This window comes from Trachinotus anak, unplaced genomic scaffold (assembly GCF_046630095.1).
Source record: "Trachinotus anak isolate AG129_WGS33_773 ecotype Australia unplaced genomic scaffold, CSIRO_AGI_Tana_v1 ptg000008l, whole genome shotgun sequence".
In the NCBI taxonomy this organism is placed as follows: Eukaryota; Metazoa; Chordata; class Actinopteri; order Carangiformes; family Carangidae; genus Trachinotus; species Trachinotus anak.
In genome coordinates, this window is record NW_027273859.1 from 27,994,111 (window position 1) to 28,116,006 (window position 121,896).

A 121,896-nucleotide genomic window follows, 5' to 3' on the forward strand; every position below is an offset into this window, starting at 1 on the left:
GCAGATGTTTGGAATGGCAGATGAACACAACTTAGGCCCCACATATGCTGCACAATCAAGAGTTGGGAGTGTTTTATTCATAACAGTGAATAATGTAAACACACTTTTTTAGTGAGCGGCTTTCTGGCTTCGAGTGTGTGCGTCTCAGTTCAGCTCACGACAAACTGATGTTCATGTCACAGGAAATATCAATCTCGTTTCTCTGTGGGGTTAATGATGGGTGACTGTACAGATGCAGACAGCTGTGCCGCCTTTTTAGCTATCAAAGTTACGTGTTATGTTTTTACAGTGGGCTCTCTAACCACGGACACAGGGCTGTATGTAGTCAAGACCATTATATCAAGTCCAAGCCAAGTCCATGTCCAATATTGTCAAGACAGACCAAGAAAACCACAGTTCTCCTAAATATTCTTTCCACCATTGTCAACCCAGTAACTCAGTGTTGTCCTTTAGATTTTAGAAAAGTGTGAAAAGTGACAGGAACAGGAAACAATGTCGATTTCCTGAAGTAAAAAAAAAGGGCTTTACACTGGACTTGTGACAAAGACCAGATTCTAATTGATTGATTACATTAGAACTACACAGATAGATATATAGATAGATTATTGGTACGGAGCTGCTTTGAAATTGTTTTTAGAAATTCAGAATTTTCTCTTTTTTCTGCCACTAGTTTGAGGTTCTGGAGATGGTTCAGTTTTTAGCTGATAAGAGTCCAAAATGTCCACAAACCCAATCTTAATAGTAACTTTGTAACCTTGTATATTATTGAGTCTGTTTGTCATGTAATTAATGCTAAATATCATCGTCCCTGCATGTTTTTTCAGGTTCTTCTTTCCTGATTTTCTGATTGGCTTCAGCTGGTTGGAGCCTATTTAAGCCTCTCTCTCTCTCTCTCTCTCTCTCTCTCTCTCTCTCTCTCTCTCTCTCTCTCTCAGCTCTCTCTCAGCTCTCTCTCTCTCTCTCTCTCTCAGCTCTCCTGGTAGGCTGCTGCCTTTCAGGCACCTGACTTGGTTTTGTTTGCTTTTGAATTGTTTAGTTGCAGGCCTCAGTTCTTGTGCAGGTAGTTGAAGTTAGTTCTTCCATGTTTCCTTGCATCCAACACCTGCACTACACGACTGACCACTGACCTCATATGTTCAAGTTTGATTTATAAATTTTGAGTTGTCATTAATAAATGTGTTTCTTTAAGTTAAGAAATGTAAAAATCTGTCATTTATATACTAATTTAAAAATAAAAATAAAAAGTTATAAACCAACAATTTAACATGGAATGTAAAAAAAGTAAATAAAAAAACCCCAAAACATTAACTTCTTGAGATAATTTAAATTTACATATCTTATGTAGTTCACTTTGTATGTATGGTTACGGCTGATGTATCTCATATACAACCACAGTTTGGTGCTGTGGCTTCATCAACATCTGTGTTCAGGTCCTGATTCCAGTCTGGTTATGAGTGCTGGTTATTTAGAAAATGCTCTAAACCCAAACCCCCAAAAACCTTCTTGCCAACAGAGACCAGTCTTCTCTACTGTCCAGCAGATGACACTGGTGTCTTTTCAACTATTCAAAAAAAAATCATATCGCGAGATATATAAAAAGACTAATTTCATGGTGTTATGTCTCTTATGTTATGTGTTATGCACCAAACATCTTCTTCATTGGCCGCTCTGCAGATTTAACTGAAATCAGAGTTGTTTCTGAGATCTTCAATTAACTAACAGGCAGATCTCCCTAAAACATTGTCATTTTAAATGTTTAAGTTTATGAGAGCAAGGCTAACCATGCTGTATAAGAATTACCTGCATGCTTGTACAATTATTTTATATTCCTGTACACAGGATACACGTATCAATAGGATAGAAATCCTGGATGGAGGCAATAGGCACTGAATGTGTTAATTATCTGCCCTCCCTCATCTATAGAGGAAGATTGTGATGGTGAATGGTGAATTAGATATCTAAAATGACCAGTGTGATTGTAATGACAGCTCTCTGTAAGAATCATTTCATCTGCCTACATTACTTTGGAAGACGTGATTAATGAAGCACAGCGTCCTTCACATTTCTCCCCCGCGCTCCCTTTCATTCCCAGATATACTGATCTGCTGACATTTACTTAAGTTTGGGCTAATGTATTAATTCCAAAGATAATTATTCAATATACTTTTGTCACTGTTGATATAGCTCAGCGTCACCCTGCACGCTCCGCTCTGAGAGGCTCTGTGTGACTTCGCCAGATCGGAAACTGGCTCCAGTGGAGATCTGGTTCTCTGAGGAAAGCCATATGTGAGAAATAGCATGAGGGAGATAACCAGACATGAGACAAATGGTTTCCGTGAATATAGTCAGACAGTGCACAGGTCTCACTGATACATCTTTGACATAATGTGGAGTTGATGGAGAACATCTTATTATATGTGCAGAAACAACAATATACATTAACAGCATGCAGATGAAATATTTGTTTTAAAACCTTCCATGAAGCTTTGCAGGTCAGACATCATAGTTACCCTGGAGGGAGTCACTGCAAGGCTTAACCTGTGTGTACGTATTGCCAAAATAATGTACCATGGTCCCTGAACAGTCTCCATTCTTGTAGGTGTCCATTATTTTCTTGTTATAGTGAATATAACGACAGATCTTTTGTGTTTATTTCCCATCTAAACAAGTGTGGCAGTAATAAACTGGAGGTAATAACAGCAACAATGAAGCTTCAGTAGTTTAGCTGTACACATTTATTTTGAGTAACCATGCAGGCAGTGGGAGTTCATGTCATGATTTTAATACCAAAATGTAAGAATCTAAAATGAATGTACGTTTAAAAGTAGCTATACAAGTAAATGTAAAGTTAATGCTGCATCCTTGATATAATGATGACATATGGCAGTTTGTTGGCATGTAGCCACGGTGTGAGTGGGATTACACCATCCAAGATATATGTTCTACAATCTGCTTCGTGCCGTGTGGTTCTTCTCCCCTGTGTCAGTCAGGAAACGTAGCTCATCGTGTATAGATAGAAAGATAGAAAGATAGATAGATAGAGAAGGCAATATGTAAATCTTTGACAAAAAAAAAAAACTCAACCATGAAAATGTTGCTGTGTTATTGCTGCAAACCTACAACCTCCAACGGCTGCCAGAGAGACAGTAGTCTCCTTTAAAAGTCTTTGAAATGTGTCACTGTTCATTCAGCTGTTTGTACCCAGTGCAGAAAATGTTTTTATTGTACAGTCCCAGGAGAAAAGTAAAATCTGGCCCATACTTGGACCACATGCTTGTTTTCCTCACTGCCCGAGTCATATACAGCTTCACTGTCAGATTGTCACATCAGGACCTGTTCTGGCACATGCACAGAAAATGCTCCGGCTGCCAGACGGTACCGGAGGATAACAGCCCAGAATCTGCCCAGATACACGGGTACATGGGCCAGAATCGGGCCGCGGAACCGAGCATTATGTCGGGCAAGAAGTTTTGTTTTACTCCCTGAACTTTTCAGCACTCAGCTGTTGTGAGCTGAATCTGGTAATTGTATTGGTGAGACATAAGAATTTTAAAAAAGCACTGTTTAAACAATGTTATTCTAAATATCAAAGATTCTTTGATGTAAATGCATGAGCAGCAGCTTGTGTGACCAGTGTGAACCAGTTTTCTCAGAAGAGAGAGGAACTTTTATGCATGCAAAAGCAACTTAGGGTCAATTTTTCAGATTCATTGAAGTGGTCGGCTTGTGTGGACCTCAGGGATCATCTGTCAAAAAACACACTCCACCTTTCAGCATGTTGAATCCCTGAAACATCTGGTTGAGCTCAACTCAGCCGTAGCTGCTCAAATAGGATCCATATGCCATTAACATTGTTTTTTTTTTTTGTCTCGTAATTGTTGGCAATATGGCACATCCCCCCCAAGGGACAGGAACACAACAGGTGTGAGGGTGAGTGGGATGTCTATGAGAAATAACTTGGCAGAGGGTTTCTGTTTCCCTTCAAAATGTGATCAAATGGTATTGTGAATGCTGAAAGACTCCAGGAACCTAAAACTCCCACTGAGACTTTAACAGCTGATGAGGTGAAAGGAAAAGCTCAAGTGTTCCCTGTGAAATATAATCTTTATTATATCTGTGATAGGACATGACTCATTACCTGACAGTAACCAGATGTTTTGGTGATATATATATGTTTTTTCTTTTGTTCTTTTTACTCTGAGGTCATAATTACATCAGATAAGCAGCCCATTGAGAAATGTAATATCTGACATACAGGCCTATGTCCCCATATCATGAGTGATATATGTTAACTATAAGGGGATATATTATTATCACATATGTACATCTTCTGTATATATGAAGCTATGAGCTTATGAAATATATGAAATATATTTAGTAAAATGTGTACATGTACATATATAAAAATATCTATACAATGATTTTTTAAAATATGATATAATATGATCATATATGTTAAATATATATATTTAATTTATATATGTGAGTTTATTAAAACAACATAGATTTAAAAATTCTATATCCTTATGTATGTTTTTTTATATCTCAATTTTTATATATATATATATCTATATATATATATAGAAACATAATTACTAGGAGACAGGGCTGACTTTCGATGGACGCCATTTGTGTCACACCGTGACCACCGTGTGGTCAAGATTAGCTTCCAGGATTTGGAAGGGTTGCATTGAGACTCAAGGTGTAAACACTAATAAACTGCAGTGACGTCTCCAGGAGGTCAGGAAGACCAACGGAGGCACGAGCAAACAAGGGCAAGAGTCAGAGCGACAGTCAAAGGCCTGGACGCATCCCTGAACCAGACAAAGATGCAGCATCAGAAAAGCATCAAACAAAGACTCTGAACATCATTTCCTGTTTGCATGTCAGTCCACAGAAAAAGAAAACAGCAGGAGTGGGATAAACCCCGGAGAGGAGCTCCTTCGCAGCAGCACATTCGTCAACCACCCAGTGAAGACGACATCACAGCAGTGCACACATCAGTGGGGTTGTGTGTCCGAGGCCATCTTGCAGATGTCTTTGTTGTGTCCTCTCTCTCCAGGCTGAGCTGGCCACTGTGTGTCTGTGTCTGTGTCTGTGTCTGTGTGTGTGTGTGTGTGTGTGTGTGTGTGTGATAGATACTAGGAGACATGGAGGGGGTCACTTGTGATATTTCAGCAGCTGTTTCCTTTATGCAGCTGCACCGCCGCAGACAGGACACTTCAAATCATGCTCATTGCTGCCACCACTGTGTGTGTGTGGCAGTCCAAAGGGATCTCGTGCCCGATGTTGCAGGGAGACACAACAGAGAGTCGAGGGGCACCCTACATCTATCACTATGGATACGATCAGCGCAGAGGAAACACAGGTTTACTGCAGAGTGCAGGTCATGTGTGGCTCTGTGAGCAGAGCGTGGCACTAGCTGTGTTTACATCAAGGCTTTTCTTCCATTTCTCTCCAGAATAAAAGCCAACTCACACTCAGAAATATTAGCAACTCATTTGGATCAAACCGGTCCATAGTGGAAGTGATGTCATTGTGTTTGATAGAGGTGATTGCTTTTCATGTGCATTTCCCTTCAAGTTTTCTTTGATACTATTTACACACAAACATGCACATGTGAACCAAGTTACAGGGACTGTGAATCATGATACAAGCTCTGGGAGCTTCTCCAGATTCCACAGAGTCCACTTTTATGTTTATTCTTTTGTAATATTTTGATCAATCAACAGTACAATTGTGAGCCAATGAGGATTTGTTGTCACCAGAAAAATGAAAGCACTGTTCATTTATTCAAACATGTAATATAACCTATGTTTAGTACTTGTATCTCTTGTGTCTTGTAGCTGTGGAAACCATGACAGCGCTGCAAGAGGAGATCAGTATCAGGGATGGGTCAACAAATTTTTATCTTTAAAACTAAACCAACACTCGCAAACCTTAAAGTTCCTCTCCAGACACGTTTTAAACTATGTAAAAATACTATCTATATGTAATTATAGTTTGTTTAACATGATTTTCTTACAATGAGGAATTCAAGATCAGGCCTTTGCCCCGCCCACCACTGCAGGTTGCTCCAGGTTGACAGGTGACACAGCAGAGAGTGTGAAGATGGTTAGAGGAGGAAGCATCAGAGAGACTCAGCCTCATGTTTGAGCCTCAGTCAGACCCAGACCCTGTTGAGACCAGAATCAGAGACTAGCAGGCGGATCAGAACAGTTAGCATAGTTAGCATCTTTTATTTGTTTATGTTGTTTGTTAGCTTGTAACTGGCAGTGGCTGACACAGTGTTAGTGGCTGTGCTAATGCTAACTCTTGCTCTATGTACTGACAAATTTTCAGGTTTATTTAGCCCCGCCCCCTGTCCCCACAAGTTGATGGGATTGGTTCCTTAGGTTCTATGACATATGAATCCCTGGCTGTATCTGTTTTTATGAGACTGTCATTGGGTCACTGCAGTTCAAGGTAGAAACACTCAGTCATGGTGTTGACTGTTTATTTCACTCATATGTCTTGTATTATATAAAAAAAACATCATATGGATGTTGACAAGGTTAAACACTTGATTTTCATCAGAGGGGTCTTTAACCATAGAGGTGACAGATCAGACATTGGTTTTATGTATTGATTTTGATCTATGCTGCATATACATGAAATACATGAAAAAAAGTTTCCTCCCTAGTGGAGTGCAGGACTGAATATATTCCACATCCAGAATGTGATGATGTTATTCTGAATCTCATTGATGATCACTGCCTAAAATATAAAAAAGTGTTTTTTCCCTGCTGATAAGGGCAACAGGTGAGCAAGGTACCTTTGTTATTTAGAAATCCATTTGCTACCTGTTTTCCTGCTCAGGCCTGAGGACTTTTTGGAGGAACTGTGCAGCATTTCATGCTGTAAATACTCTAAAGGTCATTATCAGTGGAGATGACCACCCTTGGGATTGTCTGTATAAAAATGCACTTAATTTGCATGTTCTTTGGAAACTCTGACAAAATAGAAAAATGTATTCTGCAATTATGTTTGTGTTCGACAGACACTGGGCTGATATTTGGTAATTATTAGATATTGGATAGGTCATCCATCTCTGCCTCTTTCTAGCTGACCACAGCTATGTAAGATTGGTAAACTCTGAAATTAATTCAGTTAATTTAATTTCTTATGACGATCTAAATGCTTTAAATGCATGGCGCAAAATACTAAATCTTTGCCTCAGAACAATAAAACTGAGTGGGTTTCTCTGTCTAGCTTACCACAGAAACATTAGCACACAAGGCAGCCTTCAAAACCACATACCAGTTGAATCCCTATGTCAACACAGAGTTCTCCCGGCTACAGCCAGACAACCATCTTTTATTTCCTCATTTATTTTTCATTTAAAGCTGAGACCACATTGGCATGCCCATGAAAAATACACATTTCACCCTTGTCCAGTTGGGGGAAAAAGATCCGATGAGGCAGAAAGACACATCAACAGGGAGGAGAGGGCAAGAGAGGAGAGAGGGGGGAAAACACACAGTGTGTCCTTTGAGCCAGTGTCACCCTGCTGGGCGGAGTTTGACATTCAGACCATGCGACAAGGCTCGACCCAGGGTGGACGGCCCCCCTGCAATATTAACTCTCATTTGGAGAGCAGCTGTGGCTATGAGCATGAAACATTGAAGGAAACAGCTGCCATGGATCCAGTGCCATCGCACCACCGCTCGCACTGTCGCATTAAAGCGCCCTCCCCACTGTTCCCTTAAGCCTGCATGGAAAAGCACACAAACTGGCTCTCATTCCTCATGTAATTTCCCTTCTGACTACTGTCTGTGGCCGACTTACTCCGCCTGTGTGAGGCTTGAATGGCCTGGGAGATGTCACCAACATCTGGACGAGAAAAAGTGCTTTCAAGGCCTCTCTGTCTCGGAGATTCAGTAGCTTGTGTGTTAAATTGTGAAATTACAGGAAATGTGTTATTTAAGGAGAAGATAAAGACCAAAAGGGTGCAAACAATGATGGGTTTTGTTTTAAGAGTGAAATGGTAGGACAGGGTGAAGCATTATAAACTGTTAGCTGTTTACATTTTCTCTCAAGATGACAGACAGACAGTTAAAGGACAAGACTGATCCACAAATTCAATGAAAAAAACAAAATCTGTGATGAATTAATCACAGTAAGAGTTCTTGTTTGCTAGCCAAATACTATATATATTCATATTTAGTATACATTAAAAAAAACTGATATGGGGCTAGCAAATTTCCCCAGGGATCAAAAAAGTCTTTTGTCTCCAGGTATATATAAAAAAAACAGCCACATAGATGTTAAGGAATAAACTACCTTGGCCATGTTGAATGTAATAATGAAATATGTCACTACAAGAGTACAAGTCTATGAAGTGTTTTTTGAAACCAAAACCATGCTACAGCACTACACATTTGTGGGTTGAATGTGTTTCAACAACTGATTTTAGTTCTAGTTTTATACTGTTATACTATTGTTCTTTTAAAGGTCCCATATTTTACTCTTCTTTTGTGTTTTATTTGAAGTGTTGATCTCCATCAGAAGATATATTTGTGGTTTTAAGAGCCAAAAACTATCTCAGTAGAGTTTTTACATCTCCTCTCTCAGGCTTCTCTCTGGAGCTGTAGTAACAACAGGTCAGTCAGCCAATCAGAAGAGAGAATCTGATCCTTCTTCTGTGTTGTGACATCACAAAGTTCCAGAAGTCCTGACGGCTGGTTTTAAGGCTCAGTTTCTGAATACAGGCTGTGTGCATTTCTCTGTGGACTGAGGCTTTGATACTTTCACAGTATTAATATAGAACCTAGACCTGCTTTATAATCACAAACACATGGACATCTACCTTTATACAATATGCGACCTTTAACCTTTCAGTGAGCCCTCATGTATGGAGGCATCTGCAACTGTAGTATTTGTGCATCAGTTTGTGCAGGGTTCTCCTCACCACTCAGTGTGGTGACATCAGTGTGCGATGCTGTAAACACCGCCTCTCGCTGTTTTAGCATTTAGCTATCTGCCCACTCTGAACTGCTCTCGACCCTCCGCCCTGCAGTGTTGTAGCTACCACTACCCGCCTGCCTGTCCTACCTGAATCAGTGTGAACGCTACAGTGACTCTACTTCCATTTTAAAATCACACCTTCATAAGACACGCTGTATTTTAAAAGACCTTTGCTTTGTAAAGGACCTCCTCAGAGACACATGCTAATTTACTTTAGCTTCGGGATGGGCGAGGGGGGGGGGGGGGGGGCAGTAAAGGTCGTTGGTGATTCCTAGTGACAGGCTGAAAGTAAGTGTGCAGGCGTCTGAACCTGAAACTCCGCTGGGGCCCAGACCCCCTGGTGTTCTCCTAGTTGCTGTACAAGCTCCTGTCGTCCGTGGAGTGTGGCAGTGACTGATTCAAAGGCAAATGGCTCTGAATAATTGATGGATCAGGTCACCACGGCGATGGATTATAACCGTGTCCACACTCTCCTGCTTCCATTTGTGTGTTTAGCTGTAAATGAAAAACAACGTCTCGGAAAGAGACAAAGAAACGTCATGTACAACAAGAGTATGAATAAAGAATCCTGCTGCAGAGTCGATGTGAAATGAGGCCCTGACTCTTCACCAGCACTGTGGACGATTACCCTGTTATTAATTATTCAAGAGTGGAAATAATTGATCAGTGAGGTTGAAGTGGCGGCGGATTGTAATAGCATGGGCAGTGCCACTTTCACAGGGGACAATTAGCAACAGGGGTAATTACACTCATAGCCAATTTGTAATACCAGCATCCCTTAATGCCACATGTGTAGGCTGGTGTAGGCATCATGTGTCAAGCCAATAGATTTTCGTCCCAGATTAAAGAGAGTGTAGGCGATTTCACTGCTTTTAAAAACACAGATACTGAACTGCTTTGTTGTGACATCACAAAGTTCCAGACGTCCTAACGGCTGGTTTTGAGGCTCAGTTTCTGAATACAGGCTGTGTACATTTCTCTGTGGACTGAGGCTTTGATACTTTCACTGCATTAATATAGAACCTAGACCTGCTTTATAATCACAAACACATGGACATCTACCTTTATACAATATGGGACCTTTAAAGGCATGATGGGACCATTTCCAGAAAATTACCATCTAGGTTTCAAATGAGATATTAGGAGTGTTAATGCAGTATGGCTACAGATCAAAAGCATCACTAATTAAAGAAACTATTGTACAGTATGTGCTGATTTAATGTCAATGTATTCAAACATAAAACTAAGTCTTTTGCAATGGCACAATCACACAAAGAGGATAAAAAAATGCAGAAAGTGCCAAAAAAAACCCAAACTCTGCAGAGCTGTTTAAAGAGCGAAACCACAATCATTCTCATTATGTTTTTCCTTGTTCCCTTTATTGTCACTGTCTAACACACACTCTGTCTCTCTCCAACCCTCTCTCATTTCTCTCATGATTCATTTCCAATGTGCCCTTTGCAATTAAACCTGGGGTTCCTCACTTAAGACAGACAGGCCAGGGGAGGCGGGTGTCAGCCGAGACCATCAGTCATGCATGGATGCTGCTGTGTGTGGCTCTGTGGATGTGATAAAAAAAAAAAACCAAAGCACTGCCCTGCAAACAACTGCTTGCTGCCACACACATACACACACACAGACACACAAACAATCAATTATCAATGCAATGGCACAACACTCTGTTTCCTCTGTACCGTTTCCCTTCCAGTTCCTCCTCTTCTCGTGGCACTCTGTCTCTCTTGTCACTGTCTTTTCCAGTTCCCCTCCCTGCTCTCTCTCTCCCTGCTATCTCTCATTGCCGTTTTAGCACATTAATTGACTCATTATTCCAATTCGTAGTCGGGGAGGGGGAAGGGGCTGTTGATTAACGGAGGCAGATGCCCAGTCTCTGTAGAGGAGCTCTGGATCACTGTTGTTTGTCCCATACGTTTACATGAGATATTAGCACAGCTCGATCCTGCTGACTGCAACATAAAACTACCTCCACAGTCAAACAACTGAAATGATTATTGACAAATTGGTTTGTTGAACAGTTCTGGTTGTAGCTTATTTGTTATGTATCACTGACAAATATTTTCCACTTCCAGCCTTGAAAATACGAGGATTTGCTCCTTTTGTCTGTTTTATGTCCATGTATATTGAATATTTTTGTTTTTTTGGACTGTTGGGTGGATGAAAAGGTCAATTAAAAAACATCACTCTGAGATCTGGAAACTTGTGGCATCATTTCTTTTCTGATTTTATAGACTTAACAATTAATCTACACTAATAATGATAGCAATCTAACCATTGCACTACAGTTGTTTATTCTTCTTGCTTTTACCCTTCAGCCATTTCATATTAGTATGTGATGTATAAATAACCTTTCACTTTTCATATTCAAAGTAAAGACAATAGCTATAAATATCTTTCTGATTTATAAATGTCCACATGTTCGTCTTAACAACAGATGAAAGTCTGAAAATCCAGATACAACAGTTTCCTGGTATGTGTATCCTGACCCAAATGATCTTCGTATACAAGAGTATAATTTTATTAAATGAACTAAAATGATGCTTTATAGATAAGAAAGTCGCCCCATCACTTCTGTTGTAATCTTGCAGCTAATAAAGTCAACCTGTTATTAGAGCAGGTGTTTAAGGATGATTTTCCTGTATATGCTGCAGCAATGTAATGTGTCAAATACTCATCTGACAACTGTGCACGTAATGCAATGTCATGTTTCACAGAGTAAACAGTCTGATTCTAATGAGTCACAACATGATATCTGTAGTGAATTCACTTATTATAAGTCAGTTTGGACAAATGGATGGAGTGGATTCTTTCATTTTTTCAGTGTTTTTGGGTGTTTTGCTAAATCAAAATGCTAGTTAGGTAGCTAACTAAGCCACAGAACAAAAAAAATCATGTTTTTGTATTCATGATATTATATTTAGCCACTTCAGCCATTTTCCGAAGAAGCACAACTATCCACCAGCCTGATTTCAGACATGAAATGCAGCCATTGTGTTTTCTAAAAAAATACCAATTAGCATGAGTGAGACATAAATGATGTTGTACTGTAAGTAAATTTAAAGAAATAAAAGCTCTTTAATTTCCATATTTCTTTGATTGACATGACAAAGTTAACTTATCAAATCAAAATGACATCAGTGGGATGGACCCTGCAGATAAATTACTGCTCCTCCCAAACGTAATCTGAACACAGTGTCAGCCTGACTGATGAGGAGAAAACAAGTCTGATCATCAGATGAACTCTGCAATGGATCTTAAGGATTTTTAACTTTTAAAAAGTAGTTTCCCAAACCAAAAAGTTAACTGTGCATCTCAACTTATAAAAGCAAACACTCAAATACAGGAAATCTCCTCATAACCCCCCCCCCCCCCCCCCCAATCCCCCACTCTCTGGTCATGTCTCTCTGTATGTGATGCTAGCATAAGATTTTTAGGCCATATCTTTAACCCCATTGTTCTGTGGCGACAGCTCAACATTTAGCCACCCTGACACGTCCAGTTAGCTACAAGCCCAAAGTTTACCTGACACAGGGTGGCCTACTTATTGTCTCTCACCCCTCTTCTTCCTCTTCTTCTTCTCCCACACCCCCACCCATCGAATCTGCCATCATCACCATTCAGTCTCCTCTGCCCCCCTCTCCTCCCTCTCCACCCTCCTCACCCTCATACATCCTATTTGAGAGAATTAGGAGGGAATCAATCATTTGTCGGGGGCCTACATGTTGTTACAGCCGGCCTTACTTCGCAGCCAGGGCATCTATCTACTAATCTACCATCTCCAGGCGGACAGGACGGGGTGGGATTGGGGGGGGGGGGGGGGGGGGGGGGGGGGGGGGGGGTTGGTTTGGGAGGGGGGATATCATGCAGCGAGACCAGGAATTCAAAGTGACGCAGGTTGGAGCTCTGGTGGCCGTTGAGTTTCTCTGACAAACTGACTGCAACGCCCCCAGGCCCTTTTTCCGTCTCCCCTCCTCTCTATCTGTCCATCTCACTTCTCTGATGTCCCCTCCGCCGCCGCCACACTGTTCTGTCATTCAGTGAGACAGGAAGCCGCCATCATCCTTGTCTCGGCAGCCAATGGGAGCCTCTGGAGCTCACTGTCTCCTCGATCTGTTCTTTAATTGTCTGAGGGTCCAGTGGAGTTTGTTGCTGCTTGGGGAAACACCACCTGCTCTGTGTACACGGCTGCTACAGCAGTTAGTCTTAGTCTGGATCAGAGCCGTTTACTTTAAAGGAGAAAACAACAAGAAGAAAAGTTTAGGTGGGAGAAAGAGAAGGCGCATGAGCTCAGGTCACAAGTAGCAGCAGCAAAACAGTTTTAAAAACCTACAGCACACAACCTGCAGAGGAGTTCAAGTCAATGGAGAGGCAAATAGAGCATGACCACAGCTCAAAACGAATGCTAATGTTTGTCTGTATGTGCTGGATGTGTTTGGATGCTAATAAGCTATATTGCATCACCTTAAAAAGTGATAACATGTCAGTGCTGTCTGTTGTTTCCACTGCCCCCAAGTGGCCAGAAACCAGGTCAAAATCATCGAAATCATCGACTGTAAATAAAGATGGACGCAGCCTCTGTGACGTCACCCACAGGTTTCCGAGGAGCGGTTTTAAAGCTCAGAGTGAGCTGCTCTGCTGTCGCCATCTTGGCAGTGCCTGACTCCGCCCCTAACTCCCAGCTAATCCAGAAATGGTCAAAGAGGTGGGGCATGAGTGGAGACTTCAGTGCATGCTGCCACTCAAAACAGCCACACCCTCAATTAAACATAACTTTAATCCTTAATAAAATGAGTTATATAAAAATTCATCCCCTTACTGTTGTCATGAAGGAGGAAATGTTTTTTGTATCAGGCTGTAAAGTTTTAACATGGAAGTGCCATTTGGTCAAAACAGAGAAAAGAAACACAATTTCTACTTTTAAAATAAATAGAAGCCAAATTGACCAACAGAAAGATTTCACCTACTGTGATGGATTCATGAATAATTCTGCACAGACTGTCTCATTCATAGAAAATTAATGAACAATTGTGATATTTAAATGTTGAGATACCCTGTTTGTGTACAGACAGACCAGCGCTGTGTTACAACCTGAGTGTTTCCCTCTGTAATTCTTTTCTTCTGCTTGCTGTTTAATGTTTCTATTAGTAATTCTGAAATCTGTTTATTATTCTCTTGATGAATGCATGAATTATGTCAGGAAAATATTCCTAAACTGGATGAATCCTGAGAATTAAAAAGAAAATGTGTCCAGTGGCACCTGGGGGGGTTGAAAGTGCCTGTAAATCTGAGTTGGTAATGACGTCATTAACTCTCAGCTGTTGAAATAGTTGATTAAGGCCCGTGCAGCTTGCACACCGACCCCTGACTCCCACAACATCTGTTTTGTTTGTGTGGGCTGAAAAGCAGTTGCTCTCACACTGCGCAATATGTGCCTTCATAGCAAGGTGACATTAGCTCTGAGAACAACACACCCGCTCCGATTAGCTGCACACTGGAGCGACTGCAGAGGGCTGACTCTTTAATGCAGCGCTGCCCAACTGCTGCTGCACTGACAACCTTCCCCCAGAGACACTGTTTGGGAGAGAATGTACATATTTGAGTTTTGTTGATGCATTTTGTGTCTCCTGCAAAATATTGAGGAATGAACCTCATAACTCTCATATTCTGAAACATGAATCCCAAGAAAGAACTGTTTACTTTTGGTTTTGTCAAATAGTTTCATTTTTTCAGGTACAAAACAAGAATAACCATTTTCTGAGAAAGTTCCTCTTACATGTTGTAATACAGTTTTCTCTTTTGTTTCCCCTTTGTAGCTTAGACACAGATTTTACTCATAGGCAAATGTAAGATATGTACATATATTTAAATTACATACATATTGACATATGTACATATGAATTAAAAGTACATATGTTAAAATTTTGTCCAACTCATGGAAATATCTATGTTCATGTATGTATGCTTATATTGTAGACATATGTTATATAAATTTATATCCTTCCCAAAGCGCATGGTGATCAGTTTATTATGAAAATTACTCTGTTGATGTTTCAGTGATGTCATCTTTAAACTTAAAGAAATTAAAGTTGAAAGCTGAAAGCTGGGGTTTGAAAGATGTGGGTGCAGGGAGGCTGTACCAAATGGATTTCAGTTCAAATCTGAGGAAGATAAAACGGCTCCATGAAACTTTTCAAACCTCCAGGAAGACAAATATGCAGAGTGGATGCATGAAGAGGCCCTCAGACTCTGGTTGCTGCTGTCTCTGAAAAGTCATTGTAGGGCATATGTCAGATTTCAGCTAGTCTGCTAACAAGCTAGCATTAGCATGTGCTAATATGTTTGTTTTTGAGCATAATCTTCCACAGAGTCACCATCCCTCTGCCCCCCTTTGCTTTATCTAGACTTGCAGATGGTGACCCGCTCTAATAATAGTCACTTAAATAGGACATGACTTTCCGACACACACATATGTTTGGTTCCTGCTGTCTCTGTCTCTCTGTCTGTCTCTCTCTCTCTCTCTCTTTGTGTTTGGCCCACTTATTTTGTATCTGACTTTATGCATTTGCAGTGCTGGCTGCTGGAGGATCCTCCTTGCCTGTCCTATGCTCTGACGGACGGCCCGCTCATGCAGAGCGACCATGGTGCTGATGCCGGGCATGAAATGAAACGTTCTCTTTATCAGCTACTTGGCATGTCAACAGAGAGCAAAGGGAGGGGGGCATTCTTTGAAAACAGGAGTAGAGTGGGGGATCTAGAGAGAGAGAGAGAGAGAGAGAGAGAGAGAGAGAGAGAGAGAGACACACATGGCTATATGCACACATATGTGCACATATGCATCCATGTGCATGTAAACATTGCAGCACACACACTGGCCCTGTTGCTTCAGCCTGTCGTGCTGACTGACACTGAAGCTTCTCTCTGTCCATATGGTGGGAGAGAAACCAACATGTAAACATGATGTTATTCATGGCGTCATAAAAGAAGATGATCACAGCCTGTGTCTCTCAACCTCACTAAAGTCATTGGAAATGCTTTTTAAATAAATATTGTTCAACTCCTCAAACCTGCTTGAACCCTTTGTTTGGATTCTTTAACTGTTATTCAGATAAAGTAAGTAACCTGAGGACTTATACCCCGAGCTCTGGGGACATGTGAGGGGCATTTGTCCTTATTTTCACTGCAAAGACTGAACAATTAACTGACTAATCAAAAAAAAAACAAACAAACAAAAAAAACAAAAACCCAAAGATCAGCCCAGCCAACAAGCTTGTTTATGCTGTTTGACTCTTGCCTTAGTCCAAGCCTTTTGGATACAGTCATAAACTTGTTCCCCTCTGATCATGTTGAGTTAATCAAGATTAAAAAGATTTATTTTAATTGTTCCATGTTAAGTCAGGGTTATGAGTTGCAATCTGCACAACTTTTACAGTTTCCTTGAAGCCTCTTTACTTTCTAGATTACAACACAGAACACGCCAGAGACACAGCTGCACATGGACAATAGTTTCCAGTCTCTGCTTCTTGGCCTCAATCTAATAATTGCTCCATTTTCATTTGTCAGTGGTGCTTCCCGCTAAAAGCAGCTTATAGGAGGAGAAGCCTCGAATTCATCCTCTTTAAGTTTTTTTAGCTCATGAAAAAAAAAAAAAGCATGACACAGATCTTACATATGTCAGAGATTATAATGTATGCTGGACCAAGAGCACGCATGGATGTGCCAGAGCTGTGCGGAATGATCCCTGGGCTGTGACAGAGCCCCTTTTTATGTCACTGATGAGACTGTGACTGTCTGGAGCTATAAAGACGGTGTTATACCGACTCTGACCAAAAGAGGGCTCCCTCAACCTCCGGAGGCCTTAGGGGGGTTGCAACTGCAGAGAGGGGGGCATGTGAGCAAGTGAGAGGGTGATTTCTGAGAGGGTTTATTGGTTGGAAAATTAGAGTGGATGGATCAAATACACTCAAAGTAGACATGCTGAAGAAATGTTGAGGGAGAGAAAATGATGCAGAGCGGGGGAGAACATGAATGTCTGCACAAGCCCTGCTTAGCATATTGGTTACCGGTGAGGCTCCCTGTGAGCACAGCACATTACGGCTCTGATGGAGCTCCACTATAAAAGTCTGTGTAGTACTGAGCAGCTCCCAGGTGTGATGTGTTTAACCGTGCTGGAAAAAAGAGCATTTTCTGTTCTCTGGATAAGAAAAAGCTGCCATACTGTAAGAATTTCCACCTCGGCGACCACAAAAGTCACCTGTAGTAAAACCTGGCGCCAAACGTGCAAAAGTCGTGGAAATCAAACTCCCACACCGGCCGTTTGTGATAAATTGGCCATTCAATGGAGACCATCATAGAGGTCAACGGCTGCCACCGTCAGAGCAGTCTGGGTGTTTTAACGGCTCCACTGTGGGCGACACCGATCTGACACACCTCACAACCCTGTCTACTGGAATAACGTGGGGGTGGTGTGACAGAACATGTTTCCCCCGCTGATATCTTGTTCCCCCGTCGGGGCCGTCCGACAGTCAGAGCTGCCGCTCTGGGGAGAGCACGGCTTTATAATTGTAACCACATCCAATTAAATTTCCAATTCAGACCCCTATTAATCAGGCCAGTGATCAGAGAGGCAGAAGATACAGAGCATTTCCTGCAGAGACCAGTGAAGGGAGCCGTATCAGACTCACAACAAGAGGAGCACTTCTGAGGGGAGGGTTTTTCTCAGTGTTTGGAGTTTAACCACAGGGGGTTGTTAGCTCTGTTAGCTGACCTACTCCCACTCTCTCTCTCTCCCTGTTTATTCTTATTTTTTACCCAAATTAGATTTTGCAGGAGTTAATCCATCAGAATACAGTCACCAGTCAATAGAGAAAATGTGAAATGTCTATTTTTTCCGCTCTCCATCTCATTACCTCCTGACCAGTTGTGACCTTTGTTTAATTGCTTTATTGTCACTGTGTGTGTATCTCCTGAATTGGACCATTTGCACAACTCCTGACAAGTGAAAACAGATAAATAATTAAAGGGGGAACTTCAGCAATTTAGTATTGTACTTCCACAAAGTTGTGTGACGTGAGAAACAAAAAAAACTCACAATTAAAGCAGCAGAGGCCAAGAAATCCTGACTTCTAGTCTCTAGGTTAGAAAACACTCAATCCTACATTTCACATAATGCAATTCTATAACATCTGTCATAAGTCTGCCCACTGTCAATACCCATGACTCATGAACTCAATGCCCCAGATTGTATTCTCTAAACCCAAGCCAAGATAACCCAGATGACATCATTAGGATTTATCAGAAATCTCCCTCCAGAGCCACAGAAGTCATTGTCCAACTTCTTTCACAGGCTGAGTGTAATACACATGATGGGTAAATTGAAATGCATGAGTAAAATTGGTTCCCTTTTTGGAGGATGATGAAGAAATGCACCAGTAATGCAGAATGCAGTGAAACTGTCCTGCACACTACTGTATGTCAGTGGGATTCTGCTGTCGGCCCATATGCAACCCAAAGCACTGGGGTGTGACATCTGAAATGATATTGGGATGTGGTAATAATCATAATCCATCTAATGGATCAGGCAGATCTAATCCACCCACGCATAGTTACAGTTGAGCTGGGGGCTGCTAAGTCTGCATGCAGCTGCCTGTCAAACAATAACAGAAATGAAAATCATTGTATTGCAGCTACCTTTTTTTGTAATCCCCATGATGAGTTAAAGTGAAGGAGAAAGAGCTTTTTGTTGTTGGACAAAGCGTAATCTGTCTGATAGTGGGGTTGGGTGGGGTTGGGTGGGGTGGGGTGGGGTCGAGGAGCCACGAGTCAGTGTCAGTCGCCCTGTCATCTGTGAGGGAATTTGAACCAGCTTTAATGTAAAGCACCTTATAGCGCTATGTATCTATCACCTTGATCAAGGAGGTTTTACTTTCACCCAAACAATATTTCATCACATTAAATGGTGATCAACTTCACTGTAGCTGCTTTTTAAAAAAGAATATCAGTTTTCAGTTCCAACTATAAAATTAACTCTGTCTTTGGTTGGGAAAAATCACACATGAGGTAAAGTTAGACAACATGGTCCTAAGTGGAAAATAAGGGTAACAAATAAAAGGAATTCTGAATTCATCAAACAAAGGATTTGATAGAAATTAAAACCTCATCAGTTAGGTTCAGACCCAAGTTGTCCCTGCTTTAATTCCCCCAAAGCTCAACCTCGATGGGAGTGTGGTGTGAGCATCAACAGAGGGTGTGAGTGCATTAACACATGCATTAGATTTAACTGCCATTGAAAAGAACCTGGTGACTGTGTGGTCAGAAGCTGCAGAGGCCAACCGGGCTGACTCATAAGTCCATTGTCGCTCAGCATGTGAAACATGGATAAGCCCTCAGCCTGAACAATAGATCGGGCCCCCTGTATAGGCATCTGACATGCTTTAGCTCAGATTAGAGGGTAAAATATAGGTTATCCTCTGATTTAGGTGACAAATGCACTTCCCAGAAACACTAACGGTGATGGCGATTTGACTAAGTGCCATTGTTTTAAAGCCTTCTCCATTATAATGTTGTCTAATGCTGTTTATTTGTTTGTTTGTTGAACACTATGCAAATAGCTGTGGTTTACCTGCGAGGAAGGGAGAGTGCTAATATCATAAACATAAAAAATAAATAAATACATGTTTAGACCCCGAACTCACAATCTAAATGTACTGCAAAACTGAAAACATTAATTCAATTCAATTCAATTCAATTTTATTTGTATAGCGCCAAATCATAATATACATTATCTCAAGGCACTTTACAGGGTAAGGTCAAGACCTTACTTTGTACAGAGAAAAACCCAACAGTTCCCACAACGAGCAAGCGCTTGGCGACAGGGGGGAGGAAAAACTCCCTTTTAACAGGAAGAAACCTCCAACAGAACCGGGCTCAGGGTGGGCGGCCGTCTGCCTCGACCGGTTGGGTTTAGGAGAAGATAGAAAGAGGGGGAGGGGGAGGAGAGGGGAGAGAAGAGAGAGAGAGAGAGAGAGAGACCAGGAACAGCTGTGTAGGTAATGGTGTTATCAATAATAATGATGACAGGTAACAGTGGTTAATAGTAAAGATGAGTAGTGGTGGATCTGGATCCTGCTGCTCCCGAGGCAGAGATACCTGCAGAATGAGGACAGAGAGAGGGAGAGAGAGGAGAAGCACAAACTACGGGAGAGAAAAGGAAACAAAGTTAATGGCATGAGGTCATCGAGAGAGAGAGGGGGAGAGAGACAGAAATAGGGAGAGAGCGCCCAGTGAATCATGGGAATCCCCCAGCAGTCTAGCTCTATAGCAGCATAACTAAGGGATGGGTCAGGACATACCCGAGCCAGCCCTAACTATAAGCTTTACTAAACAAGACAGTTTTAAGCCTGATCTTAAAGGTAGAGAGGGGGTCTGCCTCCCGAACCCACACTGGGAGCTGGTTCCACAGGAGAGGAGCCTGATAGCTGAAGGCTCTGCCCCCCATTCTACTCTTACAAACTCTGGGAACCACAAGTTGACCTGCATTTAGAGAGCGAAGTGTCCTATTGGGAAAATAGGGAACTATAAGCTCTCCAAGGTACGATGGTGCCTGACCATTAATGGCTTTGTAGGTGAGGAGGAGGATTTTAAATTCGATTCTGGATTTTACAGGGAGCCAATGCAGAGAGGCTAACACAGGAGAGATGTGATCTCGTTTCCTAGTTCCTGTCAGTACTCGTGCTGCCGCATTCTGGATCAATTGGAGGCTTTTTACTGAATTTTTGGGACATCCTGACAATAAAGAGTTACAGTAGTCCAGTCTTGAGGTAACAAATGCATGAACTAGTTTTTCAGCATCCTTTAGACATAGAATGGGTCTGATTTTTGCAATATTGCGCAGGTGGAAGAAGGCTGTCCTAGAGACTTGCTTTATATGTGAAGTAAAGGACAAGTCCTGGTCAAAAATGACACCAAGGTTTCTGACTGTAGCACTGGAGGCCAAGGTGATGTCATCCAGAGTCAGTATATTATCACATAGTGTATCTCTGAGGTGTTTTGGGCCAATTACAATAACTTCAGTTTTGTCTGAATTTAAGAGTAAGAAATTACTGGTCATCCAGATTTTTATGTCCTTAAGACACACCTGAAGCTTGGCTACCTGGTTAGTCTCACCTGGCTTCATGGATAAGTACAGCTGGGTGTCATCTGCGTAACAATGAAAATTCATCTGGTGCCTCCTAATAATGTTTCCCAGAGGAAGCATATATAGACTGAAGAGCATTGGTCCTAGCACAGAACCTTGTGGAACTCCATGACTGACTTTAGTTATGATAGAGGAGTCATTATTAACATGAACAAACTGGAGTCTATCTGACAGATATGACTTAAACCAGCTTAGTGCGGTTCCTTTGATGCCGACCATATGTTCTAGTCTCTGTAATAAAATCTTATGATCGATGGTGTCAAATGCAGCACTAAGATCTAGTAGGACAAGTATAGAGACAAGTCCATTGTCTGAAGCTATGAGGAGATCATTGGTAACCTTAACCAGAGCAGTTTCTGTGCTATGATGGACTCTAAAACCTGACTGAAAATCTTCAAACAAACCATTCCTGTGCAAATAATCACATAACTGGTTTGCAACGACCTTCTCAAGGATTTTGGAAATAAAGGGGAGGTTGGATATAGGTCTATAATTGGCTAAAACATGAGGATCAAGAGTAGGCTTTTTAAGTAGAGGTTTAATTACTGCAACTTTAAAAGCCTGCGGTACATAACCAGTTGATAAAGATAAGTTAATCAGACTTAATATAGAGGTGTCAAGTAAAGGAAAAACCTCTTTGAACAACCTTGTTGGAACGGGGTCAAGAAGACAAGTTGATGGTTTAGATAAAGAAACTGTTGAAGTGAGCTCGGGGAGATGTACAGGAGAGAAACAGTCAAAATATAAGCCAGTTACAGTGGACTCTGAGGCTGCTGAACTGGACAGTACATCTGAGCCAGCTGTGGGGAGGAGATGGTGAATTTTTTCTCTAACAGAGACAATTTTATCTGTAAAGAAGCTCATGAAGTCATTACAACTGAGGGCTAAAGGTATAGATGGGTCAACAGAGCTGTGGCTGTCTGTCAGCCTGGCTACAGTGCTGAACAGAAACCTGGGATTGTTCTTGTTTTCTTCTATCAATGATGAATAATAGGATGTTCTGGCTTTACGGAGGCTTTTTTTATACGCCAATAGGCTGTCTTTCCAAGCCTTTAGAGATTCTTCCAGGTTAGTAGAACGCCACTTCCTTTCTAGCTTCCTTGAATTTTGCTTTAAAGCTCGTGTGTCTGAGTTGTACCATGGAGCTAGCCTTCTCTGACTCACTACCTTCTTCCTCAGAGGGGCCACAGTGTCTAGAGTTGCACGCAGTGAGGCTACAGTACTATCAACAAAATCATCAACCTGTGTGGATGTGAAGTTAAGAGAGCTGTTCCCTACTGCATTGATACATGGCAGTGGGCTAAGTACTGATGGGATCCTTTCTTTAAATTTGCTAATGGTATTGTCAGACAGACGCCTGCTGTAATAGATTTTTTCCCCAGATGCTGTGTAGTCCATGACTGAAAACTCAAATGTTAACAGAGAATGGTCAGATAAAAGAGGGTTTCTGGGAGAAACTGTTAAATATTCGATGTCAATCCCATAAGTCAGAACCAGATCAAGGGTATGGTTAAAAGAGTGAGTGGGTTCATTAACATGCTGAGAGAAGCCAATTGAGTCTAATAATGAATTAAATGCATGACTCAGGCTGTCACTTTCAACATCTACGTGAATGTTAAAATCACCCACCATGATAACTTTATCTGTGCTGAGAGCTAACTCAGATAAAAACTCTGAGAACTCAGATAAGAACTCAGAGTCAGGGGCAGGTGGACGATATACAGTAACTAGAAGGACTGGTTTTTGTGTCTTCCGGTTTGGGTGTGACAGACTAAGAATAAGGCTTTCAAATGAATTATGATTAACCTTATGCTTGGGATTCATTAATAAATTGGAGTGATAAATGGCTGCCACCCCTCCTCCTCGGCCTGTGCCTCGAGGGATATGAACATTAACATGAGTGGGGGGTGTTGATTCATTCAGACTAACATATTCATCCTGCTGCAGCCAGGTTTCAGTCAGACAGAGCAGATCAATGTTATGATCAGTTATCAGATCATTGACTAGTAGAGATTTAGATGAGAGTGATCTGATATTCAATAAGCCACATTTCATTTTCCTGTTATTTGGTTCTGGACTAACAGTTGTGCTAATTTTTATTAGGTTTTCATGTCTAACTCCTCCTCTGTTCGCTTTTGATTTATTATATTTAAATGTAGGTGGTCGGGGGACAGACACAGTTTTTAGGGGGTGAATGGCAGGCGACTGCTCTAAGAGAGGCGCAGAGAAGAGTGTAAGATGTGTTATGTTATGTGCTATGTTAATCTTCAGGAGGTCAAAGGTCGGAGCAACAGCAAATGCTTTAATTATCATCTCAGACAGAACTCCTAGAAAAAGAATAACATTTTAGAATAATTAGAATGAAGGGTAGTGGTTAAAACTCAGCGGGAGCAGAATAGACGACAGAACAATCTGTAGATACAACAATACAAAGAAACTGGATGAAAATTCATTTAAACCATTAATTGCTCTATAACTCAGGGACTGTACATATAATATTAGGCCAGACAGTAGCTCTATTGTTTTACTACCCGTTGCTTTTAATTCACACATTTGCATTTGTGATAGGGGGGTAATTAGGATCTATTTATTATTCACACAATCCCTCATAAAAGGCTAATGAGCATTTGTTTTGACGACAGTAAAAATGCAAGAGAAAGCGATTTATGTTTGTTAGCACACACAGGTCATTATGCTGTGGCCATTTGTCAGGGGCGTAGCATCCCCTGCTTGATCCGAGTCAGAGAGGGAGCTCACTCATTCCCTCCTCTTCTCAGGATGGACTTATCTGTGGACAATGTGTCCTCCCACCAGGGGTCCATCTGTAATTCTACGTTTTAAATCAGACCACGGTCTTTCCCCAGTATTAACCGAGCACTGTGAGACTGAACATAAAAAAGTTTATATTGATTAAGTCACTGCAAGTATTTAATAGGTTGTCTGTGAATATTTTGCTGGTATTGTACTGTATGTTCAGTATAAATTTTTTGTGACTTGTCAAATATGTAAATTAATAACAAAATTTCATGATATACATTGTAATGACAAAATTCTGATTACTGAAACAGAAATGATGGTGCGCTGTGATAGGCATATGTGCTACCTTTTAATACCAGCGTTTATACACAAACATACCTGAAAGTCTGTTGCACAGCTTCACACCACTTCAGGGAAACATGTTGTTCAACATGGAAACAGCAGCAAAACGGTGCACACCATTTTGAGATTGAACATACCCCCTCATCACTGTTATGTAACTGAATTTCTAGGAAACAAGGTTGTTTCATAGGCATAATCATTTTAATGTAATGATCATGTTTGGTTTGTTCAGCCTTCTGCCTGAAAATCATCATTTGAGGGAAGATGGTGGAGCCAAGGCACACTATTGGCTGAGAGCCCTGTCAGTCAAATCCACTCCCAAACACATCTTAATTTTCAGCTCTGACACATTTAAAATAAACTGTATTTTAAGTTGGTGCCATGTTGGCAGTTGATGGAGCAAGAAAAAGTTTTATTTGGATAAAGAGGTGCCGACTGGTGCTGCTGAGGTGGGTGCGGTGCGCAAGCAGCAACCACACCTGGCTTTCATTGGCTGAGACACCTGCACATCAAACAAGCACACTTCTGAAACACACCTTTTTAACCAAATTGTTAAAAATACCCCAAAAAAACAACAAAAAAAACAAACAAACAAAAAAAAAAACATTATAATGGCAAAAATTAGCAATTAAGATAAATTCAAATGGTCAGAAGGCAAAATTACCCAGGATATTGACTTAGTGTCTCCAGGAAGTGGGAGTTTTCCCAGCCAGTTAAATGAGAAGCCCCGCCCCCTCCTTTAGCTAGTGTTGTGGTAGCTGACAATCTTTTAAAAGCTCCAGCCAAACTATAACCTCATGTAAAGCCTGGACTAAACCCTGAAGCCAGAGGTTGAGAGGTAAGACAGGAACGAAATCATATTGTGACGCTAACATTATTGGTACTAAAGGAAAAACTCTATGTAGCCGCACCCAGTGTTTAGCTAGTTAGCCTCGGTTAGTTAGCCTAGCTAGCTCAGCTTCAAACTAGCCAGACTAGCTTGGTAAAGCAGCTTGTTAGCTACACAACAGAGCTTTCACCATCTCATAATGAAAACAGAGGCTGCAGTGTGAATGGAAAAAGGCATCTATCCTTTTAAAATGCATTTGTTGTTTCATTGTTGTCAGTCAAGGTTAAATTTAATAGCTAACTTGCACTTTGTGAAACTAGCTTGTTTCTTTGCCCAGAAAAACTCAATTCAAGCAGTGAGATTACTGAGTTCAGAATATATCTGAGTGTTGAAATGTTTTTAAAAACAGCAGTATGAAAATCAATATTTTTTTTAATTCAGTTGAGTTATTAAATAATGTGAAGAAAATGTGTCTCAGTGAGTTTTTCATATTTGGGTAAAAAGAGGCGCAATGTAATGTGAAATTACTGCAGAATGATTTACCTATCAATAGTATTGATTAAAAGATGTGGAAGAAATCAACATTAAAACAATAAATAAATATATCTCCTCCATATTTCACAGGAAAGGAAACGCTGTATGTGTCCGAGCAGTTTCAAATAGCAGAACAGTGTGGTTGTAGTTAATCATGCAGTTTATGATGATAAAGCCTGATGAGTCTGTGGACGTTTCTATAGGAACTGAGTGTAAACTGAGCACAACCGATGGACATCGGTGGTAATTTGATGTCCTATTTGGGGGACTAGGACTTTCCACTCATGCATTTCATTAGATGACTTGTGTGACTGCTCTGAGGAGGAGCCTGTTCAGCATCCAGATTGGTGGGGATGGTGAATGGCGTGTGAAGTGATGATTGAGGGGAGATATCAAAAAGCTCTCCCCCCTGATGCAGAACCGAGACATTAACGGCTCAAAGGTGAGAGGGTTGGTGAACTAGCATGTCTTCACTCTCCCAGAGGCCTGCTGGCCTTCACCTGTTCCCTGTCCTCCTCTCCTCCACCGAGTTTCCCTCCTCCTGCCCCGCAACAGACGTCTTATCAAACGTGACTGATTGCTGTAATCTGGACTCTAGGCAGCCATTAAGCAAATTACCTGAATCATTGCGAGGATTAGTCTCATTAACACATGATTAGCATCAAATTAAAATAATGAGTGTTTAACTTGTGATGTCTTCCAGTTGTTGGAACAGCTTGATCAGCCACGCCAGGGTGAAAGATGGGGCAGCCCTCTGTGTCAGGGATCCTGAGGCCAACCCTGGTGCAGGGATGGACTATCTACAACTTCGCCTGGACTACCAAAAGTTGACTGGCCCAAGGTGAGGCTCACCCACACAGTTTTCTAATAGAAAATAATGAGGTTAGTGTAAAATGTGAAGGTGATGTGTTTGGCTGGCTGAAACACGAGAGCCCACAAGAGTTTGGCCCCAGTTTTCAGGGTCAACTTAAAGATGTTGAAAGGGAAGCAAAGTTAGACTGCAACTAGGTACCTGTTATCGAAGCGACTGTGTCACTGAGGAAGCCTAATGACTTATGTTGCAAATCATTCAGATATAAACAGGTTCAAGTTTTATTGCAACAACAAAATTGCAGTTGCAGCTCAGATCAGGTGCTGAGTCAACAAGCAATACGAAGATAATAACAATAAAATACCAAATGTAGAATATCAAATTACATTTTTTAATAAGATGGGCCTTAAATAAAAAGAAGGAAGCACCATTACTTTACCAAGATGAGTATAAATCTAAAAATATCAAAATACTGTAACAGATAAGTTGAATTTATAGCTTCCATCATTGACCTTGTTGCAGGGGGAACAGTGTTTTTATCCTGCGAATACTTTTCTCTTGTTACACCCTCCTCTTCACCTGCTCACTCATCAGCATCACTAGATTCATTTTAATTTATGACAGCACTGCATGGGGACTTAAGTAAGAAAAATTCTTGCTGCACAGAGATAAAACACAAGTTCTAGAAAGTATACTGCTGTCAAAGTATTGTTTTTAATGGCCACTGAAAACATCGTTCTCTGAAAATTTAAAATAGGACAAGGTTATGGCAGTCGAGCAGTGACTGTTACTGTGGGGTAAAATCTGTTGCTTACTAAGTGACAAAATAATTAGTTGACATACAGAAACAAACAAGTGTGAAATGTGACTGTAGTCAGTCACCTACGTGGTCTGACCTGCTTTGAATGCCATGGATCCTTTTTAAGTTTGGTGGCGTGACCACTCAGGGACAAACTATCAAAGCTCTGTGTACACCTTGAAACTGGCCTGCAGTGCAGCACCTTGATCTTTCTCACAGATGTCAATCAAGACGTTTTGTGTCCTCAGTAGAAAGCCTTTAGTGAGCGTCTTCAGGAGGAAGGGAAGGACATGGTTTTTGGGCTGTTTTTATAGAGCAAATTTGTCTTAGTCATTGGTTTTGTTGTGGCTTTTTAAAATGTCCTTAGAGAACCTTTTAGTTAGGAAGAATGGTAAGAACTGAGGCTCATTTTTGTCCTTCATGATCTTTAATATCAGGATGAAAACTTTGGATGTTGACGTGGAAAGAAAGTTGATTGTCAGAGCACTCAAACAACACACAGCCTGCACTGCCATTGTAGTTATTCAAATATTTAAACTGACTGCTTTGTTGTGACATCACAAAGTTCCAGAAGTCCTGACGGCTCATTTTAAGGCTTAGTTTCTGAATACAGGCTGTGTGCATTCCTGTGTGGACTGAGGCTTTGATACTTTCACAGTATTAATATAGAACCTAGACCTGCTTTATAATAAAAAAACGTGGACATCTACCTTTAGACTGGATGGAGCTTTAATAATCATAGTGGCTGATAATATTAAATCTAGTCCCATGTTATTTATTGAAGCATACCGAAATTTCCACATTTACTGATGGAAAACACAGTTTTTGATGTCCATGTGTAACCCAGCTTGTTCGCTGTGGATAACAGGATTGGACGAGGCTTTCTACTGTTTTCTCAAATCCCAGACTCCAGCAGACATTCAGTAACATCTGTCAAACCATAATTAATCAACATTCGCAGATGTTGCTTTCCTGCAACCTGTTGACATTTCCCCAAAAAGCCCTTGCAACAGAGAACATCTGAATGCTTGAATAAATAGTAAAATGCATTATTATCATTGTCACAATCCAACGCCACCACCTCTTTACCCCCCCCCCCCCCCCCCCCCCCCAACCCCCAACCCCCCTTCACCTCTCTGAAGTGAAGATGAGCAAATGGCTTGTAGCAGCCAGGGAGTGTAGTGCACCTTCTGCTTTTATCTCAACAGAAGATTTATTTTAATACCACAAATGCATATTTAGTAACCGCTAAGTGTAGTTAAAAACTATAATGCTTACCTGCTGCTTGGAGATTATGGACCCTGAATGACATTATGTTTTATCAGAGGGGGTGGGGGTGGGGTGGAGGGGTGGGGGGGTATGGATGTCAAGTACTCACCCAGAAGCACAATTTAATATCATACGCAGCGAGTACAATTCCTTTTTGCACTAATGAAAACAATAGCAGCACTAAACACTCCAGCCTACATTTAATTTAATCTTTGAGGGATTATCTTCCTCGGCTAATGTCAGAGTGTAAGACGGCCTGTGAATATTAAATACATTTCCTCTGCAGATGCTCCAACAACAGCGGTGGGATAATGTCAACAGATTTTTTTCTGAGTTTCTTCATATGGGTGGAATTACTTCATGAAACATTTATGGGGAAGCGTTTGCCTTTGCTGAGCTCTCCATTAAGCTTGAATGTCATGACACAAAAGGGGGTGTGGTTTGAGGACAAAATTTGTGTTAATGGCCTTGTGTTCCTTTGGCTTTGGCTAAATTAAAGGGCTTAGCAAATCCATCTTAACCGTGACTGTGCTGCAAGGGAGGTGAAGGCAGGAGAAACTCGCTGCAGCATTGTGCAGAATAATATACTGGAATAATGGTCCCTCAGAAGTGTTTGTATTAGTTTAGTTTGAAAAACTTTATTATTTTACATTAGTGTATATTGATTGCTTAGAAATACCTCACCGCCTTCTGAAATTTACCCTTTCCTCTCAAATCTATTTCAGTAGCTTTGATACTGATAAAACAGTGAGTAATTAAGTAAGTAAAGTTTATCTATATAGCACTTTACACAGACACAGACACAGAGTGTTTTACAGAGCCATAAGCATCAGGTTTGCATACATAAAACAGAAAAAACACAACGTGACCTGGTACGCACCGATTACCTGAAAGCCTGTAAAAGATAAGACGGAGACAGATAAGTGTGTAGCTGCTTTTTAAACAATTCCACAGAATCAGCAAACCTCAGAGGTGCAGGTGGAGGAAATAACACGTCCTGAGTGTTTTTACTCACAACTGAGGGGAAGCAGTAATCCATAAAAGGTCCTGTACTTCCTGTCACATGATCTGTTGCTTTTTAAGAAAATTCTTTTTTCAGTTGCCTTTTTTTCAAAATCACCATAAAGTAACATGAACTGAATAACAGTTCAGCATCATTGTAGGCAAGAGCTTTTATATGCATGGGGTGATTAGATTTCAATGCAAAGTGAAAGTGCAAGTTGGTTCCAATTAGGTTTAGATTCAGTATTGACACCATGAAATCAGCAGCTTCACCAACAGTGCGGTCGCTTGTCCATCCAAAATGGCTGTAAGGTGTATAGGCCCAGTGGTCCTGTGTCTCAGTATCATTATCTCATTATGTTTCTAAGCTGTTGTGTGTCGCTAAACTGCACTGTGGGATGTGAAGCTGTTACATCCACAGACGACAGCGACGCTGAAACTCTAAAACTCAGCAGCCAGCTGGAGTTTTACAGCGTAAGTCAACCTCAGAATGGCGTCTGTTGTTCACTGAAGTCGGTGATAAAGTAGACAAACTCACCAGCCACAGCCAAAACGCGCCAGCATTTGGTTATTGGCTGATGATAATTCCCCACATTGTCGCTACTTTATGTTTGTCTGAGTGCATCTGTGATCTCTGCAGCAGCGAATAGTGCTCCTCACTGCTGAGTGCACTGTTGTGTTGGCGCCGCTTTCCCCCTGCAAGTGAAGTAAAGTCATCCTAAGGACATAGCGGCACTGCACTAATTGCAGTTGATTAATAAAATACTAGCACAGGCAGCAGTTGGCAACTCCATTATTATGTTTCTCAAACAGATTAATTGCGCCGAACAATATGAGCCTGCCACCGGTGATAGCGAGACTTTGGATACAAAGGCAGTCATCAAGACTGAGCCCGACTCACATTAGTCATTCTAAATAGCTCACTCAGTGATTACTCTCATCTACAATTTCAGTCTGAGGTGCAGGGATGTGACATTATGAGCTAGCAGATGCTCAAAGCACAAAGAAATACAACTGATTGTGTTTTACCAATCCAAAAAAAACCAAAAAAACATTCACACCAGTAAATCCAAACCTCTGTCAGTCCTGACAGTGTGAAAAGAATCAGATTTGCTGTTTGCTGATCAGAAGGTAAGACCCAGATACAAACATACTTATGCACAGTACAGCCCCTGAAGTTTGTTCTGGAGGTTCACACTGTGTTAATGAACTTAAGCTGAGTGGGGAATAAAGGGGGTCCCTTCCTTGCGACAGCAAATAGCCAAGGGCAATAGCCGATAACTAATGTGTGGAATATTGCAATTAGCATGGCAAAGTACTTACAGGGATCAAATTAAAAAATTCATTAACGTCCGCACTTAATTAAGAAACACTTTTCGGTTTACATGATAAATTATGACACCTATTAAATCTTCCCCTACAAGCTATAATGGCCTTCTTTGCTCCTGGGTATAGACAGTGTTTCCTTTCAGGTTCAAGGAACTCTCCAAGGACCTGAAGTATTTATTAAAGAGTTTTATTAGGAATAATGTTTCCCTGCGAGGGATACGGCGGCAGCCAGTTTAGGGGACACGTGTTGGTGGTGTGGGTTTTTTTTTTTTTTTTTTTTTTTTTTTTTTCCCATTTTGCTGCTGTTGCACCTCAGTGTTTTGTCTGCCTTGAACAAGTCGGCTTTAATTGAAACTAGACTGGAAAGAGCCTTGAGATGAATGTATTGTTAAATTAAAACAATAAAGTGAGGAGAGCTGCATGTCTAAAAAACTTTAAGGAAGAGAGGGTTTAATTCTAAGTTAATTCATTAATCATTTATTCTATAAAATATCAAAAAAATTAGAAAGGGGTATATCATCCCCCCTGTCTCTGCATTTCCTGTCTTTCAAATACAGGCATTAGAAAATGCCCAAAAAATAGCTTTAAAAAATTGTGCTTTCAGAGAGCCCAAAGTGATTTTGACCAACCACCAGTCCACAATCCATACAGTGCAAAGAAAAGCAGGAAATCCTCACATTTGAGAAACTAGTTTACTGAGTTTACTGTTTACTTATTCTTATTCAATTATTAAAATAGTTGTAAACAGTTTTTTTTTCAATCAACAAATTGAATAATGGACAAATCATTGCAGCTCTACCTAAAAGTTGCCTAAAATGAAGCTATGACACAAGGTCCATGGAAGTATTGACAGCGTTGATTATCCCTTTAAAGTTGCAGCCTTTCTGCTGTTACACAATCCTGTTCACTTTTATTACTCCAACAGTTTTGAAAACCTTTATTTCTCCATGCAACATCAAATGAACATTCATATTCTTTTCAGTGACCCATTTTAAAGCTGAAAATAAAACACAACCAATTATAAAATCCTGCTGCTGGTGCAGAGAACTGCCACCTTTTTACCCTGAGTCAAACACTAATGAGGATGAATGTACCTCAGCTTTAAATAAGAGAAATGAACTGAACCTCTGCTAGTTTTGATGTTAGACCGATACAACACATCCAGTGGAGTAGCAGATATGATTTGTTTACCTCATATTTACACTATGGATGTATTAACTACACTGCAGAGACATATACATGAAACCTGAGGCGTGGCTTCTGTCCCTACAGTCCACACTGAGCTTGTGATCTGCAGAGGTGTGTTAATCAGAGGTCTGACTGCAGGCTGCAGTGTTCTCGGGCTGAAATGACTGCGTCTTTATGCAGACTCACAGAGAAAAACCTTTGGAAAGATGCCAGCTGAAGTTTAGTTTCATAGTGGAAGCACCGCTGCGTTCGGAGGCGACTGCTCTACTCCCTGAGCGGGGGAAGCCCTGCAGCCTTTAATCATCTCATTTATATACCAAGGATGATTCTACACACCAGTGAACATTAAACTGATCATCTCAAACAAGCAAGTAAATTTATCTGATTTGCAGCACGGCTTTCCACAGATGAACCTGTTGGTGCACAACAGAAAAGGATGAAATTATATCAGTGCGGCCCCCTGCAGTGGCCTTAATGCGCTGGTGCTTCCTCATGACAGTTGAGAAGCTCTTGACAGGAGGCTTCTTGAACTTTGATTGGTTCAAGTGGCCATCCTAGACAGCCTCTTCATTTTGGTAATTTGTGTCTCCAGTATATCCAAGATGGCGGCGGAGCCTGGGTGCATACAGATGTAACATTTGTCATGGCTTAAATTTATTCTGAACATACACTAACAGACGAGTCAGTTGAAGGCTGCACAGTTGAATTATTGGTAATACATGAAAATCTGCCGTCTCTCCTAGGATGGATGGATCATTGTACAGGCCTATAGAGCGCTGGTCCAGAGGGGATCAGGGGTCACCAAAGCTAGAACCCCTGTTTGAAGAATCTTTTCCTACCATTTCTTGGAGGGGAGTAATAGTCCGATTGAGTATCTGCTCGTCTGTCTAACATCTGTCTGATTTGATCTAAAATTGTGTTTCCATTAACTTGCTTAATGGGCAATTTGAAGTGCAAACTAAAAACATATATGCTCACATGAGGCGGTTTTTCAGACAAATTCAACAGAGCAATACTTCAAGTGAAATGGAAACACTTTCTGCATTTAAATCACATGACATCCAGAAAACAATGCAAACTGTTATCTCCCAAATATCCCAGATATGTGGCTGCTGCCAGGTATAAGAGGTTTGCCTTTCTGTCATCATGTGCACCAGATGCCCTCATCACCTTTGATTAAATACTTCAGTGGCTATTCAGATCAGACCATTTGCAATTGTGTTTTGTTGACTTTAAAAAAAACAATTTTGTGCAAAACTGCAATGGATGTGTGGCTACGGAAGACTAGGGTACAGAGAGTTCAGGTGCCATTTTCGGTCAACAACAAAACTGTAGAGTAACCTGAGAGCAAGGGCCACCCACAGAAAAGAACAGAAAATGATGCACAACAACTGCGAGCAATGAGGGTGGTGAGCGGCTGCTCTGGTGTGAAGGAGGGGGACTTTTACTGGGTCACTGTCTCGTAGTCTGTCTATGCTTCCTAGATGTGTTTCCAGGAAATTCCCTGTAACTTTTGACATGTAAAAAATATTTTTTCCAAACATCCCGGGATATCAGTCACAATTACAGGACAAATCTATCAAATATTAAAGCTTGTGCGTCTACACTGGCTTCACTTGCTGTCTTTAAAGAAGATGACATCATGGAGACGCTCACTCACTGTGAGAACTGTTGCATTTCTCTCTATACTATTGTATTTTACCCTGTAAAGTGCCTTGGGATAATGTATGTCATGATTTGGTGCTATACAAATAAAAGTGAATTGAATTTCATCGAATACAATGTTACAGCTAAAAGTTAGTCGGTTGAATAAATATCAGGTCATGGACTGTGAGCCAGGAGACCATGAAGAGCTTGGGTGTTGAATCAGTGTTGGATGGACAGAGAGGTTCAGGGTTCAGCACTTCCCTTCCACTGCTGCTTTTGGCTGATCTCAAATCAAATCTGCTTATTTTAGCCTTACATGTCTTTGCTTCCGCTTCCTTCATCGACCCTTTGAGTAAATAATTGGCAGTGCATGTGACAAAATGGCCGGTGGACAAGTCATGAGCGTGCAAGTGTGCGCTTCATTTGAAGCCTCGAAGCAGGGCCCTGGCTCACTTCTGTTAGATTATTTAAAACAAGTGTCCGGAGCCATGTGCCATGACTAAATTACTAACTGTGTATTTCATAATGTTACTGACAATATGTTAACGTGTTTTTTCGCCTCCCCCCGCCGTGAACAGATGGGTCCTTTTACTTTATTTTCCACATCAAGTATGATTATTTCTTTGTGCCAAAAGCCACCTGCCGTTCCTTGGTCTCTGTTCTAATTATTTATGTTGGTAACACACAGCAGGACTTGTTATCAGTTGGATGGTATCTTAATAAAGGAAGGCACATCAACATATTGACATCATGTTCAAGGGGAAAATTTATCATCGCGCAAAAAATGGGCAGAGGGGGCTACTGGAGCGGATCAGGCCATGTGCCAACACCTCCAAATCTGACCTCCTTTTGTTCCCTGACTCCTGAGTTCCCTCTCCAGCACACATCTGAGGAACCATGTGATGATAATTAGGTGAAAGCCCATTAAAAAGTCAAATAAGAGAGAATACATTATCATTGAGGCACCAGGACCTGATGATTTTCAGTTGTGTGTGTGTGTGTGTGTGTGTGACAGAGAAGGACGAAAGGCTCCAACTGCTGCTCGGAAAAGACAAAAAGTCACTGTTTGTTTGTGGCACATAAAGTTTGTGATCACACCTTTTGTCCAATTAACAGAGGAAACATTAACTGTGGTGCAGCTCAGACAACCAGGGCTTGTTAAGTAAATTTGTGTGAACTCACAAGTCGCTAGTTTATCAGACATAATTGTTCTGGTTAATTATCCAAACAACATTTTACAGACAGCTAACAGACAGAACAAATCTAAGTCTCTGTAATTTGGGCCAATAAATACCTTTTTAATCTGGATGACAAAATATATAGTCAGTGCACTGCAGTGTTTTCTTATCTGCTGCCTCAGAGTGAAGGTTAGATCACTGACACTGAGAGAAGAGGGTTGCTCTCAACACAAGGCAGAGTGTAAGCCTAATTGTTTTTGAAGAGGACAGTGTTGATTCTGCATTTTGGCATCATCTTCTTAAAGGGGCTATTTGTAAGTTTTCTCTGCCGTCGAACGTGGTTTCCTGCCTGAAGCAGGTGGTGGTGATTGTCGATTGAGCTTCTGCCATCGTTGGGTTTACATGAGGTTATAATATGCCCTCTGAGCAGCGTCACGTCTGCAGAGCACATTGGAGGCTACAGTCACAGGCCAGGGGGTGGCTGGTTAGCATGCTAACTTCAGTAGAAGAAAAGATGTCATAGACAAGAGAAGTTTGATGCTGAACTTGCATTGTTTCTTCTAGATTGGTAAGTAAACAGCTGTTAATGCTAATGTCAGCTATGTAGCAATAGCAAAACTTTCAAATAGCTCCTTTAAGTCGGAAGCATCTACCAAACAGCCTCGCAGTTCTCTCAGAAAAGCCATGTGTCACATTTTGCCACCCAGGTTTTCATGATGTAAAGAAGAAAACTTTGTTTAGATATCACTTCATATCTAGACAACTTTAAGAACACAAGGAAGCAAAATATAAAATTACAAGATCAAGAAAAAGATGAAAACAAGTGAGTTTTATGATGCTTTTTATAAATGGTCTTAAAAACAGGAAATCAAATCGAATCAAAACAGAAAAAAAAAAAGCAGAGAGAAAAACCCTCTTCCACCAATGCTTATTAGGGCACAAGGGAAACACCACATCAGAAGTTCCCCACAGAGCCAGAGAATAGAGATATATCAAAATACTGCAAATAAAAGTAGCAATTAAGTTAAGTATTCATGGCATTTCAAAGCATCCTGTCGTGGGGATACGTCACTCTTAATCAGCACTCCACTGTTCTCAAATGTAGAACACTTACAATTAAACATACTCAATACTTTAATCCCCTGGAGCTAAAAATGAAAATACCATAATTACAATTTCACATGTACAGCTCCTCTTGTTTCTAATGTGACTGGAAATGGGTTCAAAAATATGTCATTGATGATGGCCGATGCATTATAATTACAGATTCCTCTATCCTTTCTAAGCTTTTCTATCCATCCCAGGCCAAATACAAAAAGCCGACGTATTACCCCACGAGGGCAGTAAGCCATTGTAGCACTCCCATTATGAAACCAGATTTAAAAGGGTTACAAAACCTTTATCTACCCATTTAAGAACATATATGGGCTCACGGTATCCACAAAAGTGCAGTGAGGAAAAGCCATTGCGGAGCTCAGACAATGCACTGACCATAAATCTATAATAGCCTTTAGGATTAAAGAATATGCTCTCTGAGTTTAATTACATATTGCTTCTGAGAGGTTTACCCTGCTGGGATGGAGAGGCACATTGCCGCTCCCGGTGACTGCAGATGAGGGACAGACGGCCAGAAAATTAACAGAAGGATTTATTTAAAACTCAACTAGTGAAAGTTTTGGTGTGTTAATGCATCCACGGTCACCGCCATGTGGATACGGCGAGAGTAAGAACATAAGAACAGTCTTACTGACAGACATATGTCAGACTGTCCTACTCACACTACAGTATACACTCTCTCATTTCCTGTCCCTCTTATCAAAGTAGGGACCGGTATTTTCATTCAAATAATTGTCTCTTTGCAGCAGCATAGTAATGATTTAAACCTACATCTAGGGTCAGGGTAAATGCAACACCACTGCTGGAGCTTAGTTAATGGGAACAAAAGAAACAAGAAGCTGAGTGCAGCACATTTTTATATTTTACATTAGCAGCCGTCGTCACAGTTTGATTGGAATCCATTGGTGCCCACCTGGTGTCATTTCACATAATAAAACACAATAGTAAAGTGCATTAACGTCTGGGACACTGTCAGAATACTACACTGTTGAGCTGAGTGAGATCGAGACTCAACAATGTGTAACTGACATTGTGGAAATAGGACAGTAAGATAGTAAACGGTTAACTCAGGGATGAGCAATATGATCGACTGCCATAATTGTCCCATTTATCTTTTTTTTTCCAGTATACCAGTACATGACATTTACTTATACTGGTTTATAAGTTTGTATAACCAGTAAAAGATTCAGGACTTCTCTGGGCTGATCAGTTGGTTTACAGTCTGGTCAGATGTTAGTCTGATGTAACTACTCCTGTTTATTTCTCTGGGATTCAGACTGTTGATTTGTTGAATGTGGATGTCTGGCTTGTTTCGAGTTATTGTTACAATCTCATTAATGAAGTGTTTACTGTAGTATGTTAACATCATGTAGAACAAGATGGAAAACCATTGTGTACAATATGAACAAACAAAATATTGCATGACATTAATTTCTTAATTTCTCTGTCTCTCTCTGACAAAAGGTAACACTAAGCCCTATGTGCATTTTCACACTAATATCTTTTGTTATTTCTTCATTTGCAAACTTCGGTCAGGTGAGACTCTGTATATTGCAGGTGAATATTCCTTGTCTGTCAGCAGGTTATTATGACCTATAGTTAGGTTTTGTTGCTAGGCGACATCTAGTGGTCGTAGTGATGATGACAGGAGCAAAGGGAAAAGTGCGGTGACGTAGTTTATAGAGCGACAAAGTCCACGTCAGGAGGAGGTTGGGGTGGATGGATGAATATGACCCAGGAGAGCGGTGTTGGATTCCCATGTGACAGTAGCAGTTTATATTGTTCCTATTATCCATGACTTTTTGACAAACCTCAACCATGTTAATCGTTGTAAACATGACATCAAAGACTGTCTAATGTTGAGGACGTACTTGTTTTTACCCAAACCACCATCTTTTCCTAAACCTAGCCAAGCTATGACCATTATTATGGTAAGAAAGTTATTATGGTAACCATAATAGGGCTTCAACACTGCTCTCTGTACAGTCCTCATGCTTTTATTATAACTATGAAAACCAAGGTCGGGTACACCTGCTGCTGTAGGGGCAGGATTTCAGGAGCCGCTCCTGTGGGTCGCACCAGAGGTTGGATTAATGACCTGTATGGTTGTTGAGGTTGGAGGACTGGTTGGTGGAGGAAATATTCGATGTAGGTACACTCGTTTCCTCTGATCTAAAGAGACAATACAAAGCCTAATGTTGGTTATCACCTGCTTGATAAACTTTCTCTAAACTGACACTCTGCAGCAGAGCAGACACCTGAGTTTGTAGATGATTTATTTTGAGCCTAAATCACAAAATCTTTTTTCCTTTCAGTGATGAGTGTGCTCGCCGAATACTGTCGAGTCCTCAGGTTAGACAGTGCTACCTGCAATGTCACGGGGAGGAATTCATTAAAACCCTGCGAGTAGTTATTTGATTTATAGCAGGTCTTGGATCCCTTCCCTTTGAATTATAAAGTCTTGCAATTAACAGATTGAAAGGACATTTAACCCTGTGTTGATGCTGTGCAGGGAATTACAATGACTGACGCTGAAGTTTAGAGGCAAGAAAGTTTAAGACAACGAGAAAAGCTTACCCAGTCGAAGCAGGGAAGTTCCCCACAGTGCTGTAGGACAGTAGGACAATAATTCAGTAAGTTATGGAAATGAATTCTATTGAGTACATTCCTTTGAAGAATACTGGGAAGATTATTAGTCTGCTTTAATTAGTATGCAAATGTATTTCTTTATGATCACTTTCTCTCTTTCTTCATTATATTTCATCTCTCTATTTATCCTTCAAGAAAGAGAAAGATTCACTTCACTTTGTCTTGTGTTAGAGTGTTAATTTATTGCTCTGTAATTAATTTCAAATGCATTACCCATTAATCAGACACATCTGCACAATTATGTGCACAGAATTTCTCTCCCATTGGCTGAACTTACCTGTCCGTGCTTCAGTCTCACCCATTTACCGTCAAAGACCTTTAATTTGATGACTCGCCGGAGGTCAAAGAAGTATTTGAAGGGATATTCTCTTTTAGCGGTTTTCACTTTTTTAGTGCTTTTCATCAGTCACTCGTTTTTTTTAAATCTGGGAATTGAGAAAGCAGACACAGCTTTATTCTGAAAATGGGATTCAAGAGCCCTGTGAGGTTGCACAGGATCATTTATCCCATTGAGTCATATCATGAGTAATAATATATAACAAGCAAACAAGTACAGTACTTTACAAATACTTTATACTGTAGTATCTGGTTTTATTACGTCATGTATAAGTGCTTTTCTCTTGTGAAATGATCACCACAGTTTATTATACTGCACTTTAATGGAAAAGGGTAATTTTAAAGGATAATGATTCAAAACCATTGAATCAAAACCAAGTTTCTCTTTTCTGATGCTGAAATCTGTGTGTGTGTGTGTGTGTGTGTGTGTGTGTGTGTGTGCGCTAAAAGTAAGAATGTAAAAAAAACAAAAAACTGACAAAACCAAATCAAAGTGTGGTGAGTTTAGCTCTGGAAAAAAAACAACTTTTTGAAACATAAAAAATTCTCAATACTCAATAAAATGGGGAGTTGAGGCCTTAATTATTTATTCAGTACAGCCAAGCAGCACTGACTCATGGTACACTTGTTTACCAGACAATTGGACAAACTTTATTTTGCCTTCAACTTGCTGTTAAATTCCTAGACTCTCCCAAACCTCGAATTCCGATTATTTTGTCAAAGTTAAAGTGGTTTTGACTTTGAGAAAAAGTGCAGAGGCCTTGCAGCTCATCAGTAAATCCATATCAGAAATCTGCCGTCACCAAATTTAAATATTGGGCAAGAGCATGTTCAGAAACTCTGTTTTAGCTGAGTGTCGGCTGTTTTGGGGAACGGTGGTAAGTATCTGTGTCCCATAACCTCAGAGAGCAAAATGAACCTTTTTATTCACATTTACACCCATAAGATAGACTCATGACTCAATGTCTGTTTGGTTTTGAGTTTTGAGGCATTAAAAGGTCAAGAGCTGCTGGTCTCCTGTTAACTACTGTGGGTGACACCTGCAGGAAGCCAGCAGAGAAAGCTGTTCACCAGTGGGTCTCAGCACTCTGCAGTTATAAGGTTTAACAGAGATCAGTCAGACCTTAATCTCTCCATAGCCGTCCAGGCATGCCTTCCTCTGCACCTCTGTTCTTATTCAGATAATGTTTAATTCCCATAATCCACAGCCTTGACTATGGTCTGAATTAATGTAAGCCCATAGACTTCACAGCTAAATGAAACAAGACCCTATTGTTGTCACAACAACGTATATATATTACAGCAAGGAGGAGGGGGTTGATTAAATCGCCTCTTTCCTGTGCACTGCCGTTAAAGCTTTGTTTTTGTTTTTTTAATCATTGCTGACTAATAAGAACCTGCAGAGCTCACAGGCCGGCAATGAACAAGATCACATTGTGGCAGATCACCTGCGCTAACCGTCTGTCTGGTTACAAGCCCTGTGATGTACTGTGACTGCTTCAATCAAAGCAGCAGATTTGAATATCCACAAGACTTTCCAGCAACAGCCTCCGTGTGAGATTTATGCCCTCATTGAGAAAATTACATTCACTCCCTGTCCTCACTGTTTGGCATCCATTACAGTTCATTATTATCCTCTGAAGCCGTATACAGCTCTGTAATAAAAAGGGGAGAAAAAAAAAAGAAAAGCAGAAGTTTGTGCCGAGATTGAAGCATAAATTGTTCCGTCCCTGCTGTTGCAAAACACTGGGCCGTATCTAATTATTTTCTTTCTCCTCCTCAGTCTGTCTGTCTGTAAGTCCAGGCATGCTTTCTGACCAAAGCTGTGCAGCCTGCCTGCATGTTGGACTATTTTTCAGCCACGCTAGCAGGGTGGTTCTAGATATGGCAGCGTTGGTCGATCCATTGGACTGTCTGTCCAAAACTGTGGTCCAGTGTGAAGCATCTCGACAATATTGGATGGGCTCCCATGACATTTGGTGCAGACGCCCATGGTCCCCACTTTCTGACTTTCAGTTGTATTTGCTTGTGCTGCAGACAATCTCTCAATCTGAGGGAATTAGAAAGGTTACTTCAGCTGTGTCCCAATTCAGGGGCCGCGTCCTTCAGAGGCTGCATTTGAAGACCAATAACATCAGATGGGTGGATCCTTCATGGCCCAACTTCTTCCAGCATTCATTGTGTGCAGTAATGAAAAGGCAGCAAACAACACCAACAGAGAGTCTGAGGATCATACCTTCAAATGTCAGTATTGTACTTCAGCTCAGTTCAACAGCTAATGGTACAACTGTTAAAACCAAGGGCCCGGAAACCTCAAGTTTTTGTGAAAATAAAAGTTCCATGTTGTCAAGGTTGCTAGGCAACAGGAATTTGCTTTTCAACGCAACGGCAAGAAACGAAAATACACCAGACCGTCTCGTTTCAGTTCGGCCTTTTGGTGTATGACAGTTATGAATGGTTCAAATGTAAACATATGATTGTTATTTATTTAATGTAACTCCATAATAATGATTATATACATTACAGAACTGAGAAAATGTAATTAAATTGATATTTTTTGCAACAGTTGCAGCTGGACGACGGAGACCTGACCTGCAGTTTAGCTGCAATATTTTCAAACTGTGGCATAATTTCAGAAGTTTAGCTTATTTTTTATTTTTTTACCGCACTGAACAGGAGCACTGAGTCAGACAAACACTGTCTTGAGTTGATGCTTGTATTTATCTGTTTTTTCTCAGCCCCTTTAAAGAAGTCAGGCACTTGTAGGAAAGTCCATTTTCCTAAAGCTATGACTATAATCATACCGAAACTAATAGTTTCCTTTTATTTCATGTGAAGTAAAATAACCAGCAAACAAAACATATCACAGTTAACTTCCCAGCTGTAGCTCAGACCAGAGAAAACAAACTGTAGGTGGATCACACATGTACCTGTACGCTGCTCCCAGGCCTCCTCAACTCCTAAAAACAAATGTGTCTCCTCCCACCTCTGTGTGAGGCAGATGTCAACATCTGTCCTATTTCCAACATCTCTGTTGCTTATTTCCCTTCTCCAAGTATAAGCAGGTGTTCAGGTTTGCCCTCTGGAACAATCAGAGGAGTATGTTTTACTGTACATTTGTAGTTTTTTTCCTCTACGTCGTGCTGAGATTGCAGTAAGAACGCAGGTGCAGTGTGTGAGTCTCTCTCTCTGTTAGTCAGTGCAGTTGTTACCTTGGGCGAGGAGGGATATTAAAACAAATGTTTGGAGATGACAGTGGTAGCAGCTAGGCTAACAGCTGGGACAGTCATGGGAGCAGGTGATGTTGGGGCATGAATGAGGCCTGATGCCCCCCCGCCACACACACACACAGCTTCACCCCCCACCCACCCCAACCTCCAACGTGCTCGGTGAGGAGTCTTCATAAATAATCTTCCAGCAATCTGCCTCTCCCTCCACTCTCTTATTAATTACTTTTACGGCCAAAATCAAACATCTGTCATGCTAGAATATACAAATTAATTATGCAGCTTCTTCCCATCAAGATCCATATACCATTGTCCCTCAGAGCCTCACTGACTCCGGAGGTAGAGGTAGCAGAAGTAAGACTCTTTATATCGACTGTGTTCTCTCTTCATTTTTTTTTTTTTTTTAAAGATCTGAGACTTGTCTCGAGAGCATTAAAAGAGAATTTATAGTTGTTTCACTTAGGCTTTTCAAATTCACCGTGCAGACAGATTTAAAGAGATTACCTGGAATCAGAGCTCAATATGATTATTACTTTTTTTTAACCTGTATTTATTCAGGGAACGTCAGCTGAGCATTCCTGCTCTTGTACAGAAACTGTTCTGATTAGATAACATTTTCAGCCGCAGTGTGGGTACTGAGACTGTTGTGTTCCGGCCGGTGTGTCTGTGGTTTTAGACCAAGTCTGCTGCTTAATGACTGTGTGTGTAGAGAAAGATGATCTTCGAGGTCCACGCGCCCACTGACAGAAGACAGCTGTCTGCCCATCCTCCAGCCCGGCTCTGAGATGTCCTGGGACTCTGCCTGCTTCGTGGGTCAGGACCCCAGAGGGGAGGCACCATTTGGTACCAGTTACAGAGCGGCAGGGGGGCGCCGGTGCCTCCCTCCCTCCTTTCAGTCAAGGTAATGCTGGCCAGGCGGATCCGGGCAGTTCCTGGCTGGCTGGCTGGTTGGCACAGGCAGGAGCTACCCATCATGCCACAGTGGTGAAGGGCCCGATGACCTTGAGACGGGCCGGGCTCCTCCTCCTTGCTGAGCTGCAGACTGCTTATGGGAGGATGGATGGAGGCACATTTTCTACACCCTGTAACTGAACGATACATGTGCTGCATGAATGGAACTCGCAGTGTTGCATTTTTAACCTGCTTTTACTGTGGGACGGTCGACTGAGCACACAGTAAAAGTGTTAGTGTGCAGGCAGTTTATCAGCAACACCCTCATTTAACAGTTCACTCAGTCGGGAGGCATGTACACCAGGCAGGTTCAAAGAGCTGTGTTTGGACTCGGGAGCGTTCCCTCCTTATCCTCAGCCGTACAGGCTTGTGAGGATAATACCTTTTTTAAACATAGGTGACACTGAATAGTAAGCACCACCATGACTGTCAGGCCAAGCGCTGTGTGCTAGAGAACAGGTGCAAGGGTTTCTGGGTATATGGAGACATTTTAATATTACAGTAGCATTTCATATACCTTTTTATATAATATTTCATTTAATTTTTAATTTTTTTTTAATCATTATTATCCAATAATGTAACCCCCATCCCCACCCCACTCCCCACCCCTACATCAGTAGTACTTACTAAGTGGTTTCCTAATATCCTAATGTATTCTGAACTGGACGAACTAGAGAGGTGACTTCCAACTAGAATGGAGTGTGGATCAGAGACCAACACAAACCCTCAGTTACTGTATGACTGGAACCGGATGCACTTCTGCACAACTAAAGCAAAGTCTGCAGTTGTCTGTGGATGAAGAAAGTGTCTGTCCCTTTAAGTGTACATGCAAGTGGTAAAATGTTAAATTCTCAACTTGAAGTTCTTATAAAGCACCACAATAGAATCCCAGGTTTCCAGAGCCACCAATTAAATAAACAAGGCAGTGCATCTTCAAAAAGACCTTGACAAAACAGGATTTTCAGCCTTGTCAGCACCTTTACACACCTACTATAAATGGTGTGTGATCCTAAGATACTTCTGAGCTGCTTCACCCTGAAAAAGCCCATCAGCCTCAAAGCCACCTACATATACACATGTACTATGTGGAAGTACTGTTTGTACCTGCAGGTCACATGGAAATCTCTCCACATGAGCCTTTTGTCATCAAACAAAAAACAAAACTTACCAATCCAAACAATTTATGACTGTTAAGCATGGCAGCATATATTATGACAAACAACACATGCTCCATTATGCCAGCTGGTGTAATGATGTGGTAATGCCGGACTCATTAACTTCTGCTCACAGTTTATGGTGGCCTTTTATGACAGAATTAATTGATTCACACATGCATTAAAGCAAAAATAACTGGAATGAAAATGCAGTTGGATGCTGGCCTCTAATCTGTCATAAACACTTCTGCTGCTAAAGCGCGGTGACATTATTCATGTAAATGACTGGTCATATACGCAATAAACAACCCCAAACAAGTTTCACAGCTAGCTCAACGTCCCTCAGTGAGCAGATACCACAGTGAAAAATCAGGACCTTTACCAACTATTAATTACTGCAGATGTGCTTTAAAAATATCTATTTATTCACAACTTTCTTGAATACTACAAATATATTTCTCTTCTCTGTGAATATTAACATCAGTGGTGACATTTTTACTTCCAGTTGAGCTCTCTGTTTGTTGTTAAACCATGTATGCTGATTAAATCTTTATTCATTATTGGTTCAAACGAGCCGTTAAATGGAGAGATTAATTTGTAAATTGTAATCACACAGCGTCAAGACGGCAGGATTAGACACCGCAGATTGTGTTCAGTGCCACAGACCCTGCAGTTGTAATAACTTTTCACCAGTTTCTCTACAAATACTCTGTTACGTTTACACTGTGTTTATCTGCTGCCCAAACACAAGTCAATTAAAAGATGTTTGAAATCCACATTTGTAGATAGAAAGAGGAGAATCTGCTGGGATTCAGTGTCTCCAGAAGTTTTCTTCTACAAGTTTTCCATCCAACTTCCAGTCATTGGACATTTAATGGGATAGTTTGGGTCATGATGTGGGATTGTGTGAGGTACTTACTATAGTCAGTGTATCACCTGCAGTTGATTTGGATCTGCGTGCTCTCAGTCTGGAGAAGCAGCTGGAGCACCGGTACTGAATTTGTGGGAGGGAACAGTAAAAATGGTATTTTTGCTACTTTAAAACATGCTCATGGAAAAGTGTGCACTTTGTGTTGAATATTTTCACTACTTTATCTCACCATCGAAATAGACTTTCCTCTGGAACAACTGCTGAACTACTGTATCTCACAAGTGCACCTACACTCGGCTCTGTCTGACTCAAACAGCTGATCGGTGCTGTAGTTGCGCTTGTGGGTAGGAATATGGTAGTTCAATGGATCGCAAACTGTAGTTCCAAAGTGAAGGGCTGTTTGACGGTAAGATGAAGTGGTGAAAACGTTCAATTTAAAGTGCACACTTCAGCTGATATTAGCTTTTTTCCATGAGCATGTTTTTAAGGCTAAAACCTGCCGTCACCATCCACAGCAGCACATCATCAGCTTCTGTGCCGGCGCTTCAGCTGCTTCTCTAAACTGGGAGCTGATCTGAATCTACTGCAGGTTAAACACTTGACTATAGATAAGAACCTCACACAGCCCGACGTCAAATAACCACAACTATTATACAACCACTACAATACAACAACAACTCAAAACAAAATCAAACCAAACCGATCCCATCTTGCCACCTATATCACTGGAGCATAACAAACAAACTAACAAACCAAACAGCTTCCACCTCCCCAGTGCTGCATGCTTCAGTTCATCCCACCCTCCCATCAACCCCCCAAGTACTGGTTTTCTGCCTGGGAAGGAGGAAGGGGGGAACCTTCTCCACACCCTATTTATTTATTTTCTTTCCATTTTCTTTCTCTCTCTCTCTCCATAAATCAAATTATATATAACTCAAATATCTATCACTTTAAAGTCCCAGTGAAACCTTTGCGTTTACATCATGATGTCTGAATTTCATTAGTGTAAAAATGATTTTTGGTTTATTTCTTTGAATGTTCTACAGCACATTTTGGAACTAAATTGAAGTAGAAGCTTTTCTCTGGATTGGTTTGTTGAATGCAACCTCCGAATGATTCATTACAACAATGGCAGCGTCATGTCTGATGTCTGATGTCTGATGTCTTCGTCGTGGTCAGGGTGCAGCTCAGATCCCTTTTTCCTGGAACCTCTAAGGAACCTCTGAGGAAAAAGGAGGATTTTCTTCCAGCATATGTGACAGTGGGAGTCTGACATTTAATCAAAGATAGAGCTTGTATCAGAAAAATGAAGAAAGGGCTCAGGCTCTTGCCCCAGATGACTCGCTATCCAGCCATTACTAACAATTTAAGCCATATGTTTAAGAATTCCCCCTGAATCTCTAAGATGAAATGAAGAGAGGATTTAGCTGGGAGATAATTTTCTGTGCCTCCGCTGTGATGAGGGTCACATCAAAGCAGTCCCGGAGCTCCATATTGAGGAAATGATTTTTATCTCTTTGGCTGGACTTAAAGGTAATTGTATACAAGCTGTGCTCTGCTTCAAACCCGTAATGAATTCCTTAATCCGAATCTCATTGTTATGAACCATGCAATTACTTACCCGGGATAAATAATCCATCTTTTGAAGCTGGACAGATATTGGTTTTAGTAAAGGACACTCAATCAGTGGATTATGTGTAAATTGCTTTCACTGTAATGTTTCAATCTCACTGGTCGAGAGTGTGTTCTTATCAGAGGTTGATGCGCACTGTTCAGGAAAAACCTTCATGCTTTGTCTAACGCAAGAAAATTAACCCTGAATATCGATTGTATGTAGATGTGTTGGCACAGATTTTCCTGGTGACAACCTTAGCTGAAAAGTTGTGGCTTTCTCCAGACCTTTCAACTCCTACTCATGGTCTTCATCAACAGATAGAGATTGGTAATTTGTCAAAGAGGTGGCTCATTTGTCATCATGGGACCTATATGGGTACTATCCCACATAGCAAAATGAAACTTCTGGGCCAACTCATGCCAGGGTCCTCGGCCCAAGTCTGGCCCACATACTGCACTTCTACATCTGGGCAGATTCCAGCTGTTATCTGTGTTGTCTGACAGTCTCAAGATTGCCAGCATTGGTCCAGATGTGGAAGTGGCATCTGACAGTCATGCTGTATACAGGCCAGATTCGGGCCGTGGAGCCGAGCTTAAACTGAGCCAGAAGAAAACAAGCATGGGCCACATTTATTTTGCTGCCTGGGACATGTTTTACAGTATACTTAGAAAATGTGACTACAACTGAGCGATCTACATTAACAACTTACCAAACTCCATGTGCTGATGAAGACCATCAGATGTAGTTAATAGCTTCATAAAAAGACAGTAAATGAAACTTGACCAATTAGTAGTTATTGGGGGGTATTAGTTTTTTTTCCCTGATACCTAGTGATTCTAACATAAAGTTACAAAGCAATATTTTCTTTTATTTTGATAAAGCCAGAGATTCTTTTTGGAAAATCTGAATTTCCATCATTCCATAGTGAAAAATTACATTTTAATGCTTTTGTGTCACTAATCCTTAATTTTGTTCAATCAGGAAATGGTAACTTTTTATGCTAGATTTTAGCCAATTTGATTATCCTGCGCTGATCCTACAAAGGTACTGTAATTAATCTGTGTTAGAAGAGATGCATGTGACTACAACTATATGTTCTTTTCACTGACATGAGCCTTCAAAAGGTGACTTCAGGACAAGTCTGTTGCACGTCTGCGAGTGGAGGTTTGTTCTCATGTCTTCGTGGAGGTAAAACATCAGAAGGAGACACTATGTCTCTGTCTATTGTACTACGAGTACAAGGAGCCTCGGCCACCGTGGCTCAAAAGCCGCTCAAGATTTCATGTCTGGGACAATCCTTGTCACAGCTTGTATCACCTCACCGACAGATGTCAGCGAAATCAGCGACAGCCGATCATGCTGATCCCCCCTGTAATCATGTGCGATGATCCTGCCATGACACGGAGCTGTGGGAAATATGTCCGTCAATACCGACGCCGCAGGCAGATGCACCAGCATACCCCTGGCCTTGCCTACCACCTGCCCCCCTCTGTCCCTCCTTCCTCCCCCCTCCTCCTTCCTTCCTCCCTCCTTCCTCGAGCTGCTGCCTTTTCTCTTGATCTCTCCATTAAGCCTCTCCCCTCCTGGTTACTGTATGTTTAACTGCTTAAATGCATTTCTCTTTGACCCTTTTGACCCACATCTTTCTCCTGCAGTGTCATTTCTAGTGAACAACATGACATGTTTAATGACACACAGGCCTGATTTGCACATACAGTAAGATGAGGTAAAACCAGTGAAGAGTTCAGCATTGTTGGTATGTTTTTGCTGAGCGTGTGTTTTTGGTCAGGTCATGCATGTCATGATGCTCACAGAGGGCTGCACAGCTGCTGTCCCTGACCAGCCCTTGCTCCCCATCGCCAGAGTTGCAGCTCTGTGGAAAAACAGAGGGGCCACCACACAAACACAACCTCCCTGAAACAGAATGTGGCATATGCTCAACTAAGGAAGCAGCATCAAACATTGTTGCAGAGCTCAGCTCTATGTGGCGTCTCTCCATGACGGCCCTGCGAGGCAAAAGGTTTCCAAACAATTTCACGTTTTCATGTTGAAACCTTGCAAAAAAACAAGAGGGGGTAAAAAAACTAGGAGAGCTTTGCATATTCACACATGCCGCGGGCTAGCACAGTTGCTACTAGCATCTGTATTTCCAGCAAAAACCTTGACAAAGGTCACAAACAATTTGCCGGATATTGTTATTAAGAGAGCTTAAATAAAAAAAAACAAAACAAAAAAAAAAAAAAACAGCACTGATGATCACTTTGCCCAGCAGCTAGCTTCATCATCTGTAGCCATTCCAACATATGCTTGCAAGATAATAAAAAATGTGGCATTAAAACATGGCAGCATATTGAATTTTGTTCCAGGCTACATATAGCGAGTCAATCCTTCCCTCTGGAAACCTATTTAATACAAGGCAGTTAATGCCACCAGTCATAAGAATGTTTCTTGCATAATATAATTTATAGTAGGTAGAGGTCCATAAATCGGAGGCATTGTAAAATATTTCCATTATGCGGGGAATGTCAGTGGGTTATAAAGGCTTTATTCTACTTTTTATGGCTCTCAATCTGTTGTTGTTTCCAGCAATTTTTAAATCTGTTAAAATTCACTGAATACCTTAATGTGCACGTTAAACAGCAGGAAATATCAGTGAGTCTTTGACAAAGTGACTCTCGGGGTGCGAGTTTTTGACTGGACATAAAAGAGACTGCAAGTCCAGTAAAGTGAAAGTGCATCAGCTCAGACTCATCATCCTTTTTTTTTTTTAATTTTTTTTTTTACTACCTCAGCTTCTTCTTTTTATGCAGAAATTATACATCTTTCTTTAACAGTGCTGTAAAGGTTACACAGTCATTTAAGCAGCAGTTCAGACAGATTGATGTTTATGTCATTAAAGCAGCGAATGAAATGTGCCTCTGTCCTCTCTTACTCCAACATAAAGTAGAAATGAGCTTCATCCATTGATGACATTGGGGATACTTTAGAGTCAAAGTTGCAGAGACAAAGGCGGAGCTTTTACCTGATGGTCTGCTGGAGGTTTCCTGCTGCTGTTATAATATGATGAAGAAGTACCTCCTTCAGTCATTTTGTCTGCCGGTGTTGGAACGTCAAATTTTTTCCATCACAGTCAAATTTTTTTTTACCAGTATCTGCTGCCTGGGTGATTTCTTGTAGATAATTAAATTCCACGTTAGAAAGCACTCATCCGACACATACCTCCACAATGAAGGCACAATCCTCTAACTTTGTCATTTTAATAATATAAAATACAGAGAAAAAAATAACACATAATGTTCAAACATATGCTGTAATATAAATGTAATCTGCATCAAGACAACATACATGCTGATAAAAAATCCACTTTCACATATGTCACGACAGTAGATCTTGTAAAAACAGGAGTGAAATTGTTTTAAACTTCTGTCTCTGGTGTTAAAGCTGTGGTGCTCCAAGAACACCGGAGCAATATGCTGAGAAACAAGGGTTTCAGAGTATATTACTTTGACATAAACAATGTTGAGAATGGCATGTTTAATGTAAAATGTATATAATATATAATATTGAAGGTATAATGTTTTCGCAGTGGAAAACAAGGCAGTAAATGAGGGCCTAGGCACTTTTTCATTGTGTGAAATGTAGATTAGCTTGTTCTGGTTTATGGGGATGTGCCTGACAATGAATACCTGTAAAGTCCACTCATGTACACATCAGTAATGATACATTTCACATCATATTTATGCTTGTATTTATTGAAATCAAGTATCTCTAAAGGGGTTTACATTGCAGTTTGCACAAAACAGAACTGATTAAAAAAAATGCAGAGGGCAAAAATATAATAATATTAACAATATTCAAAGATGCACTAAAGATAATAATAATATTTCTACATACTGGCTACATTATTGTCTGACGTGCAGTTGCTAAACTTCTCAAAACTAAACTTATTACACTGAGTTGATTCCATTTTTTAAAATTGTATCATAAAACAAAAAAAAAAAGAACAATTGTTATCACTTAATCATTGGCTTTGTCATTATACATATTTTAAAGGAGCTATTTTATTAAGCTATTAAGTTTTGTTATTGCTACATAGCCAACGTTAGCATTAACTTACCAGTCAAGAAGAAACATTACGAGTTCAGCATTAAACTTCATTCCTTTACTCACCAAGAGCTGTCTCCAGAGGTGGAACACAACCCTCTTGTTTTGTCTCTATTTCTATCACATCTTATCTACTACAGAAGTTAGCATGCTAAATAGCTATCCCCGGTACAGGAAGAACTTCTCATCATTTTCCAATTCTGAGTCGCTGTAGAGTCCCGGCTCCCCTGAATACTGCTGCTGTGAGGGCATATTATGATCTCTTGTCTTATAAACGCAACAATGGTTGAAGCTCTTGGTAAGGCTGATAATTAAGTAGCTCTTCATGTTAATGTTGGCTGTGTAGTAATAGCAAAACTTAGGAACAGCTCCTTTAGGTGATATAACAGAGCACTGGAGCCCACAACTGACCAAGTACACATGAAATTGCATTTAATTGTTGGGCTGATGTACAAAGCAGGCTGCTAATATTAGTCCATTTGTTCTACTTTCATGGCAGTAGGAATTGTAGGAACTAATTAATGGTGAAATGATACAGATATGGCTCCTTTTCTTCTGCGTGATTTACAACATTATTGTCCCCTTTGTCTCCCTAAAAGGAATAATTTGCAGATTACGCCTCTCGTTTCTGTTATTAGCGGTTACAAGAAAAGTTCCGATAACATTTAGGGTTTCTTGTCACACTAATTTGGTTCTGCTGTGTGGCATTAAAAAGAGGATTGTCTGTGGTGTTAATGCACGGCTAATTTTACAGCAGCTGAGGCTACATGGACCGAGCACACCACTAAATCCATAAAACATCACCAACAGTGATACAATAACACTTTTGTATTCACCCAGCCAGAACATCCCCGATTGCTCTCATCTCCATATGCCGCCATACTGCAGATAACTCTCTCCCTCTAAGATTCACCTTATCTGATTATGTAGTGATTGCCAGAACAGAGGTGGCTCCTGAGATTTTCACATTCTTCCTTCTTGATTAATACAGACATAAACTTGTCTAGTTGAATCCCTTACTTTAGCATAATCAGCTTTTTGCAGATAGCTGGAGGCCTTCTCTCTCACCCCCACCCCTTCCATTCCCCAGCTACCCACCCCTCACCCCCCCCAATACCCTAGATGACATGTGTTTGTTTATTTAAATTCCAAAATATCATCTGCCCACAAACGTCTGTCCATCCCTCCCCAAGACAGAGAATCCGCAAGATGAAAATATGAGCTTATGCTGCAGTGTGAGCTAAGCCCTGTAAGATGCTGCAGCTCGACCCTGATAAACTCAGTCACATTGACCCATAAAACCACCTTCTGATAAATATATGATATGAATTAAGCATTGCCTTATTGTTTTGTTTTTTTTGTGTGTGTTTTTGGGGGATTTAAGGATCAGACATCTGTAAACCACCTCGTTTACAGTGTGTCAATATGCTCAGTGTAGTCTTTGGTGTTGTAATCTTGGGGGAACAACATTAAATCAGATCAAAGTAGAGTTGGAAGGTGTCAAGCTTTTCTTTCTTTTTTTTTTGTAACAATAGCTTGGAAGGTGGAGCAGATAATCTTTTGCTTACGCATTCTGGTGGTTGGATTGTTCATCAACAGTGATATCTTGAGTATGAATTTTCTTCTGTGGTTTTTGAATTCATGCCGCAGATCATTTCTCTTTGTGTGGGGTGTTTTTGTTGTTGTAAATACAACAGTAAAGGCTCAAAGGAAAAACAGTAAGTTTGAAGTGGAAAAAGTCTGAACAAGTTATAACAGTTTATAAATATCCACCTAATATATGCCCTGATTAAAAGATGACAACGTTAACGACAAAGCTATTATTCAAATGAATAATGTGTCTAAACCAGGGGTCATCAAGTAAGTTTGGTCTCGGGTCAGTTTTCTAATCCATTGTGGGCCAGAACTTAATCAAAGGCCACAGAGTGATATATTATACATTTGACTGATTCACGGAACTGATGTTATTTTTTTTCATCACACATCGTAAGTCCACAATTTCAGAAGTCTGTCAAGCTAGCAACAGAACCTTCGGAACTTCCTACCAGAACTTTTCAGAATTAAAGCTCACAATAGCATGAAATAAACTTTTATTTTGCTGGCACTGAAGTAGAAGAGGAAGTGATTCTGATGCTACCATGACAGATCTTTTTTAGCTGTGCAGCCCATGGCCTGATCTGTGAGTGTGGGTACATTCTAGATTTGGACATAGCTAAATGTGGGACTGTCAGTCCGATATTGTAAAATCAAATCGGATTTAAAATTTACCACTGCTCTGAACCTGTCTGTCCAACTTCACACAGCTAAATGAGAACGAACCGGAGAGGTGAAATAAGCGTGAACCAAACGTTCAAACTTGTGCTGCAGCCCCATTTGTACCTGCATGTCCTATTATCCCCACATACAGTCGTGTTAACTCTATGCAGATTGGGCACAATATGCACGGCAGAATAAGTTGTAATTACTAATATTATCATGCTGCAATTCAGCCAGAAAGCACACTAGAGGCTTAATCTTGCCAATGAAACTTCTACATCCACGCAAAAGCATAACGGCACCAAGAAAGTCGTCTTATTTTTTAATAAAAGTAGTCTGCACCAAGGGCGACTATGGCTGAGTGGTCGTGCAACCTGGAGAGCTTCACTGAGAGGAGGCGAGGGAACACAGGCAGGGAGGCAGGGATATCAGCGCGATCTGCAACACTAGTCACGGCAGATGGACATATCACAAGGCCCGGCGCGAAGTTGCTATAACACATAATGTTGTTTGTGCCATGTTTCCAGTTCTCGGCGCCGGGCAACCGGCACAAAGGCCTGGATCCTGAACTGAAACAGCTTGACTCGGTGTAATGAAATTGCCTGGATCCCATGTGCATCCTCCTTTCTGCATCGCTGTATTGGAACAATCGCGTTGCCAGACACAATGGGAAAAGCCCGAGAGGATGTTGAAGATGCTTCTCGGTGCTCGTGTTTTTTAATCTTTTTTATTTTGGTGATTATTGTAAATGAGATGCGATTTATTTAGTTTACTGTGGTGGAAGGAGTGGTAGTACTTCAGTGCATAAAATACTGGTCTCTTTTGCTGCCCCTCCTCCCACTTCCCCATTCTGTGTCCGCCCCCCCCCCCCCACCTGCTCAGCATGGAGCTGAGTTAAAATGATCCTCCCTATTGTCTGCTGACAGTCAAAATCCAACAAAGCAGGTTTCACCTACCATGAGATGAAAAGATTATGAGCTCAAACATCACTTTAGTTATGGGTCAATAGCTTAGTGTTTTAATCTGTTGGCCCCCCAAACTGCACTATCATCATCATCATCACCAGGGGGGATCAGGACTTTGGCACAGATGTCTTTGGTTAATCTTTAGGGTGCAGAGAATCTATGCAAAAAAGCATGTACTGCCCAAGGGGAGAGAGATGTGAGAAACTTCCACTGACTAGCATCTTAAACTGTCACTGAGTCATGTGTGAGGCGACACAGAATGTGAAGTGTGAAATTAACATGGACTTTGAGATATTATCTGCTAATACATCGCTTGGCGTGCAATCCTTTGTTTTCACTTGATGTCCTGGCTCCCATCTGCAGCAAGTTTGCAGTAAACAATTTGTCATAATAATAATAATAATAATAATAAGAAGAAGAAGCAGAAGAAGAAGAAGGAGAAGATTAATTAATGAATAATTATTCAAAAACATAAAATCATATGATAATAATATATACACAATGCAGAGATGAACATAAAGATTGTTTCTGGTGAAAAGAGAAACTAGGGATCAGCAGAGAGGTGAGTGTAACATGACTCTTGTGCTTCTGACTGAGTTAATGCTGTGGATACTAAATTTACTGTTTACTGTTGCAGGCAAATTCCCTCAATGTGTTTTCAATCCGCTTTTATTTGTTCATGCTGACCATTCAATATTTAAATATTCAGAGCAGCACTTGTTTAGGGCAACATAAATTTACAGTTTAACTTTTCGATTTAATTATTTTTAATGTTTTATAGCTTTACTGTCTCAACCATTTTTCTTCTGTCTTTATGTGTCAATTTGCATGTTGTTTACCGTTTTTTGAATATTCTGCTTTTATTTTACATCAGTTCATAGCAAATTCCTACTTTCGACAGTGTTATACAAATACTCATTTCAACTTTTTTATGCCTCGGGTTTAGGGATTTGTTCCTTTTTTTGGACACACATGACTGGGGTGTCAGTTTGGATGAAGTATAAATGAAATTCCATCACTGCAGTGTGTGCACCTCCCAAACAAAGAAGAAACATTGAGATTGGATGCATGGTGAGCCAGATAATCCAATCTAAGTACCACATTGGAGAGATATAACACAGAACAGATTTAAGACTTTGTAAATGACAAGCTTCCAGAGGGTCAAAGGTGAATTAAGATCATGTTTTAATATTGTGTAGAACTAAGGAGAAAAGAAACCACAATCTGTGCTGGTGAGACAAACACAACTGTAAAAAACAAAAATATCAGAAGCAGAAAAATAGTACAATCAGATAAAATAATGCAGGTCTGTGAGGAGCCTCGGGCTTCTCTGTGGAGCTCTCGTAACAACAGGTCAGTGAGCTTCTCTGAACCTCTCTTCTGATTGGCTGACTGTTTTCTGAGTGATCTAATGAAAATATAGCGGATTTCAGGTAAACACTCAGAGAAACCAAATCCTTTAAGGTTGGATGGTGGGTCCAGGTGGGTCCAGGTGAGAGCGGTGACTGCTTTGTGACATCATAAAGTTCCAGAAGTCCTGGCGGGTGTTTTTTAAGGCTCAGTTTCTGAATACAGGCTGTGTGCATTTCTCTGTGGACTGAGGTTTTGATACTTTCACAATATTAATATAGAACCTAGACCTGCTTTTTAATCAAAAACACATGGGAATCTCACTTTACACAATATGGGACCTTTAAACTTCACATATTGTATACATGTGGCATTTACAGCCTTTATATAGAGGAACTACATACCCTTCAAATCACATGCATGACATTAAACACTATAAAGTACGTTTTGTAACACCATAGTGTTGAGGTCTGCATTAAAAACAGCTGCTTTCGTGAGTGTCAAAGAAATGTCAAAAAATAACTTGACCCTTAATATCTTGAGCAGCGGCGAGATCTACAGTTGGAAAATTAAAAACGCCCCAGTGTGATTGATGTGGGACAGGAGTGAAGGTCCAGACCTCTGAGTATCTTTGACTGTGTCACCTGTGAGGAGAGAGTGATCCTTTGCGTGACGATTAAACTTTGAAGTGTAAGGCCACATTACCTTTTCTTCTGGTGATTTATCACCCAGTTCCCTTGACTGTGTCCAGGGGCTTCAGACACGTGGGCGTGATTTATCACTTCTGATTCATTGAAGTTCTTGGACAAACATTGTGGGAAGTTTCATTAACGTCCCGAAAGGTAGAACAATAATGATACCTGTGCTGAAGTGAAGTTCTGCAGCAGTTTGAGTGTAAATATTTCAGACAGGCCAAGGGTAAATGCACTTATCAGGTCAGTTTGGATCAAAGTTCCAGTCCTCTGTGGTTCCTCTAATGGTGGGAGATTACCTGTACTTGCTCATTAATTATACTGTAGCTGAATTTGTGCTTTGTGTGGTTGGATTTTGAAGGTTCATTCGCAATTTAGTGCAATTTGCTGCCATCCCTTCCACAAATCAACATCTGAACCAGTCTTCCAGTCTTTTACAGGGTCATAAGTGTTTCTCCACCAAATGAAAATGGTCAATTTTAGGTTATTTTTTTACATCCTTCACAAAAACACAGTTCCTCTAAAATTTGGTACAAAAGACTTTTCAAAGACTAAAATTAAAAGTAGACAGAATTGGCCTTTTATCTGCCACAGTGCCCCAGTGTAGAAGAAACTTTGTGAGTTCAGCATCAAACTTCACTCATTTACTCACTAAGAGCTGTCTCCAGGTGGAAAGCAACACCAACGTTAACTTTAGTCTCAATCCTGTCTTTTTTTCTACTGAAGTTAGCATGCTAACCAGCTAGCCCCAGCCTGTTGTCAGTGGCAGAGAACACTTACAAATAGCCCCTTTAAGGTGTCCTCAACAGTAAAACAACTTTGGTTGTTTGTTCCAGAGCCTAAATCACCCTGTTTTTATTTTTCCCATGAAGGTGAACCTCTGGTCATCCAAATAACTACTGTTGTCTGTTGTCCTGACAATATTGGAGGGCAACGACCAATTATTGTAGTTAAGTTTGGAGGACCTGTGACCATATTATTTATAACTTAAGTGAGACAATCTTACATTTGATGTAGTTGTTTTACTAGTTTTAAGAGTAAATAGATATTTAATTCTGTGTAAAGCTGAACTGATACTTTCGTGACAATTCAGTGAAGCTACATGGAAAAGATGTTGATGGTAACTGTCGGCCACAGAGGAGGTGACCCGCACACCTCCCACATCTCAACGAGTCATGCAGACCTGTGTAACAAGCATGCTGATTGGTTTACTCAACTCATGTTTGATGGCCGGTTGGAAACGGAGACCAGACAAAAATAAATGTTATGAAAGTCGTACAGCACATACAAATATGAGCGAAAGAAGAAACATGTTTTAGCCTCTCACAGTATTAACTTAACTCAAGCAGCTCTTGCTTGCTAAAAAATCGAAAGACATTTTTATCTAATTATAAAAATGATTCCTCGTTTAGGCCAAAACTTAACTCTTCTTTATCTGAGATTCAACACCTGGTGTTAGAAGAAAACTGTGTGATGATGGTCCCCTGACTATTTAAAATCCTTACGTTGTTGTTGTTCTATAAAGAAGCTTCAGCTGAATAAAGCCTTAAATCTGTAACATAATGATGGCCTCAAACCAAGATGAAGCCCTCTTTCCACTGGCCTTCCACTTGACAGAAGCTGTTTATATTCAGCCAAGTAAATTCATCTCAGCAGTCTGACGCTGGTTGAAATGATACGTCACATTAGCGTAACAGGGATTTTAATTAACGCTAAAAACAAAAGGCATTTGCTGCTGCTCACTTTGACAGCGCAGATATGAAAAGGGAAGTGTCTGTCCATTTGAAGTACCTTATCCCGGCCTGCAATTCAGCTCAGGGATATTTGTCGGACGGCACGCGGCTGGTGCGGTGCTCAGTGTGGAAAAACAGCAGCCATTAATTCCATCATTAACATTCCTTTTGTGCTGCACTGCCAGCACAGAAGGCTTCTTTAATTAAATCAGCAAGGAGTGCAGCAACAGTCGCCATAAGGCGTTTGTTTGTCTATACGTTGTGCCTGCGGTCGCGTCCGTCCAGGCACGCAGTCATGGGGTTGTGGGGCATATTTTCACATTAAGCTCAAGGAAGGAACAGCTCCTCCTCATCACAACCAATCTGAGCACGGCTGCTTGTTTACTGTGTGATTCTTTGTGAGCGGAGCTGCTGGCTAGAGTGTGTGTTTGTGTGTCTGTGAACTGCATATTCATGTGTGTGTGTGGTATTTCACTTCTCTGGTACCAGAACCCAAAGTTTTTTACATGCAATGTTTGATTTTACATTGCAAATACAGCAGTTAATAATAGCTCAATAATAACTTTCTTATACAGCACATACATATAGTAGAATTATAAATAATAATAAAGAAAAAGCAAAACTATGGTTAAAAAGTGCAAGTAAAAGAGTTAGTGTGAAACCAAGAGAGGAATTTCAATAGAAGAGATTTTGAAAGGCTCATTATTTTCAGTCCCTGGACATACACCACATATAACACTTTTTATTTTCAAATTTGTTTTATTGAGACAAAGGAAGTTATACATACTGTATAAACTGTTTTACCAGAGCTCATAATCATAGTAAGAAAGGATTATAAAGGTATATTAATGTACATTTGCAGGTATAAAACAGATGATATCAAGGTATAAGGATTGTCCTTGGAATTTGAACATTATCCAGGATAAACAATTGAAAAGGAAGGGGAAATAAAAAAAACAAAATAAATAAGTAAAATAATTATTAACTAATTATAATTAATGAAAATTGGCAAAAATAAATGTCAAAGTGCTAAAAAATAAATGAGGGAGAAAAGATTGATCTGAGAGTGGAACATAACTCGGATAAGAAAGCTCAGGAGTTGCAGTTTTCTACCTTTATCTTTCCTAAACCTCTTCTCTTTCCCTGCCCTCTGCCTTTCTCTCCCTCTCTTACTCATGAAAAGAAAGAAGCAGTGTGTAAACATGGGTTGCAACTTATAAGTTTCTACATTTAAGATATAAAATAAGGGGTTTCCAGATTGTATTATATTAGAGAGTCTGCCTTGTAAGACATATCCTTTCGTATCTGTGTATCCTTTCTGAATGTAATGTACTGATTTAATCACATAGCCACATATTCCATGTATGAACTGCTGTTTGTTTCCATCACATAAGTCACTATAAAAATAACTTTAAGAGGCTTTAAGTGAGGAACCTTTGCCGGGCTGCAGTTATCCTTCTTGATCTTTCCGATACAAAAATACACAAAGGTTGTGGATTTAGCGGAGTGTTAATAATTTCTGAGATATGTCTCAACTTTAGGGCACAGTGCGACGCTCTGAGGAGTGACACTGATCACACATGGGGGATGTGTTTGGATATATGTTGTGTATTTTTTTACCTTAGAGTAATGGAGTCCATGGAGTATTTAATTGTATAAGCCAGTGTCTATATACAACTCCATCCACAAGTAACGCAGTGACAGAATGCATGACGACCTGGGTCATGGGTTTCAAACACTTTCTGCAGTAAAACATCTAAACGCAAAAATTAATAAAGTTATCAGATGGGAGACCCTGGGACAAAATCAGCCATAAATTCAGAGGTTGTGCAGGCTCATTTATAAACTACTCAAGGAGAGCTGATTATTTCAGACAAATAAAGATCAGAGCAGTGAGAGAAAAATCTGAAAATCTTCAGTTGAACTTAAATTGGACTTGGACTACGATGTGAGGAAGTGTATTTCTTAGTTGGGATTAAGAAATAAGACAAATGGTCAAAATCTTATATTGACATTAAATTGAGCTTAATTATTTCCAGGAGAAACGGACTGGACAAAGAAGAAAACTTATTTCAAATTTTCCTTTTTCCTCTGGGAATGAAATGAGATCAGCAATCACACATGGATGTCATGTTTGGCTGTCCACATACTTTTGCCATGTACTGCACTGAAATACATGCACAATGGGATAAACAGAGTAATGGTTTGTAGATGGAGACACATACCCACTGGTTTTTATAGTACCTGTTTGACTAGTTAGTGTCAGTGTGATTTACTGCTTGAGTTGGAAAATGAATTTAAACCTCTGCACATTTCTCTCAGTGGCTTTGTTTTCTCTGTATTATCCAGTTTTTTCTCCCCACAGCAGCGACGTAAAAAAATCCTTTAGCCTGTTTGCGTCTTCGCGCCCACTCGCCTGTGCGTGCTCGCGGACGTGCACGCCTGCACACATGCCGCTGCATCTGTGTTTATAATATGTGCATGTGCGCTCTGACAGTGGCGTGAGCACGGAAGGATTCCCCAGCGTCCCAGGTGCCGGAGTGTGTGTGCAGTGAAGGGTGAGGACCATCTGCCAGGGCTGGGTGAAATCAGTGCAACATGCAGGTGCTGAGGTATTTACCCCAGCACGCAAGGTAAAAAAAAAAACAAAGCAGGGGGTGGGGGGTGGGGTGGGTCATGACCCACAGAGAGCGGGGTGTTTGGCCTAGAAATTTCAGACCTCATGGTCAAGCGCTGCATGAATAATTTAAAGGTCTGTCACACTTTTTTTTCTTTTAGGTTCACCATGAAACACAGAGTGTAACTGTGTGTTTGAAGGTTGTAACCAGCAACATCTCCGTAAAGTTCACTGAAAGACATGAAAAACATGAATGAATCCACTACATTTACACCACATCTTTCCCCAGGAAGTGTCTAGACCATCAGCATCAGATGCATATATATATATATATATATATATATATATATATACATACTGTATGGCCAAAAGTATTTTGACACCTAAACATTACTCCTCACTCTTTTCTAACCTCATTTAAAAACAGGATCCAAACTAAAAGTCTACATGTGCACGAAAGTTGAAAATGATCTACATAAAAAAGAGAACAGATTTATAAAACTCTCCATGCTAGTTCCCTGTATAAATCACAATCAAGTCTCTTGCTCCGCCCCAAAACTCTCCCACAAGTAACCATATATGGCTAATGCAAGTTTATATTAACTTGGATTTCTACAGCTCATCAAAGGACCCACGCTTAGTACCATGGGAAGGCACCAAACTGTGGAGGCATACCATGTCTTCATACCAGTGGTTCACAAAGTTCAATCCAGGAACCCCCAGAGGTCCTTGAAGGGCCTCCTGGGGTCCCCAGCAAAAATTATTATTTTCACTATAATTCCATCCATAGCTAACAGAATGACAGAACGTGTGACTGTTTTGGTCATAGGTTTCAAACACTTAATAAAATATCTAAAAGCAAAAATCTTATCAAATGGCTCTCAATGGTTTAATTTGTGTTAGTTTAGTTTTCCTTGATGTGAAAAAGTTTTCTCCACTGCTTTATGGAGCTGGCTTTGTGCACTGAGGGACTGTCATAGCGAAACAGAAAAAGGGCTTTCCCCAAAACAGTTTCCACAACGTTTGACAGACTGAATTGTCTAAAATATCATTGCGTGCTCAGCCAAACCTCGATAGGAGAATTGTAACTTTTACAAATACTGTGTCAGGAAATTCTGTTCACAAATTCAGTTGTTGGTTATTTTAGTTGTTTTTTTAGTTTTTTTCTAATCTGCATTGATTAAATGTCCTGTTCTGTGTTTGTTTGTTCCTTCTCATCATTTTCTGCATTAATATGAGCTAAACCTAAACCTTATAAATCCAGCCACCAGATCAAGATCATCCATCAAAGTGGAAGCCACAGTATACATGTCTGGTCCAGCACAGAGCAACAGCACACTAACGGTATGCCATCAATATATATAACACATGCTCATAACATAAACCAATTAATTCTCCTTCCATTATTTATGATCTGCCTCAGTCAGTGAGGACACTGGGATGTTGAAATACACACAGCTTAGAGCCCTCCAGTCTGCCATACATAATTCTTTCTGATGAATTGTTGTACAGATGTTTGCATGTTCCGTCTGCAGACTGCAGGACACGCGCTCAACAAAACCAACCCTTTCACTGTAATCCCGCATCCAGGGAGGGCGGGGGGATAAAATTAAACAGATATGCTTATCTAAACTATTTATTAAAGAACCATATCTGAGACATAATCCTAATATGTTATCAAGAGCCGGGGGGATTTCAGACGTACGTGCAGCACAGAAATCCAGGTGTATGGGGTCGTAAATCGGGGGATTAGCAGAAAGGTTATTGTAATTTTTTAAATAACACAAAAGCAGATTTCATTATTAAAAGGCTGAACGGACCATCTGGGAGGAGGAAAGTACTTTGGTTTCATCCACTGCGCTGTGCTCTACTGTACCTCAACACACCAATTATTATTATTGTTTTTCATCAATTCAGACCAGCAGGTCAGTTTAAATGAAAAGCATTTACAAAAGTCTATCTGATCATGTACTTGACTTGTGGTATGAGGACACCACGGTCTCTATGAATAGATTAACAGACTGTAATAGTCCGAGTTATATCAGAATTACATTGTTCGCCATGTACAATGGTTTTAGAGTAGGAGTGGGAGACTTAGCCTGTGCTGAGGGCATGCCAGTGCAAACACCAATATATGGATTGTGCTGCACCATCTGTATTGGTTTAACCTGGTCTGCTCTATATGTATAAAGACACATGAGCAGGAGCCTCTCTTCTTTCACCAGACAAGCAGTGGGGATCCTAGACTCTGGGATGGGGGCCAGACAAAGAAGCCCATCAAAGTAACCCCCAAACCACACAGACTACTGCGTAATATTCAACAATCTAGCAAAACCCAGAAATATGTACAATGACACCATTCAGATTTTAGGCAAATACAATATATGGTTATGACTGTGGAAATAATATCAGTTGCCAGTCTGAGACTAAAGGTAACTGCAGGTCTCCCACACAACAAATTAATCCGCCACCTCAACCTCCACCACTCTACAGGAAGGGCACAGAACTTCCACCGACACTGGATGTTTGCATTGGAGGTGAAATTGTCAAGAAATGTCCAATATAAATATCGTTCTTGGGGATTCTGGTAGCATTACAAAACAAAGATGGAGACAAAATTCAAAACAATCAAATGAGCTTATGGATTAGCACTTAAACAAAGTAGGACACATTTAACTCTCATGTAAAAAATAAAAAGACAAAAAAAAACTCACTACAAAGCAGGAAAAAGAAGTAAGGATAAGAAAGTGCTGACAGATACAGACTCTCTGCGCCGCGCCGCTGTACTCATAGTCATCACCGACTCCCTCAGCAGACTCATGTGACACCAGCCACCTCGTTTTTGAACTGCACTTGCAGCTTTCTGTGACAGGTACGCCAGCCGGCATCAACATATCCAGCCACAACAACCGCAGCTCACGGCCCGCAGGTTCATCCGTTCTGACGGATATTTTCTGTTTGTTGCCCGAGGGATTACAGCCCCCGATGAAACAAAGGCACAAACATAATGTTTTGTGTTGGAGCTGCTTCTATCTGCTGTCTGCTGCAGAGCCACTGCAGTAGTAAAGGAGATTTTTTTTTTCTTTTTTTCCGTCTGTTTTTGCTGTGTTGTTTTTGTGTAAATCTCGATCAAAGTCATATTTCTCCTACAGACAAGACATTTTCTGTTTGTGGCTCTGTGTATAAACTAGATTTCTAAAACATTTTCAAGCTTGTAGTTTACGACTGTAGCAATTAGTGTTTGTCCATCTGCTCTACATTTGCAGTTTTATGTCAGTCTTATACTGCCGTGTGATATGAGTAAAAAATAAAAACTTTTAATCACTTGGCTACAGAAAATTCACCACAACTTACTGTAACTAAGTTGCATAAATACAAAACTGAAACTTAAACTTAAGTATTTAAGTTGAATGGCCTCAAATGTCCCAACTTTTTCTCTTTTACAGTTAAGTTGGACTTTCTGCGATGACATTGTAATAAATTATGGTGCAGGTAGCAGTGGATTACAAATGTAGATGTTCAGCCTGTGTACCTATATTTTACACTAAACCAGCAGCGCACCAAAGTAACTGAAACATGCTTTTCATAAATGTATTGAAGCATATCAGTGACCTGCCAAACCAAAACTGCACTTTGATATATGAAGGCAGAAAAGATAAAATATACAATTTATAGTAATAACATACAATAATATGGAATTTTAAAGCACCAAAAAAAAAATATTCAAATGTAGTTATAGTTCAACTTTTATGTAACACAATAAAATTTTCACTCCTGCAGGGGATCTAATAAAAGCAAGGTACAATGTAAAAGCTGCAGATACATGATGTGGTATTTGAAAACATGCACGTTTCTAAATGCACATATCCTCTATATCAAAAGTGGAAAGTCCTTTAGATGGGCTCTGAGCTTATTTTAAACATTCCTGACTAATAGATGTTTATTTTCACAAAGACTTGTTAGGTGCACACCAGGGGCTCAGAGTGTTGGTCAAGGACACCTAGTCAGGACTCATTGCCTGCAGAGCCATTCAGGCCTGTGACCTTCTGCTTGAGGCCCAACCTGCCACCTCACAATATGGTCAGATACCCCAGACTGCTCATTTCACCATGGCAGCGCAGACTGCTGGTATTTACAGCTGATGAGCACGCGCAGTAGGGGCCCCTACGTTAATATATGTGGAGAGTCACAGTCATGCTTTAGCCGGGGTAAATTCAGAGCCATCGCACAGTCGGGGCTCTCGAAGCCGCAGTATTGTTTGGAGAGAGACGCAGGCTGGGGCAGAAGGTCAGCGGCTCCGCACACAACACAATTAGAGGAAGACACACTGTGGCGTGACTGACTGCACATCAAATATCACAGAGGACATCTCCAGTGAAGGGCTCAGTAAAACTGAAAAGGAAGTACAGGAGAAACTCATTTTGTATCGAAAAGTTGTACCATAACAGACAGGAGCTGCTCCCCAGATGTACTAAAAATACAAAGTAGTTTCAGTTTGAAGCGATGCTCCACATCTTTTTGATTTTAAACACTCAACAGTGTATATGTCCTCAACAAAGGACATCATCTATGGCCCACTTAGTTTAGTCACTTACACTGAATTCCAATACTTATACTAATTTCTCAAGCCAATCATCAAACATAAGGTACTTCTACATAGTTAATACTCTCAGTATATATACAGGATGCTCACTCATCAGTCCGTTGTTCGCCAAAATGTAAGCAAGGCAAATGTATTTGTGTAACATTTATTTCAGAAAAGTAGGGAATTTTCACACTATAACGTGAAATGTGTCACGTTTTAACAATATAAATATTATATTGTTAAATAAGTTAAGTTTATATGTCATAACATGAAAACATTGTTATAACAAACTTTTATGACGTGATACTTTTTTTTGTTTTCTGGCATGGCAACAATATGCTTCCGTAGGAAAGCCATTCAAAGTGTATTACACAATGCATTAAAAACATTAAACAGGAAATGTAGCTGAACACATCACAGAATGTGGCTAAATACACAACATCTGAGTCATGCTATCGTCCTTTTCAGAGCTACCAAAGGCAAAACAAGTCAGCTTCTGAATTAAAGTGTAGTAGAGCTTTAAGTTGCAGAAAATAAAAATATTTCCCTAAAGTAAAAGTACACTCAAACTGTGCTGTAAATGTGTTTTATAACTTTCCTGCCATAAGGTCCAATCCCTGCCAGTGGTGCTTTGGTCCCATTGACCATAGTTTGTCGTGTTTGTGGGAAGCTGGTGAGGGATTGTGTCCTTATCACATCACTAGTAACCACTGCCAGTTCTTCTTTTCACTCTATAACCAGTCAGAACATTGATGTCGGACCATTTTAAACTCCTGCATTATGTTTTTTGAAAACTTTTTAGTGATGCAGTGCTGATATTTTTCAATATGTTCAATGTATATGTCAGTATCCATGCAAGAGGCTGCTGTCTCTAGTCTTTACTGTCTTCGTAGTCTAACTAGACAACAGCGTGCTCTGAATGTGGATAGAAGGAGGGATATGTTAGAATGGCTGACTGAGATCAACATCTTTGATGACCACAAATTAATTATTACAAGACAAGAAAAAGACGACAATGAAGCTACAGAGATGCAATGCCAGGATGCTACTGTTACCTGGCTGAGGTTCTCCATGTGCCTCTATCAGGGTCGAAGAGGTCCACTTAACGACATTAGGAGCAAATTCATACTTCAGAAAATGTCAACGCGGGAGGAGCTGATCTTTTATGCAGCTTGGAAAACAGAATTAATTATCACCTTAACAAATGTCTGCTGTCTTCATCTGTGGGCGTCTATAAGTGTGTTCTTGTACTCAGGCGCTGTGAGAAAGCAGTTTGACTTTCAGGCCTTTAGTGAAGGGACAGTTTTTACGAAATCAGGTTATTTATAGCTGAAATGTATGAAGTTTTTTGAATCCATGTGTTGTTGTATCCATCTTTATGGTTGAATGTAGTGAAACAGCTGCAAATGCTCTCAGCTATTGAGAAATGTTGATGAGGTTTGTCAGGTCGCACCTGTCCCGTTGACGGTGCCAATGCTGTCCGACTTCATCTCTTCACTAAATAATATGTTTGAATCAGATGGTCTTTGAGGATACTTTCACTTCACCAACACTTTAGATGCTTCATCATCTTTGTTCCACATGAAGGCAATAATAAGTTAGCACTAGAATTCTGGAGTAGAAACAGGATCTAGTTTAGGTTGTTTTCCGTACTAAATTGTGAACGAAAGTGAACCTGGAAGCATTCGTGGGCATTAGATGGTGAAGGTGTGCTCGGTCTTTATTCTCCTTGTCAGTAGAAAAAGGGTTCGTGTGTGGTTTAGCAGCATATTTAATGTGTGCAGAGGGTGACATCACACCTACTGCTGGGATTACTTTTGTGTGTTAAGCACCTGGCCTGAGATGTTGTGAGGTGTCCCAGATCACGCATTGATCGTCTTCTTCATCGATCCACTATATGACGCAACACAGGTCGGGTCATTATTGGGCTGATACTGTGCTTGATATCCAACCAGTGCCACTGAAAATAGACAAAATTGATTAAAATAAAAAAGGGTACGGGCTAAAGTTAAGTCTAGGGTAAGGTATTCGGTTTCAGGATTTAGGACTAGGAGCAAAAGAAACGGTGAAGGTTGGAGGCTGAAATAAAATCAACAGAAAGTCTTCACAATGCTGCACAAATGCAGTTTGTGTGTGTGTGTGTGTGCTTGTTTTATTAAATTCATGGGGTCTAAAAGCCCAATATACTTCCAGACAGCTTTGTGGGGACCAAAATGCTGGACCCCAAAAGTTTAAAGGGCTGTTTGAGGGTTAAGATTTGGCTTTAGGGTTAGGGTTAGGGTAAAGATTGAGATGAGGGGCAAGAGAATGCCATATGTCAGTGACGGATCCCCACAAAGATAGCTGCACAAACATTTGTGTCTGTGTGTGTGTGTGTCCCTCTTTGGGCTCTCCTCCTTGCTCTTCACAGATCACTAGCAGTCCTCCAGCCCCGGCCCCTGTCCTGATGATGTAATTATTTCCCAGCGGCACCTGGGAGCCACGGCCGCCATTCGGAGGCATCGCTCACAGCCAAGTATACAGATGTTTCTAATTGCTTTCCATTACCAAGAATAACAGCTGTTTATATCTATCAGCAAATAATTCACAAGAGTTCCAGACTGTTAGGATAACATATCCCACCTGGTCACCATCACCAGTTGTCAACAGCCGAGCGCTGCACTTGCCAGGCCTCTTGTTTACCGAATCCCCCGATAAGCTCAGGCTTAGAGTCACCTTCAGCCATCTTGCTTTGCACCTCCCAGGATTCCTTGCATTGTTTTATAAGTCAATCTTTCAATAGAATATTAAGGAAGTAAGGGAAATTACACTTTGTTGCTACAATAATCTGCATTGTTCCTTTGCCCAGATAAGTCACAGAGACAGTAATTTCACATAAAAGCTGATATTCTGCTTTGGGATTCATTTGTAACTTGTAAAAAGACATGCGTTCCTAATTTGAAAGGAGATTTTTTTTTTTTTGCATGTCTATACCTTTATGTAAACATACAACATTTCAAGTAATATTCACAATACAGTTTCCTGTGCTGACATACTTTTGAGCTCATAACACAATTTTTGTAAAAGCTGTAAGTTCTCCAAACAAGCACGCATTAAATGACCCGGTCTGACCTCACCTTAAAACTCCAGAAGCCTTCTTAAAGCCAAACACTGGGCAGCTGGTTCCACAACTTTGCCTCATGTCTCGTTTGTTATATCGAGTTGTTGAGTCGTGCTGCCGGAGCGAGCAGACCCACCGTGTCCATGGAGCTGTTTTATTTCCAATGTGATGACTTCGTCGCACGGTGCTTTAAGTATTATTGGCATTGCAGCTCCTCTTACATTTCCTTTCATGGGGCATCAACCTTAATTTGGTCCAGCAGTGAAATCGGGGAAGCTCATCATTGTCCCTCCCGTTCAGTTAAACTGAGAGAACTTAAGATCTATGGTGTCTCTCTTTATGCTTCGACTAGGCTGTCAAATACCAATCTATGAAGCATCCAGCTGTGAGTTTAACCTTTTATCTGTCACACTCATCCTTCATAACAATTCAAAACATTAAATCTGATACTTTCTTTCTCTTATATCTATATTTGATATTCAGTTTCTGTCTATGAGGGTACAGTTCTTGTAGCTGATGTCCTTTGCTTGCGCTGATGATAGATCACTTCCTGCGTACCAGATCAGTTTTCCCTGGAAGTAACAGTGAGTGGAAAAGCTTAGAATAAAGTCAAGCAACAGTGCGACGAAACATATTTCTAACAGAATGTCACAGACGATTACATTAAAAATAACATGCTGACTCGACTCAACACTGTGGCCTTCCCACAAATGAAGCCCTGTCTTTCAAGCACCATTCCTGTTGCCCCCCCGCCTCTCTTTCTGGCGGCAAGGCCCAGCCCAGTATTGTGTGTGTGCTCTGTCTGACACGCTGGCTGTTGGGAATGAGCCATCTGACGGGGAGTGACTGCCAACAAGAGCAGAATGTCATTATGAGTGGAGGCTGCTGCGGGCCTGCCACCATCATAGGGAATTCATCACCACAAGTGATGATGATAATGGACTTTGCTGCAAATGACTTTGGATGAGCAGTGTTTCTGGCAAGTGGTGCTGGGTCTGACTGGAATCTTTTTTTTCTCCATACCTCAGAAACAGAGAAGAAGGCTCTCGGTGTCCCAGCTGGGCCACAGGATGCCCCATGGTTAAAGAACTGACATTGTGTAAATACATTGTGTTTTGTGGGGGACTGGACTGCTGGTTTCTTACAGTCAATGTAGACTCGTCATTCTGATAAACCGCGCTTTCTGTATTTGGTAGAATTAGATATTTACATTAAAGGTCCTATGTTGTATAAAGGTAGATGTCCATGTTTTTTATTATAAAGAAGGTATAGGTTCTATATTAATACTGTGAAAGTATCAAAACGAGCCATCAGGACTAATGTAAGTTTGTGATGTCACAACAAAGCAGTCACTGCTCTCAGCCATGCCCCAAGCCCCGCCCACCTGGACCCACCATCCAGCCTTGCAGGATTTGGTTTCTCTGGGTGATGACCTGAAATCTGCTATATTTTTATTAGATCGCTCAGAAAACAATCAGCCAATCAGAAGAGAGGCTGATAGGGTTCTTAAAACCACAAATATATCTTCTGATGGATATCAACGTTTCAAATAAACCACAGAAAGGTGTAAAATATGGGACCTTTAAGTAGTGTTCAATGACCCTTAACTGTTTTCATGATTCACTCAGTCATAAGCTTGTACAATTCGACTTAATGACATTTCCAACATCACAAACCCTTTATTTATTTATTTATTTTTTTTACATTTTAGCAAATCACATTCCATAATTGGCTGTTACCCTCATGTTAACTCCTCTCAGAGCCCAGGGATTCAAAAATAATTGTCCAACTTTGCCAGAGTGCTCACAGCAAAACTCATCAAGTGATAAATTTAACCACCTAGTGTTGCCTCCGCAGGAGAACATAGCTACAGGGAGGTGAAAACTGTGACGACTCCATTATGATCTACAGGAAAAGGATCTATAATAAGCCCGAGGCTCATTATGAGAAGTGACAAACAACAGTTAGCTGGTTATCAGGGAGGTTGTATCACTATTCTCTGACAGAATCCCTTTCAGTGAATATGAAATGCCTCATTAAAGCGGCGCACTTGAAAGCTTGCACGATTCGACGCCGGATCAAAATGCAGGTTGCCGTCATGAGAGGGGAGATTTCATGTGCAAATGAAATGGAAGGTTAAAAAAGCGCAGTGATAGACTGTTGACCACATAATTAGCAGTTTCAACTCCTTTTTCTCATGAATGCAACATTCTGTCATGCATATTCAAATGTGCGCCCCGCTCTGCCGTTTTAATTGGTTCAAGAGTTTCAACTGACAACAGAGAGGAGAGGATGGCGGCTCTTTCGGCGACGCTCTGGCCTCGGCTGAGAGAGCCGTCAGTCTGTCTGTCATGCAGAACATCTTTCAGGGTTTGTTTACCAGGCATCGCAGTGGAGTGAGTGCTCTCTGGCTGCTAATGTGACAGTTGCACTCTGGCTTTCAGTTCAGTGGACATGTTGTTTTGGAGAGAAAGCAGGAGGATGGTACCCAACTTATCTGATTACCGATGATGTACATCACACATCCCCGGCCGACTTCACGGCGAGACAGCCAAGCGAGGAGGAAAGGATGTTGGGTATCAGTAAACAAGGCTTGACTGACGTGGCGGCAGACGATTTGTGAGGCTCAGCTGAAGATCCGTGCCACATGCATGCCAGTGAGCTGAAGGAGATCAGAGTAAAGGCAGGCGCGCCACGAGACACTGTGGGTCAGACTGGCACTCATACCACACCTGACGAACAGCTTCATGTGTCGCTTCATGGCATATTTCTGATCGCTGACTGAACTCTTGTATTGATTATTGTATTATAACGTAAAGACACATTATGATATTATGATAGATAAAGATTATGTTTCCAGCTCCCTGTGGCACAATTATACTGGGACTATTGTTAAAGCTAGGCTCCGTAGTGCAAATGATTTAAGGTAAATGACAACATGCACAATGGCATTTTAGATCATAGTGTGTTTCAAATGTTGTGGCAGCAGTTTGTGGAAGTCCAGTAGAGACCCTGACCTCAACCCCAGAGAACATCTTTGTTTGCAGGCTACTCAAATGTTGGATTTCTCTTAATTATAAATTAATTTCTGATTTTTTGACAGAAAATCCATATGCCGTTCCTAAAATGGTTAAAAATATATTTTTTCATGTGTCATATTCAGATTCAGCCTAAACACAGAGACTATAGTGAAAGGTGTCAGTTTTATGTCAATATGACATCAACAGGTTTTCTCTGTCAAATCTCAAATTCTCAAATTCACTTCTGTCAAATTGTATGTGCAAATCCCTGCAGTCAGGTTCCAGTATCTGGTGGAAAGACTCAAACCAGAGGAGTGGAGGCTGCAGATTAATGTCCATGATGTTGGGGAGAGATGTAAAACAATTACACATGGGTGTAGCCCTCATATGTCCACGTAATGTATTTTTTGTTGTAGGTTATCAAAGAGACCAAAATATGTTCCAGTATTTTTCAAAGGTAGAAACTGTGGGACTGTATTCACAGATCACAGTTGAAGGACAACGTCTGCATCGATGTTTCTTCACAGACTGAGGAAAATAATATTTTCTCCCAGAATAGAAATGGCAACAATAGAGCTGTAATGATGATGTAGGATGATAAAGAAGTATATGCTTACCAGTTATTTACCGCTACATGTTTTATTTTCTACTCTACTCCCTGACTCACTCACAGCCCTGTGTTACTACATCATCACTAAAACCAAGCGACATAAGCGCTGTGAGCCATCATGGAAGAGAAACCATATGGATTTGTATATGAATCCTGTGGCCTATATTTTCAACATGCAGCCGACAAGCCACCTGATGTTCAGGTAAATATCTGCTTAAAACACATAAACACTGTGCACACCCTGAATTCATCTGGGTGTCAGTCATATGGCAGATGATATTTTCACATTTTAAGCATATGGTCACCTCTCCACACCTCTCTTACTGTCATAATTTCATCCATGGGCAGCTCATATAATTCTTTCAGCATCATGTACCCTTATTTTTGATCTGGCTAAATGATGCCACAGGGACCTGCGCTAACTGTAACCAGCCGTAATCTCAATTTGCAATGCATATGTTTCAGAAAAGAGCCCCACAGTTAGTACACAAAACCCCCCATGAGCGCGGCGGCAGCGGCTGCTGCGGCAGAGGTCCATTAATATGCATAGCTTTGCTAAAAGCTCCAAAGTGACCTACATGACAAGGTTCAGTATACACTCCAACTGTGTGCTACACTTGTGGGACTTAGCCGCCTGTGTTACCTTAATTAGTGTCTTCTTGCCACGGGTGGCTTTTTCCTGGAGAGGCTATTGAACTTACGTGCACACTTGTACGCCGGGGTCACCGCAGGTCACCGGGGTCACTCCAAATGCCTGTCCCCCGACAGCTCGGGCACCTCTCCACAGCCAGCAAAATGGTCGCCATTAGTCTGTAGAGGACGACTGCTAACATCCCCATTAGATGCACTTTAAACTCCTGCAGTGTCCCAGGCTCTCAACAACGACTCTCCAGCTCTTCAAGGTAATCCCCAAGGCCCATCACTGACAGGATGGATCAATTAACAGATTTGTTTGCTTTCCTCTCCGACAATCTCATTTGCATAGCAGCCGGCTTACGCACAGTTTCAAGTTCAAGAGCGCCTCTGACACCGTGTTTTTGTTTTTTTTCTCTATCCTCTACAAGGGGCAGTGGAGGGGCCAAAAATGAAAAATTACCATACATATTACAACTCAGCTGCTCTGCTGATCCAAAAGTATCTAACAGAAGTGGTTAGGAGCACAGAAAGTTACAAGATGTTAGCAACCACTCCAGGGCGAAGCACTGTTGACACTCATTCCTGTTTGGTCTACGTCAAAGGGGAGCTTAGCATTTCCAATGCTAAAGGACAGCTGTTGCTGGCAGGCCTCTTTCTCACTGGCGCAGGCACCACTGTTTAGGGCGGTAATCTGTCAGGGCGGTGGCGTAGCCAATGTGCTCTACCCCTAGGTGGAAGCAGAGAAATGTGGCTCAGGGCTCTATGCATAGCAATGAGGCCAGACAGATGTAAAAATCCACTGTGGTTCTACAGCCTCAGTGCTCTGTGTGTGTGTTCGCCTGGAATCCTCCCCATCAACCTTTCGAACACATCCATTCCCATGATGCAGTGCTGTTACAAGGGCACATTTATGCTGTTTGAGTGGAGGCCCTCGGTGTGATCCAGAGAACTTTTATATTCCCTGACATTACTGGTTACTATTTGTGGAAACAATACAGTGGCATAGTGAATAGTTTTTTTTTTTGTTTTTTTTTTTTAAATCTAACTGCATACATGTGCAAGCTGCTAGACAACTGTATAAATTATCTATCTCTCTATCTATCTATCTATCTATCTATCTATCTGAAAACAAGACTCAATTCTGTATTTCATATTTTCTTATTTCAGTAAGAAAGAAAAATGTGTTTAAATGTGCTGCAGTTCCATGACACAGACTGTATGCACATGATTTTAGAAGTTCATAAACAAACAGCCAAGACAAATGTTATTTATAACAAATGCACTTAAAAAAAGAAAAACTCATGATAAATGAATGAATACAAATGAAAATACCTGCTCCATGACAGATGTTCAGAGGACCTCCTCATATCCACTTACTCACAGGTGTGCAGACAGATAACAAGAGGCTGCTTCCATCCAGCAGTGGCATTCTCCTTTTCACTCAGGTTTGGTCTCCACCAGCTCCTGAGAACAACTCGTAGATGTTCCTCTGTCTTCACCAGCTAGTTGCTGATTTGGTTTGTTTGTTTGTGATTTGGTGTTGGTTCGTGGATTTGTCAGGGCTTGTCTGCTGAAACAGCTCCCTGCTGCGGCTGGAAACACTGAGACTGAACCAGGCAGTAGCCTAAATGTACTGTTAAATCAAAACGAGGAAATAAAAGAGCCTGAAAAACTCTGTAGAGTTGTAGAGATGGTGATAATTTCCTGAATTTGTCACGATAACCAACCTCTTTCTTCTTCTTCTGTGAAAACAGCTGGGTTAAGGCTCATACACCTGCAGAGTTGGTAACATTTATAGTTTCTCTCACAAACTGTTTAGGGTCCTCTGTGTGAATGCTACGTACTGTATTTTCTTATAGTTTGCATGCATTGGTAATTTACTATTAATTTTACTATCAATTCTATAATGATAAAGTGTTCTACATCTTGAAAACATTGACACCTTCTCTCATAAAATGACAGACTACAAAGATAAAAGTAGAGTAGTAGTTGAGGACCATCAAGCTTTTATAGTAAACACAATGTATAGATTTGAGTATTCTTCAGGTAGTGACTGTTTCTACATAAATATAAAATAACACTGCAAATGTTAGATTACATGACCTTCTATCCAAAAATGATAATAGTGGATGTGATTATTTATGCCTCCTAAAAACACAGTGGCCTTTTAGAGTCAAGGATGATTAACAGGGGATCTAATGTAACATTCATTTGTGAAAGAAAGACACACACACACACACACACACACACACACACACTCCCAAAGATAATTATCTGTACCACTTGCATACTGTTTTCATGATTAGGTGTCAAAGTTCAGTAGCTGGTAATGATTGTCAGCACACGGCGTTTCCCGGCTCTACAATTTGTGGTTCATTGGGAATCAGAGCACTCGGGTCCTATAGATTTAGAAATGCCAATCAGAATGAAGGGAAGCGGGAACCAAATGTAAACACTGAGAGTATTTTTGACACTGTGCATAAGGACGTGAGGCAAATTAGCCAGGAAACGACGGCGTAAATATGGAGCCGATCCCACTGCTTAATTTAGCTAAATATGCTAAGGTCTCCTTAATTATAACCACAGCAATTTGCATCACTGCTGCTGCTGGTTTAACTGTCATATCCTGCAAATCACTAAATTGCACGACTTTTCTTATTCCACACAAGCCTGCAACTGTACTGATTTCTGTAATTAATGTGTGTGTTTCACTAATCAGACAGAACGTCTTGGACGGCAACAAACCAAAGTCTGTTTCCTCAAGTTCCCTCTGCCTCAGTGTCAACCTTTATGTCTTATCATTCAGAAGCTGTGTGAATACAAAATGTGTTGTTGTTATTGACCCTGTATCATTTACACTGACTAGTACATGTTGTATTCTTTACTATTCACAAAAACTTCAGCTCCAGTTTTTTGCTTGTATATTCATTTATTTGGATCGTGATGAGCCACGGCCAAGGTAGCAGCTACTCTTCCTGGGGTCTAGTCAAGTAAACATTTCATCATAATGCAAAACAATAATGTCAATAAAAATCCAAGACAAAAAGGGAACAAGAAAATAATGACAAAAACAAAACTACCGATGACAATAACAGAATGAAAAGTACCCAGGCTGTGTCTAAACAGTCAGTAAAACATTGAAAAACAATAGAAAAACAATAGTAGTACCACAGCATTTATAAAGAGCATATACAGTGACTGAAATAATGTATGTAATCTGTAAATGTTTACACAAAAGCTGACTGCAGAGCACACATTCAGTTATTGAACTGGGGTGGACTTACTATACCAGCTTTTGAAGCTTTCAACCACATCTTACAGTCCTCACTCTGCAGTGCAGCTAAAAGCACAGAAACTAAGAAGGTTTTACGCTTCCATTATTTTGTCAGAAATAAGGAATTAACATCATGGCTCAAATCCACAAAGTTTCTTTTGTCAGGATTATGGTTATTTTTTGTTTTCATATTTTTTGGGATGGGGACTAACATGACACATATCAGAATACATATGTTGTGGGCGAAATGTAATGGCAACATTTTGGCAGCTTTTTTGGATCATGTTCTTATAATGCTCAAGGTTACAGATCGAAAAACAAAGATTTTATTCAGGTTTGTCTCCACTGTAACCTCTATACAGTCAAATGTGCAGCGCTGCATAAAAGCTGCAAGAACTGCAAGAACAAATTAGTTTCAATTCTTCACTGTCATTGTGGTGGAACAACAGATTACACAAACTGCTCAATGAATAAACGCTCGTTCGCTCATGTGACTCTGCTCTGCTTTCACTGTAGGTGAGATCGCACCAGAACAAAACCACTTCATTGGCTGCACCACAACAGGAGCCATTCGAGGCCCACAGCATCACATGGAGACGGTCCACAGTAAGTCATGCAGGCATGTAAAGCAGCCTCTCAGCCGAATGCTAATGATTAATGAGGCACATGGGTAAACCTAGCTGCAGATCCCCTCCTCTCCCATGTGCACTTGTCATGTGTAATAAAGTTTGCTGCTTCGGTTTCAAAACTTAAAAAAGAAACTATGATTCCCTCTGTGTGAGGTCATGTTCAGATCTTCAAACTAACTGTAAAATGTGCCTCAGGCTTTAAGAAAACTTTAAATCCCTACTTATTATATTATTGGGGTTCTGCAGGAAATTCTTCAGGGCTTTATTTGTTTAAAGGACCTTTAGGTTCATATGGAGTCCCTCTGGATCTTGGCTGAATCCCCAGTGAACTCCTTGTCTTTATGGTGACAGTCACACGTGGTATGTTTTCAAGCCTCTTATCAACACTTCAGATTAACAGGCCTGCAGTTCACACGTTTTAGTTCTTGGCCTGTTAGGATCCTCAGAAACATGGTCCTTTGGACATGGTCACACTGCCAACAGATGGTGAGAGCATCTTTATGCTTAGCGGATGGAGACAGACAGCAGATAGCTGAGTGCTTTGGTTAAAGAGACCCTTCCCCATCAGCAGAGACTCTTCTAGGCGGTGACACGAAATGTATGTTCCCCTGAGGCATAATTAATGTCTGCTTTTAAACTTATGTGGCCACTAGAGATGTTGTGGAGACGCAGCTTTCATCAGTAGCTGAGGAAAACAGAGACATATGAAGACAGGTTTCGTGACAACGTCAACATGAGGTTCAGCTCTAAAGGGGTTAAGCTGCTGTAACACTTGAGCGTGATGATGATGATTATGAAGAGGAAGCTTTATGATGTTCAAATCATGGATTAGAAAACTTACTTTGCATAAGTTGGTTTGGAGTTTATCTTGTTAAAAAATGTTAGTTCTTTTTTGTTTTTACTTGAAAGTTGATAAAGAGGATGTTTAGCAAATTAAAAGCTCAAAACAAAATGCCTACTACCACTACTGTTCCAGTACCGTTACACATTGAAATTACTGCTGGTTTTAAGAAATAAGATTAATTTGTATCTGTAAATTAATACAACACACAAAGCCATCACTTTCTAGTACATGTAAGGTTTAGATGTTAATTTTATTTGAGTTAATTTACAAAAATATTTGGACACTATATATAGTTAATTATTTACACACCTTTGTTCATACAGTTAACTGTTTATATTTTTATATTTACATTTACATCTTGAAAAACTGTTATTGTAACCTCTGATTAAACTGATTAGTTTAGCAACATGTGACTTAGTTGTTGTTTTTGTGAAGCGGATGAAGTAAAAGTGCTGCTTGAAAAGTTAATCTTTCTCCATCCAGCTGCTCCACACCACCACATATCGAACCCTCACCTCACGTACACATATATTAAGTTTATATAGGACTAATTTACAACAGCAAACTTCTTTTTATCAAGTCCGGCCCAGGCTGTTCACTGCATGTCACCCCCTGACTTTTCTTTCTATCTCCACTATCGTTATAAAAATAAAGCAGAAATCTTAAAAAAAGAAATATATAGAGAAAGTTTGAATACTAAAACATGACACTGTAGGATGTGTTCATGTTGAGAAAGAGGTAAGAGCTTGTACAAAGTAGGTCAATATACAACCTGACAAGATACAAGCCCATTCTCTTTTGGTTAAAGAGCATATGGAGATTGTTTTCACTCCACATCCTCACCATAAACACTGAACAGGGCATGTGTGTGTGTGTGTATATGTGTGTGTGTGTGTGTGTGTGTGTGTGTGTGTGGTGTGGGGGGGGCTAGTTGAAAACGTGTGTCTCCTTTAGTGGTAGCAACTCACAATATGTCTAATGAGGCATCAGGATGAAGAAGTTTGTTGTCTCGTGTAACCAGATGGATGTAGGCCGTGATTAAAACTAATTAACTCTCCCCCAGATCTAAATAACTTTTCTGTCATTAATGCACATATTTTACACCTCATTAGAGGCACGGTGATTGGAGGTAGAAAAAAAAAGAAAAGAGAAGAGAGGAGAGGAGAAAAAAGAGGAAGTCATTTGCATTTCAGATTCACAATATGCTTAGGATGGGAAAACAGGGTATGCACGCAGGGAGGAGAGAAGGAGATGATGGGAAGTGGCTTAAAACACTCCAGGCCACATCTGTGTGAGCTGAACGAGCTTCAGCAGGAGACACATGACTTCTTCTAATTAACTGTAAGGTTCCTTTTTCTTCTCTGGTTGTTGTTGTTATGCGAATGACCGACGTAATCGCCCCCCGCCCCCCTCCCCCTTCTGCGCCGAAATGTGCATCGTGGGGTGAAACGGGCAGGATGTTAACTAATTTTATTTTTAATCTTCCCTTTTGCCGCCGAGCGTGTCGTTCGGGCATCGCGTCTTCTGAAATTTCCTCGCCTCTTTCATGGAAACATATTGGGGCAGAATTCGCCAGCTGTCGGCTTCCTCTCCCTTCTGCTGCCATTATCCTCAGGCCCCACCCCGCCTTATGGCCGGCCAGTGTGCCAGGAACGGGGGCCCGTCCAAAATCAAAAGGTGGCTCTTTTCAATTCAGGCCATCGTCACACCCTCCCCTGCACCCCACCCTACCCCACCCCTCACCCTTCACCCCCCTACCTTCCACCACCCGTGCACACAACCTAGACACTTCAGAAACACGCGATCCATGTTTTTTGCCACAATGCATATCATGGCCTTCACTCCCTAACTCATGATAGTGTCTCTCATGCGACCATATGCCAACCCCCCATCCCAACCTCCCCTCCTCCTCCACCTCCTCATCCTACTACCATACCACCCTAACCAACCTCATCACCCTTGAACATGTCTGTCTCTGTATCAGCATACACTCAACATATAGAAGAACTTGCCCAAAAATATCAGCTACATTATCGTAATTAATATAATTAATATATCAAACAAAAGTAAATTTGACAAAAATTATGGCAAATGCTCATTACAACTTGATTAAAATGACAAGCAAAAACACCTTGTTATGAAAAAATAAAGTCAAGAGGCTGTAACTGCTTAAAGGAGCTGTTTCTAAGCTTTGCTGTTGCTACATAGCCAACGTTAGCATTAACGAGTGTTAGAAACGTTGTGAGTTCAGTATTAAACTTCAGTCCGTTACTCAACAACAGTTGTCTCCAGAGGTGGAAAGCAACCCCTTTTGTTTTGCTTCTATTTCTATCACCTTTTTTATTTTACTGAAGTTAGCATGCTAACCAGCTAGCCCAAGCCCACTCAGCCTGTCAAATCACTTTCCGATACCGAGGCACTGTAGCGTCCAGAAGAAGTTGATGCATATCATTGTCTTGTAAATGCAAAAGTGGCTGAAGCTCTTGGCCAGACTGGTAAGAAAACTGTGGTAAATGCTAACATTAACTATGTAGCAATAGCAAAACTTACAAATATCTCCTTTAATCAGTTATAATAACTAATATCCACAGATTTCCTGTTGATCAACAAATGAATGTGCCGTTGCTGCCTTTGTCAGTCAGTTATGAGGTCATTATTAGGAGTGTTAGTGGTGTCACCACTGCAGTGGACTGTCGTTAATATCTCCCCCACATTAAGTGAGTCTCTCTCCTGTGAAGCTTGTCCAGTGGATTATGTTAGGCTGAGTTACTTCCTCTGCCCTCAGGCTCTGTGTCATATGCTGCTTTAGGACCTGGGGGACTGAGGGGCCCTTCCCTGTTGTTCTCTAATGGAATCCAGCTTCCACTGAGATTTCAGAGACGTCTGTGTGCAATGTTATCGCTTGTCACAGTCGGGCCTTGTCTTGAATCTAAAAAGCCTTGTCAGAATGATGTAAGGAGACTGTGATTTGTCTGAGTGGGACAGTGGCTGTTAAAATAGGGTTTGAGCACTTTCAGGGGTCCCTAAGGTGACTCCTTAGGGTCCCCTGGAAACAGAGGAGTAGTTCAGTGTATCTCACTAAAAATGATCCATCTAAGAGAAAGTATTAACTACACTTTCTATTTTGGTCCAAACCATCCGTAATGACTTGGTTTATGTGGTTTTTCTTCGGTTCTCAGCTGTTTTACCTCTGAACAAACTGTTGATCCAGAAACAGACAAGTATGAAATAGCATGTTGAAAGATTTGTACTGAGCATGTCTGGTGTTTAGTTAGAGGTCAGTTCTTTGGTGAGTTATTTTGCTGCAGCTCAGGCTTCCTCTCTCACAAGGCCTGGGTATCTGGTGTGGCTGGAACAAGGGAACACGGCTGGCATTTCCTCATTAGGATATTCGTTAGCCCCATTTTGCTGCTGTCAGAGCCAATCTCGGTTATATCTCTCCACCCAGACCTCCATCGTTTCAGAGAGGGGAGAAAGACGAGGGGTAAGAGAATCCATCTGAATATCTCAATAAATACTCTCCTCTATTCAAGGGCTCGAGGCTCATTAGTAGGATGAGGAGATCGTAAACAGAGGCTCAGGTGGTTTGGGTAGATGGAGACCAGGGGAAGACATTTTAGATACCCGGAAATAAATAAAAAACAATGTTTATAGACACTAATCGACATAAACAAAGCCTTTACAGCATCTAAAAACATTAAAAGCTTAGTGTTAGTCCTTATAATAGAAGCTGTCAGTGTGAAAGTTATGGTATGTTGGGAGCAGGCCTGTTGTTTTTAGGTTCATGAACTGCGGAAGGTCTGATATATGCAGATATTTGGATAAAAATAAAATAAAATCTAAAATATTACAACATAGCGCACAATTTCTAATGCAAAATCTAAAAACAATGTTATTTGTGTATATTTTTAGATTATGTAAGTATGTCTTGCATATCCAAATGTATAGGTCTCCTGTAGCAGCTATATGTTTAGGGTGACATTATTCATTTTTAAGGTTGCATCTGGGTCAGTCAGCCAGTCAAGTGTGCATGTTTGTGTGTGTGTGTGTGTATATGTGTGTGTGTCATTCACAAACCGAATGCTATGCTCAGACCCGTTTATATATTTATTTATTATTTTTGCTTGTGTGTCGGCGTTAATTCGGTCTAACAAAAGCGCTCATTAGTTCTAATAAATCCTGTGACTTTGCCTTGTTCCACTGGAGCCTGACCTTTCTCCCTGCGCTGCCCGTAAAATCTCCTGCTAGGATTTTCCTGTTTGATGCCTCCGTTAATTGGGAATGATTTGAGCTTTTTCTTCTGCTTTTGTCGCCGGTCGAATTCAGCATGGAGCTAATGGCAAATGTCACAGTGAATTGGCGGCTACATTAGCTGGGAGAGCGCAAAATAATTTTTTTTTTTTCCTTCCCTCCCAGACGATGTATGTACATGACCAAAACGGACCTTCAGAAGGCCAGCCTCCTCATTAATGGGAGGCTTTCTTGAAAGCAGGCGATGCAACAGTTGTGGGCATCATGTGGAAGCATCAGAAACAACAGGATTATTTCAACCTTACTAGCTCTTGTCATTAGCCTGTGCCCTCCACATCTTAAACACCGCTAATGAACGGCGATTTGCGGTGGGGAAAAAAAAAAAACTGCCCAGCAAAGATTAGAAAGCAACAGGATGATCAGATCTAATTATGCTTGTACACCTCAAACAGCATGGCATTTGGCTGAAAGGTCAAGAGAAATCCCCAGCCTTAATCTGCCGAACCTGTGCCTTCTAGCGCCCTTGGTTAGCGGCTAATAGCAGCCAGTGAGAAATGAAACTGAAACTCAGCCCCTGGAAGACAGAAGCAAAACTTTTCTCGGAGCGTCCCCCCAGCTCTTTAGGAAACGGTGACATGTATAGTTCGGCATCATAACAAACGCACCATGATCTTGGCCGGTGGATTTATTTTAGGGGCAGCGATGTGTGCAAAGCTAATCAAGCGTGTTTTACACCAGCATTTTCACCACAATTGTAAAATGCAATTATTTGAATTAAGACCAAAAAAAACAACTCCTAAAAGTAACTTCCTGTGTACGGCTGACTGGAGACTCTTGTCCTCAGACACACTGCGGACTTCTAACTTTATTTGTCAGCTGGACCTAATGATCTGCTTATGTCCTTGTCTGTACACTCAGTTCCTTCCTCAAATTGTATTTTGTTAACAAACATGAAAAATAGCAGGCATCAGATTGCAGCCATTCATTCAGACACACACACACACAAACAGACACACAAACACCCTTGAGACTTTGTCCTCTCAGCTGATATTGCATTCTATCCCAGCAGATCTATTTGGAGATTGAGGACGGGGACGGGCCATTTTCAAAATGCTATATTCACCCATCATGTGCTAAAAACATAGTCTGTCATAAAACTGATTATATTTTTTTTGCTGTTAATGTGCATTGTGGGGGAAAAAAGGATGGCAGCCAGAGAGATGGAGAGGGGCTAGGGGTGGGGGGGTGATAGGGAGAACCTTGATTAAAGTAAGATGCATGCGCCTCTATGAATCAGAATATATAAATCAAGAGTCAGTGTAGCAGAGTGGAGCAGTGAGTAAACAGCCCATTAGATTTTACTGAGCATCATCACGCTTCAAAGTCTCTCTCCTCTCTCTTTTTGTAAAAGCTTTCTTCTCACTGCCTCCTGATTCCTTAATGCTTCACCAAACTGACTTTCTGCTTGACTTCTATAAATATGTAGCACTAAATATGTTGCGTTATACATCCTCGGGTTTCCTCGGGGAGAGAAAGAATGTGTTTGTCGGCATGGTAAATAACTGCAGCCTGACAGACTGCGTCGTGACTCCGAGTTCCCCTCTGTGTTGGGTGTCTCTTTGGCGCTTTGTCTCCTTTAACGTGATTCACCAGAGCAATAACGGGGCACTTAAGCATGCCCCGGTTTCTGCTTTTTCCCACATCATCATCATCATCACCACACATGGACTTTGTCGTACCCACTGCACATTGGGCACTAGGGCAGCAGAGGTCCGTTTCAGCCACGTCGGCAGCTGGACGATAGCAGATGCACTTCTCGGAAAAGAGAAGCAAGCATAAGACGTGGGTCAGGAATATGGGGGGAATGGGGCGAGAATGCAACACGGCGTCAAGGCCCAGTTCATCTCTGCTGCTTGTCTTGTCTCGTCGAGCGTATGTGTCGTCCTCGCTGCTTCTTACAGGCAGCAGCTGAGCCAGTCGCAGTGGGGTCTGTGCACTCGCCACTCCACTCAGCCTGGCGTCTGCCGGCTCGGGGGCTGACATTTCCAGAGGTGCTAAGTCACTCAGCATCTCGTTACTCCCTCTGACAAGTCAGCCCGCATCATAGCGAGCGCCAGCAGACTTGAGCCGAGGCCAGGAGGAGAGGCCTCTTTCACACAAGTCACTGATCTTCCCTGCTGGAGGTGCCGAGATCTCAAGGTGTTTACAGAAGATCGAGCGAGGTGTCAATCACGCTTTTGGCCCCGCACGCTACCCCTGGTGCCAGTCAGGTGTGAGGAGTGGTGCGAGGTCGAGGCGGGGGATTGGTTGATGGAGGAGAAGGGCATCGCAGTGACAGCTCCGCGGTGTCAGCGGTCAGATTGCCCAAAACCAAACTTCATGGCTGATTTTCTTGGGTGCAGTGGTCGAGAGTGACACAAGTTCCCCACCCGGAGGTAAAAATAGAAGCTTGATTCACTTGTCATTTTGCACCGAGTGCAGTCGCAACACACCATGAAGGAGTCCGGGATCATCTGCTCATTCGGCCTGTCAGCTGGAGAGTTATTGGAGGGTTTAGAGAAAAGGTCACTCCACTGCTGAACTGACTGTTCAGTCTTTCAGTGAAGCAGAGGAGTCCCAGTCATTACAGCATGTTGCTACCACACAGTTTCCACTAATTGTCACAAGAAAAATCACTTTGACTTTTGACTCCTTTTTATAAACATTAGACATTATGTGGAGATTATCAATGCAAAAATTCTGTTTTGTTGTTGTTTAATATTGAATATTGAACTATTTACATATGCAGAAAATAACCATTGTAATTTGAGAGAAACCCATTTAGAGAAATGCATTGAAGCTCACTACAAGAACCAAATGAAATCCCTCCAGTTTTTACCTTTTAGATTTTGCCTTTTCACAATATTCATTCAATTCAATTCAATTCTATTCTATTTAATTTGTATAGCACCAAATCATAACACATTATCTCAAGGCATTTCACAGGGTAAGAGAGGGACTAGGAACTGCTATACTGTTGATTGTATTCGTATAAATAATAAAAGTAATACCCCTATATAATTGTGTCATTATCATTATTAATAATAATGATGATGAGTGTTGTGGTGGCAGATCTGGATCCTGCAGCTCCAGAATCAGAGGTACCTTTAACCTAATGCAGCCTTTCACTGTCTTAGAGTGATATGATCCATTTCCCTGCTCTGAAAAAACTACTTGAGCAAAGTAACACAACAGATGTAATTTGATGGCTCCATTTTTAATTCCTTTTAAGTCAGAGAACGAGGGGAGGCAGAGAACCACCTTTCTATTATGCATGTGTTGCCATTACCCAGTGAAGAGCTCGGCCTGACAAGGTGGCGTATCCCATCATGAATTAATCACCCCGGCTATTCATCAGAGGTGACTTTGAAATTTTTTAAACATCGCCAGTTTTAAATCAGCCAGACTGATTTTTTTTTTTTGGGGGGGGGGGGGGGGGATGGGGGCATAATTTATTCAAGTTGAGGTTTACGCAATGCATTACCAGCCATGCTTTGGTGTCTAATTGCCAATATGTACCTCTGAAGGATTCAATACTCTGCACAAAGATTAACAAAAGAAAAGAAGAGAGACAAATGAAAATGTTAATTTTATTCTCCCATGAATTTATAGAGTGGGTTCCAAATGTTCAACTTTCATTCTGATAATGGCAGCGGCCCCTTTCAGATTACTCTCTACCAGCGTTCTTCTTACTAAAAGCTATCACTACACAGGACAAGCAAGGCCTGCCTGATAAGCCGCACTCTTAAATTAATCTATTGGAAAAGAGGAATATTTGACTATCAGCTTTAATTGTAACATGTTCCGCAAGGCTGATAGTAGTGCATGTGGTGCGGACTACTAATTAAGACAGTGGAGACAAAAGGGAGGGTGCACAATTAAAAAAACTGCAAGAACGAGAGAGAAAGGAGAGGGAGCGACAGTGAAAGGGAAGGAGATGTTTAAAAATAAAATGACTGTCTGTGATTAAGGTGCACAGAACGAGTAATGGAGAACAAATTGAAGACAGGAGAAATGGCTGTTGTGACACTGTATGTGCATATTTTGTGAGGCTTTTCAAAGGTTATAACACCAAAGTTATTGGGCTGTTCCTGGGGTCCCTGTCAGTACAATGCTTTAGCATAGCATTCGCTATCTTGAGTGCTACGAGGCTTTAGCCAGATGCTTGAAGCTTAGTAGCCTCAAATAAATCCAGTCACTTCTTTTTCTTAGATTGGCCTGTGGCTTAATAAATGTTAATGAATGTTTGAATATGCTTATATTATCATTACACTGTACATTCCTTTTAGTTGTACCATAGCTTACATGAAACTGACTTTCTTGGCTACATATTTGATCATCTATAATCCATTTCTCATCTCTCAGAAAATGCTATTGCTAGCCATCTTCTAACATGCTATTGTTAGCGTGCTATAGTATTTGCTTACTGCTTTTTACGCTAATACAAAGCCTACAACTAGCATATTTAAGCGGTAGCTTGCAGATTGCTGTTACTACATCGATCATGCTAAAGTGTTAGCATGAACCTAAAGCTGTGGACCAAATGAAAAATGTCAAACGTTAAACTTTTTAAAAACTCAAGGCGCTCCCAAAGAACATGGAGTGGCACTATCACTACTGTCTCTCAAATTGAGACATGCTAAACTGTTAGCATACTTTAGCCTGCCGAATTATTTGCTTACTGCTTTATGTCCCACAACATTCTGTATGCTAGTACAAAGCCTACAGCTAGCATATTAAAACGGTAGCATGCAGATTACTGATAAAGTGTTAGCATGAAGCTAAAGCTGTGGTCAAAATAAAAAGTGTCAAATTTAAACTTTCCACTTTCACTTCTCACACAGTTTCTCAACATGAGGCATGCTAAACTGTTAGCATGGAGCCTCTTAGCACTAAGCAGAAAGTATGCTAAATTCTGAGCAAGTACACCAATTTCACTCAACATGGTTAATGCTATGTGTTAGCATAAATTCTGCTAATTACTTAACATAGTATCTACTGAAGTTTACTATCATTCAGTACAATGTATGCTAAAGGAATGGAGCGCACAACTAATTAACATACTGGGTAAAGTGTTAGCATGAGACTAGTGTCATTTATTGTGCCGTTTTTTGTCAACATACTTTTTGCAACAGTGTTAGCTTATAGGCTACTGTCAATAAGTGTAATATTCAGATGTTTGTATTGAGCCCACAGGCTTAAGTGTTTGCATGTAACACCTGTGTGAACTGTTTAGTGGATGGTCTTGTTGTCTGTGTTCCCAATTAAGAGCTAAGTTGGCTAATGGGCTAATGTGGGCAATTTCTTCAAAAGTGTCCTGTGACATTCTGCGTCCTCTCCTGTTTGGCAGGTAGTCAGGTCCCCTTTTTCTTTTTTGTCTCTTTTTGGTTGTTCTCTCTCTCTCTCTCTCTCTCTCTCTCTCTGTCTCTGAGAGAGGTTCAGTTTGGGGAGAGGATGTGGGGAACAGCTGGGCCCCATCACTTCTCATTGCGGGCCTGGGAGAGACGTAGCTGACAGAGTGATGCACAGAGCCTGTCCTTGCTAATGACTGCGCCATTCTCCATCATTATCACCATCATTAGGAAATTAGGGGGACAGAAGGTATTTACTGTAAACCTGCCACCTCCCAAGGAGAGATAAATAGAAACTGATAAATGTGATCGCGTGATGCTGCCTGTCTATTAACCTTCCCATTTTCCAGCTCCAGCATATGCACATTTAACAATCATTAATATTCTCTAATTGGGCCAGATTTTAGTGAGGAAAAATACTCTTGAAGACGAAGGACTCTGTGTTCACATCACTTGCAACCACAGTCTCGTGTCACTGCTGCTTTGCAGAGCTGCAGCGCCCTCAATACACCACCACCAAAGCTTTGAAGAAGATGGAAGCTGCGATTCACAAGGTAATTCAGATATAACTTAACAATGATAAATTAGCATAGCAATGTTTGTCCAAGGTGCCTATCATAAACTTCTTAGTAGCACATACATTATTACATTGGTGGTAATAAAGTTAGTTACAAACAAAGACAAAATAACTACATATAAAGCATCACAATTTTGTCAGTGCACACAAAAACATCCACTATCAATTCATGTATCACTACCTCTGGATTTATGTCTGATGTGTAGTTTGCAGGGAGAGAACAGCTTTTGTGTTGCATTCTACCAAATTAGCTCTGCTGTGCCTATTGGCTAATTTACATCTTGCTAACTGCTTGGCAGCGCTGCAGAGGCTGATTGTTCAGTGTTTGACTGCGTTACAGCTGGATAACAGCAGGTCAGGACTGCTGTCAAGGGCACACACACACACACACACACACACACACACACACACACACACACACACACACACACACAAACACAAACACAAACACAAATACACTTGCACCCACTTCTTGTCTGTCTGAGGGAATATTAGCCTGCTCAGCGTATATCTGCAGTGCGTATGTTCTATGTGGAGGCTCACCCTGTGAACCACACACACACACAAACACACACAAAGGCACAGACTAAGCTGGGGGCAAGGAGACTGTGGATTGTAGGATAAAGAAGGATTTCACAACTGTTTAGCTTTTGTATTCCCAGAGTGATGTGTCCCATTCTGGACAGCAGAATGTTTAACACTTGTTTTGGTGCTTTTGCATTGAATTTTTGTTTTATATTTTGTTTATTTCTATTAATTTGTCTACTTAAGTTTAATGTTTTTGGACATTATTTTAAGCAGTGGTGTCTTGTTTTATTTTTTGGATTTCTGAGTTTTCTGGTTCATCTGCAGAGTTTGTATATTTCTGTCTTCTTTTCCACTACTTTTCATATGATACTTATCTAAACCCACACAGGAAACCCACCAAATACTTCATATTGTCTAGTGCATTTTTTACAGTGTAGTGCTTGCTTATGACCTCTTAATACAAAGAAATGTTTCCTTGTAACACCACCAACAGGATACATGTCTATGAATTGTGTTCATAGTTATCAAAAGTGATTGAGTTCCTTCAGTTTACTCAACATTTTAAAAGCCACAGATAAACCCAAACAGAAATATAATACATATATATCAACATATCCATCCTCTGGATATATGAAATATAAGCTTAAAATATATCAATGAAATACCTATAGTAAAATTTGTATATGTACATATATGAAAAAATATCAATATGATAATTTTTTACAAGGGATAATATGTAACAACCATATATATTTATATGTGCAAGTTTATATATGCAATCTTCTTTCTTTTTGATTTGTCATTAACTTGTTTTGGCTTTGGGATAGATATATATTTATGTAACATATGTTTACAATATAAGCAAATATACATAAACATATACAATTGTATGAACTAGATATATATGTCAATATATGAAATAATTCCACTCTCTAATAGGGTTCATATATAATTTTTACATATATGCTTTTATTCTATATGTACACACGTCATATAAGGAAATGAAATATATGTACATTTTTTACATTTGCGTATACGAAAGCAAAGTTCAGAGACTAGTCTGAAAAATTAACTTGACTATGTCTAGTCAAATACCTTTTTTTCTTCTTCCCCACTCTGGTAATCATTTCACAGCCCCTTAAATTCATGGTGTGACCTCTTGTGGGAGTTCTCATCTCCTGTTTCGTGACCACTGGTCTGATGGCTTCTGTCGAAACAGCAAAATGATGTGCTCACAAATAATATTGTGTTGTCTTAAAAAGAAAAACATAGATGATGATTGTGCGTCTGTCATTTTATTTTTGAGCATGATCTGAAAAGGTCACGCCACCACCACTGTGAGTGCAGACATTACAAATAACTAGACTTTATTAGGCTTTAAATGGGCGCAGCCGTCATTCCCAGTGATTCACAAGTCATCCAAACGTCACCGTTTATTGTTTGTGTTTATTTGAAGGAGCAGTGCATTGTCTCTCTGGTTTTCAGCGACACCAGAGAGGGATTTCAGGGCCCCATCTGACAGACATCTATCACATGTTCATTACAATGATCAGAGAGACTGTGAGTAGGTTGACACACACACAAAAAAAAAAAAGGAAACAAAACATCCTCCTCAAATCACTGAGGAGGCCTGAGTGGACGACGTCAATGCAGCTGATGAAATTAGATAACACAAGTGTAATTTTATAATGAAAAACAAAAACGCTGATGTGCATTTGATGCAGCAATTAGGGGGAAGCCTAATGATGATAATTTGAGTTTTAATTCTGAACCCACTAGTGACTGGCAGAGTCTATCAATTACTGCATTAAAACAGACCCCAGCTGCAGCAGCCACGGCAGCCGCCTCCCAAATTGTCGTCTAAACTGCTGTCGTCTCCTCTCCCATCGCTCGCCGCCGTAATTGCAGTTTAACCAGTTCATCATAATCACACAACAGTTTCCCCCTCCCAGCAGAACAAGGATGTGATTTTCACTCCGGAGTGTGTGGCGCGGCGTGTTTGTGTTTGCAGATGGCTGTGATGAGATGTATACGGATAAGTGTGTGGGTCTGTTACAGGCTAATACAGTGTTTAATTGAAATGGTTATAGTTAAACTAGTTCTAGGCCCCATGTTATTCAAGATTTTATTCCACTGTGACTCAGGAACATGTGTTATGTCCTTCATGAGGTTCAGTGAATAACATGTTTATTAAAAGTGCTCCAGTGTAGGGACGTGTCTGGTGTAAATGATGAAGTGATTTGCTGGAAACACAGCACAGTGTTGGAAAACCTCCATGGTCCTTCTAAGAGTCCAGATCATCAACTAATACATTACATTACAAATATGCACATAGGCTGTACCTAACCCCCAGGAAGCATCACTCCATGAAGATCATCACATCTCCTGATAGTGACCGATGTTCACTCAACACCCTGCGCTCTTTTATGCCTGTGATTTGGGAAGTCGATGTGGTTAGATTCTGAAAGCAAATATCTCTAATATACTCAAAGTGATATGATTGACTCCTCTTGGAGCCAGTCTTAAGACTCTCCGGGCAGGGGATGCAGCTTACAATTTGTTTAAAGAGGGGGGGTGTCGTCATTGAGAAAGTGAGAAAGCTAACACTTGTTCTTCTTTTTGTTTTTTAGCTGATTTCATCCAAATCTGACCCTAAACTGAATTTTATCAGGTTTCACAAAGTGTAAACTTTAGCTTCAGTTTGTCGTTAGCAGCAGGATTTTAAGCTTGACTGTTAGATGTTTCTCATCTGAATGTGACTTGTACGCAGTAAACTTAATGTTTCTATGTTACATTATTATTGTACAGTTTGTTTTTTTTTGTGCCATCTTTCAGACTAAAACTTGAGACTTTTTTCTCTGGAAACCTGGACACAGGAAATATCTGCTTCCACTTCACAGGGCTATTTGACTGGGCTAAACTGAGCGGACTAATTAGAAAGGCTCGAGGTCATTTAGAGATGTATTTGTTAAATATTACCAACATGTAACCAGTAAACATGTACAGTATACTTATAAAAATAGAGGAGTGTTTGAAATCTAAAAATGGAGCTTCTGTAACCCCTCATTCAGAAAATCTCGCTCTCCTCCCTGTGTCTGTTTTTTCTCTTTGAAAGAGCAAAAGCAAATTTCAAGGTAGAACAAATCGAGCATGAATTTCTGCGTCTCAGCCACATGCCACTTAGCATGATCAGCATTTCCGCCGCTAGCTGCAGGCAGGAAGACAAACAGGGAGAGGGTGTCACACCGAATGCGAACCGAGGCGAGTGTTGAGAGCTTATTGGCCACTCACGGTGTTGGTGATCTGTAAGATGAAGCTCATTCTGCTGTTTCAGGCACCGTAAATCGCTGTGGATGGGAGCATCAGCTGAATGCCTGCAGTGCCAAAATGCTTCTGTTCAGCTGAGAGGGAAAATATCCTTGAAGCCTGGTCACTGTGCACACTACAGTAGCAATTTATTGATGATAAGCAATGGGATGAGAACGCTATTAACAAAAGCTGGATCCTGTTTTACATCCTGAGAGACCAAAGGAATCAACTGGAGTTTTCAAGAGATCCCAAGATTGTTTATCATTTTAATATCAGAAATACTAATCATATGATATTAGTTCAATCATATCATCATTCTGTATTTTACATTGTGCAAATTGGAGGGAAATATCCTGGATCATTCATTAGCATGGAATGAGTGGAGGGTGCTTTTGTTCCAAAGCAAAATCTAATTTTTGCAAAATGTGCAGGGCTGTACTCTGGATTGTTACTTCTATCAAAAGAGTAAAATATAAACTCCAGCTACAGAAGTGTCACATGTATGTGTTGTATCTTGTTAGCTGGCAAGTTAGCAACCAACACATTATCTGACTGTTGGTGTCTCATTTTTTAAAATCATTTTTCTGACAGGATTCTGTTAGAAATGGGATTATATTTCTTCTTGATGTGTGTTTTATCACATTTTAGGAAGCTTCTCTTTTTTTCTGATCTGCTCCCATTTTAATTTGCAGTTTATGCTGTTTGCTGTTCATGCAAACTCATCACTTTCTCTGTCTGGATAATTTCAGTGAAGTTTACATTGCCACAGCACTCACAGTATTCAGTGTGTACGACTACAGTAATGTCATACTCACCACTACTGTTTCTCTTTTTAATACAAATACTGATTTAATTTCCTAATTATTTTTTTGATCACTGTTAAGCTGCTGACAATCTAACTCAACACTGTCTGCTCAGGTGTTACACATTTAAGGGTAAAATTTAAAGGTTCTATATTAATACTGTGAAAGTATCAAAGCCTCAGTCAACAGAGAAATGCACACAGCCTGTATTCAGAAACTGAGCCTTAAAACCAGCCGTCAGGACTTCTGGAACTTTGTGATGTCACAACAAAGTCACTGCTCTCAGCCATGCCCCAAACCCCGCCCACCTGGGCCACCATCCAACCTTGCAGGATTTGGTTTCTCTGAGTCTTTACCTGAAATCTGCTGTATTTGTATTAAATCATTCAGAAAACAGTCAGCCAATCAGAAGAGAGGCTCAGATCCTGTCTTCTGATTGGCTGACTGACCTGTTGTTACTAGATTTCCAGAGAGAAGCCTGAGAGAGGAGAGGTAAAACTACACTGAGATGGTTTTTGGTTCTTAAAACCACAAATATATCTTCTGATGGAGATCAACACTTCAAATAAAACACTGGAAAAGTGTAAAATATGGGACCTTTAAAGTCTGTTACATAAACTTTTATTAGCAACCAGCCGTTATTTGTAGATCCAACATGTAATGAAACGGCTTCAGAGCTGTTAGAAGGCACCTTTAATGCACCTAGACGAGTTGTTTCCTCTGTTTTCCAGGCTTTATGCTAAGCTAACTAGACAGTACCCAGAAGTGTTTCCTTACTGAAATCCCAGAGATGAAATGAAATGTAATTTTATGCAAGAAAGAAATACAGGCACTCAAGCACATGCAGCACAAACACACACACATCATCCTAACCCTTCACTCATTAGTCCTCCATACTCTCTTAAATCACACCACATCTCTCCCTCTGTCTCTCCCTCTGTCTCTCTCTCTCTCCCTCTGTCTCTCTCTCTCTCTCTCTCTTTCTCCAGCAGACCTGTGAAGCTCGATCTGCGATGTTGTGCTCGCTTCCAAAAGTTTCCAGAAGAGCAGATGAAGAAAGGAGTCGGGAGGCTGGATCAGCTGGCCTGTGATCTCCTGTGCGAGCCAAGCTGTCTGATTGGCTGGAGGGCTGGAGGGCCATCTTGCCTCCCTGGCAGGCAAGTGGCTCAAGCAGTTTGTGTGTGTGTGTGTGTGTGTGTGTGTGTGTGTGTGTATGGAGGTGGGAGGGGGGTAAGAATTTGGAAAAGCAGAGGGTGAAAATGTGTGGGTGCTGGAGTGTTGGGAGGGGAGGGATTTATGACTGAGAACTGTGAAGATGAAGAAGGGATGGCTTTTCTGTGTGTGTGTGTGTTTGCGTGTGTGTTTGCATGTGTGCACTGTAGCATATGTGTGTTTCACTGTGTGTGTATGTGTGTGTGTGTGTGTGTGTGGAGAGAGGAGTCTGCAGGACCTTCAGAATCAGAATCTGTGATGGGTTAATTTAAGGCCTGAAAAATACAAGACACTCACAGTGTCACTGTTTCTTTAAGTAGTATTAATCCAGAATGGGTCTGTTTACTGAACTCACCATTACTTGCTTTGTATATTTGTAGTTGTACAACCGTCATATGCTTATATAAACAAAATAAGCCTCAGAAGATTTGTAGTTTTTCTGGTGCATTTCCATATTTTGGCCTTTGAACAAACTAACCAATGACTGTAGGTGTCTGTGGAAGTTAGTTGTGATTTACTCCTTCTTAAAGAGAAACACTTACAATGGTGGAAGCAGCACATTACACACACCTGCAGGACTGCACACACAAGAGACACACACTCTCATACTCCACATTGTGTGTGTGTGTGTGTAGGTTTGCTTGTAATAAGTGATAAAACCAGATAATCGAATTCTTCCATCATTATTTTTCATTATCGTAAAACTGAATGGTTCAAATGCTGATTGCTTCATCTGAATAGAGACATGAGTTTTATATTTGTTTTATAATTAACTGTTGTCTGTGCTTGTGTGTGTGTGTGTGTGTCTGTGGTTTTGTGCCTGCAGGGATGTGTGTTGTGTGTGCATCATTCTAGTCTCTAACTTGCACAACTTGGTGTGAAAAAAACAGTTACACTCTTTTTCTAAAATCATGACTTTTGCCACACTTCAGGTATTTAGTCAGTTTTTTTGCTTATTTACTTCCTTACATGGTCAAAAGTATGTGGACAGGGATTTGTTCCCATCCAGCTACAGGAGCAACAGTGAGGCCCAGCACTGATGGAGGTCTGGGCTGCAGTCTGCGCTCCAGTTCATCCCAAAGCTGCTGGATGAGGCTGAGCTCAGGGCTCTGTGCTGACCACTCACACTCATGTTTAAACTGTTTAAAGCTCCAATATCTTACACTTGTCCTGTTTTATTTGAAGTGTTGATATCCATAAGAAGATATATTTGTATTTATGCCACGAGAAACCAGATCCAAACAGTGAAGCTTCTGTGAAATGATATGAAATGATTGTTTTAGTGTTAATACTGGATTGTATTTTATATTTGGGCATCACCACTGTCAGAAATTCCAGATTCTCTGGCTTGGAACCAAGTCACAGGCTGATTGCGATCGATGGAAATACAAATTATAATTTAATGCTTTACTGTTAAGATTTCCCTTCATTAGACTTGAGGGATCCACGCGGATGCAGCCCACCCCCCTCTATTTGTGTCTTGTGTTGCATTAGAGTTTAAAACTAAATGTGAAATTACACAAGATGAATTTAATACTACGCACAGCTCTCCATCTTCCTCTCTTTGTGTAGAATTAAAAGTGCAGCTTCACATGGAAATGGCTTCAGAAACTACACATGAAGCAGCAGTTGGTCTGTGGACAGTGAAATATTTGCAGACTGTGGCGTATTTTTGTGGACTGTGTGCATGTGCAGCAGACACATTTCCAAACCTCAGATGGTGAAGCGGAGTCTGTGGATGGGCGGGTCAGAGCGGTAGCAGCAGGCCAGCGTTGGCTCTGCTCTGGGCTGTAGCAAGGACACGGTACAGGCTGAAATGTTAAACCAAGGTCCTTTGTGTTATTGCTGACATTATGTTTCATTCCCTAATTCCCCCCCGGCGTGCACTTTTGATGATCGTACAGCACACGCAGACACAGACACTGAGTGGGCGTACTGGAGTAGGACAGATAATGACTAGTACTTGTACCATAATAGCCGCTAACGCCAGAACAGTGGGGGCTTTTGACCCTCCTTCTCCAGCTGATCACTGTCTTTCTCCCAGTCATTTCACAATTTTTTTAAATACAGACCCACTGTTTCAGTATTAGCTTATCAAAGCAGTTAGAGCTAACAAAGATACCACAGAGCTGAAAGCTTCTTCATCTTTGCTCTGATAGATACTGAATCTGTTTCATACCGTACCAGTAGAAATGACTATAAACTATTAGATATTGATAACTACTCATAACTGCTGCAGTTATGAAGATGAAGGAAGAGCCTTGTGTCACAACTGAATGAAATGAGCCAGTGGAAGAGGAAAACAAAGGGAATCTTAGTTTGCAGAGGCATCAAGCCAATGAAAGCAAAGACTGATCAAGTGCTTTAGTTCAAACAACTGCACCAACAGACCAGCAGCCGAGGGTGAACCAACAGCTGACGTGCTGTAAGTTCTGCATCTGTGTGACACTGATGACTCCTCACAGTCTGTATTAATCATCCAGAGGCATTTCTCAGTCACAAAGAAAACAAACTAACATATACAAATACCACACTCTGAATAAATGCTGTAATTATATGTTCGGACATAAACTTGAATATGTGATGAAACGTTGAAGCTGTGACTGTTGTCAGTCTGTGTGAAGACACCGTATGAACAGCTGACTGACAACCTGGTCTGTCAGTTTTCTAAAACACACACAGCTACACACAGGTGGTGGTTTCATCACCTGAGATTATCACCTAAATAATTTTATTATAACAAGATTACTATTGATTATCGATAACACAACAATAAGCCTATAAATCAAAACCAGATGTTCCCAGATGCTAAACCTATAGTATATGAACAAAGGTGTTTGTTCGGTTCATTTAATGTTGTGAGTCTGTTTAAACCTACAGAAATACATTAATGGATGAACTAAAACATTTATTATCACTATTGTAATGTTACTGTTGCATAAATAGATCAACTTAAATTCTAATCGATGCACTGACGATCGATTGGCTTTGACTTTACACTTTACAACAGCAATGTGAAGCATCTTTCAGACATTCTGAAAAAAGTACAGAACCAGTTTACACCAAACACACACCCATTACATTCTGGTGCCAATCTGAAGAGGACATTTTTTTAACCACTGTCACTTTGAGACGAGGCCTTTTTTTAACAGTTTTGTCAGTTTCTCAGGAAATGTTTGACGTAAAGATTCAGACATATTTATGGTGGAGATCTACGAGTTAGTTTAGCTCTCACAGACGTGTGGAGGAGGGTTTGGCCTTGGTGGAGGTTTGTGTTCTACTGAGTGTCATTCAAGTTTAGACTCTCACTGTTTATTGGAATGACAACAAAACACTGTTCAATCAGAGTCATTACAACTGAAACCTTAACTGTAGACTCACTGACTTAACCTTTCACAGTCTCTAGTGGCAGTGGAGTGGAGTCAGTCCCTGTGTGTGTGTGTGTGTGTGTGTGTGTGTGTGTGTGTGTGTGTGTGTGTATGTGACATCATCCAGTGTGGGGCTTTGTTGCTGTGACACCCATGGCCTTCTGGAGCCCAGACACCCCCTGTGGAGACCAGAGAGACGTGTCACCTTGATCACTGTGTCCCCGGGAGACTGCCACCACACACACACACACACACACACACACACACACGGAAATTTGAATTACTCTGGTTGTTGGGACCACTGACTACATTCTCACACATTACTAATGCTTATTATTAATAATAATAATGCCAATATGAGCCCAGAACCCTACTTCTAAGTAAAGCAGTGTCCTCAGTTAAAGACAATGGGTCCACATAAATGTAGGAAAAACATTTTTATTTTGTCAAAACTCCAGTCACACTGAACAGCAGAGACAGGATGTAAGGGATAAAACTGCATGATCTATTCCAAAGATTATTACATTTCTATAGTTTTATTTGCTCTCGCCTTATTCCTGACAATTTACAGTGATACTGTTAAATATCTTGTGTTTGTGGAAAAATAAGGACATAAAAAGAAGAAATTACACATTCACTCTTCTCAAAAATGTTTTTAGAAAATCAAAGTAATAACAATTTTTTCAGTCATTAATCTATATTTCAGTAACCCTTGGGGATTTTCCACTTATTTTAATAAATATCAAAGAAATACTATATTACAGACCATTTTGGTCAAGATGAACATACTGTAAATATTATTATTAACCAGGGGGGGTATTTTGTCACGGTAAAAGTAAAAATGAGGCAAAGCAATAAAATAAAGTAACAGGAAAACAGCTCAACAAGTTGTGTGTTATGAGCCTGAGCGGTCTGGCTGTGTAAGTCACTTCCTGTACGCTGTGTCCAGTGGATATTTACATGTAAGGGTGCATTTAAGAAAAGGCAGCTTCTAGCTTTACATGATCGAGATGATCACAGTCCTCAAATCAATTAGGAGCCAGAAGACAATATGGACGTCGGCTGGCCTGCGGCTGCAGCCTCCCACTGGGGAAATCTTCGTCTTCTCTTTCCAAGCACGACTTCCAAGGACGGGTGTGATGTCTCGCGAGTGAAGGGGTAGAGGGTGGGGGGAGCGGGGCGGGGGTTTGGGGTAGTGGTGACGGCGGCGGGGTGCAGTGCTCTCCAGAGCAGCCGGTGTCTCTTTTGTGACAGGTGATAAAGTTTGAAATGCCAACCCAGTGCACTCCAGGCGCAGGTGTGGAGAATATGTCCAGGAATAGCCAGATCCTCTGTTCACAAGTCTCCTGACACCGCTGCGACAAATATCGCCCCTGCCCAACAACTGGAGACAATGATACGTGTCACCTTGGGTTCTGTTTTTTTGGTTGTCTTTTTTGTGTGCTTCCCACTGCTGAATTTGTTTGGCTGTTTGCTTCTGGGCAGACTGGTCCAAAGACATTTACAGATACAGGATCTGAAAAGTCTTAACAGGTATAAAAGGTGCACTTGTGCATAGGAATACAGTAGTTCCAATGGAAAGTGCTGTTTGATGGCGAGATAAAACTGTTAAAATATTAAAATTAAAGCATACACTTCTCCAAATTGAGAGGGCGCCAATCCAAATCTACCGCAGGTTATACACTGACCATAGATAAGTGCCTCACACAATCCCACGTCAAATAACTGGAACTATCACTTTAAGATGACAACAATCTGACAGGAATCACAAAGATACACCTCCCAGAGGGAGGAAGTCAACATCAGCATCAACATCACTTTATGGTAACTAATCACTAAGAAAACACTACCAGCATCAGGCCTTTTTAAACACACAGCTTCTGTGTGGACGAATAACTATAATAACTACACTTCACTTAGTGCTTTATGCTTTTTTACTTTCACTACATTTGCTTTGAATAATGTGACAGATTTACACTTTAGTGTTGCTCTGTGTTAATGAAAAATCTCCATATTTATTGTTGGGTAGGAGCAGATCTCTTTTTATTGGCTTGTTCAGTTTGAGTAACGTCACACTCAAACTGCAGCTCCCTCACGTCCAGGCAGACAACGGCCCTTTGAATGTTAGACTGTAAGATAAATAAACACGTTGCAGTTCGGACCGCTCGTTCCACCATTCACTCTGATGTTTTACTGTTCCCACATCACCCTCCTGACCACGGTCTCTGTGTGGCGACAGGGGCTTCAAGATGTTTTCAAATCTCTGCTGCTGATGTCTTGCTGGGGATGGCCATCTGTTTTTGCGTCTCCCACCGAAGCTGTGCCGAGGACGGGCTCCTGGCTCCTGCCTTCACTCGGCTTCTGTTGGGGGTAATAATGTGTGCTGGTTCTGGGAGCCCAACTGGTGTCCATGAGTTTGTCCTTTACCGCCACTCATCCTTGTCCCAGTCACGCCACAGCGAGGGCAGAGAGCCATGCCGTGATGGAGTGGACTTCAGGGGGCTGCCTTTCATCGCTGAGAGAGGATTCTGGGCAGCCGACGTGGGGTCGCTCTCTCCACACTGCAGCGTCTCTCACCAGCATCCTGTTGTATTGTCTTACACTATAATTGACCATTTTAGGCTCGTATCATTACACTCGTACCCACAGGGACATATTCAGATCATGATTATAGAGCGTTAGCGTTCGGGGTATTAACACAGTGAACACTGCTTTGGTGAGTTGCAGATGTAAACATGTCCCAGGCTACTGTACAGGTTTCCTGTATTTACCTGTTGTTTTTGTAATACCATGAACAGTCGCCTTTACTGTAACCGGTTTACTGTGACAGTAAATGTAATTTCCACATGTTGACACGAGGTTTACAAAAATATAGCCCAGTTTCTCCTGCAGACAGCTGCAAATCACAAAAATGCTGTTAAGTAACTAGTTGAAGGAGTAGTTGTTGCTCAGTAACATAATACCTGTGTGGTGTTAGCAGGTGTTACTGTAAACTCACTCTATAATATGATATTGCTACATAGCTAGCGTTAGCATTAACAGTAGTTTGCTTACCAGTCACCGAGAGCTCCATTATTGCATTTATATGAGGTTACAATACGTCCTCTGAGCAGCTCTACTTCATCACAGCAGACTGGACGCAACAGTGACTCGGTATCGGAAAGAGACGAGACGGGCCAACCGGGGTGGGGCTAGCTGGTTAGCATGCTAACTTCAGTAGAGGAAAAGAAGTGATGGGAACAGAAGCGAAACAAAAGGGTTCCTTCCTACCACTGGAGATTTGGTGAGTAAAGGAATGAAGTTTCTTCTAGACTGGCTAATAATACATATCCATGTAGCAATAGCAAAAACAAATAGCTCCTTTAATCTCCTGGATTTTTAACTGTTAGCATTTGAAGAACATTTTTCATCATTTGATGTATTTCCTGTTGTGGTGGGAAATAAGGCAGTTAAAACTATTCAAATAAAGGCACAGTGACCATTGTTTTTGCGATTAAAGCAAAAGTGGATTTGGACTTACCTGGACTTTTAAAACTGAGCCGTAGATTTTAGCCTGAGAAAATACAGCTAAATAACTTTTTTTTTTTTTTTTTTTGCACAAAGACTGGAAAGGAATCTGTCTCATTTTGCTTTCTGATGAGATTCTTTGTCTTTTAATTTTGTCATGTAAAGTCACTGTTAGTGACTTTCCTACCACTAATCACAAATAACCAGTAGAAAGAAGCAAATGATTCTGGGCCACAGTGGCCTGATTAAATTAAAGTTTTGGTGCAGCTGTGTAAAATGAAATAACCAAGAAAATAAAGGAGGAAGAATCAGTTTAATTTCAGACAGTAACAGAAAACATGCAGGAAGATGAACCACTGAAATGATCTAGTTTTTATCTGATTGTCTACTTTTTTATGGTTTTATTAACCTCAATCATCTAATACATTGAGCTGTTATTACAAATATTATGGCTTCTATAAAGGAGACTGTAGAGACTTATCTTTTTTTTCAGCCTTCATTCAGTTTTATCAGTCAGGCTATTTGTTTTACCCTTAACTTCTGGTTCGTCCAGCCAGTCGTGGAACAAAAAAAAAGTTGTTCCTGAATCAATCAAGCCGTCAGTGGAGCAAAGTCAGGACTTCCTCCTCAGGCCCTAGCTCCTGCAAATGTGCTGATTTTGACACTGGGCCATTAAAAGGGGTGACTCGAGCCATAGATCAGGGTAATTGTGGCATTAGGCAGCAAATTGGAGCTAAAATAACCAGATGCAGGGGCAGATAGCCACGTCCCTCTCCAGCAACGGTTATCCCAAGTTCAAGGAGAGTTCAAGAGAAGATACTGTAACCCCACTGGGGGTCCGAGCGCTCGGACTCCTCCGGAAATTATCTTCACAAATATACGATTTCCGAAGGGTGTAATTGTCTTCACGCTTATGGTCATTCATGCCTCATTTCATTTTCCATAAGTCTATATTTTCCTTGGCCTATTACAGCGGGATGTTGCACCTACGGCTGCAGGATGATACGGCTCTTTTTTCCTTTTCCTTCAGTTTGGGAAGCTTTCCTCTGAAATCTCCTGTCAGTGCAGATTGTAAGAGATGGCGGTCGTGTAAACCTTTATGATAGCAATAAAAAGCTGCGGCACCGCCCACCATCAACACCCCCCCCCCAACAGAGAGAAGCATGGGATCTGACACCGGCCATTAGGAGGCTATTGTCCAATGATTTTCACCTCTGACATCAATCTTCACCATTTGCAGGTGTGGACTTGTGTTTTTTTTTTTAACATGACCTCTGACAGGAAATCACTGTAACATGTATTACAGCGTGTTACTGTCACGGTGAGAACTCGCTATATATAGTTACTATATTTTGCTTGATGTTACATGTAGGTACATGTATAGTAAAGAAAACACTTTTTTTTTTTTACCGCAACATCACTTTATAAACAATCCTAATTTTTCCATTTTGTCTTTCTCAACAACTGATGGGTGTAGATTAAAATCAGTATACTAAGTACCTTTAATATGATCCATTACAGCTCAAGTAATTTGTTTTCATTTTCTGCTTGATTTCATTTTCTTCCTTAATGTTGGATCTGTCATTTTTTGCAACAAATCCTGTAATCGGTGTTGTTTTCAGCGTTTAATTGTTGTTCATATAAACTGTCCACTGCTACAAGCTGCTGAATTACTTTTAAGACAATTGCGAAGAATCATCCTTTCAATTGCATCACTTCATTAGCTCCTACAATGGGACAATGAGTCCAATTACACAGAATCCCAATACCCGCTCTATGGCTCCATCTCAGACCGTCTGCGGGGGCTGGCGCGCTGCCAGGGTGCATTCAGCGTGCTCTGATTCGGCGTAATTATCTAAAATGTTCATTATTTTGCAATTTATTCAGACAGTGTGACAGAGTTTAAGTTTTGCCCAGTTTTTCTCAAATTCAGCCGAGGCCGGAGGCAGAATGGCTGAATAAACGCTCTCACAGATCGGCTGATATGGAAATGTGGCAGCAATTAAGGAAGATGTTGTGAGGTTAAAAGAAAAAAAAAAGGATATTGTGATGGGAAATGTTTGAACAGAACACACTGTGAGGGGTTTCCCAGCTGACAGAGACTGAGATGTGCAGCCATCAAAAGAACAGTCGTCTTGTCATGAGCCACCTTGACAAAAGGTCCAGAGAGGAAACCAAGCTTGACAAAGCTTTTTACATGAGGGTGGGGAGGGGTGGGTTAGAGGGGTCAGGGTGAGGAGGGCGTGGGGAGGGGTCCGTGGCTTTAGGCAATGACTAAAACATCTCCTCATGCCGTGGCCCACAGCCCCCCACTAATTAAAGTGATACAACATCTCACAGGCCAGTGCGCACATCTAATGGGCTGGGTGAGGCCCTCCTGCCTCATATACTCTCCCTCTATAGCTAAGATCACACACACACACACACACACACACACACACACACACACATCTATCCCCCTGCCTCCAAAGATCATGAACCCAGCATGGTAGCACCAATCAAAGCTGCTTATCCTGACTCCACCGTCTAATGTGTATCTGACCTTAAACAGGGGCCTCGTCATGTCTTTAGGCTCAGACCAGGCTGTTACACTGATACACAGACAGACAGAGAGAACAAGGCCGAACAGCACACAGGCTGGTGTCCACTGGGACTGAGGACAACATGATTTCATCTGAATGAGATGGAGGAGAGCAAAAGAAGACAAGTAACAATGGTTGATCTCAGACAGTAATAGAGCAAGTTTAAGAAGAGTTTGTAAACCTGAATTTGAGTTTCATCCAGGATTTAGAGGAGCCTGTAAACCTTCAGCTGAGCTTAAAGTGCAGAATACAGGTGTTATTTCACTCAACCTGAACAACCACAGAGGTCGTTTTTCTCAACCCTCTGATACGACCAATAGGAGTGTCTTCTGAAACAGCACCCCTACGGTGGCAGGTGTACCACACCTTGGTTGTCATGGTTACACTAATAAACACATGGACTGTACTGAGAGTGGTGTACCTACCTTCGTTGCGGGTAGGTTTAGGAAAAGATGGAGACGATCTCTGTTGTCATGGTTACAATAATAACAACGAACAGTCATGGATAATAGAAACAACATAAACTGCTACTGTCACATGGGAATCGAACACCGCTCTCCTGGGTCATATTCATCCATCCACCCCAACCTCCTCCTGACGTGGACTCTGTCGCTCTATAAACTACGTCACCGCACTTTTCCCTTTGCTCCTGTTATCATTTCTACGACCACTAGATGTCGCCTAGCAACAGAACCTAATTATGGGTCATAGTAACCTGCTGACAGACGACCTGTGACCTCGTTTGCTACAGGACAGTCTCACATGAACAGTCAGGATCATACGTGAAATATTCATCAGAGAAAAGCGATGGAAAGCAAAGAGGACTTCAGCAAGACTTCTCAAAAATGGAAGGAGATAAAAGTCAAAGACGTTCAAATTAAAACCACAAAAAAACAAGAAGAAAAACATAATGACAAAAATAGTAAGAGAGATAAACATTGAAGGAAGAAAGGAAAGAAAGACAACTGAGAGGACTAAAGCAAAAAAATGAAGGCGGAGAAACAAATAGAAAAAGATAAAAAAAAAAAACAATCAAGAGAGGAAGAAAGACAGAACAGATATATGAGCAGAGCAAGAATGCAGACAATAAGGATCGACTATAAAAGAAGAGCAGCAGCCAAGAAAGACAGAAATACAAATATCCAAACAAAGAAAAGAAGAAAGGAAGAGAATGAAAGATAAACAGAGATACAATGATGGACTTCTGAGATAGAGACGCAGAGAAAACAAAGAGGAGGCGAAGCAAACACTCATCAAGCAGCCTGTGTTTGGTCATTTGGAAACTCTTCTTCTTCTTGGATGATGTTCCCTTGAACTCAGTGTGTGTGTGCTTGTGTGCGTTCAAACACACACACACACACACACACACACACACACGTTGGCCGCCACGCCTCGAGTTTCGCCTGCCAACATCAAAAATGAAGTGGTCAGCGGACAGCTTGGCTTGTCACAGGAAGCAGTAGGCAGCCATGCCACATGTAGCTCAGAGGACAGGCCAAGGAGGGGCGGTGGGGAGGATTGAGGGGGGGTTGTCTGGGAGGAAAATAACGGGGATCGGGCGGTAAGGAAGCATCTTCAAACACCCCCTAACCTGATCTCATCACGCCACATCTGTTCAGCAGTGAACCTGCGAGGTGGAGCAGGGGAGGGTTCGGTGTCGTCGTCCATATTTGATGAGTGTTACAGGTTTTCTGTGTTTGAATCTTACAATGGTTGAATTATAAAGCCCACCCCCCCCCCCCCCCCCCCCCCCCCCCCCCCCCCACACATTAAAAATTAACACTGAGCTAGTACTTTTGACTCTATTAACTTTGTGATACTTACAGAGGCAGCATAACCAGGCGGTAAACACCGAGGCTGATTGTTGAAGTCTGTGTGGACACTCTTCTGATCACCACTAGGTGGTGGTTCTCAGGCCGGCAGTCTGCGTCAGAGCTTCGTAGCTGTGTCCACAACTTTCTGACCCACTTTACACCCAGAGTGATGGGGTGTGGGAGTAATCAGGGTTGGAGTTTCCCTCCCAAGCTCTCTTGTTTTCCACACAGCTACTTCCCTCTCTTCTTTGTGCCATCAGTGTCCTGGAGGAGAGATTGTCCAGTACTGAGATAATGTTTTGGAATAGATGTGATTTTAGCCTTAATTCACAACACAGCCTGAGATTAAAGCTGCGGGCAGAGGAGCTGTCCAGTAATGATCTCCCACACCATCATCCAAGATCGTGTATGGAAGTTAAAACAGCGGTTTGTTGTGTATTTTGACTCCTCCTCCTTCCCAGACATGAACTATTCCCTCATAATATTACATCACACAACGCTTCATTTTTGTGTTTACCTGTCCATTATTATTATCCAGTCTCAGTTATACTTGCAGCCACATATTTCTATGTGAGGTCTTTCTGACACTGAACATAAGCAAACATAAATAAACCGTTTGCTAAAGTGCTGCAACATTTGTTATCAGACAGCAGAATTTGATTTTCCCATGTGGGTCCACGTTCCCTGGTGATGTTGGATGATGTCCTTAAATATTATCTAGATGCAAATAAGTTTGTTTCTTATTTATTTATTTATTTTTTTTTAACAAAAAGAAGATGGAAATCAGATTTTTATTTACATGAGCATGACTTAAACTTGAGATACGCAGAGATAAAGGAACAGACTGATACGCTTTTTCAAATTCAAATTCATTGGTGCTTTATTGGCATAAAGGTTTTAGACAAACAATGTCACTAATGCATCAAAACACAATTACTTAAATACAAAATGCAACAAACAACACCAAGCTAGATATACATGTATATGATACTATCCAACAGAGGAGAAGATCTATACTGCTCCCGTGCTGTAGTCAGGAGGCTCACAGATGAACCTGTTGTGTCTCGCTTGTTCAAAACAGATGTTAAAATGAAGGACAACACACTTCTGGGCAGTGTCGCTGCTGGTTGCCTGGCAATCTCTCTGTGATGACGAGACTCCAGGAAGTTGCTACAGATCGGGTTTTTATCATCCAGAAATAACTGCAGCTCATAATTCCACCTGAAACCATGAACTGCCATATTTCACTTCTGGTCATATACATGTTAAACAAACATGAGACAACATGCTAATTAGTTAGCTTTAAATGTGTCGGTAGGTGTATTTTGTGCTTTGGACAGAGTTGGGCTTTATGCTAAGCTAAGCTAAGCTAAGCTATTCACCTCCTGCATATTTAACAGCGACTGCTATCAATCCTCAAAATGTGTCACTATTCCTTTAATTCAGCCTGAACCGTTCAGTTTTCTTAACGCTGATGTTGCAGAAGTGCAGCAGATTCAGTGGAAGAGGCTCCGGCTGCACTCAGACTCTGGTGTTGTGTTATCATCTCCTCTGACTGTAGGAACAGCCGGAGTGCAGCAGCCTGCCCCTGTCTGGGTGTTGAGGTGGCATTCAGGCTCAGAGGGCTCCAGTAATTGGGGAGACAAAGAAAGAGGAGCGAGCGAGGTTTTAACAATCCCACGTCAGCAAGGCTCCATCAGCCGTGAAACAAAAGGGACCTAGTGATTTATCCAGCAGAAGGAGGGGGGTCAGGGAAGGGGGGGGGTAGAGGAGGCAGCAAGGAATTATCTGGAAAGGTCATCCTCAATTTCTGTCCAGAAATGATCTTTTCCCACTCTGTAATAAACATTTATCTGATCTCTTTATTGGCTTTATTAGATCTGACAGTTTAGTTAAGCCATTTCCAGCCGCCGCCGCCGCGGGTCGTGACAGTTAACGTTGCGCAAAAAGTTCTATTGCCTTGGTTTGTATTCACTGGACTGAAGGGGCAAGGACAGTAGGTCTGGGCCTGGCATTATTACCACTGTGAGACGAAGGCTCTGCAGACCTGCTCGTGCACATTTAGACGCCCATAAATATCCCTCCAGCACATGGCCGAGCAGAACACCGGAGCCACACTGGAGCAGGTGGGTGCTGGGTGTAAGGTGGACATGTGAATATCAGCTGAATGGGATCGTTATGTAAGAGGTAACTGGGTTTAACAAAATAATGTAAACACCTCATTTTAAAGGACCTTAAATGTCATTTAAGCTACAAGCAAATTTAAACACTGCATCACATGTGGAATAGCTTCAGCTGGCCGCCTTAAAGAAACCCCAGTGACCTCTGCCTTCATGTGGGAGAGGAATTCACTCCTAATATAAGACTGTTAATTAAAACTAAAACTATTGGAGAATAAAACATGTTTAGATAAAAAACCTAAATGATCATCAATTACAGGATACAGGAAGATTAATGTTCCTATGTAGTTTCTGACATAATTACAGTCACCATGTTATTTTTCTTGAGGCTTCACCAAAGACTCGTCAACTTCTTTTGTTTGTTGGTTTGTTTTTCATTGTGTCTGAAACTATTCAAATAATCTGCAGTAATATTTACATTGTGGTTTAATGGCATGTTTAACTACTTCCTGTGTTTGCAAAAACTTAAATGAAGAAAAAATAGATTTGGGACAAACAACATCTTTGGAGGAACATCAGATTTTCATGACATGATTATCGTGGCCAAAATGATATTATAATGATTTCTGTGGGAAATTAAAAAGAAAGAAAAGCCATCGGACAAATTCATCTTTAATTTAGTTTATTGTGCGTTTGCAGCATGTTTGTGTATTTGGTTGTGTTTTGTGTATTTGCAGCATGTGTTGTCAAATTGATGAAGATGTTTTCTGAGTTTGTTTGTGTTTTGTCTGTCTGCATGTGTTTTGTTAAGCTGCAGTGCGGTGAGCTCTCTGGGCCACCGTAGTTTTGTCTCTTTGTCAACATAATTACAGTCAAATACGAGTGCAGGGAGGTGGACAGAGAGTCTGTGAACACAACTGTGCAGAAACAAACAAAAAGAATAATTACACTTAATGGACAGTGAAGGATCCACAGGGCCGAACATCTGCTGTCACCATTTCATCATATGTGTATTATTAACACGATATCAGTGTTTCATTTTCTAAATATACCGGTATGTTGTTACACCTCTATTTGGACGTAATGTTCTGTTGTACTGGATGGAACTAAAATGTCACAGGTTTGATTCCGACATCAGTGTACTTCCACACTCAGCCAGTTTCTAGTTGAAACAGAGCGTGTCTGAACACGCAGCCCAATATGCTGCAGGAAGTAATGAAAGGAACGTGCCATCTAGTGATTAGCAGGTTACAAATCCTTCCCCGACGCTGATAAACGCTGCTGTACGGAGCTCGGCTGTGCCTCTGTAATGACAGCCACTCCTGCTGTTGACGCCGGCATCAGTATGCAGCGATAATGGCGCGCTTGCAGAAGCAGTTGGGGTTGTAAACAACGTCTGTCATTCAGTTTAATAGACTTGGGGGCATTGTAATGGCTTTGTACCGCTTTCACATTCACTGCACCAAATGTGTAGAGTAAAGTGCCGGAAGATCATTTTACCTTGAAAATAGATTAAATAAACATTTCATCTCTTTCATAGCTCTATCTTCAAGGACACCCCCCCCCCACCACCACCACCTGTCCCCCTCACCCCCCCTCCCTCCTCACTGAAACTGCAGAGTATATTCTGTCTCTATTTCAATCATTTGTGCAGGCAAATGACAAAAGCTCTCAGAAATGAATTCTTATTTGTCTATTTGAATGTTGTTGTGTTTACTCAGCTGTCGGCAAGTGAAATACAGCCCATTGCTGCCACATTCCCCCCCCCCGCTTGACTGATAAGAACACCACATACAGTATTTTCAATCCTCGCCCAAAACAATGACCAGCCTGTGCGCCTGCGTTGCTAATATTTCAGAAAGTCCTTCTTATTAGTGAGATTTATGAGGCTTCCACTTCGCCGCTCTTGTGGTGGACCAGCCACCTCAGAATCAGTCATTGGCATCCCAAGGTTAATTAGGTTGATCATGTCTTTAAATAGCAGGATCATCATTGCTCTTCCCTTTCGCCTGGCTCTCTACTCCCCCTGGTTCCCTCTGCTGGAGCGCAGCAAGACTGCTCATCGGCTGGGCTCCCATTCAGGAGCTGTCAGGGTTTTTTCTCTCTCTCTCTCTCTCTCTCTCTTTTTTTTTTTTTCTTTTTTACCAAATCCTGGCTCCCAATGTGGGGCAGGCGGGCTAAGTTAGCGCGAAAGTGAAGTTGTCACTCAGAGACAGAGGAGGTGCGGTGCAGTGTGGGCCGGAGGAGCTAACGGTTTGCCTGCGCCTCGCCTCCAATCCAGACCATCTGTGGCCCCAGCTGGAGTGCCAGCGATGGTCTGGCACTTGTACCGCGCCATATTTACAGATCTAAACACAAATGGCTACTGCCTGATTGTTTCACGATTCATTAGTCAGACAAGCTCGGCTCTCGCGCCAGCCCAGCTGTTACAGAGTAAACCTTTGTCACTTAATAGGGCTGCTTATTGCCTCCCCATCAAACGTATTGATCTGTGGCCTCCTCCTTTAAGGTGAGGTGACTGGGAGCGAGGGGCCAGACAGGAGGAGGAGACAGTGACATGGGGGGGTCAGGAGAGGGCATACAGCGGGTTTATTAAAACATGATCCACCAGGAGAGATGTGGATGACAACGAGAAATTCAACAATTGATTTTAAGCTGCTTTTTTTTTTTTTTTTTTCATCACGTGGGGTTGTTATGTATTTGAGAATGCGAAATAGCTTTGAGAACCCTGAAGCCTGTGTGGAGGCTGGAGTTTTACTTTTCAACCAAATGCATATCTACGGAAGCCCTGAAAGGCATTTTTTTGGGTTTTTTTGGCAGGGTAATTTTTTCCTCTCAATTTTTTTTCATCACATCAGACACAAAATGTTTTCTATTGAATTCTTTTCATTCTGATCAGATTTTCCATCAGGTTTGGCTCTAAAAATAAAAGATGCAAAATACAAAATTACCCCCAAAGTTACTGTAATTTGCACAAGTTACAAACAAGTGGGTGTGAATATATAGTGTTTGCTCAGGCTGCACTGTGATTGTGACTGTTTTGTATAAAGTTAGCTTAGCACATTGCACAAAATGGTCAAAAGTATGTGGACACCCCCAGAAAATCCCTCTACATTGGTCTAGGTCTGTTTCCCGTGGTTTGGGCCTCCAGTTCGAATTGAGGAAAATCTTCAGTGCCACAGCACACGATGATATTTTAGACAATAGTACACATTCAACTTAATGACAGTAGTTTGGAGACCCTGTCCACAAAGCCATACTTGCCTGCACAGAGCACTGATGTCCCATCCAGCCAGGCCTTATCACCCAACATCAGTGTTGGACGTCACTAACGCTCTTGTAGTTGAATCTGGAGCAAACGGAGAGACGGAGCCTCTCCAGAGAGATGGAGCCTGTTGTCACCACATATTTATGTTGCCATTAAATTTATCTAGACTATTAAAAATGGGCTTTTAATGTGCTCTCCACCATGCACAAACTATTCTTTTTCTCTGTTATTGATGTGAAAGTCAGGTAATAGTGGCCAAAGCCGAGGGTCTACAGTGAGTGATATAAAAAGAAAAGCAGCCTCAGCGATATGAGTGTGGCTGCAAGAATAAGAGCTGTCCTCAAACTTACGGAGCCATTCCTTAGAAGACAAAGAGAGGGCAAAAAAACAAAAGAAAAGTCAATCCTGAGGTCAAGCGTTAATACACTGGTCACTGGAGGAGGGTGTATTGATTTCACATTACGAGCACTGGGACGGTCTCGGCTCTATCAAAGTAATTCACTGATCCGGACCTCAAAGACAAGCTCAGCTATTGGCTTTCTGCCATTTTCCATCCTGCTCAGTAGAATCTATGAACACCAGCTGAGCGTGCAGCGTATGGTGGCCTAAACGGCAACATTGATCCGAAAGCATTTTTGTGTTAATTTGTCACAGCTGATCACAGGGGAGAAGAAATGAGACCAGTTAAAGGTCGAGCAGGGCACGGTGGTGGGGGTCAGGTGGAGGCGGAGGACAACAATAGTGCAAAGAGGGAACTCCCAGTGGAGCGATCAGGGCTGGATTTAACCAACACCGTGACATTTGTGTTGACTCGCTGTCGTCCCCACCACAACGTGCACGTGCAGACATACCGACCGACTCTCTGCAGCGAGCGACACGGGTACGGTAGAATAAGCATTACACGTCTCAGAACTTTAAATACCTGATTTAATTAACACATTATTAGATAATTAGCGCATGTTGATTAATGCTCTATTAATTCTCCTCAGACCCAATTGAATCCTCGGCGGCTATATTGGACATAAAAGTGGCAAACGGTGTAATTAGCAGCGCAGGCTCTGGAAGGTTTGCAGCTGTGCAAAGTTAAAGATGGTTTACAAATTTCATATTGTGATGTTATTCTGGTTGTTAATCCTCTGAAATTTCCTGTTGTTTGCTTTAATGAACTCGTTGTCCTGTGTTATTTTGTCTGCATTCATTCCCATACAGACATGTAATGTATGACAGAGCGGTGTTCTCATATATGTCACTTATATTATTATCACATATACACAACCTCTGGACAGATGAAGATATAACATATATGAAATAACTATATAAACTTTGTATATGTACATACATCAAAAATGACAATGTCTGCAATATAAGCATACATACATAGATGTGCACATTTGTATGGGCAAGACATATTTGTTATTGTATAAAATGGTTCCAATTTCTAATAGGTTTCATATATAATCTTTACATGTGCTTTAACTTCATATGTCATATATAGAAATTCAATATCTGTACATTTATTGCATTTATGTATGTGTTTGTGTGTCTTTTTGGGTCTTCCTGTGTGTGTGTGTGCATACTTCATATTTTTTTAGGAGCAGTGGAAGAAGTATTTAAATCAGTTACTTCAGTAGCAATGACATGACTACACTATAATATTCCAGGTTCTGTATTAAAAATAAAAGTACAAGAGTATCAGCAACAACATGTACAGGTAAAAGTACTCATAATGAAGAATCACCTTTTTAGTGTCACATGATCATATTAAAGGATCATTATTATTTATGCATTAACATGTAGGCAGTGCCACAGTATTTGTAGCTGGTTGTTTATTTAGCAGTTGATGATATTTTATTAATTAATCTTAATCTTCAAAGTAACTAACACAACATTTCCATCTGAACTTAAAGTGAGTAGAAATTCTCAGGAGGAGAACAAAGTGTTCATATTGTTTGTAAGTGCTGTGTTTGTGTGAATGTACTGAGTTACTTTGATTGCTGGTTGTTCTGCATGTGTGTTTGTGTGTTTTACATGTGTGTCAGTATGTTTCTATGCAAATGTGGGTTTGCATATGTGCAGGTGTTGAGGGTGTGCATGGCTCTATATGTGTGTGTTGCTTTTCTGCACACACACACACACATGCACACAGTCAGCTCGGGCTTTGTGCAGCTGCCGACCCTCAGAGAGGCGTGCTGGGGGCAGCGTGAGCCTCCAGTGCATCTATCATCACGCTGACAGGGCTGCCGTCCCCACACACTGTTCAAAGTGAGATATTCAGTATGGCTGCTTAGCAAATAATTGATGGGGTGCTTCCTGGTTTTTAAGGAGAGGAGCGGGTAGACGGCAGGCCAGCGACGAGCACTTTTAATGTGACGCGTGAATCACTCTTTCATGACCCATAAAGCCATCTGGAATAACAAAGCACCCGGCTCCCGTTTGGGTCTTTATTCAGAGTTTCAGAGAGTTACCGGCGCAGCTGCTTTTTTATTCTGAGCAATGATGCCTTGCCCCTGACTCCCTGGTTGTTCTTCTGCTAGCCACGGTTTCTTACTACACATCTCTGAATGAAGAAATCCTGTTTCAACCTTCAACCTGTTTATTTGTCTGTTAGAGCAGAAATACCTATGAATACAGTAAACCAACACAAGCTTTACAGAGGCTGCCAATGTCCTTCAGGACAATCCTCCTAACTCCTTCCAAGAGGACAGATGGGAGTCCTAACCTGATTTCATTAGTCCAAAATGAAATTGAAAAACCTTAAGGGCAGCATGGTCGGAGGTACCAGTGAAGCAGCCATTACTGTCTTTGCCTGACGGTGGCGACGTCGGCACGTCTACGTTTGTTGATCTAAACTGCTTCTGCCAAAAATGTTTATTTCCTATAGGGGGCAGAAGTTAACAGGTGCAGTAAAGATGTAACAACAGCTCAGCATTAAATGCGAGTGAGTGAGTTTGTGAGTGAGGCAGAAGCTGCGTCATGAGCTGCTTTGCATCTGAAAAAAGATTTGACATTTTATGTAATAGTTACAGTTTAGTTTTAAAACAAGATGATGTAAACTTGGAGTTAAATGGACTCACTGTCACCACAAATGACATGTACAGGATAATGATAAAGACAGAAGCTATTTGCACCCATGCGTCTGTAGCCAACAATGCTATTTGCACCCTGGGTGGACAGCCAGTGTGACTATTTACACCCAGGTTTTAGGTTCTCCTGGACCTGGACTTCAGTGAGTCACATGAGAGAGGTTCTGGTAGAAAGGCTTTCTAACCCTAACCCTGCCCACATGAACCAGGACCTTTACTAAACCTTACAAGTAGTTTTGGTGCCTGAACCTAACCAAGAAATGACTGAATACTATATGTAATAACTGTATTTTTTTTTAATTTTAAAGATAATAAGTCACCTAAGGCTTAAAAATAACATTAACTTTTGATTTCACACTGAAGTTGAAGCCCAGTCTCCTGGTTGAGAGTCCTGTGCCTGACCCATTCATCCACCACAGCCTCCTCCTCACAGTGGCTTTTGATGAGCCCCTGACAGCAGCAAATGTTTAGGAAGCCACTTAATGTATGGAGCAATTAAATGGTGCATTGCACACTGTTTTTTTTAACATAAAAAGAAAGGCACTTATGGAGCCATTAGGTGTTCCATATAGGTGTAAATAGCCAGTCAGCTGCCCTGTGACTATTTTCACCTGGGTGGAAATAGACACTCTGTAATGTTGAATGCTAAAATTTTGTGGAAGAGTGGTACAAATAAAGAGAAGTGATAAAGTAAAAAAGCTAACACAGAAATTATACAGCAGTATCTATCTTACGTTAGCAAGTTAGCCTCCAAAACAAGTGTGTGTTCTATTGATCATGAATTTAACTTTTCATTTGACAAAGAATGTGCCATTTCTCCCTCTAAAAATTACACCATCTTCCTTCAAACATCAGCCGTGAGCTGGGGACGACGAGTGGAACAAGAATATCAAGGACTGATACAGTCAAACTGCTGAGCAGTGGATCAGCCTCCCCAAAACAGGGATGTATGACTTTAAATTATTCACTGGTAAGAAAATCAGTAAATCTAAAGTAGTCAGTTGCAGCAGGCAGAACCCAAAAAGTTCTTTGTGTTGTGTTCCAGAAAGAATCCGAGCTCCTCTTGGCCAGACATCTGTATTGACAGAACATGGTGAACAGCGAAGTGTGATGCCTTCAACGTCTGCGGGCTGTCTTTCCACTTCCTGTTATTGTCCAGCATGTTTGAATGGCGTCTGGAGCCCACTGCACCTTCCCAGCAGATGGACTGCAAATATGGCCTCTGATTTATCTGGCCACTGATTAACTGTGAGAAAACAACACTCCACCAAATGTGTATGTGTGCTGTGCGCCGGTGGTGGGGAGGACGCTAATATATTCATGAAAATGTATTCATAAAAAATGATAATTGTGATCGAAACCCCCTCCGTGGCTCAGAGGATGAGTCAATAAAAAGCAGGCGAAATTGACAGGCGCCTGTTATATGGACAGCACTTGCAATAACAGATGGGGGGGCAGAGGGATGGACTGTGCACGGGCGCCTGATTGATCACACCAAAGTGGGTGAGTGTTAAAATGTTACGCAACAAGGTTTTATTTCCTTCCCTTGCACTGCTTCATCATACATGGTTGTTCTGTGCTGAGAGGACTGTTTTGTTCAGGCTATTTTCAGAGAGCTGCACCTCAAATCTTAACGCTCTCCATCCCTATCCGCCTGTTATCTGGTGTCATCTGGGGTTAATCCACTCTCATTAAGTAGCAACACCAGCCCAGGTGTAGAGTCTGCAGGTAAATGTGTCTAAACTGACACAGGTTCATACACTGAGATGAGTTTACAGTGTCTTTCCTCCACAAAGTTTTTTTTTGTACTTGTCAGACTTCAGCTCCCTGGTTGTGTGAGCGTTTAGCGGCAAGTTGGACAAGACTCAGACATAGATGAATGTCAGCCATTATCGCAGGCGGCCATTTGTGCTGGTATTTGACTCACTAATGATCGTCTTCCAGGCGGGGTTCATCAGCTTCACCACACACACACACACACACACACACACACACACACACTCAGAGTGAGATTCAAACTTGGGGCTAATTTGTCCCTCTAGTTTATCATTTCACCATAACAATCAGCTCATCCACATGTGCACACCCTTCCTGTTTGCCTTTTAATGTGTGTGTTCCATGTGTTTGGTGGAGGGAGCTTGGCGACAGGTTCTGCAGTGTTGGAGGTTTGATATGAGCCCTGTGGACCCCTGGCCCGGTCTGTGGCAGCCCACCTGGACCCAGCACCTGCTTCTGTCACTGGACGTGGTGATGAGTGCTGAGAGGAGGCTACTTGTTTATCTGTGCGAGCTGCAGGAATAAATCACCAGAAACTGTGTTATTAAGCAGTAACACAGACTTTCAGTAGGTCAGACTTATTATTTTTCAGAGGCAAAGCTGCTGTGGAGCCAAAAAAAAAAAAAATCTGATTGTTGGTGTTAAACTTGGATGGTTGCAGCCGAACAACCAAACTTCTTCAGAAACAAAGTGAATTAATTGACCAGTAGCTGTGAAAAAAGAAACTCTGGTCAAAATGTAAATATATGAAATAAAAAGAATAAAGTATTTTTACCACCTGCTGTAGCTAGCATATCTAGGTAGTTGGTTAGTACCGCTAGTTAGAACTGCTAGCTTCATGAAGAAGTTTAAACATAACGCAGCACTGACCATTATTTTATGGGTTTTTTTGGCCACACAGCACTGACATATTATTACCTCATAAAACTGATACAGCAAAACCAACAAGGCCTCCGACCTAAATGACCATATACACTGGGGTCCAAAGGTACCGGCCCTTTGTCGTCATGGGAACAATAATAAACATAAACAAAGTTTGTGGAACAGTAACAGTTTGGTTTAGGCACAAAAACTACTCGGTTAAGTTTAGAAAAAGATCGTGGTTTGAGGTCAGATGACCTTCGTCGTCATGGTTACAATGATAACCATGCTGTTAAGGTCATGGAGAAAATAAACAATACTGACTGTTAGTTTAGAAACTCTGTGGAATTCCTGTGTTTCGTCGATCCATCCATCGACCCCAGCTTTCTCCTGACACTGTCGTTCTCTGTTCTACTTCCTTTTTTGCTCCTGTCATAGTTACTACGGCCACTAGAGGTCGCCTCACAATCAATGAGTCGTAATGCTGCTTGCACAGATGTGTTTGTTTTACAGGAAGACAGTCTCATCAAAAGTGTTAGCAAACAGCTGCTAATGTTACTATCCAGCAGACGTGGGACAACATCAGCTTTCATCTGGAGATGTACACCCCCCCCCCAAGTCAAATCTCTTTTTTTAAGCTCTGAAAACACAACGTGTCATATTTAGATTCTGAACTGAGTGCCAGGTGTTTAGTGTCTGAAATAAAGCATGTTTCAGGTGCTGCTTAGTGGACCTTTAGTCAGAATCCCATTTTGTTTTATATTTAAGTCAGATCGAGAGGAAAAATTAATTCCACATCCCCAGATTTGTCTCACGGGGCTTTTTAATCTGCACAACATATGATACCCTCTGTCCGTGCAGGTGAGGGGGGAAATCTGACAACATGTTCACAACAGCTGCAGTTTTTAAAAGTTTGACCACCTGAAACACACCTGAGGGGAGAAAACGACACATTTGTCCAATCAGATGCAGAGGTTCCAGTGACAGGGACCATCTGCCAATCATTTGTTGCTCGGTTATTGACTGATCAAGTCTATTACTATTGATGACACTGTGACCAAATGTACCAAACTGATTTCAGGGTGTCCTAAAGTCACAAGAAGTGAAAAATGAAGCAGCTTTGGGGCCTTTAAATTCAATCTGAAGAGTTTCACTTTTTTTTGACTGGTATCTGTAACGCTGCAGTCAACACTAAATCACTATATTGCCATGTGTGACCATCAAACACATGTTTGGTGTGAGGGGAGTGTGTGTGGGGCACAGAGAGAGAGAGTTGGCAGCGCTGCCTGAGCCCTTCAGTAAGGTCAGCTCGCTCGCCCCACTCCAAAATATCCCTATGAGAGAGAGAGGGGAAGTACATTATACCTAATGATGCCTCGCCAAGAGTTGCTGAGTGCTGGGCATCAGGCGAGAGAACAGGGGGAGATATATGGACAGGACCCAGGAGGTGAAAGAGAGAGGGGGGGGGGGGGTGGACCCGGCTGTGAAGACTCTATGAAAGTCAGTGGTCAGTCTCTGTATGAAAACACACCAGAGTTTGACTGAAAATGGATTTAGAAACTTTTTTGTATGAATGTTGATGGAGCCAACATCCCTGATTCACTTCCAATCCAGACCCTTGTTGTTTGTCACTCCCCCCTCTCCCCCCTCGTTTCCTGTCAGCCAAACACCACATCCCCAATAATCATATAATTAATAAATATAAAAATATATGAATAAACAATAAAATAAACATATAAATATAAATATAATAATGTTCTGACAAAATGTAGATATTAAGATATTGTGGTTTACGTTGTGCTGTCTGAACAGTATATTTAACAAAATCATTTCATCTTAAGGGTTCACTTATGAGCTTTCAGAGCCGTCAACCACTTCTCATGGATCTGGCTCAGGTGTGATCACATGTGGCTTTTTTCTGTCTCTTTCAGACAAACACATGAGAATTCAACAGGGATCTGACTGAGGCATAGGATGCAGCAACCCAGGAGTCACCGTTTCTCAAGTAGGGCCAACCATTAATGTGACGATGATGGATGTGGCCTCAGTTTTATCCCAGAATTTGAATCTTGTCCCATTGAAAAAAAAAAATTCTGAAACAGTATTTTAGACCTTAAGAGAATCAACATATAGAAGTATTTTCTGCTCTGATGCCACTATTAGCTACCATTGGAAAATCTCTGTTGAGAAAATAAAATAACTGGTTTATGTATGGTACGTTTAAAGGTCCCATATTGTATAAAGGTAGATGTCCATGTGTTTGTGATTACAAAGCAGGTCTAGGTTCTATATTAATACTGAGAAAGTATCAAAGCCTCAGTCCACAGAGAAATGCACACAGCCTGTATTCAGAAACTGAGCCTTAAAACCAGCCGTCAGGACTTCTGGAACTTTGTGATGTCACAACAAAGCAGTCACCGCTCTCAGCCACGCAAGTAAATACTACACTGAGATGGTTTTTGTTTCATAAAACCACAAATATATCTTCTGATGGAATCAACACTTCAAATGAAACACCAGCAAAAATGTAAAATATGGGACCTTAAAGTACAAAAACGTACCAGTGTTGACTGTTGCTCTATAATAATGTTACACTGCTTCCTTCTTTGCTCCAGACAGAATCATAATTCTTACAGCCACTAGAGGCGTTATCCCATCAACGTAAACACGTTTTAAGGCTGAAGTGACCGATCATTTTTCATCAACATTTTTCTTGTTCAATCATGTACACCCTCATATATCCACAGCTGACTGAGAGCAGCTCAGCGGCACTTCAACACAATGGAGATACATGAACAAATATGAATATTTAATATTTAAGTGTTGATATTAATTATTCATATTAACCGGCACTTTGCAAATGGATTAAATTAATTATGTTGATAGAATTAGACTAGATTTGGAGGTTAATATAATAATGTTTGTATTATATTTGCTGTAATGGATTCAGAGCCATCTCCTATTAATTGGATTGATGACAGTTCAAAACCACCAGGGTCATTTGTGCATCATCAAGGCTTTACATTAGTCAAGTTGGATGAAGTGTGTGCATGACTTATATAAGAGGAGATGCCAGAGAGAGTCTTCTTCCTCTGGAGTCTAAAACATGACACGGCGAATGAAAGCGTAGCACATAATAAAAATTCTCCTTCATTTGTCCTTTGTTCGTACCGTAGATTAGGTTAATACCATCCTTCAACATTACACAGTAAAACCAAATTAGTTTTATAACTCAACACTCTCATGTATCTCAACAAAATGGATGAGTGTCGATGACAGTGAAGATGTATGGAGCCTCAAAACCAACAGAGGTAAGTAAGGTGTTAACACACAAGTCAATTATGTGACGAAATATAAATGAACTTCAGCTGATTTTTGTTGGTTTTGGCTCCATAAAGATGAGCAGCAGGCCAACAGGAAGAGGAGAAAATACTTTAGCAGATCATTTTTATTGCAGGTATTAGCTCACCTGTTTTAAAAGCTGATTTTAAAGAAATGTTTATTTCACTTACTAACATACTTGTGTTGTAATCCTGTGTTTTGTCTGTTTTACTCACTTCAAAAAGTGAATAAATCAGAAAGGTGCAGTATTAGCTCAATAGTGCAACCTGTGCTCGACTGCTCACGGCACTCTTGGCTTTAAAAGTGCAGCATCCAACAAACTTTACATCAGTGGAACAAAGCAGCGACTGACTGTTGGCTGAGGGGGCCGTGAATAAAAGTAGTCCCGCTTTGTATATGGTTGTTTTCCAGGTATGACTGAGTTATTTCAGTAGATTTAATTTTAGATTTAAGAAGAAAAAACAAACATAATTGGCGGGGTGTGAGACGCTGACCCACATGTCCCACATCCACATTTTCTGTTCTCCAAAAATGCACTCTCCTCCTGTCTGGGTCACTGGTTAGTTGACCTTTGACCTCTTAAGACACAAAGGAGAGCAGGGATGTTTCATCATTTATTTTTATTTATTTTACCATTTCAGGACTGTTGCACATTGTGTTGTCGGTTTGACCTTAAGTAGAGTTTTTGCACTTGTTGACTCACTTTTATACTTTTAACATTTGAAATCACATTTATTTTTCTTTTTTCATATTATTTCAACTCTGTTGTTGTTATGAAACCTTGTCATCTTTTTACGTTTTAAATAATTTGATGTTTTTTTTGTAAATTCATTTTTGAACAAACCCAGAAATGTGACAAAGAGTTGGTGTTTCAGGAGGTTTTCCCGCCCTGACACGAATATAAATCTACAGGCAACTATATATCTTTTTCAATATTTGCCCCTAAACTGGGTAAATTTGAAAATGTAGAATATCAGCAGAAAGTATCAGCGAACAGCAGCTTCAACCCAAAGACATCAGCATTCAGAAACCCTCATCAGTCAAACTCTAGTTTCAAGTGGCCCTGTCCCTCCTTGCAGCCTCGTGCCAACACACTTCCTCGCCTTTAAAATCATATTACATTTACCGAGGCCTGCGTATAAATTTTCCCTGTGTCTCATCAGGGCCCCCCGCTCAGTATGGCCTCTCCTCTGACTGATATTGGCTCATCATACTTAATCTAGAGTGAAATTTCCTAGTCTGTGCTAAATGACTTGCAGCCTTCACAAGAGAGGAGATATTTATTTTTCTCAGGGCTAATGACCTGTCCCCCGGACCCACCCACTGATGGTTATTTACTAGGGCCCAGATGCTTGGGCTCAAAATGAGTGGTAATGTCAGCGGGCGCCATCCTTCATCGGGCCGCCCCTGATTGAATCCGAGTGATCCCATTGACATTGACTCTGTGACTTTTAAGGCCATTACCTTCCACCGCCCACGATGATCACCTCATCATCGCTTCTGAGCTGACAGCTGATTAGCAACAAATTACTGACAGGAGAAGGCTCTGACACCGGGTGCAAGAGGTTGGAGAGTGTGAGTGTGTGTGTGTTTAGAGAGAGAGGTGGGTGGGGGGTTACCAAGGAGTCAGGGGCCTCCTCCTCCTCCTCACATGCACACACACACACACAGAGTTAGACATCTTGAATACACTCAAAGTAATAGCCGTGTCTGTGATGCAGTGGTGCCCTCGCCGCTGAGCTCATGGTAATGTAATAAGTGTGGAGGGAAAACGCCGGGGCTCATATGGTTAGCCTTCCTGCAACGAGGACACAAGCAGCTGCTCCTTATTGGTGGAGAGAGAGCGCGCTTCATTTCTGTGGCTTTCTGTTTGGACCAGATGTGGTTGATCAATAAAGACACACTGTAGAAAGTGAAGGTTCACAACTAGTTTCAAATACAGACCAGTGAGGTCCTCTGAGTCCCACGGCGGAAAAAATATCCCAAAAACTGCCGTCAGTCCCCTTTAAAGATAAGGATTGACTGTAGTAAACATTGACCAGTGGTCAAAGGGCCCTTTAGGACTCCCAGGGCCATGTTAAGGTCTTAATACAAAATCATAGTGGTACTGTGATATTCATTATTAGCTGCCCTCTTACCTTAGCGTTGTGCATTCACTTGAGAGAAAAAGAATCTGCTCTGTGTTTCTGAAATAACGAGATTATCACCTCAGATTTCTGAGACATGATCTGCACTATGCTTCCCTACCTTATCTCTTATTCTCTTACCATGAATTTGAAGGACGACTATGGAGCTTTTGCAGAGCAGCAGTCACTGTGGCTGCAGGTGGCGGTCGCAGGATAATGGTACATTGCATTTCCACTAAGATTCTTGAGTCAGTTTCTTTAACAACTTCATCAATAAGCAGATTTATCTGCGACACTCTGAGAGATACAGCAAGTGTCGTAAGGAGAGAGGAAACATAAACTTTAACGATAGCTAACATTCCTTAACATTATAACCTTAACATTTGGTGCTGCAGTAAGGCTGTCTATACTAAACTGAGTAAAGGTATGTTTAATTACAATTTCTATTCATTTATTATTTTTAAAATTGTGTCAGAGCAGGTTTCCAGTCTGAAAAACTCTTGACCTTAATAGGCATCCTGCTTAAATAAAAGCTGCTATTAATATCTTTTAAAATGAAGTTTGTGTTGACGAACAACCTGTCGTTTTGGACTGCTGTTTCCTCTCCCAGCAACAATACTCTGACTTAATGCCTTCAAGGACCCTCACAAAAAGGCTCCAGCCGGTCGCAGACATCCACTTCCTCCTGAGGCACAGACAAATCTCCCTCGCCTCCTGGAGGAGCATCTGTTTGGGCCTCCAGCCCT

At 41.1% G+C, this 121,896-nt stretch overlaps 1 long non-coding RNA gene across 4 annotated transcripts; it reads left to right on the forward strand.

The window, feature by feature from the left end:
- The first annotated feature begins 24,742 nt into the window (after nucleotides 1-24,742).
- LOC139624671 (uncharacterized) lies at nucleotides 24,743-98,462 on the forward strand. 4 transcript variants are annotated; one of them, XR_011691714.1, is made up of 5 exons: nucleotides 24,743-25,151; nucleotides 26,380-26,517; nucleotides 76,277-76,366; nucleotides 87,364-87,428; nucleotides 93,081-98,462. It is a non-coding gene; the product is annotated as an uncharacterized lncRNA (long non-coding RNA). The 4 variants fall into 4 exon arrangements; XR_011691715.1 differs by having other exon boundaries at nucleotides 93,084-98,462; XR_011691716.1 differs by lacking the exon at nucleotides 87,364-87,428 and having other exon boundaries at nucleotides 24,747-25,151.
- Nucleotides 98,463-121,896: the final 23,434 nt, after the last annotated feature.